Source organism: Salmo trutta, chromosome 2, assembly GCF_901001165.1.
Source record: "Salmo trutta chromosome 2, fSalTru1.1, whole genome shotgun sequence".
Taxonomy (NCBI): domain Eukaryota; kingdom Metazoa; phylum Chordata; class Actinopteri; order Salmoniformes; family Salmonidae; genus Salmo; species Salmo trutta.
The window spans coordinates 23,212,434-23,326,595 of NC_042958.1; the positions used below are offsets into that span (position 1 = coordinate 23,212,434).

General features: G+C 42.1%; 4 protein-coding genes across 5 annotated transcripts; 3 read left to right on the forward strand and 1 right to left on the reverse strand.

The window, feature by feature from the left end:
* The first annotated feature begins 1,313 nt into the window (after positions 1-1,313).
* LOC115148906 (cyclic nucleotide-gated cation channel beta-3-like) lies at positions 1,314-27,628 on the forward strand. Its single transcript, XM_029691211.1, has 17 exons — positions 1,314-1,520; positions 2,163-2,220; positions 2,912-3,035; positions 8,509-8,669; positions 8,933-9,235; positions 9,522-9,730; positions 10,147-10,197; positions 10,365-10,451; positions 10,834-10,898; positions 12,246-12,368; positions 13,135-13,276; positions 17,705-17,864; positions 18,305-18,402; positions 20,966-21,049; positions 26,583-26,701; positions 26,945-27,097; positions 27,403-27,628. Exons 1-17 carry the CDS (start codon positions 1,314-1,316, stop codon positions 27,626-27,628), a joined length of 2,370 nt encoding a protein of 789 aa, XP_029547071.1.
* Positions 27,629-29,213: 1,585 nt separating this feature from the next.
* LOC115148912 (cyclic nucleotide-gated cation channel beta-3) lies at positions 29,214-74,188 on the forward strand. Its single transcript, XM_029691223.1, has 20 exons — positions 29,214-29,287; positions 32,090-32,193; positions 32,762-32,778; positions 33,826-33,991; positions 34,355-34,358; positions 52,822-52,982; positions 53,242-53,553; positions 56,418-56,626; positions 57,009-57,059; positions 57,330-57,416; positions 57,688-57,752; positions 61,263-61,385; positions 61,716-61,857; positions 62,123-62,282; positions 62,467-62,564; positions 62,687-62,770; positions 69,419-69,537; positions 69,934-70,086; positions 70,257-70,407; positions 73,814-74,188. Exons 1-20 carry the CDS (start codon positions 29,214-29,216, stop codon positions 73,844-73,846), a joined length of 2,313 nt encoding a protein of 770 aa, XP_029547083.1. The 3' UTR covers positions 73,847-74,188.
* Positions 74,189-74,442: 254 nt separating this feature from the next.
* Positions 74,443-100,078, reverse strand: cpne3 (copine III). Of its 2 annotated transcripts, XM_029698973.1 has the most exons (16): positions 99,931-100,078; positions 98,196-98,336; positions 97,704-97,883; positions 93,578-93,652; positions 93,422-93,493; positions 93,144-93,224; positions 91,878-91,967; positions 88,631-88,729; positions 88,404-88,550; positions 88,044-88,177; positions 87,431-87,485; positions 78,911-78,962; positions 78,687-78,820; positions 78,269-78,505; positions 77,699-77,868; positions 74,443-77,279 (listed from the first exon to the last, which is right to left on the reverse strand). In XM_029698973.1, exons 2-15 carry the CDS (start codon positions 98,325-98,327, stop codon positions 77,731-77,733), a joined length of 1,626 nt encoding a protein of 541 aa, XP_029554833.1. In that variant the 5' UTR covers positions 98,328-98,336; positions 99,931-100,078; the 3' UTR covers positions 74,443-77,279; positions 77,699-77,730. The 2 variants fall into 2 exon arrangements, with proteins under 2 accessions (XP_029554833.1, XP_029554824.1); XM_029698964.1 differs by lacking the exon at positions 77,699-77,868 and having other exon boundaries at positions 99,931-100,077.
* Positions 100,079-100,338: 260 nt separating this feature from the next.
* rmdn1 (regulator of microtubule dynamics 1) lies at positions 100,339-110,655 on the forward strand. The gene is made up of 10 exons (XM_029698985.1): positions 100,339-100,757; positions 101,934-102,039; positions 103,828-103,915; positions 104,303-104,462; positions 105,250-105,339; positions 105,428-105,483; positions 107,631-107,718; positions 109,052-109,082; positions 109,675-109,808; positions 110,394-110,655. The coding sequence occupies exons 1-10, from the start codon at positions 100,626-100,628 to the stop codon at positions 110,436-110,438; spliced, it is 930 nt and encodes a 309-aa protein (XP_029554845.1). The 5' UTR covers positions 100,339-100,625; the 3' UTR covers positions 110,439-110,655.
* Positions 110,656-114,162: the final 3,507 nt, after the last annotated feature.

Sequence of the window (114,162 nt, forward strand, 5' to 3'; positions counted from 1 at the left end):
GGATTTACATACAGAATAATATGAAATGCTCTGAGACCAAGTTGCAGCGAACCTTAGGTATTTTTCTTAAAACTGCATTGTTGGTTAAGGGCTTGTAAGTAAGCATTTCACTGTAAGGTCTACAGCTGTTGTATTTGGCGCATGTAACAAAGACAATTTGATTTGATTTGACCTCAACAGTATTTTATGGCAGGTTCTTAGTTCTGGAACCAAACAGTGCATCAAAACTCAGTTGAGATGCTTGAACATGGAAGAATACCCCGCAGCCCTTCTAAAACTAAATGCAAAACAATGGCACATTTTATAATAGGCCTACTAAAGTAGCTTACAGTAACATTACACTTTTTGGTGCATGGGTCTGTGCAGAAGGCAAATAGTGGCCTATAAATTGTGGGCATACTGTTGGCAGTAACTTGGTTTGAACTTTAAAAGATTGGTGCACTGTAGCATATTGTATTTGTTTACCTGCGTCACATTCACCTAGGAGACACTAAAGTAAACCCCTCATTGGCAAGTATAGCTTGTGGCTTGTGTGGTTTAATTAAGTAAGTGATATCTAAGTTTATGGGCCAATTGACGCACTGAGCTCCTGTATGTCTATCTGCCAGTTCTTTATCTACCCTACTGAATGCCTGCCTGGCTGTGGACCACGTAATTGATGGTTCACAAGAGGAATGGACATTATCATAGCTGCGGGAAGTAGGGGTGCTGAGGGTGCTGCAGCACGCCCTAAAAAAATCTGATTAATAAAAATACAAAAATTCACAAGAGTATTGCACTGGGCGTTTTCTAGTCCTTTATTAGTGTGCAGATATAGCCGTCTGTAGCGTGGGCGCAAAACAAATTCTGCATATATCATATCGTCATCAATAGATATAGGCCTAATACCTTAACCTCTGATGAAATACACTGGGACAACTTCTTGAGTCTGGCAGATAGTCTGTATTGTACTTTCAGTGTTCAGAGATTATCCTGATTCCCACCCCCACCTCGGTGGTGACTTACAAAGCCAATTTGTTCTTATTATGATAGCTGGCAATGGACTTACACACCCTGCCAGGCCGGCCCCTAAAGTGGGGGCTGCTTGCCTCAGAGGGGGTATTAGTGTTCTATATTAGTAGATATAACAGCATCAGAGGCCTAATTCCATCAGAGGTCCGCAGGTTATGGGGACAGCAACCTAGAGGACTGTTTAGCTGCTGCTGAGCATGACATAGAGAAACAGAGAGAGAAGAGAACAGAAGGGAAAAGGCTTGGAGGGGAACTCACTACCACCACCTCTGTCCACAGCAGAGTCTGTTAGCTACCCAGCTATGTTCGGCAAATTGAAGAGGATGTTTATCCCCCAACCCCCAGCAGCCCCGGTATCTGCTCCAGCCGCGGTCTCTGCTGGAGCCCCGGCCTCTGCCTCAGCCGCGGCCTCTGCCCCAGCCACGTTCCCTGCCGCTACCGCGGCCCCTGCCCCAGGCGCGGCCCCTGCTCCAGCCCCGGCCACAGCCCCAGCTCCTGCACCTGCTAAGGTAAGATACCACAGGTTCATCCCAATACTGTAGCAGCATTAGGCTGTTCCACTGTGTTATACGCAGCATGCTAACAACATATTGTAGGCTAGTGTAGCTGAATGATTATCACTGTCCAATGATGCTTGGACAAAGTAATGCTTATGTTAATAATGGTTATCCTCCATTTTTTTTGTGCAATATTTTTTTTCCTGTCTTTTTCATTTCTGTTTCCTCGTCACATTTTGTAAGGACAAACAACGGCTAACATTGAGAAATATCAAGCAATTTCATTTTGCATTATCATGTTTTTGCTATGAGATTTGCACTCTGGATTCCAATGCTTTACTTGTAGCAAACAATTCTTCTCCATTCTCCATGTGTTTCTATTCTTCAGGCAAAAAAACTATTGAATCATGATTGTTGTTTTTTTCTTTAATTTGTCCCATATCAATTGTTCATTACTTAAAGGCATATTCAAATTCATTGCATTATGATTAGACCTTAATTTGAAACTGTCTATCACGAGTAGTGTTTTGTTGCGGAATGGTAGATCTACTCCCTCTGTTGGAAATTGTCTTCTAAATTAAAATGTCCTCTAATCACCATGACTTGAATAATAAAGATGCGAGTTTGACTTTGAGGCAATGTTACTCATCTCAGCCAGAACATAAGCCTGCAGATAAAGAAAATGGGGCCAAGAAAGAGGACAAACCAGCAGGTAAAGAGACTTGACTGTTGGCTCATTCCTGCTGCTTCTCATTGCTTAGAGCTAGCTACTGAAAGTTTTGGATCATGTTAATGCTTGATTAAATATAGTTGGAGCTTTTTACTGTCCTTGTAAGGCAAGCCGTTACTGACAAGGTACAAGCAAACAAAAACACAACTTATTTCAAAATCCTGATTGGTGTGCTATATGTTTTAATTTACTGTGAGGCTGAGGTGGGTGCATGTCTTGGCTGGTTAGCTATTGTATATAGCTAACCAGATATAGACAGCTAAACTGTTTGTTTATACTTTAAGTGGAGCAGCGAGGTGAGCAAGAAGTTAAAGCTATGCAGGTCAATGGTCACATTGGTTCATCTGCATTAATGCATTAGCGTCCAGTCTGTTACTGTAGCAGATGCCCAAGATTCACAAGACTGGTCACAGAGAAGACCCCCCATGTCCCCCATCTCCTTTCTGTTGTGACCATGCAGGAAACTACTTAGGAAGCTCCTCACAAAGGCTCATACACCCCAAAATGTCATGTGTAGATATTTCTGTGGCAGATGAAATAGTTGATAGTTATTTTATGAATTTCTCTTAAATAAAGACATCATTATGCCTCTTAGACCTGGTATATATTGTTTGTTTTTCTGGTTTTCTTTGTACACCTTGAATGAAACTGCCATCCCCGCCTGTCTTTGCAGAGACTGCACATGACCCAGCCCCGGCCCCGGCCCCAGCCGCTGCCCCGGCCCCAGCACCTGCTGCGGCTCCAGCTGCAGCCCCAACCGCTACCCCAGCCAACCCTGGCCAGGAGGGAGCAGAGGGGTAAGTGCAGTACCTTGTGTTCATTCTCCATTAGTCTCTACTGACATTTATAGCTGGAGATTTGGTTATGGCTGGCTAGAGTAACTCTCAATAGAAGGCTCTCTTCAACTTCCTACACTAGCACTTACAGTAAATATTGATAACACCCTTAAGGAGAAGAGTGTGAGTGAAAGTAACCTACTCACCTTCTCTTGAACCACACAATGGGAGGTTGACCGAATTTGAACCCCTTCCAAAATGGCCACCTCCCAAGAGATCTTAACACCAAATCAGTATCAAATTAATAATCTAATCAAGGCTGACACAGAGAGTGGAGAAGATCTCTCAGTCCGTGTGAGACAAACACACGCATGATCTATAGGATCTATATCCCACAGCAAAGAAACATGCAGATTAAAGGAGAGAGAGAGGAGCTGAAACGAGATAAGAAGATTAGCTGATCGAAGCTCACTGGAGCAGCTTATGGTTAGCGAGGCTATGAAACAAAAAAATGAAAACAAATCCAGTATTAACGTCATGGCGATCCCTTTAGCCAAGGTGATCCCTTTAGTCATGTTGATGCAACTGCAGTTTGATTGTTTTTCAGTAGCTGAACAAATTCAAATCAAGTAAAGACTAGTTAGCTTGTTTTGACAGCATAGCCTAGCTAACTAGTTGAGATATAGCCAACGTTTGGCTTCGGGGCAGTAGAAAAGTATGAATAGAGTTAAGGTAAAACAATTAAATACCATGGCCCTGCACACTAATATTGCTTGTTAAAGGGTAATCCACCCAAAAACTCTCTTTTGGTATTTTTTTCATTATACCACTGTTCAGTCCCAAATGTTTTGCATGTCAGCAGTCAAGTTTTCAAGAAATTGGACTTTCAAGAAGCATGTGGCGGTGACACTTGGTTCTTGAAAGTCCAATATCTTGAAAACTTGACTGCTGACACGCAAACATGTTGGGACTGTATCAACAGTGGACTAAGGAAAAATAACAAAATATCAGTTTTGAGTGTCATTTCACTTTAAAGCCAAACCCAAAATGTTGCATTTTATACTGATCAAAAATATAAAAACACAACAAGAGATCGCTATGTGCACAGGTAAGTTCAGGGATATTGTCTCTGCGTATTGAAACAGGTCAGATCAGGGAAAATGTCTCTGCGTATTGAAACAGGTCAGATCAGGGATATTGTCTCTGCGTATTGAAACAGGTAAGATCAGGGATATTGTCGCTGTGTATTGAAACAGGTAAGATCAGGGATATTGTCTCTGTGTATTGAAACAGGTAAGATCAGGGATATTGCCTCTGTGTATTAAAACAGGTAAGTTCAGGGATATTGTCTCTGTGTATTGAAACAGGTCAGATCAAGGATATTGTCTCTGCGTATTGAAACAGGTAAGATCAGGGATATTGTCTCTGCGTATTGAAACAGGTTGGAATTGTGGTGAAATGGAAGAGGAAAGACTATATAATTATTGTGACCTCGAAGAAATAGAGAATGAAACTAATTTTATCCTCTATTGCCCTTTCTACCACGATATACACTTGCTCTTATTCCAGAAAGCACACCAGATATACCCTGGCATTATGTGGCTGAGTGATGAGGAGAAATTGAAATGTTTTTTGTCCATTGTGTATTACCGTTTGCGGAATATTTAGATAAAGCCTGGAATAAAAGAAAAAGGGCTACCTATAATTCAATAGTAAAAATATTTAGCTTCTATGTGGTAAATGGTGTGTGTATATAGATTGTGTATAGGCTTGTCTACCATGTGAATCTTCTCTTTGTGTCAGACTGGGTTCAAGTGACTTCTGTTTATTTTTTTCTGTATTTATTGGTCTGTATATGGTATGTTTGTATGTATGTATGTATATTATTGTACTGCTCTAGGGGTGTAGTTATTGTTTGGATAACCTTATTTACTATTATGTATTGATGTATTGTATTTTTTCCACTCTTTATGTGATGTGTAATGCAGCGAATGTCGGAAGAAAAATGATCATTTAATTACCATAGTGAATTTTTGTAATGTTTGTTCATGTGTCAATTAATCCCTTAAGGGATGGGTTGCCAACTGGTGATTTGACACGAAAATAAAATATCATTCATTCATTCATCATTCAAAAGATATTACTGAGTTACAGTTCATATAAGGAAATCAGTCAATTGAAATACATTCATTAGGCTCTAATCTATGGATTTCACATGACTGGGAAAACATATATGCATTTGTTGGTCACAGATACCTTAAAAAAAGGTAGGGGCAGGTCAGAAAACCTGTTAGTATCTGGTGTGACCACCATTGGCCTCATGCAGCGCGACACATCTCCTTAACATGGAGTTGATCAAGTTGTTGATTGTGGCCTGTGGAATGTTGTCCCACTCCTCATTAATGGCTGCGTGAAGTTGCTGGATATTGGCGGGAACTGGAACACACATCAATCCAGAGCATCCCAAACATGCTCAATGGGTGACATGTCTGGTGAGTATGCAGGCCAAGAACTGGGGCACTTTCATTTTCATTTTATTATTTTTATTTTTTTCACCCCTTTTTTCTCCCCAATTTCGTGGTATCCAATTGGTAGTAGTTACAGTCTTGTCTCATCGCTGCAACTCCCGTACGTACTCGGAAGAGGCGAAGGTCGAGAGCCATGCGTCCTCCGAAACACAACCCAACCAAGCCGCACTGCTTCTTGACACAATACTCATCCAACCCAGAAGCCAGCCGCACCAATGTGTCGGAGGAAACACCTTACACCTGGCGACCGTGTCAGCGTGCATTGCGCCCGGCCCGCCACAGGAGTCGCTAGTGAGACAAGGACATCCCTGCTGGCCAAACCCTCCCTAACCCGGACGACGCTGGGTCAATTGTGCACCGCCCCATAGGCCTCCCGGTTGTGGCCGGCTGCGACAGAGCCTGGACTCGAACCCAGAATCTCTAGTGGCACAGCTAGCACTGCGATGCAGTGCCTTAGACCACTGCACCACTCGGGAGGCCCAGAACTGGGACATTTTCAGCTTCTAGGAATTATGTACAGATCCTTGTGACATGGGGCTGTGCATTATCATGCTGAAACATGAGGTGATGGTGGCCGATGAATGGCATGACAATGGGCCTCAGGATCTCATCACGATATCTCTGTACATTCAAATTGCCATCAATATAATGCAATTAAGTTTGTTGTCCGTAGCTTATACCTGCCCATACCGTAACCCAGGGGTGGGCAACCTTTTGGCTCAATGGCCACATTGAGGTTTTGAAACCAAGTACTATATGTGTGACAAAACATGTGAAGCCTTTATTCATTTGCAAATTGACATGGAACTACTAGTGTACTGTAGGTGTACATATGCTTGCAGAACAATTATACCCTTGCACCATCACTACCTTTGTTTTTGTGAACAGATTTTTCAGACGTTTTTCACAAAATGTATATAATTTATAACTACAAAGACACAGTCAAACACACACACAGATCCTGCATTTCTACCCTTATAAAGTACAATCAAACTTAGTCACAATATGCAAACTTAAAAATGTATATACTGTATATTTCATGACTGGAGACATGCAACATGTAACAGCAGATGTGTAAAAAAAACTATTCTCAAATTTGAGTGAAACATATGGTAAGGGCATCCGTTTCATTTGGAATGGCCTGTTTTTAATGCATATTAAGGAACAATTCTCATCTCCATTGTGAGCCGTACTTACAGTTATCCAATCACCTCAGCCCAAATCTGACTGATTACATATTACCTGTATCCAAGTGCATTGCTGGATAATTCTCACTGCGTAACCATCACCATGAAAAAGCATAATCCTTGCCTACCCCAGTCACGAGTCTTAATGTGAACAATGGGTCTGGTCACCTCGCTTGGCAATGGCATCAAAGTCTGGTGTCATCTTTGATGTAGAGATTCTCAGAACAGCTGACAAGTGGTAATTTGTTAAATTTGACCTGTGACGGGATTTGTTGTAATTCATGACTGAGAACGTTTGTTCACACACATATGTGGACCTGAATAAAACAAGCATCCTTTGGGCGTGTTTCATTCAGTGAGCCATAGAACTGGGCTATTGTTGCTGTTTTGTACTTCTCCAAAGCACTGTCACATTGGATGTCGATGAGCTCCAATTGTGTGTCTGGTGGTGCTTTCTCACTGTCGAAAGACAGGGGGCATGAAACAAGCTCCAGCTCAGTCTCAGTCTTGGAGAAGTCTGAGAAGCGGCGGGAAAACTCAGCATGCAGGTCGATCAAAGTGCTACTGTATGTCTCAGTGCTGCACTGCGATGTGGGCGCGTTCAGTACGGCCAGTGTCGGAAAATGAGCAAGAGACCGGCTGCTCATTTGTCTGGAGAACAACATAAGCTTTCACATTGGAAAACAGTTCATGCACAAAAACACCATTTGCCTGCAGTTTCACATTTAGATCGTTCAGATGCCCAAACATGTCCACACCAAAAGCAAAGTCGCCCAGCCAGTCTGTGTTTTTCAACTCGGACAAGTCGTCAGGAACATACCTATCTCCTCTGTTGAATCTTGTTATGTTCATACAAATATTTACACATGTTAAGTTTGCTGAAAATAAATGCAGTTGACAGTGAGAGGACGTTTCTTTTTTTGCTGAGTTTTATATATATATTCTTTAGAATATTTCTTCCACTTTGACAGAGTATTTTGTGTAAATTGTTGACAAAAAATGACTTAAATCCATTTTAATCCCACTTTGTAACACAACAAAATGTGGAAAATGTCAAGGGGTGTGAATACTTCTGAAGGCACTGTAATTTAGAATGTCTACATAAATAAAGCAATTTCATTGTTCTCATATTACTCTGTAGACTACTGACCTATTGAAAGCTTCATCTGACATATCACCATGCTGTACATCTGCCTGTAGTTATTGAAATCAACCTGCAGGAGGTTTGTTTGTTGTTGCGGGAGACAACTGCTGGCAAGGTTCTGACAGATATGTGTCTTGGTGGCAAGGACACACCCAGGAAACACCCACATCAAACCACACCCCCAAGCCAACTCATGGTAGGCACAGATAGAACAATGAGATCAGTTATAAACATATTTGGCTTCTGTCATGGCGTCAGCATTTCTTGAGGAGCAAGCCAAAAAACGAGGCCAAATCAGCAGGTGCAGTTCTCTTTTAAAGCATAGGTGTAATGTGGTGTTTATTCCAGCAGAGGGAACACTTCCTTCGTTTATAGTGTTGGACCAACATGTTCAGTTGAAATTGAGCAAAACTGAGATATTGTCTGAGGTCCCAGATCTGTTTGTGCTCTGGCATGAGTTGGCACAAAAAGACTGCCACTCAGAATAAAAACTTGAGACAGAGTTGACACAGTTAACTTCCTGAAAGAGCTGTATTTTGAAATAATGATTCAATAAGGGAAATGTAATGGGGGTCTTATTCTGTAATGCAGTAATGGTGAAACTCACTGTCAAGTGATTTTATTTTCCTTTCCAGAGAAGAAGTTCCCCCTCCTCCACCACCTCCTATAGTGGTAAATAGGTACTCTGATGATCAGCTCCGGGTCATAGTGAAGAGGATGAGAGAGAGAACAGAAATATACAGAGAGAAGCTCATAGACCCACATGCATCATCACCTGAATTCAGCCCTCCAGTCAGTAAGTATCCACACTCAAGGTAGTCATAAGAAATATAGTGGATTCATTGGGAGTCATAAGGGATTCATACGAGTCATAAGGGATTCAAATACACAGTGGATACACACATTTAGTTTGTTCTTTATTTAGTTGTCCCCTGATAACCTGTTAGCTTTAGTACCGTTTTGTGTATAATATCTATCTGACTCCTTAGCTATATTTGTTGACTATGGGTTATCATAGGATGTAACTTTGTAATGTTTAAATTCTTTATTCTACTCAAGCTCCCATTTATCAAAAAAAGGATTATGAAATATTAATTAAAGAGAGGCTAATAAAAGAAGAGCAAGATAGGATAAAGAAAGAAGAGGAAGACTTAAAAAAGAAAGATGTGGCAGAGAAGAAAAAGCAGGAGATGGCGGAAAAGAAAGCGGCAGAGCAAAAAGCGAAAGATGACGCAAAAGCATCGGAGCCTGTGGTCAAACCAACCTTTGGCCAGGAAGTTGCCGCCTTCCTTGACAGGAGGCTGAAACCTATTGAGGATGCGATGGACTCAGTGCTGCCATCCACCATAGATCCATTCTCAGGTACGTACTGTATGCCAACTTTGCTGCTGCTCTGGTAAACTGCTAACAACATGAAATTGTTTTGTAAATAATTGACCACGCAATACAATGCTGTATTGCATGTATGTTACTTTTCAGTGTTAATGCAGTAATAGTAAAGAGTTTGGATTCGGGCCTTGCAGCCTTGCACCGTAGCTTTTACATTGATTAATTATCTATCTCCCTCTATCCCCCTCTCTTGCTCTCTCTCTCTCTCCCTCCTGTCTCTCTCTCCTCATACTTTCTCCCATTCCTCCTCTCTCTGTAGATCGTGCGTACATCATGTGGCTCACTCTGGTGACTCTGGCCTTCAACTACAACACCTGGTTCATGACTGCTCGTCTGTGTTTTCCCTACCACACCCCGGAGTGGATCCCTTACTGGATAGCCATGGACCTTGTGGCTGATTTCATCTATCTCATTGATTCAATCTTCTTCCAGGCCCGCAAGCAGTTCGTCAAAGGAGGGGACGTCGTTGTAAGTCCCTCAGCTCTCCCTTTTTCTCCAGAGGAAGTAGGACTACTACTGTCCTTAAACTATGAGGGCATTTTGTGAGTGTTACAGTTTGAACACTTATGAACAATTAAATATGAAAAATAAATGGCCAAGATGACACTTCCAGCTCAATTTAAGCATACCTGCGTTGGATAGGTTTTGCAGCAGGGTATAAATGTATCAGTCTTTCCCATAGTCCAATGAAATCGCATAATTATATGTTAATAAGGTGTTTAGAAAGACCAGGTAGACTTCCCCACACAGGTAGACCCTTTCATTCTTCCGGTATACAAAATGAGACTTGTGTGCAGTGGACTGGCAGTAGTTGTATAAACAGGTATTCTGCATAAACATTGCTAAGGTAGATGTGATTTTGTCTTTAATGTTCTGTCTTTCAGAAAGACAGGATTATAACCAAAGCGTACTACAGAAACTCTGAGAGATTTAAGGTACTTCAAAGATGTAATTGTTTGTTATATACTGTCCATCATTTTTCATGGCTTAAACACAAACATCTAACATTTATATATTTGATTAAAAAACTTTTTTTTCTGCATGTCTTCAAGGCAGTGGCTTCAGTTACCACCTACTGTAACTTATTTGTCTCTTTCCTCAGATGGACATGATAGCAATGGCACCCATAGACTTGCTATGCTTCCATTTTGGATACAAATCCATCTTCAGATTCAATCGAATTATAAAGGTAAAGCATTTTCTGTTATGGTCAACTTATGCAAACTCATCTTATGCTGAAACAAGCATGACTCAACTGTTAACACTGATTCTACTGTTTTATGTTTGCTACTTTTTGATTTTATTTGACAATTTAACGATTTAAAATGCTTAAAAATGTTTCACCCCACAACAGATACATATACTAAATCCAGTCGAGGATAAACACAATAACGTAAAAAGACTGAAAGTCTTTATCGTGTTTATCCGCGACTGGATTTGGTATATGTATCTGTTGCGGGGTTGAACATTTTTAAGCATTTTAAATCGTTAAATTGTCAAATAAAATTAAAAAGTAGCAAACATAAAACAGTATGCCACTTTTGGGGTGTTAATTTTGAGGTCTTCTTTAGGTGGACACATTCTTTGAGTTCAGTGATCGTCTGGAGAGCCTCATGTCCAAGGCCTACATTTGGAGGTATGTCACTAACTTTACAACTTAAGTATGCCTATGTTTGGCCTAGAATCAATCCTTTATACTGTACCAACTCCAAATATGATGAAATCCGACATGACTGTCAGCGGTGAGCTGATGACCCTTCAATCAATCAATCAATCAAACAACCAATCAATCAATCAAATACAGTACATTTCTATATTCCTTTTTACAGCAACATTTACAGTACCAGTCAAAAGTTTGGACACAACTACTCATTCAAGGGTTTTTCTTTGTTTTTACTATTTTCTACATTGTAGAATAATAGTGAAGACAAAAAAACTATGAAATGACACATGGAATCGTGTAGTAACCAAAAAAGTGTTAAAACAAATCAAAATATATTTTATATTTGAGATTTTTCAAAGTAGACACCCTTTGCCTTGATGACAGCTCTGCACACTCTTGGTATTCTCTCAACCAGCTTCATGAGGTAGTCACCTGGAGTGCATTTCAATTAACATGTGTGGCTCTTCAAGTGCAGTTGCAAAAACCATCAAGTGCTATGATGAAGGAAAAGCAGTCAACAACTGCTCAGCATATGTGGGTACTCCTTCAAGACTGTTGGAAAAACATTCCTCATGAAGCCGGTTGAGAGAATGCCTAGAGTGTGCAAAGCTGTCATCAAGGCAAAGGGTGGCTACTTTGAAAAATCTCAAATATAACATACACTACCATTCAATAGTTTGGGGTCACTTAGAAATGTCCTTGTTTTTGAAAGAAAAGCTATTATTTTGTCCATTCAATTAACATCAAATTGATCAGAAATACAGTGTTGACATTGTTAATGTTGTAATCAGCACAACAATTTTCAGCTGTGTTAACATAATTGCAAAAGGGTTTTCTAATGATCAATTAGCCTTTTAAAATTATCAACTTGGATTAGCTAACACAACGTGCCGTTGGAACAGAGGAGTGATGGTTGCTGATAATGGGCCTCTGTACGCCTATATAGATATTTCATAAAAAATCTGCCGTTTCCAGCTACAGTACAGTACAATAGTCATTTACAACATGAACAATGTCTACACTGTATTTCTGATCAATTTGATGTTATTTTAATGGACAGAAAATTTTATTTTCTTTCAAAAACAAGGACATTTCTAAGTGACCCCAAACTGTTGAATGGTGGTGTATATTTTCATTTGTTTAACACTATTTTGGTTACTACATGATACCATATGTGTTCATAGTTTTGACATCTTCACTGTTATTCTACAATGTAAAAATAGTAAAAATAAAGAAAAACCCTTGAATGAGTAGGTGTGTCCAAACGTTTGACTAGTACTGTATCTTGAAGCGCTATACCCTTGCTTGCTGTGTTACAAGAGTGGTCCGCACCATTGGCTACCTGCTCTTCATGCTCCACCTCAATGCCTGTGCCTACTACGTGGCCTCGGCCTACCAGGGCATCGGCAAGACCACATGGGTCTACACTGGCAAAGGCAGCGCGTATGTACATTACACCAACTCAATTGTATATCTCCCGCTGTCAGTGCACACCTATGCAGAGCTCAAGTTATTGTTCAATGTTAGTTACTGCATGACCGTATCTACTGTATAACATTATTCATTTGCAACTTGTTCATTTGTCATATACTTTTGCCCTGTATATCCATGTCAATATTGTAAGGAAGTACTGTTCTAAAGGTATACACATTAGTAGAATGAGACCATGCATGTTACTTGTAGTTGATTATCTATATACATAATTTGGACATACTTTGGACTATGTATACTTTTTTTCTCTATTTGGACTGCCTTATGTATTTTTTTTTTTTTAGTTACCTGAGCAGTTTCTTCTATGCGGAGAAATCCCTGCTGATGATCGCAGAGTTGCCATTTCCCGACACCTTATTCGGCCAGTTGTTTCAGATGGCCAACTATTTTTTCGGCGCCTTCTTTTTGTCCATCTTTCTTGGCCAGGTAGTCTTCTTAGTGTGCTTGATTTTTGTCATATTTTTGTATTTTATTTTGTTTTGGTGTTTGACAATTTCCAGTTTTTCTCTTCAAATATGACCCCCCCAAAAGGATTTTCCCCCCAACAATTTGAACACTTTTCCCATCTCCTGTCATAACCTTAGATCCAGTGCCAGGGTGGTCAACAACACACAACCAAATGACCTAGCTACTGCGGAGCAGATAGACTAGCACCCCTCCTAACGCCAACCCCTCTCCACACACAGATACCTGTCTAATACCCCACTCCTCTCTACAGGTACTTGCGTTGTTACTATTACGCAGTCCGCAGTCTGATCAACATCGGTGGTCTTCCCGAGCCCCACACAGTCTTTGAGATTACCTTTCAGTTGTCAAACTTTTTCGTGGGTGTCTTCGTGTTCTCCAGTTTGATTGGACAGGTAACAGGAAGAGACATAGTCAGATATATCTCCCATTGGCTTTCCCATCAAGGATCTAAAGCTCCTATTGAATTAATCAAAGCCCCCCATTCCCCCCTGATTCATCTGGAAACCTTAACCTTAGCAGTGTTTCTTACACCACAACCTAGTCTCTGTCTTTGTCATAGCCATAGCATAGATGTCGTAGTGAATAACTGGGTGGGCGGTTCTCTTTCAATTATTCGTTTCAATATCTCACATGTGGAATTTACCTGAATCTCAACAGCAGGTTTTGCAGTTCTCATCTTCTGTGTTGGGTGACTTTACCGAAAGGAATGTTTTTGCTTCGGGTAAGAATTTGCTTTTCCACTTTTTCTTCCCTTTGTCTCCTGTGGCACACGGCAAGCTACTGAGCAACTGAGCAGTTCACCTCTGTGCTCCTGGAACCCATTCCCTTGTATTCGCTCTCAAGGAAGAGGAGGGGAATCCACTCTACCCCTGAGTGCCCTCTGTGACACGACTCCCCCCTCGACTCTCGTTCAAGCAGCTGGGGCAGGACAACAAATTGGCAGTCGCGCACAACCACTGTCCCTATGTTCCATTGTGTCAACACTGCCCATGTCAATAAAAAAAAGTATCTGCTGTATCCAGGCGGCATACCAAGGACACAGAGCAAAAATGAAATGAAAAGGCGACTCCAGCACCACTGGTGAGTGAGAGTCTACTGACCTGTGGGCTACTCGCCACAAGAGCAGGGAACTGGCGTGCATGCGCAGTCCAGCCCTGGGTCTGGTCCATGGTGACAAAGGGGTACAAACTGCAGTTTGTTATGAGACCACCCGTTTTCAACTGCATTTTGGAATCAGTGGTGATTGGCGACTCGGCATGCATACTAGAGCAGGAAATCTCCTCTCTATTAAGCAAAGCAGCTATCAGGGCAATACCAGCGGCATAGAGCCACCTCGGCTTCTACTCCCAGTACTTCCTGCTTCCCAAAAAAGCTGGAGGGGTAAACCACATTCTGGACCTACAGGGCCTCAACAGCTATCTGAAAATGTTCATGTTCCCATATGTTTACATTCAACATTCTGTCGGTTCACATCAGTCGACCTGTAGGACAGTTATTTTCACATAAGCATCCTGCCAGCACACAGGAGGTTTCTAAGGTTTGCTTTTCAAGGCACAGCTTACAAATACCTCGCTAGCTCTAGCTCCATAAACATTCCGCAAATGTATAGAGGCAGCTCAGTCAGAGTGAGGGAAGAAGGCTCATCCCTCATCTTGGTAGCCCCTCGATGGCCAGGCAAGCTTTGGGTAGCGGAGATCATTCTCCTACTGTACGACGAGCCCTGGCAACTCTCGATATGCAGGGATCTTTCCACCCTCACCCAGACACCATGGCCCACTGCGCCTGGCCCGTGAGAGGTTAAATTTGGATGCGACAGGCCTACAACTTGGAGTCATTGAGACTATCCAGAGTGCCAAGGCCCCTTCTACATGACAAGTAGTGCCTTTTTGAGAAGTGGTGTGACCAAAAACAGATAATTTCTTACCAATTCTCTGTATCCAAGGTTTTATGCTTTTTTGCAGTACCTTATTGACAGAGGGAAGGCATTCCCCACTGTTAAGGTCTATCTAGCTGCTATCTCGGCCTGTCATATAGGCTTTGACAATAACAGTGGGAAAACACCCCTTGTTTTTGTTTCATGAAGGGGCAGTCCACTTACCTCCAGTATCAAAGCCTTTGCTCCATCTTTTGGCTATTTCACGGCAGCCTTTTGAGCCACTGGAAAGCGTTGAGATGAGGTATCTCTCCTTAGGACCGCTTTACTGGTCGCCTTTATGTCCACAAAGTGAATGAGTGATGCATGCTGCATGCACTATTGGCCTATAATAGCAAGGGCTTACAGCCTTCAGAGAGTCTGAGGGCTCACTCCACCAGAGGTATGTTTACCTCTTGGGAACAGTTCAAGGGCATCTCCTTACAGGAGATTTGCGATGTGGCTTGTTGGGTATCCTCTCATACTTTTATGAGGTTCTACCGGCTAGACATCACTGTACCTTCTTTGACGCATATTGTCCTCAGTGTCGTGGCCTTTGAGGGTTCATACGTTGAGACTACCTGACTTCAGAGAGCATGCTTGCGATACGGGACATGTGAGATATGTGGGATTTTTGAAAGAGAATTCAAGGTTACTTTTGTAACCCCGGTTCTCTAATATTATGAGTGAGATATCTCACCGCATTCCCCTACTCGCAAGAGTGTGAGGAAGTTCAGAATGCTTGAAAATGACTAGAGGGCGGGCGAGTTGCTCCTTATCGTGAGGGGAGGGGCTCACCTCATTTGCCACTCGACCTGTCTGTTTCCAACAAACGTGTGCAATTGGTTCTTTGAGCTTCTGAGATTCAGGTCAATGCCATATGTGAGATATCTCACTCATAATATCAGAGAACTGGGGTTACGAAAGTAACTGAGTTTCCTGGACACAGATTAAGCCTAGTCCTTGACTAAAAAGCAATCTCTCTGGTGAATCACTGTTGAATGTGTCGTTTAGTCCAGGACTAGACTCAATCTGTTGAAGTGAACAAAATAAGATGTTTGATGATAGCATTATTTCCCTGGCCCATAGCCACCTCAGTCTCTGGACTCTGATCTATCCAGACAGATATAGATATAAACTCAGCAAAAAAAGAAATGTCCTCTCACTGTCAACTGCTTTAATTTTCAGCAAACTTAACATGTGTAAATATTTGTATGAACATAACAAGATTCAACAACTGAGACATAAACTGAACAAGTTCCACAGACATGTGACTAACAGAAATGGAATAATGTGTCCTTGAACAAAGGGGGAGTCAAAATCAAAAGTAACAGTCAGTATCTGGTGTGGCCACTAGCTGCATTAAGTACTGCAGTGCATCTCCTCCTCATGGACTACACCAGATTTGCCAGTTCTTGCTGTGAGATGTTACCCCACTCTTCCACCAAGGCACCTGCAAGTTCCCGGACATTGCTGGGGGGAATGGCCCTAGCCCTCACTCTCCGATCCAACAGGTCCCAGACGTGCTCAATGGGATTGAGATCCAGGCTCTTCGCTGGCCATGGCAGAACACTGGCAATCTTGTCTTGCAGGAAATCACACACAGAATGAGCAGTATGGCTGGTGGCATTGTCATGCTGGAGGGTCATGTCAGGATGAGCCTGCAGGAAGGGTACCACATGAGGGAGGAGGATGTCTTCCCTGTAACGCACAGCGTTGAGATTGCCTGCAATGACAACAAGCTCAGTCCAATGATGCTGTGACACACCACCCCAGACCATGACGGACCCTCCACCTCCAAATCGATCCCGCTCCAGAGTACAGGCCTTGGTGTAACGCTCATTCCTTTGACGATGAAAGCAAATTCAACCATCACCCCTGGTGAGACAAAATCGCGACTCGTCAGTGAAGAGCACTTTTTGCCAGTCCTATCTGGTCCAGCGATGGTGGGTTTGTGCCCATAGGTAACGTCGTTGCCGGTGATGTCTGGTGAGGACCTGCCTTACAACAGGCCTACAAGCCCTCAGTCCAGCCTCTCTCAGCCTATTCCGGACAGTCTGAGCACTGATGGAGGGATTGTGCGTTCCTGGTGTAACTCGGGCAGTTGTTGTTGCCATCCTGTACCTGTCCTGAAGGTTTGATGTTCGGATGTACCGATCCTGTGCAGGTGTTGGTACACGTGGTCTGCCACTGCGAGGACGATCAGCTGTCCGTCCTGTCTCCTTGTAGTGCTGTCGAAGGCGTTGCACAGTACGGACATTGCAATGTATTTCCCTGGCCACTGCAGTCCTCATGCCTCCTTGCAGCATGCCTAAGGCACGTTCACACAGATGAGCAGGGACCCTGGGCATCTTTCTTTTGGTGTTTTTCAGAGTCAGTAGGAAGGCCTCTTTAGTGTGCTAAGTTTTCATAACTTTGACCTTAATTTCCCACCGTCTGAAAGCTGTTAGTGTCTTAACAACCGTTCCACAGGTGCATCTTCATTAATTGTTTATGGTTCATTGAACAAGCATGGGACACAGTGTTGAACACTTTACAATGAAGATCTGTAAAGTTATTTGGATTTTTACAAATTATCTTTGAAAAATAGGGTCCTGAAAAAGGGACCTTTTTTTTTTTGCTGAGTTTAGTAGATTATAAACCTGTATAAATGCAGGTAAGTAGTCAGGTGGTGGGTTGGTATTGAATCAAAGATGATTTTATCCTACTGACCAGCCTCACTGACCTATATTTAGCTTGGAATTCCTGTGACATGTTTATTTGATTTCTTGGAAATGTCACTTATTACATTTGTTACAAATTGGTAATTTTACTGACAACCAATTTGTAACAAACGGACCTATGAAGTTATAAGTTGAACTTGAGCTTGACCTCAGTTGACTTATGTGTCTAATATGATCCATTCCAGATGAGAGATGTCATTGGGGCAGCCACCGCAGGCCAGACCTACTTTCGTTCCTCCATGGACAACACTGTGTATTATATGGTGTCAAATCACATCCCCAAACTGTGTCAGAACAGAATACGCACCTGGTACAACTACACCTGGGACGCCCAGGGAATGCTGGGTAAGGAAACTCTCAGGCTGCGTCTCAAGTGGCACTGTATTCCCTATTTGAGAAGCAACCTCAATATTTTCCTTCAGGCATTGAAGGTAGACTATACATAATGATGTTGCCAGGAGCAGCACCAGAAATAGTGAGATGAGCAAGATGCAACACTTCGCTCTCCCACAGTCACACACAGTATCTGTGCATGTGCACGGGTTTGCTTCACACTGTGTACAGCGTGGTAGCCACGGGACTATAACAGTGGAGAAGTTGAGCCTCGCACTTCAACACTCTTAGTTATTCCAGAAATTAACCCACAATGCTGTTTACTTTCTGCATCTACATCATATCGCTGAGTCTACCTTTAACAAAGGCTCAGGTCTAAGTGAATAGGAGTTCTGTTCGATAAGACATCAGTAATTACCTGTGTATTTATGGTTCTTCTTGCCTGCCTTTAGATGAGTCTGAGCTGCTGGAGCAGATGCCTCTGGTCATGAGGACAGCCATTGCTGTTGACATCAACCTGGCTACCTTCCAGAAAATTGATCTATTTAAGGTACACACGAAAGCATGCACGCAAGCACACTAGTGGTGCGTGGGTCCGCTATTTGTTCACCCGCAACTGCACGCAATTGCTAATAATCCATTCACAACCGCCCGACTATATGTGATAAAGTGAAAATCTGAGGCCCTAACCCGACCCTAACCTGCTGATATAGAACATGTGCTATAGGCTACAGTCAGAGACTGCGGAATGATTTTTTGACAGTGAGTGCAGGATTGTTTTGGTCCTGGTTTAGATATGTTTATGCTTATAATTTCCAATATTTTTTGTAGGGTATTTGTTAGTCTACTTGTCTATAGTTAGATACATTTAGCTTTTCTTTTGACCTTATATGTTGCCCTAGAAGACTAAATAAACCCTTGCTCACCAGAATAATATCAATAATCGATACAATGAATGATTCAATCTAGTTGACATCGATAAAGTTTTCTCTGTCATCTCTGCTTCTTTTGTGGAGCAAAGACGCTTAGGGACCTGCGATAAAATGCAACACATTTTTTTTACTGGAAATATTTTCTGAGCAAATTTTCCAAATGACATACATTTGACCAGTTGTAAGGAAATAGAAAGCTGTGAAAACGACCCAACATGTTTCTGATAATATTTCAGGTCGGATTGGATGCATATTTATGTGGTTGAAATACTATCAGCTTTTATGATGCTGATAAAGATAGCACCTCTACAGACAGTATCTAACTGCGAATTCACATTCTCTCAAGATGGTGAAAGAAATAAACCACTCCAGTCCTGTTCCCGAGTCCAAATTTACCCTACATTTGGTGTGTCATTTTAATGCAAGACATGCTTAATTCTGCAGTAGTTAATATTAAGGCTGTGTGAGAGGTTATAGACCTATAGTCAGTGTCCAGATTTCAGTTTCCATTTACCCCATCTGAACAGTAGGCTACAGTTCCCTTGATGTGCCATAGGCCTATTTGAAGCGACCAGCTCTCACAGTCTCACTTCAGAATTAGACGTTCAACCATGTTCCTCTCAAATGTCACATTTCAAAGTTGTTCCAAACGTCAAATTTCCAAGTGTTTAAAGTTAAGTTTAGACATTAACTCTGAATGTTTAAGGTTAGGGTTAAGTTCAGGCATTAACTCCAAATTCTTAAGGTTAGGCATTAACTTTGAATGGTTAAGGTAAGGGTTAAGGTTTGGGAAAGGTTTAAAACTCATATGTAAAAATCAACTTTCTATTGCTGGATTCGAACGTGCAACCTTTGGAATCCGAGGCAAATGCCTACGCCCGTCTGCCATCCCCAATGCCCTAGCAAAACCGAAACCTACTTGAACGTAACAGCTCTCACTGTTGCCCCTAGTGGCCGGTATCCACGTCATCTCCTGACGTACTCCGAAATGGATGGACGTCGAATACTGCCTTGTATCACTGGTGACCTGGCTGATTTGAAGTCCCCATCTTGTTATTGTCGATTTTGTATAGCACCTCACAATCATCACACATAACATAGCAAGCACTTCTATCATCCTCTTTTACCACTTCACCAAATCTTTCCAAAACATTACTTTTCTGGCCCTCCTTTCTCTTTGTTTTCAACTCTCCATTTTGCAGCTTTTCACTTATTGAATTAAACTATAACATTTTCATTTTTTGCCTCTGTGGATTGATGTGTATTTTTTCTGCCCATTCCCAAAAGCATTTGGCGTGTAGTCTATTTGGCGCATGTACAGTACAGTTAGGCCTTAAAGCGAACGCCTCATGTCCACCAGATGCATCATACACTTTGCATTCAGTTGGAAGTTATTCATTGTCAATGGAGCAGTCTGCAACGCTATGTTGGGGGTGCCGCGGTGTGTTCTGTGTACCGCATGTGTTCAATATTTTCAGCTCATTCGTTGCTTTACCATGCAGTGGTACAAACAGAAGTGCATACACAGACTCCAACCAGCTAGCTTTTAGCAAGATGAAAAGCAAAGCACATAGGTCAAGTACTGAAAATGCGGGCCAGCAAAACAAACAAAATGCATCTGGTGGACATCAAGCATTAGGCTTACACACTAATGTCAGATAGCCTATATTAACTAAAGGAAAACCTAAATGTAGCCTATAGACATGAATTGCACAAGAATTATACAGTATTGTTTTCTCTTTATTCAAACCGCCCGCCCGCAACCCACCCGCCCTTCATTCATACAATATTTCATGACCTTAAACCCGCCAGGATATTAGTCAACCCACACACACACACACACACACACACACACACACACACACACACACACACACACACACACACACACACACACACATACACTCTTACAAAAAAGCAGACAAACATTACTTAAAGGAAATCTCCACCCAAAAACTATATTTCGGTATTTGTTTCATTAGGCCATTGTTGATATAGTCCCAGAATATTTTGCATGTCAGCGATGAAATTTTCAAGATATATAACTTCCAAAATACAGAAATACAGCCAGTCTGATGCATTTTGCATCATATCTTGAGTTTTCCTTTAATCAACAGAGAAATGTGTACAAATAATATCTTGTGATGCTTTAGTCTATGATGTTGAATTGTATTTCCTCAGGGTTGTGATAACCAGATGTTGGTAGACATGTTGCTGAGGCTTAAGTCTATTATATATCTACCTGGGGACTTTGTGGTGCAGAAGGTGAGTTTGTGTGTGTGTGTTTTATTGACTACCTCCTCTATCTGCTGCTACCGAAACACTTCCTTAAACATGTCAAACATGATCCTGTCATCGCTGGAGGTAAAATTAAGAGAGAGAGAGAGAGAGACGCAGTCATGGAATTAGCTGTTTCATGTAGTCTATAAAGGAACTGTTAAATAAGGTCAGCTCACACTATTTCGTCATAGGGTAATAGGGTAATATTGGTGAAGACATGCAGTATACTCAGCTTTTTAAAATCAGCTATATGTGTGTATATTTGGTTCCCCATAGGGAGAAAATGTTAAAGAGATGTACAGTGCCTTCAGAAAGTATTTATACCCCTTGATTTATTCCACTATTATTGCACACAGAGTGAATCCATGAAACTTACTATGTGACAATTGTCATAACTCTCCTGTGACGATGTGAAGGATCAGGTTACAGGGGGGTCCACTCTACAACATGCTCTCTCTCTCATAGAGGGGGAGAGCGGAAAGTCGACTGTTTTATGGTCGGTCATAAAATACGCTGCCCCTATACTCTGTAGTGTTCAAGGTTGGAATGTAAACTATGGAACACAGAGAGACCCTTGGACATCAAAACATTGAATAATTAAACAATGTTTTTATTTTTGAGAATATGTGAATGGTCCGTGGACACTTAAGGGACAGTCATGTTGAGTGTGTTTCATTTGGTGTTCTCATGAAGGACAGGAAACACACATAACTGTATCTCTTAAAGTGTACAGTCCCCACATTGGAATGGTTACAATTCTATAGGCCACGTAGACCATACAGCTGTAGATTTGGCTACATGGCTGGAAATGGACAAACTCTGAGACTATATCAATCACTACAGAATTCCTAGACGTATAATTACTAGTCTGAAGTGAGAAATTACAGTTGAAGTCGGAAGTTTACATACACTTAGGTTGGAGTCATTAAAACTCGTTTTTCAACGACTCCACAAATTTCTTGTTAACAAACTACAGTTTTGGCAAGTCGATTAGGACATCTACTTTGTGCATGACACAAATAATTTTTCCAACAATTGTTTACAGACAGATTATTTCACTTATAATTCACTGTATCACAATTCCAGTGGGTCAGAAGTTTACATACACTAAGTTGACTGTGCCTTGAAACAGCTTGGAAAATTTCAGAAAATGATGTCATGGCTTTAGAAGCTTCTGATAGGCTAATTGACATAATTTTTGTCAATTAGAGGTGTACCTGTGGATGTATTTCAAGGCCTACCTTCAAACTCAGTGCCTCTTTGCTTGACATCATGGGACAATCAAAAGAAATCAGCCAAGAAAAAAAATTGTAGACCTACCTTCAAGCAATTTCCAAATGCCTGAAGGTACCACGCTCATCTGTACAAACAATAGTACGCAAGTATAAACAACACGGGACCACGCAGCCGTCATACCGCTCAGGAAGGAGACGCATTCTGTCTCCTAGAGATGAACGTACTTTGGTGCGAAAAGTGCAAATCAATCCCAGAACAACAGCAAAGGACCTTGTGAAGATGCTGGAGGAAACAGGTACAAAAGTATCTATATCCATAGTAAAACGAGTCCTGAAAGGCCACTCAGCAAGGAAGAAGCCACTGCTCCAAAACCGCCATAAAAAAGCCAGACTACGGTTTGCAACTGCACATAAGGACAAAGATCGTACTTTTTGGAGAAATATCCTCTGGTCTGATGAAACAAAAATCGAACTGTTTGGCCGTAATGCGCATCGTTATGTTTGGAGGAGAAAGGGGGACGCTTGCAAGCCGAAGAACACCATCCCAACCGTGAAGCACGGGGGTGGCAGTATCATGTTGTGTGGGTGCTTTGCTGCAGGAGGGACTTCACAAAATAGATGGCATCATGAGAGAGGAAAATGATGTGGATATATTGAAGCAACATCTCAAAACGTCAGTCAGTGTCACATCCTGACCAGCAGATGGAGCTGTGGTAGTAGTTTGGGGGTCAGGACGTGGCAGTCTTGTGTGTGTCTTGTGACTCCTAATCAGGAACAGCTGGGAATCGTTGTTCCTGATTGGGAGTCATATATGTAGGAGTTGTTTGTCACTGGGGTTTGTGGGTGGTTGTTTTTACACTGCGGTTTGTATGCCTGTAAAACTGTCACTGTGGTGTTTATTGTTTTTTCAGTGGATGCTCTACTCCTTTTTTTGAAAATTTAAAATATGAGTATCCACACTTCCGCTGCGCCTTGGTCCTCCTTCCAACAGCACAAAGTATTTTGTGACAGAACCACCCACCTACACAGGACCAAGCAGCGGAAGAAGGCTGGCGAGGACTGGGAGACACGACGGGTAAGGGAGACCGAGAGGCACCCCCAAGAATTTTTTAGGGGGGGGCACAAGGGCTGTGTGACGGGGCAGGAGCTGCCCACCAGTCAACAGTCGCCAGAGCTGCCCGCCAGTCAACAGTCGTCAGAGCTGCCCGCCAGTCAACAGTCGTCAGAGCTGCCCGCCAGTCAACAGTCGTCAGAGCTGCCCGCCAGTCAACCATCACCAGAGCTGCCCGCCAGTCAACAGTCGTCGGAGCTGCCCGCCAGTCAACAGTCGTCGGAGCTGCCCGCCAGTCAACAGTCACCAGAGCTGCCCGCTAGTCAACAGTCGTCAGAGCTGCCCGCCAGTCAACCATCACCAGAGCTGCCCGCCAGTCAACAGTCGTCAGAGCTGCCCGCCAGTCAACAGTCGTCAGAGCTGCCCGCCAGTCAACAGTCGTCAGAGCTGCCCGCCAGTCAACAGTCGTCAGAGCTGCCCGCCAGTCAACAGTCACCAGAGCTGCCCGCCAGTCAACAGTCGCCGGAGTGGCCAGACTGCGCTGAACTGCCGGAGTGGCCAGACTGCGCTGAACTGCCGGAGTGGCCAGACTGCCCTGAACTGCCGGAGTGGCCAGACTGCCCTGAACTGCCGGAGTGGCCAGACTGCCCTGAACTGCCGGAGTGGCCAGACTGCCCTGAACTGCCGGAGTGGCCAGACTGCCCTGAACTGCCGGAGTGGCCAGACTGCCCTGAACTGCCGGAGTGGCCAGACTGCCCAGACTGTCCCGAGCTGCCAGACTGCCCAGACTGTCCCGAGCTGCCAGACTGCCCAGACTGTCCCGAGCTGCCAGACTGCCCAGACTGTCCCGAGCTGCCAGACTGCCCAGACTGTCCCGAGCTGCCAGACTGCCCAGACTGTCCCGAGCTGCCATACTGCCCAGACTGTCCCAAGCTGCCAGACTGCCCAGACTGCCCCGAGCTGCCAGACCGCCCCGAGCTGCCAGACTGCCCCGACAGCCAGGAACGGCCTGCACCTGAGCCACCTCCAGGATAGGTGGGTTGGGGAGGGAGGGTGTAGCACAGTGCCGTCGGTGACGGCAGCCACCCTCCCTTCCCTCCCTTATTGTTTAGGGTTAGTGTTTATGGGGTTTGTTGGGGATTTTGTTTGTTGGTGGGGTTTTTTGTGGTTAGGTGCATTCCGGGGTTTGCACCTTGAGGGGGAGGGGGTACTGTCACATCCTGACCAGCAGATGGAGCTGTGGTAGTAGTTTGGGGGTCAGGACGTGGCAGTCTTGTGTGTGTCTTGTGACTCCTAATCAGGAACAGCTGGGAATCGTTGTTCCTGATTGGGAGTCATATATGTAGGAGTTGTTTGTCACTGGGGTTTGTGGGTGGGTTTTTTTACACTGCGTTTTGTATGCCTGTAAAACTGTCACTGTGGTGTTTATTGTTTTTTCAGTGGATGCTCTACTCCTTTTTTTGAAAATTAAAATATGAGTATCCACACTTCCGCTGAGCCTTGGTCCTCCTTCCAACAGCACAAAGTATTTTGTGACAGTCAGGAAGTTAAAGCTTGCTCTTAAATGGGTCTTCCAAATGGACAATGACCCCAAGCATACTTCCAAAGTTATGGCTTAAGGACAACAAAGTCAAGGTATTGGAGTGGCCATCACAAAGCCCTGACCTCAATCCTATAGAACATTTGTGGACAGAACTGAAAAGCATGTGCGAGCAAGGAGGCCTACAAACCTGACTCAGTTACACCAGCTCTGTCAGGAGGAATGGGCCAAAATTCACCCAACTTATTGTGGGACACTTGTGGAAGGCTACCTGAAACGTTTGACCCAAGTTGAACAATTTAAAGGCAATGCTACCAAATACTAATTGAGTGTATGTAAACTTCTGATCCACTGGGAATGTGATGAAAGAAATAAAAGCTGGAATAAATAATTCTCTCTACTATTATTCTGACATTTAACATTCTTAAAATAAAGTGGTGATCCTTACTGACCTAAGACATGGATTTTTTACTAGGATTAAATGTCAGGAATTGTGAAAAACTGAGTTTAAATGTATTTAGCTAAGGTGTATGTAAACTTCTGACTTCAACTGTACGTAAGTCTAGTACGAGAATACTGACAACCGTGGAAGCATCTATTCTATGCAACGACCACTTGTAGGCCTGACGTATCCATTACAACAGACACTATCCAGAGCTGCGGAGAAAGCTACAACCACAAAGAACATTGTGACATCTGGGGAAGTAAACCAGAGACTCTCTGATGAACTGACTGTCCAGCAGACGGACCGGCGATTCCAACAGAGAAGACAGTGACGGCATATGGCCGTAAATATATACATTGCAATTATTCTCGAAAAAGCAGCCATTCATGTGCAAAGGATTATCATTTCAATGAATATAATTATAGACTGTGTATAGTGAATATATTTTGTCTTGCCCGCTCTTTCTCAGTCCCCACCCCTTTCCTTTGTCTACCAAGCCGTCATATCGGCTTCGTCCGCTAGGGACTTTTTCTTTGTATCATGTAGTAACCCAAATATCTACTGTTTGTTTGTTATGTAATTCTGTGTGATTATTTAGTTAGTTATTAAATAAATAATTAAGCCAATTTGTATATCGCTGATTCGTGATTTAGGCTAGGGTTCGTGCAGATATACAAGGGTTTGCGACGTTCAGTAATGAGTACTGATGAGGTAATAATAATTCATTAATAGAAGACTGTAATTGATCAGATTTTAAAATATCTTAAGAGTTATATTTTGGAAATTATAACTCTATAAATCACCATTTTCCGTGGTGCCCCGAATTCCTAGTTAGTTGATGTTTACATGATTATTTCAATCACGTAATAATTAAACCTAAAGAACTGATTTGATATAAATAAGTCTTCGCATTTAATGATAGCCCAGACACGACACAATTTTACTCCTGAACTTATTTAGGCTTGTCATAACAAAGTGGTTGAATGCTTATTGACTCAAAACCATTCAGCTTTTCATTTTTTATTCATTTGTTAAAAATTGCACTTTGACATTATGAGGGTATTACCAGTGACACAAAATCTAAATGTAATCTATTTTAAGTTCAGGCTGTAACACAACAAAATGTGGAAAAAGTCAAGGGGTGTGAATACTTTCTGAAGGCACTGTACATCAAGGGGTGTGAATACTTTCTGAAGGTACTGTACATCTATAGCATAAGGTTTTTGTCTGACTATCTTGTCCTGTAGGGAGATATTGGTAAAGAGATGTACATAATCAAGTCTGGAGCAGTGCAGGTGGTTGGTGGGCCAGATAACTCCATTGTGTTCGTTACACTGAAGGCTGGCTGTGTGTTTGGGGAAATCAGGTACAGAACAGAGCTCTCCTGTGAACATGAGACAATGGGCTGCATCTGAAATGACACCCTATTTCCTACAGTGCACTATTTTTGACCAGGGCCCATATAATAAGGCTCTGTTAAAAAGTAATCCTCTATGCACTCTCATCAAAGTAGTGCACTATGTAGAAAATACGCAGACATGGTGTAGCCTACACTGAGATGCCTTGTTGTGAGATTATATTATACAATTGGAGTGTTTTTCTTCAACAGTCTGTTGCAATCGTCTAAAGATGGCGGGAACAGGAGAACAGCTAATGTCAAAGCTCACGGCTTTGCTAACCTGTCCGTCCTGGAAAAGAAGGATCTCTTTGAAATTCTGGTCCACTACCCAATGGCTCAGAAAGTTCTGGCCAGGAAAGGAAAGTAAGAGAGGAGATTGGCTGTATTATTGGCACTGCATTGGATTAGTTCCTAGTTTTAATCTAAGATAATTAGTTAATAGTAGTAGTAGTCTCTTGTAGGGAAAACATTTAAAATGCTAAAGAATACTGCTTCCCTGCTATCCTTTATCAATACAAATAGTTATTTGGATAATCCATCTATACAGTAATAGCTCATCAAACTCTATTTATAGTTTATTGAGCTATAGATGGACTATTGAAATAAAATGTTACCATGTCATGTAATAGAGATATACTTGACTCCTTTTTGACTCATTATTTTCCAAGGAAACTGATGAAGGCTAAGGGTCCAGCTGCTGCTAAGGCTGTTGAAGATAAAAAGAAAGGACTGGCGCTGTTCGGACCCAAACCCCCCACTCCTAAAATGCTGCATGTCTTTGGGGGAGGCAAAGGCTTTTTGGACAAACTCAAGGTAAGAAACATCCCTTACTCTCACTTTGATCTGTTGTTAACAACAGGTATGTACAGTATAATGATGTTCAGTTACAGTTGATAATTGCACAAGACAACTATATAAATACTGTTAGTGGCTCAAGCTGGTTTGTAATCTACTGTATTGTGGTTTTCTTTCTCTTATAGCATGCCACTCACAATCAACAAGATTGAGAATATCAAACTGCATCATTTCTCATATTTATTACTTTTGTGGTGAGTTTACAGTGCATTATTGTTCAATCTCCTCTTTACACACAGCTGAATGAACATTATGTGAGTGTGTGTACAGAACACTATTATGAGGGATTCTTGTAAGAGGGATAATACTACCCTCTCGCATACTATCCTTTAGAATTGTTTAACCTTTCAAAAACTTAATTAAGATGTGCAGTATTGAAAGAAAAGACAAAGTGGAAAAACGAATATGTCTAGAAGTATTTTGATCGTTTTTCTTTTCATGTCAATTATAAATGATATTTCAGGTTTAGAAACAGTTATTTGTTTTGACCAATCACAATTTCTATTTGCCAATACACAGCTCATGTAGTTTGTGGTGACAGTTATGGATGCAGTGCCAATCAAAGGGTTTATTTTTCTGTGTAACGGGTGAGTAACAGTTTAGCTACGAAACAAGCTACTTAAGTGACATTTAATACGATCTGTCTGCTTTGTAAGATACACATTTACCTAAATAAATCAATTCTGATTTACTAACGACTGCATCAGTTCTATAGTATCATATGCTTCTTCGTGATCTATTGTGTGTTGTGTTGAATAGTAGTTGAATGTGAAAGAAAGCCAACCATGGAGATCTCAGTTGTAGGTTCTATCCAATAATCCCCTTGTCCAGGGTGGGACATTGTGAAGTCTTAGCTAGGAAAGGGGCGGGACATTGTGATGTTTAATTAAGTAAGTGGTCTCCTTTCTGTATCTGTCCCCAGCTTTAACACACAGTAGCCGGCGAAGCTAAGAATAACCCAAATACTATATTCACTTTGTCATGGCTGAGTTTAGCCCCTACCTAAGAGTCACAGTGCAATTCTTCTGTTGCTACTTTACTATTGTGTATTAAGACGTATACCCGAATCTGGTGTTAAACCTATTTGAAGTTTGTTGATCAACTCCTGGACATCTCTGATTGATCAATTCATTGATTTGAATTAATTGTCAATTATCCAAACTTACTGCCAAGATTGCTGCAGCCATGGACAAGAAACAAAATGGCCTCCTACAGTAGAATAGCTGCTCATTCAACACCTTTGAGTACAGTACATTTACCAAACAGTCCAACGTCACGGGAAGAGTGTTGGGGATGTGAAGCAGCCATAGGTGGCAGTGATAGCTGCTCTTTGTTGATCCGTCCCATTGGAAGAGTGGAGAAGTGTGAAGAGAAGAGGGGGAGTTCCTATGAAGGAATTAATGGGACTGGAGATTAATTACCTGAGGCAGGCTGTCGCTCCGACTGTCAGGCGTTCAGGGTTAGACAGTTGGTTAGACAGAGGAGAGAGTCTAAGGATCAGATCTGTAACCCTGGATAGGCTCGCCGGGTTCTCTGTTGCCCACACTGCCCACTAGCCAAACAACCACCATGTTTGGCAAGTTCAAAGCACTGTTCTCGGTGCCCGAGCCACCTCCGAAGCCGGATGCCACTGCTGCTCCTGCCACAGCTCCTGTCCCCGCACCAGCTCCTGCTCCTGCCCCAGCACCTCCAGCCAAGGTAAGGCATCGCCTCTCTTTCCGAAACAATACAGCAGGATATATCATTGAAAGTGTTTGCCGGCAGGACGAATACTTAGACATAGGGGTTGAAATGTATTCATTTTTTGAGCGGTTGAATAAACACTGCCTATATTATTACCACTGATTATATAGCTATTGTGGGACTTTAGTATAGTGACTGGCTGTTACTGATGTATGTAAATGTTGTTTAGGATTTTTCTGAATGTCTTAAACTGTACACAGGATTAAATGGCCCTAAAGATGTAATATAATATGGTTGACATATATACAGTCAACATACAGTTTGACTAATTAACCTTATCCCATGACAAATTGCTCGAAACGATATTGTCTTTATATTGAATAATGCTTGCTGTTTACCAAAAAAGTGGCGGGGCATCCAGTCTGCTATTGTTTGAATCCCAGATTGCCCCTTAAAGTGGACAAAATGTCATGTTCTAAATGAATGTTAGATTCAACAGTATCTCTCAGTGATTGTGACACTGGGTGGGGACACTGGGCAGTGACTCATGAGATGGTGAGATGGACTGGACAGCAAACCATGACAGCTGAGTCAGTCGGATTAGAGAAAGCCTCAGGTTGAAACAGGCTGGACTCTGAAGCATTGAAACCAAGCTATCTAAAATACCTCCTATCAACAGTATAGCATAGCACTAGAGTGGAGAAGCACTTATAGCCTGGGTTTCAGGCTGAGTAATTGGCCTTTGGAGAGGAGAAGAAGTTGTCAACCAACATGCGATGAGGTGTAACCAAACATCATAATGGCGTTTAGAAGGAATATGTGTGACTCTTGCTCACAATTCAATTCTTGATTATTTATCGAGTTAAAGTTCAAATTGTAATGTTTCGGCCGTCAGTGGCCTGAGTAATTGGCCTTCTCAGTCTGGAAATACTCTTATAGAAAGTGTTTGTTATTGAAGAGGAGGAGGGAGTTCATGTATGAAAGACACCGAGAGGATTTTCACTGATTAATTATTGGATCATCCTTTTCTTAGCATATGATTAAGATGTTTGTTAATAAGACAAAAGCCATGAATCTATCATAGACTCCAAAGTAAGAAAATGCTCACTTTGGAGTTAGACAGATGTACTGTCTACAAGCCATGAGTTCTCATACACTTTATTTCCAACATGGATTCTGACCCCTCCCTCCAATTGCATCCTGGGCATTGAATGAAGAACCCAAGCTTTCCGAAAAATAATAGTTTGATTATGTGAGATGTGATACACTTAACTGTTTCCACAGTATCATACTCATGAGTACTGACGCACCGGACACCCCCGCACACCTCGCAAGGCGGGAGGGCCCACAAACTCTGGGGGCCCATGCGCCTGTCATCAATGCCTATTTTTTTTTATTAATAAACATTTTTAATTTCCATATGTACTAGGAAGGTAAGTGTTTGTTTCTTGAGCTTCAAGAATGTGATTGGTCAAAAAGCCTCAGGCCTTGAAAAATAAATAATTGAACTGATTGAAGGTAAGGGGATATCATGAACAAATACCTTGGTCAAGGCTACGGCGCCAGTGCAATGAGTGGAGCTTACTCAGGTGTTCAAGAGCACATATCAGACCAAGAGCCTAATGCTTCTTAGCTAGTTCTTTATGAGTTTTAATTTAGAAAATGATCTCTCCACAGAAGCAACAGTTACAGGGATGGTTAAAAATTGTTTGATTGCCGTAGCAACATCAGGGAAACTGAGCAGAAGGGAGTGGTGATTCAAATTCAGCAGTTCTTTAATTGAGCCTCTCGAATTCTCCTTAATTGCAGGCCTCAACACGTTATGGAAAGAAATTAGTTGTATAGGAAGCACTGGGACAATATAATGTACAATGTCTCAAAAGACCCGTATCTCAAGTTGGATTTCATTTCATTCACCCTTTTGTGTAGGCTATTAGCCAGACAAAACCTGCTGAGTTCAACAATAAATAGTGGCTGAATTTATCCTAAAGCCGATTACTTTTTTCCTCATTGTTAGGCTATTTGAGGTATAATTTTAATAAAAGGTTTATAAATAGCAACTAAATAGCAGCTAAATACTGTATATAGCTATAGATAGTAGCTACACTGCATAATAAAACAATCCATAGTAAGCTAGTGTTTTGAGGGTGGACTGACTATATTACTTGGCGTTAATAGACTGGTTTTACGCACAACAACTTTCTATCCAAGCGGCGAAAGAGTGCGAGCAGGGCTCATGTCATGCAGGTTCAGGTAGGCTACAGGATAGTGGTATTTTTTAATCAATTAGTCGCTGATAAGTATGCTGTCATATTGAAAATAAATTTGACAATCTCCAATGTTTGAATTTCCAACTTTAAATTATTGAACAAGTAATGATATTATTGTTGCTTCGTGAAATGTTAGGCTTAACATGAGAAAATAATGACCAAATAGTTCTACCAATAAACATTTATCCATTAGCTAAAGCAAAGCTATAGGCTACATGCCCTGGCACCACAGAAAGCCTATCATCGATTCGATAGGCAGCCGCAGAGACATGTCAAAAGATCGTTAATCTAAACTTTGTGAGTGGCTGTTTGGCTGAGGCATTCTATATTTTGTATATTTTACGGAGGGGGTGGGGGACTCTGACCTTGCAGGGGTCCAGAGAAACTGTGTCACTTTGGTGCTAATGGGCACCTGTCTTCATGTCTCATTGGACCATATCTAAGAGTAGGAGTGCTGATCTAGGATCAGTTTTGCCTTTTGCCTTTTTCAGGTAATAATGTCTGTTGGTGAATAAGTCTATTGGTGAATATGGGCTATTGTTTTCAGTGAGGTAACAGTGTTGTTTTCCCAGGAAGAGGAGAAGCCTGCAGAGAAAAAGGATGAGGAGAAGAAAGAGGAAGAACCTAAGAAGGAGGAGGCTAAACCAGCAGGTAAGTTTGTTTGTTTTCATTTAGCATTTTCTCTTGCTTCTATATGATATTGAACTTGCTCAGTTTGTGTCATATAATACTCAAACACAAGGGGACAGAATTAAGACTTTTCATTGTTAGTGTTTTGGCTGTGGCATACCCTCTGGCACACACCCAGAAATGTTGCAGCCACAACATTAACGAAGTCTCATTCATTCCTCATGTCTATGGATTTCCTGGAACTCCAGGAGATATATGTTAACTGTGATCTCTGCTTTATTTTACCCAACAATACTATAACAATGGGCTGGGTTTCAGGTAAAGAACAAAAACAAAGCAGAAGTTGAAGGTTTCTGGCAAAAAAAGTATGTTTGATTTGGGATCCAGTTGATTTCATTTTTGTGTAACTAACAGAGTATACTGCAAACAAAACATTGTTTGTTGATTACATTACTCCAAAAATACTTTTTCTTACACTGGGAATCTGGCAGACCTCTGAATTTGATTTAACAAGGCCCAAACTCCGAAAGTGATTGTGACATGTGAAGCTTTGGCTCCCTGATTTTTCAATATCCCCACTTTCTCTCAGGCTCTCATTCAAAGATAGTAACTTACTACTTACTACATTTTACTCCATCATATCATTCAATTATTTGATTTAGTAACAACTAAATTTGATTCCATTATATCATTTCATTTCAGTTAACTATTTCATTGCTGAGGTGAAAGATAAGCTAATGTTTGGTCTACCTGTGTTGTGTTGTTGAGACACGAGTGCTGGTTTGGGAAGTAGGACACACATGACAGCCTGCTCCCTAGTCCATCTGTCTGTTCCTATACATCAGCAGCAGAAACAACACATGTCCACTCCCTCTGCACCTTTTCTCTTTCACTATAATCCACATCTCAGAGACACACACTGACACTCAGTGCATTCTAGAACAACAAATGCTTCATTTATGATAGCTTTTTGTGTGTAATGGCAGTAAGCAATTCCATTACTTTCAGATGTTGTCATGCTGTTTTTCCCATAAGTAATATACATTGAGTATACAAAACATGCTTTTTCCATGACATAGACTGCCCAGGTGAATCCAGGTGTAGCTACGATCCCATATTGATGTCACTTGTTAAATCCACTTCAATCAGTGTAGATGAAGAGGAGGAGACAGGTTAAATAAGGATTTTTAAGCCGAGACAATTGAGACATGGATTGTGTATGTGTGCCATTCAGAGGGTGAATGGGAAAGACAAAATATTTATATTCCTTTGAACGTGGTATGATAGTAGGTGCCAGGCGCACTAGTTTGAGTGTGTCAAGAACTGCAACGCTGCTGGGTTTTTCACGCTCAACAGTTTCCCGTGTGTATCAAGAATGGTCCACCACCCGATAGGACATCCAGCCAACTTGACACAACTTTGGGAAGCATTGGAGTCAACATGGGCCAGCATCTCTGTGGAACACTTTCGACACCTTGTAGAGTCCATGCCCAAATGCACTAAGGCTGTTCTGAGGGCAAAAGGGATGCAACTCAATAATAGGAAGGTGTTCCTAATGTTTGGTATACTCAGTGTATGGTCTTAAGTTTCAGTCTCTACTCACGTTCTACACTGATCCACTTGCTCATATTATCTTTTGTACACTACCCATAGATCCTGCCCCAGCCCCAGCCCCTGCCGCAGCTCCTGGCCCAGCCCCAGCCCCTGCCGCAGCTCCTGCCCCAGCCCCGGCCCCTGCCGCAGCTCCTGCCCCAGCCCCGGCCACTGCCCCAGCACCTGCACCTGCAGAAGGGGACAAACCCGCTGATGGGGCTGAAGGGTAAGAACACAAATAACACCTGGCTGTGAAACTGTCTATGGGCTATTAGTTCAGCCAGTACACTCCACAGGAACTGCCAAACAGGGGTAGTAGGACATCACAAAGTTGTTAAAGAGATAGGGGAGAACCTGGGGAGTGAGAGAGAGTTCATAGTGGGGCTGTTCATCTACCGAGATGAGATGTGTTAATAATAGTCTGGTAGCCAGAGAGCAAATGCTTTCTGTTCAATCTCTTCAGTGTTTAGTTAAAGAGATCTATGTGTTTTCCATGTAGCTAAAACAAATCAAATCCAGTCTAATTTTATTTGACATTTGCCGAATACAACATGTGTAAAAAGCTTCTACATGTGTTGTCTGTACACAGCACAGTAACATGTCGACTCGTCTCTTCCCACAACTGCAGTGGCTGTGGCTGTGTCTGTGGCTTGTGAGAAGACAATAGTCTACATGTTTACAGTACTAAGGACAACATAAGCAAGATTACAAATAGACTAATAGTGCGGTGTAGGCCTATATTGTGTCTGCAGGCAGCTGCTTAGCGATGGCTTGATGTTTTCCCTCCTCACTACAGAATGACTTGCAGCTTGTGACTCCCAAAGTAGCTGAATAAGATTATGGGATTATGGGTATTTGTGACTTAAGGAGGTCAGGGGATGTGTGGCGGTAGTCACGTGTAAGTTTTATTTGCAAAGGTTTTCTTTGCTTTCTCTCTGTACTGTAGCTAATTTCTGACTTCAAGGAAGTAGGCTACGTTTTACAGTGGAATAGTCGCTGGTCTTGATTGAGAGAACTTGTATTCTGTATTTGACTTCTGTAAAGGCTGATTTCGTATACAGTGTGTGTGACTTGTGCTGAAATCCTATTTCCTTGTTGAGGTACAGCCAGGTAAAAACAGAACGGAAATCCCACCTGCTTCTATTTCTGGCTATACAGAGTAGTAAGCTCCATACCTCTTAAGGTGTGTGTGTGTTTTCTTAAATGCTTCATCTGGTATAGAATTCTTATAAGATGCTAGTGGGAAATATCTTTAAGGACAGTGCAGACAAACGAGAACCATTGTAGCCCTTTCCTGCAGTGGAATTATTTGATTTGATTTGACTGACCAAAGTGCCCTCTAGTGGCCTCATGGGTGGAATGTCAATAATATATTTCATAATTTCATAATTAATAAACAGTATTTCAAAGAATATGCTGAAAATCAGCTGTTTCTATGTCAAACGGTTTTGTTATTTTTCAGTCTTCTGTGATGTATATAAAAGTGTAATATTGGGACGCAAACTCAAAATTGAATTCATTACAATTCTATATCTGACATGGTACAACCATGTATGTGATGTGTATACTTTTGTTTCAAAGTAGATTGTTTAACAGTACCAAAAAATATTATGTATGACCCTGATTTAGCCCACTGCAGTAAATTAAAAAGGGACAGATAAAATGTGAATACCAGTCCAGTGTAAATACAGCATCTTCTCAGAGTATATTAGGGATATACAGTACAGAAGGAAAGTATACTTAGTTTCCTGGCACACCTGGCAATTACTGTGTAACCAACTAATCACTAGCACCAGGATTACCTCCAGTGTGCCTGGAGAGAGTGAGAGAGAGCACGAGAGAGAGAGACGGCGATTATATTTGTTCCTAGTACTAAGATGGCAGGTGGGTGGTATGCTGCTGTGCTGAGTATGACTCAATAGGTCTCCATGGACAACACAGACATGGTGGTCCCACTGCGTTTACACAGGCAGCTCAATTCTGATCTTTTGCCGAATTATTGGCGAAAGATCTGATTGGTCAAAAGACCAATTAGTTGCAAAAGATCAGAATTGGGCAGACTTTGTAAACACAACCATAATGATTACGAGGAGTTATTTGAATGTAGCCAATCCAGCTCTGTACACCCAGGATCAAATCTAGGCCCTGTCTAATACCATACTGTCGGGCACAGGGGTGGTTTTATTTGGCCCCCCAAGTTTTCTGTGGGAAAATAAATAATATATTCTGTACCAGTCAAAGGTTTGGACACACCTATTCATTCCAGGGTTCTTCTTCATTTTTACTATTTTCTACATTGTCGAATAATAGTGAAGACATCAAAACTATTAAATAAAACATATGGAATCATGTAGTAACCAAAAAGGTGTTAAACAAATCAAAATATATTTTATATTTGAGATTCTTCAAAGTATCCACCCTTTTTCTTGATGACAGCTCAAAGCAAATCAAATCAAATTGTATTGGTCACATACACGTGGTTAGCAGATGTTAATGCGAGTGTAGCGAAAAACTTGTGCTTCTAGTTCCGACTGTGCAGTAATTTCTAACAAGTAATCGAACAAATTCACAACAACTACCTTATACACACAAATGTAAATGAATAAGAATATGTAGATATAAATACAGTTGAAGTCGAAAGTTTACATACATTTAGGTTGGAGTCATTAAAACTTGTTTTTCAACCACTCCACAAACGTCTTGCCAACAAACTATAGTTTTGGCAAGTCGGTTAGGACATCTACGTTGTGCATGACACAAGTAATTTTTCCAACAATTGTTTACAGACAGATTATTTCACTTATAACTCACTGTATCAGATTCCAGTAGGTCAGAAGTTTACATACACTAAGTTGACTGTGCCTTTAAACAGCTTGTAAAATTCCAGAAAATTATGTCATGGCTATAGAAGCTTCTGATTGGCTAATTGACATAATTTCAGTCAATTGGAGGTGTACCTGTAGATGTATTTCAAGGCCTACCTTCAAACTCAGTGCGTCTTTGCTTGACATCATGGGACAATCAAAAGAAATCAGCCAAGACCTCAGAAGAAAAATTGTAGACCTCCACAAGTCTGGTTCATCCTTGGTAGCAATTTCCAAACGCCTGAAGGTACCACGTTCATCTGTACAAATAATAGTATGCAAGTATAAACACCATTGGACCACACAGCCGTCATACCGCTCAGGAAGGAGACGCGTTCTGTCTCCTAGAGATGAACGTACTTTGGTGCGAAATGTGCAAATCAATTCCAGAAAAACAGCAAAGGACCTTGTGAAGATGCTGGAGGAAACAGGTAAAAAAGTATCTATATCCACAATAAAACGAGTCCTATATCGACATAACCTGAAAGGCCGCTCAGCAAGGAAGAAGCCACTGCTCCAAAACCGCCATAAAAAAGCCAGACTACGGTTTACACCTGCACATGGGGACAAAGATCTTACTTTTTGGAGAAATGTCCTCTGGTCTGATGAAACAAAAATAGAACTGTTTGGCCATAATGAGCATCGTTATGTTTGGAGGAGAAAGGGGGAGGCTTGCAAGCCGAGGAACACCATCCCAACCGTGAAGCACGGGGGTGGCAGCATCATGTTGTGGGGGTGCATTGCTGCAGGAGGGACTGGTGCACTTCACAAAATAGATGGCATCATGAGAGAGGAAAATGATGTGGATATATTAAAGCAACATCTCAAGACATCAGTCAGGAAGTTAAAACTTGGTCGCAAATGGGTCTTCCAAATGGACAATGACCCCAAGCATACTTCCAAAGTTGTGGCAAAATGGCTTAAGGACAACAAAGTCATGGTATTGGAGTGGCCATCACAAAGCCCTGACCTCAATCCTATAGAACATTTGTGGCCAGAACTGAAAAAGCGTGTGCCAGCAAGGAGGCCTACAAACCTGATTCAGTTACACCAGCTCTGCCAGGAGGAATGGGCCAAAATTCACCCAAGTTTTTGTGGGAAGCTTGTAGAAGGCTACACGAAATGTTTGACCCAAGTTAAACAATTTAAAGGCAATGCTACCAAATACTAATTGAGTGTATGTAAACTTCTGGCCCACTGGGAATGTGATGAAATGAATAAAAGCTGAAATAAATCATCCTAACTGACCTAAGACAGGGAATTTTTACTTGGATTATACACGGCTGTGACTATAATCGAAGAGAATTCTCTTGGTATATAATGCAGTCGGTATTTGATTTTAAGGAATCCTAGGGTCAGGTGAACAAAAGGACTTGAGTTCCTGTATGTTGTTATGATTACACCATGAGTCGCTAATCATAAGTCGCTAATCACCCTGCCCTTCTTCTTACCAGAGAGATGTTTGTTTCTGTCGGCGCAATGCGTGAAGGAACCGGGTGGCTGAACCGACTCTGACAACATATCCCAAGTGAGCCATGTTTCCGTAAAACAGAGAAGTTTACAATCTCTGATGTCTCTCTAGAAGGCAACTCGTGCCCTAATTTCATCCACCTTGTTGTCTAGAGATTGGACATTGGCGAGTAATATGCTCCGAAGCGGTGGATGGTGTGCTCGCCTTCTAAGTCTGACCAGAAGGCCGCTCTGTCTGCCTCTCCTGCGGCGACAGCGTTATTTTGGGTCGGCCTCTGGGATAAGATCCCATGTGCATGGTGGAGGTCTGAACAAAGGATCTGCTTCGAGAAAGTCGTATTCCTGGTCATAATGTTGGTCAAATGACATCGCTTTTATATCCAGTAGTTCTTCCCGGCTGAATGTAATGACACTTGAGATTTTCTGGGTTAACAATGTCAGAAATAATACATAAAAAATCTAATTAGTGCATAGTTTCCTAAGGACCTGAAGCGAGGCGACCATCTCTGTCGGCACCATCTAGCTTTGCACACTCTTGGCATTCTCTCAACCAGCTTCATGAGGTAGTCACCTGGAATGCATTTCAATTAACAGGTGTGCCTTGTTCAAAGTTAATTTGTGGAATTTCTTTCCTTCTTAATGCGTCTGAGCCAATCAATTATGTTGTGGCTAGGTAAGGGTGGTATACAGAGGATAGCCCTATTTGGTAAAAGTACAAGTCAATATTATGGCAAGAACAGCTGAAATAAGCAAAGAGAAACGACAGTCCATCATTACTTTAAAACGAAGGTCAGTCAATCAGGAAAATGTCAAGAACTTTGAAAGTTTCTTCAAGTGCAGTCACAAAAACCATCAAGCGTTATGATGAAACTGGCTCTCATGAGGACCGCCACAGGAAAGAAAGACCCAGAGTTACCTCTGCTGCAGAGAATACATTCGTTAGAGTTAACTGCACCTCAGATTGCAGCCCAAATAAATGCTTCACAGAGTTCAAGTAACAGACACATCTCAACATAAACTGTTCAGAGGAGACTATATGAATCAGGCCTTCATGGTCAAATTGCTGCAAAAAAAACACAACGAAAGGACGAGACGAAGAGACTTGCTCTGGCCAAGAAACACGAGCAAGGGACATTAGACTGGTGGAAATCTGTCCTTTGGTCTGATGAGTCCAAATTTAAGATTTTTGGTTTCAACCACCGTGTCTTTGTGAGACGCAGCGTAGGTGAATGGATGATGAAGCACCGTGATGCATGGAGGGGGAGGTGTGAGGGTACTTTGCTGGTGACACTGTTGGTGATTTATTTACAATTCAAGACACACTTAACCAGCATGGCTACCACAGCATTCTGCAGTGATACACCATCCCATCTGGTTTGCGTTTAGTGGGACTATCGTTTGGTTTTTCAACAGGACAATGACCCCAAACACACCTCCAGGCTGTATAAGGGCTATTTGACCACAAAGGAGAGGGATGGAGTGCTGCATCAGATGACCTGGCCTCCACAATAACCCAACCTCAACCCAATTAAGATGGTTTGGGATGAGTTGGACCGCAGAGTGAAGGAAAAGCAGCCAGCAAGTGCTCAGCATACAGTGGCAAGAAAAAGTATGTGAACCCTTTGGAATTATTTCTGCATAAATTGGTCATCAAATTTGATCTGATCTTCATCTAAGTCACAACAATAGACAAACATAGTGTGCTTAAACTAATAACACAGAAATTAGTGTATTTCCCTTGTCTATATTGAATACATCATTTAAACATTGACATTGTAGGTTGGAAAAAGTATGTGAACCCCTAGGCTAATGACTTCTCCAAAAGCTAATTGGAGTCAGGAGTTAGCTAACCTGGAGTCCAATCAATGAGACGAGATTGGAGATGTTGGTTAGAGCTGCCTTGCCCTATAAAAAACACTCACAAAATTTTGTTTGCTATTCACAAGAAGCATTGTCTGATGTGAACCATGCCTCGAACAAAAAAGATCTCAGAAGACCTAAGATTAAGAATTGTTGACTTGCATAAAGCTGGAAAGGGTTACAAAAGTATCTCTAAAAGCCTTGATGTTCATCAGTCCATGGTAAGACAAATTGTCTATAAATAGAGAAAGTTCAGCACTGTTGCTACTTTCCCTAGGAGAGCCATCCTGCAAAAATGACTGCAAGAGCACAGCGCAGAATGCTCAATGAGGTTTAAGAAGAATCCTAGCGTGTCAGCTAAAGACTTACAGCAATCTCTGGAACACGCTAACATCTCTGATGAGTCTACAATACTTAAAACACTAAACAGGAATGGTGTTCATGGGAGGACACCACGGAAGAAACCACTGCTGTCCAAAAAATACATTGCTGTCTGAAGTTTGCGAAACTGCACCTGGATGTCCCACAGCGCTACTGGCTAAATATTCTGTGGACCGATGAAAATACAGTTGAGTTGTTTGGAAGGAACACTGAACACTGTGTGGAGGAAAAAATGCACAGCACACCCAACTGTAAAGTATGGTGGAGGGAGCATCATGGCTTGGGGCTGCTTTGCTTCCGCAGGGCCTGGACAGCTTGCTGTCATCGACGGAAAAATGAATTCCCAAGTTTATCAAGACATTTTGCAGGAGGATGTTAGGTTATCTGTCCGCCAATTGAAGCTCAACAGAAGTTGGGTGATGCAACAGGACAACGCCCCAAAACACCGTAGTAAATCAACAACAGAAGATAATATGCCTTCTGGAGTGGCCCAGTCAGAGTCCTGACCTCAACCCGATTGAGATGCTGTAGTGTAACCGATGTGAAATGGCTAGTTAGTTAGCGGTGGTGCGCGCTAATAGCATTTCAATCAGTGACGTCACTCGCTCTGAGACTTGAAGTAGGGTTTCCCCTTGCGTTGCAAGGGCCGCGGCCTTTGTGGCACGATGGGTAACAATGCTTCGGTGGGTGTCAGTTGTTGACGTGTGCAAGGGTCCCTGGTTCGAGCCTGGGTTGGGGTGAAGAGAGGGACGGAACCTACACTGTTACAGTGGCATGACCTCAAGAGAGCAGTTCACACCAGACATCCCAAGAATATTGCTGAACTGAAACAGTTTTGTAAAGAGGAATGGTCCAAAATTCCTCCTGACCGTTGTGCAGGTCTGATCCGCAACTACAGAAAACATTTGGTTAAGGTTATTGCTGCCAAAGGAGGGTCAACCAGTTATTGAATGCAAGGGTTCACATACTTTTTCCACCCTGCACTGTGACTGTTTACACGGTGTGTTCAATAAAGACATGAAAACGTATAATTGTTTGTGTGTTGTCAGTTTAAGCAGACTGTGTTTGTCTATTGTTGTGACCTAGATGAAGATCAAATCAAATGTTATGACCAATTTATGCAGAAATCCAGGTATTTTCAAAGGGTTCACATATTTTTTCTTGCCACTGTATGTGGGAACTCCTTCAAGGCTGTTGGAAAAGCATTCCTTATGAAGCTGGTTGAGAGAATGGCAAGAGTGTGAAAAGCTGTCATCAAGGCAAAGAGTGGCTACTTTCTATTAATAATGTAAAATTAACAGATGTACAGAAATACTCATGTGAAGGCCAAATTACAGAGGAGGAACTTCTTGAAGCAATTAAAGCTTTTAAGTCTGGGAACACTCCAGGGCTGGATGGCATACCTTTTTGATATACTCAGAGGACTGGTATTAGCATGTTTTAACCACTCCTATGTAAATGGTAGATTATCGGACACTCAACAAGATGGTCTGATTTCATTATTACTGAAGCAGGATATAAGCAGTAAATATAAAAAAATTGGAGGCCCGTTACACTTCAGTGTTGTGATGAAAAAAATTCTAGCAAAATGTATAGTGCATAGAATTTAAAAGGGATTGGCGGATATTATTCATTCTAATCAGACATGATTTTTACATAGATGATACATTGGAGAAAATAAAGGACAAGTATTGGAAACAATAGAACACTATGAAAAATCTGAGAAACCAGGCCTGCTATTCATAGCTGACTTTGAAAAGGCTTTTGATAAGTATGACTGGAGTTTATATATAAATGCCTGGAACATTTCAATTTTGGAGAATCTCTTATAAAATGGGTTAAAATCATGTATAGTAATCCTAGGTGGAAAATAGTAAATAATGGCTACTTCTCAGAAAGTTTTAAACTGTCGAGGAGTAAAACAGCCGGCCGCGACCGGGAGACCCATGAGGTGGCGCACAATTGGCCCAGCGTCGTCTAGCTTAGGGGAGGGTTTGGCCGGCCGGGATGTCCTTGTCCCATGGCACTCTAGCGACTCCTGTGGTGGGCCGGGTGCATGCACACTTACACGGTCGCCAGGTGTACGGTGTTTCCTCCGACACATTGCTGCGATTGGCTTCCGGGTTAAGCGGGCATTGTGTCAAGAAGCAGTGCAGCTTGGCTGGGTCATGTTTCGGGAGATGCACGGCTCTTGACCTTCGTCTCTCCCGAGTCCGTACGGGAGCCAAGCTTATAGAGACATACCCCAAGAGACTTGCAGCTGTAATTGCTGCAAAAGGTGGATCTACAAAGTATTGCCTGTGGGGGGGGGGGGGGAGTGAATAGTTATGCATGCTCCAGTTTTCAGTTTTTTTTGTCTTATTTCTTGTTTCTTTCACACCAAAAAATATTTTGCATCTTCAAAGTGGTAGGCATGTTTTGTAAATCAAATGATACAAACCCCCCAAAATCCTTTTTTATTCCAGGTTGTAAGGCAACAAAATAGGAAAAATGCCAAGGGGGTGAATACTAACACAGGCCACTGTATATATACACTACCGTTCAAAAGTTTTGGGTCACATAGAAATGTCAATGACTCCGGGATGTTGGCCTTCTAGGCAGAGTTGCAAAGAAAAGGTCATATCTGACTGGCCAATAAAAATAAAAGATTAAGATGGGCAAAAGAACACAGACACTGGACAGAGGAACTCTGCCTAGAAGGCCAGCATCCCGGAGTCGTCTCTTCACTGTTGATGTTGAGACTGGTGTACTATTTAATGAAGCTGCCCGTTGAGGACTTGTGAGGCGTCTGTTTCTCAAACTAGACACTCTAATGTACTTGTCCTCTTGCTCAGTTTGGCACCGGGGCCTCCCACTCCTCTTTCTATTCTGTTTAGAGCCAGTTTGCACTGTTCTGTGAAGGGAGAAGTACACAGCGTTGTATGAGATCTTCAGTTTCTTGGCAATTTCTTACATGGAATAGCCTTCATTTCTCAGAACAAGAATAGACTGACGATTTTGAGCCTGCAATCGAAGCCACAAATGCTGATGCTCCAGATACTCAACTAGTCTAAAGCAGGCCAGTTTTATTGCTTCTTTAATCAGAACAACAGTTTTCAGCTGTGCTAACATAATTGCAAAAGGGTTTTCTAATGATAATTTGGTCTTTTAAAATGATAAACTTCAATTAGCTAACACAACGTGCCATTGGAGCACAGGAGCGATGGTTGCTGATAATGGGCCTCTGTGCACCTATGTAGATTTTGCATTAAAAATGTGTCATTTCCAGCTACTATATTCATTTATAACATTAACAATGTCTACATGTCAAGCTTGGGTGTAGTGGGTGAGGAATCAAATGCAGGAAGCTGCGATACAGGGTAGTGGCTTTAATAAGCACAACGGCCAAAACACAAGCCTTCCCAAAACAGCGATCAAAGCGCACAACAAAACAAGGTGCCCCAAACACAGGGGACAAAACACTGTTGGTGCAAACACACGCACTACTGCAAAATACAAAAATCAGAGTGTCACCAAGCAAAGCAAACAGAGAAACACAATCACGTACAAAACCCATACATCCTACGCTAACCTAAATAACCCCCTCTTTCTAATGACTAACCCAAAACAGGTGCGTGCCTACCTAGACCTAACCAAACGAAAGTGAAACCAAACAGGGATCGATGGCAGCTAGTAGTTCGGCGACGACGACCGCCGAGCCCCGCCCGGCCGAGGAGGGGCGCCACCATCCGTCACAGTCGTGACAGTACTCCCCCCCTGACGCGCGGCTCCCGCAGCGCGCCGTCGCCGACCTCGAGGAAGCCCCGGAGGGCGAGGCGCAGGGCGATCCGGATGGAGGCTGTGGAACTCCCGGGTGAGCGCTGGGTCCAGTATGTCCTCCACCGGTACCCAGCACCTCTCCTCCGGGCCGTACCCCTCCCAGTCCACGAGGTACTGCAGGCCCCTCGCCCGGCGTCTGGAGTCCAAGATGGATCGGACTGTGTACGCCGGGGCCCCCCCGATGTCCAGGGGGGGTGGAGGGACCTCCCGCACCTCATTTTCTTGCAGCGGACAAGCTACCACCGGCCTGAGGAGAGACACATGAAACGAGGGGTTAATACGATAATAAGAAGGAAGTTGTAATCTGTAACACACCTCGTTTATTCTCCTCAGGACTTTAAATGGCCCCACAAACCGCGGACCCAGCTTCCGGCAGGGCAGGCGGAGGGGCAGGTTCCGGGTCGAGAGCCAGACTCTCTCCCCTGGGGTGAACACGGGGGCCTCGCTGCGGTGCCGGTCAGCGCTCGCTTTCTGTCGCTCCCTGGCTCGTTCCAGGGATTCCTGCACAGCGTTCCAGGTCTCCCTTGAGCGCTGCACCCATTCCTCCACCGCAGGGGCCTCCGTCTGGCTCTGATGCCATGGCCCCAGGACCGGCTGATAACCCAACACACATTGGAATGGTGACATGTTGGTGGAGGAGTGGCGCAAAGAGTTCTGAGCCATTTCGGCCCATGGCACGAACCTTGCCCACTCCCCTGGCCGGTCCTGGCAATAGGACCGCAGGAACCTGCCCACCTCCTGGTTTACCCTTTCCACCTGCCCATTACTTTCGGGGTGAAACCCCGAGGTCAGACTGACCGAAACCCCCAGCCGCTCCATAAACGCCCGCCACACTCGGGACGTGAACTGGGGGCCTCGATCTGAGACGATATCCTCGGGCACCCCGTAGTGCCGGAAGACGTGGGTGAATAAGGCTTCCGCGGTCTGCAGGACCGTAGGAAGACCGGGTAACGGAATCAGACGGCAGGACTTAGAAAACCGGTCCACAACGACCAGGATCGTAGTGTTGCCCTGAGACGGCGGGAGATCGGTCAAGAAATCCACCGCCAGGTGGGACCATGGTCGTTGTGGAACCGGGAGGGGTTGTAATTTCCCTCTAGGCAGGTGCCTGGGAGCCTTACTCTGAGCGCACACCGAACAGGAGGAGACATAGTGCCTCACGTCCTTCACCAAGGTGGGCCACCAGTATCTCCCACTAAGACCACGCACTGTCCGCTCAACCCCTGGGTGACCCGAGGAGGGAAGCGTGTGAGCCCACCGAATCAGCCGATCGCGAACACCGAGCGGAACGTACTTACGACCCACTGGACACTGCGGAGGAGTAGGCTCCGTCCGTAACGCCCGCTCGATGTCCGCGTCCACCTCCCAGACCACCGGTGCCACCAGGCAGGAGGCTGGAAGGATGGGCGTGGGCTCGGTGGACCGTTCCTCGGCGTCATGGAGACGAGACAGTGCGTCGGCCTTAGTGTTCCGGGAACCTGGGATATACGAGATGTTAAACCGAAATCTCGTAAAGAACATCGCCCACCTGGCTTGACGCGGGTTCAGTCTCCTCGCTGCCCGGATGTACTCCAGATTGCGGTGGTCAGTCCAGATGAGAAAAGGGTGGCGCGCCCCCTCAAGCCAATGTCTCCACACCTTCAGGGCTCTGACCACAGCCAACAGCTCCCTGTCCCCCACATCATAGTTACGCTCCGCCGGACTCAACTTCCTAGAGAAGAAGGCGCAGGGGCGGAGCTTGGGGGGGGCGCCCGAGCGCTGGGACAGCACGGCTCTTACCCCAGCCTCGGACGCGTCCACCTCCACTATGAAGGGCAAAGAGGGGTCCGGGTGCGCCAGCACCGGGGCGTCGGTGAACAGAACCTTCAGACGACTAAAGGCCCGGTCCGCCTCCGCGGACCACTGCAACCGCACCGGGCCCCCCTTCAACAGTGAGGTAATGGGAGCCGCCACCTGCCCAAAGCCCCGGATAAACCTCCGGTAGTAATTGGCAAATCCCAAAAACCGCTGCACCTCCTTCACCGTGGTGGGAGTCGGCCAATTACGCACGGCTGAGACGCGGTCACATTCCATCACTACCCCTGATGAGGAAATGCGATACCCCAAGAAAGAGACGGCTGGTTTGGAAAACTCACATTTCTCAGCCTTGACGTATAGGTCATGCTCCACCAGTCGCCCAAGCACTTTACGCACCAGAGACACATGCTCGGCGCGTGTAGCGGAGTAGACCAGAATGTCATCGATGTACACCACTACACCCTGACCGAGCAGGTCCCGGAGAATCTCGTCCACAAAGGATTGAAAGACTGCGGGAGCATTCTTTAACCCATACGGCATGACGAGGTACTCATAATGGCCAGATGTGGTACTAAATGCAGTTTTCCACTCGTCCCCTCCTCGGATACGCACCAGATTATATGCGCTCCTGAGATCCAATTTCGTGAAGAAGCGCGCCCCTTGAAATGACTCCATCGCCGAGGCGATGAGAGGTAGTGGGTAACTGAAACCCACTGTGATGGCATTTAGACCTCTATAGTCAATGCACGGGCGCAGACCTCCCTCCTTCTTCTTCACGAAAAAGAAGCTCGAGGAGACGGGTGAGTGAGATGGCCGAATGTATCCCTGCCTCAAGGATTCAGTGACGTATGTCTCCATAGCCGCTGTCTCCTCCTGAGACAGGGGATAAACGTGACTACGAGGAAGGGCAGCGCCCACCTGGAGGTTTATCGCACAGTCTCCTCGTCGATGAGGTGGTAATTGGGTCGCCTTCGTTTTACTGAAGGCGATAGCCAAATCGGCATATTCTGAGGGAATGTGCACGGTGGAGACTTGGTCTGGACTCTCCACCGTAGTCGCACCGATGGAAACTCCTATGCACCTGCCCGAGCACTCATTTGACCACCCCTTAAGAGCCCTCTGTCCCCACGAAATCTTAGGGTTGTGAGCGGCTAGCCAGGGAATCCCTAGAACCACTGGAAACGCGGGGGAATCGATGAGGAAAAGACTAATCCGCTCCTCATGACCCCCCCGCATTACCATGACCAGAGGTACAGTGACCTCCCTGACCAGCCCCGACCCTAGTGGTCGACTGTCTAGGGCGTGTATGGGGAAGGGTTGGTCCAACTGGACCAGGGGAATCCCTAACTTAGCCGCGACCCCACGGTCCATAAAACTCCCTGCTGCGCCTGAATCGACTAGCGCCTTAAACCGGGAGTGAGGGGAGAAACAAGGGAAAGACACTGACACATACATGTGACGTACAGGGGGCTCTGGGTGAGGCTGGTGCTGACTCACCTGAGGTGTCAAAGGAGCGCTCTGCCTGCCGTCTGGACTCCTAGGGGAGTCTCCCCAGCACCGGTCCACAGTGTGCCCTCTGCGACCACATGAGGTGCAGGAGCGACCCCCCCCTCCAGTCTTCCTGGCTGCTGCCCCCCCTATCTCCATAGGCGTGGGAGCAGGAGGGCTGGAGGGTGGAACGAGCAGGGCCCGGGTCGGACGTCCGCGGGCGGCCAGCAGATTGTCCAGTCGGATGGACAGATCCACCAGTTGGTCCAGTGTGTGCGTCGTGTCCCGACAGGCTAATTCCCGGCGGACGTCCTCCCTCAAACTACAACGGTAGTGGTCTATAAGGGCCCTCTCATTCCACCCTGCTCCCGCGGCCAGGGTCCGGAACTCGAGAGCGAAATCCTGCGCGCTCCTCGTCTCCTGCCTCAGGTGAAACAGCCGCTCACCCGCCGCTCTCCCCTCCGGGGGATGATCGAATACTGCCCGAAAGCGGCGGGTGAACTCTGGGTAGTTGTCCCTGGCTGAGTCCGGACTGTCCCACACGGCGTTTGCCCATTCCAGGGCCTTACCCGTGAGACAGGAGACGAGGACGCTGACGCTCTCCTCCCCCGAGGGAGGGGGACGAACGGTCGCCAGGTATAACTCCAGCTGGAGTAAGAAGCCCTTACACCCAGCGGCCGTTCCATCGTACTCCCTGGGGGGGGCGAGCTTTACCCCACTGGTACTGGGAGCTGTGGGTGCTGGGGGGGGCGCAGGCTGTTGGACTGCCGCGTTCGGGGGGCCGAGAGCGCGTCGGTCCCAGCTCTCCAGGCGCGCCAACACCTGATCCATGGCGTTACCCAGCCGGTGGAGCAGGGTAGAGTGTTGGTCCACGGTCTCCTCCATGGACATGGCTGGCGCTGAAGCTCCTGCTGACTCCATTACGTTAGGGTACGTGATTTCTGTCAAGCTTGGGTGTAGTGGGTGAGGAATCAAATGCAGGAAGCTGCGATACAGGGTAGTGGCTTTAATAAGCACAACGGCCAAAACACAAGCCTTCCCAAAACAGCGATCAAAGCGCACAACAAAACAAGGTGCCCCAAACACAGGGGACAAAACACTGTTGGTGCAAACACACGCACTACTGCAAAATACAAAAATCAGAGTGTCACCAAGCAAAGCAAACAGAGAAACACAATCACGTACAAAACCCATACATCCTACGCTAACCTAAATAACCCCCCCTTTCTAATGACTAACCCAAAACAGGTGCGTGCCTACCTAGACCTAACCAAACGAAAGTGAAACCAAACAGGGATCGATGGCAGCCGAGCCCCGCCCGGCCGAGGAGGGGCGCCACCATCCGTCACAGTCGTGACACTACACTGTATTTCGGATCAATTTTATGTTATTTTAATGGACAAAAATTAGCTTTTCTTTCAAAAACAAGGACATTTCTAAGTGACCCCAAACTTTTGAACGGTAGTGTATGTGTATATATATAAAAAGAGAGTAAAACAAGGTTGTCCACTATCGACATATTATTATGGCCATCAAAATGTTAGCTATTAAAATCAGATCCAACAATAATATCAAGGGGTTAGAAATCCAGGGCTTAAAAACAAAGGTATCATTGTGCGCTGATGATTCATGTTTTCTTTTAAATCCACAACTTGGATCCCTCCACAGCCTCATAGAGGATCTAGATACTTTTTCTAACCTCTCTGGATTACAACCAAATTAATTATTACGCATACTATATTACGTATTGGATCGCAACCAAATACCACTTTTACATTACAGTGTAGTTGACCAATAAAATGGTCTAATGGTGATGTGGACATACTCGGTATAGATATGCCAAAATAAATAAATGATCTCATTTATTTCTTAGCAAAAATAGACAAGATCTTGCAACCATCGAAAGGAAAATATCAGTGTATTTGTGGAAAAATCCCCCTGATTAACTCTTTAGTCATATCCCAGTTTACCTATTTGCTCATGGTCTTGCCTACATCTAGTGAACAGTTATTTCAATTATATGAGAAAAAAGATTACATTTTATTTGGAACGGCAAGCCAGACAAAATTAAACGGGCCTATTTATACAATGAATATGAATTCACAGGGCAGACATTATTAAATATTAATGCTTTAGACCTCTCACTAAAGCCTTCAGTCATACAAAAGTTATACTTCAATCCAAACTGGTTCTCTAGCAAATTAATAAGAATGTCTCACCCTGTGTTCAAGAATGGCCTTTTCCCCTTTATTCAGATTACAACCTCCCACTTTCAGTTATTTGAAAAGGAAATAATCTCCCAAATATCGCTGTTTTTAAAACAAGCCATAGAAAGTTGGTTACAATTTCAATTTAATTCACTAGAAAAAACGGAACAAATAATACAACAAATATTGTGTTTAAACTCAAACATACTAATAGATAAAATAAAAAAAATAAAAAATGTAAAAGTATAATCTTTGTAAATTATATCATAAATACTGTAAGACTGGTAGATTTATGTCACACATGCAGCTAACAAAAATGTATGGAAATGTGTGCTCTAGCCAAAATTACAACTAACTAATTGCAGCATTACTGCAAAAATGGAAGAGGAAAGTGGAAGGGGGAAAGGTAGGGAATCTGTCTGTCGGCCCCGCATTAAACACCATAATTGGTTAAATAAAAATTGTGATAAATAAAAAAGTATACCAGTTTCCTTCAAGGACCAAAAACTGGACCGCTGTGCCATATAGATGGCAAAATATTTAGGAAGAGATTTTCAACGTACCGATTCCATGGCACATGGTTTATGAACTTATACTCAAAACAACGGCGGATTCAAAATGTAACATTTTTCAATTTAAATTATTATCCCAAATTCTTGCAACCAATAAAATGTTAGATATGGGCGATACAACCTTCCCAGCTCTGCAGATTTTACTGCGAAGAGACAGAATCATTAGATCATTTGTTTTGGTACTGTCCATATGTACAGTAGCTTATTTTTGGTTGCAGGTTCAGGAATGGCTGAAGAATTGCAACCTTTACCTGGAGCTAACTCTGCAATATGGATGGTGTTATGAAATAGATGGGAGGGGTTGAATGGACCTGAAGGTTGGGAATAATAACAACTAATAACAACAAGATAACTAATGTAAAACATACTGTGTCCGTAAAACATATATAGGTTCAGAACTTTTGTGAAAGAAATATTGTAGATGGGAGAGGTTGAGGTTAGATAAAGGACAGGAGTAAAAACAAACAAAATATAACTATTGTATAATAGACTGTGCCTATAAAATGTATATAGAATGTATAAGCTGGAAGTAGAAGCCTAAGAAATGTTGTTCACTTGTTTACTCCAATTAGCGGAGGGGTGGTAGGGTTAGAAAGTAATAAAGGAAAATACACTGCTCAAAAAAATAAAGGGAACACTTAAACAACACATCCTAGATCTGAATGAAAGAAATAATCTTATTAAATACTTTTTTCTTTACATAGTTGAATGTGCTGACAACAAAATCACACAAAAATAATCAATGGAAATCCAATTTATCAACACATGGAGGTCTGGATTTGGAGTCACACTCAAAATTAAGGTGGAAAACCACACTCCAGGCTGATCCAACTTTGATGTAATGTCCTTAAAACAAGTCAAAATTAGGCTCAGTAGTGTGTGTGGCCTCCACGTGCCTGTATGACCTCCCTACAACGCCTGGGCATGCTCCTGATGAGGTGGCGGATGGTCTCCTGAGGGATGTCCTCCCAGACCTGGACTAAAGCATCTGCCAACTCCTGGACAGTCTGTGGTGCAACGTGGCGTTGGTGGATGGAGCGAGACATGATGTCCCAGATGTGCTCAATTGGATTCAGGTCTGGGGAACGGGCGGGCCAGTCCATAGCATCAATGCCTTCCTCTTGCAGGAACTGCTGACACACTCCAGCCACATGAGGTCTAGCATTGTCTTGCATTAGGAGGAACCCAGGGCCAACCGCACCAGCATATGGTCTCACAAGGGGTCTGCGGATCTCATCTCGGTACCTAATGGCAGTCAGGCTACCTCTGGCGAGCACATGGAGGGCTGTGCGGCCCCCCAAAGAAATGCCACCCCACACCATGACTGACCCACCGCCAAACCGGTCATGCTGGAAGATGTTGCAGGCAGCAGAACGTTCTCCACGGCATCTCCAGACTCTGTCACGTCTGTCACGTGCTCAGTGTGAACCTGCTTTCATCTGTGAAGAGCACAGGGCGCCAGTGGCGAATTTGCCAATCTTGGTGTTCTCTGGCAAATGCCAAACGTCCTGCACGGTGTTGGGCTGTAAGCACAACCCCCACCTGCGGACGTCGGGCCCTCATACCACCCGCATGGAGTCTGTTTCTGACCGTTTGAGCAGACACATGCACATTTGTGGCCTGCTGGAGGTCATTTTGCAGGGCTCTGGCAGTGCTCCTCCTGCTCCTCCTTGCACAAAGGCGGAGGTAGCGGTCCTGCTGCTGGGTTGTTGCCCTCCTACGACCTCCTCCACGTCTCCTGATGTACTGGTCTGTCTCCTGGTAGCGCCTCCATGCTCTGGTCCCAACGCTGACAGACACAGCAAACCTTCTTGCCACAGCTCGCATTGATGTGCCATCCTGGATGAGCTGCACTACCTGAGCCACTTGTGTGGGTTGTAGACTCCGTCTCATGCTACCACTAGAGTGAAAGCACCGCCAGCATTCAAAAGTGACCAAAACATCAGCCAGAAAGCATAGGAACTGAGAAGTGGTCTGTGGTTACCACCTGCAGAACCACTCCTTTATTGGGGGTGTCTTGCTAATTGCCTATAATTTCCACCTGTTGTTTATTCCATTTGCACAACACCATGTGGAATTTATTGTCAATCAGTGTTGCTTCCTAAGTGGACAGTTTGATTTCACAGAAGTGTGATTGACTTGGAGTTACATTGTGTTGTTTAAGTGTTCCATTAATTTTTTTGAGCAGTGTATATATATATTTTATAAAGATGTGTGTGTATATATGGATTCTTGGATTTGACGCCTTCTTGGATGGGCACTTCTAATGTAACTCTATTAAGTCAATATTTTTTTTTGTTGCATTGTTTGCAAACTGATATGTGACACGTATTAATGCCAAAATAACATATAGTACAAGCAACAAAAAATGTATATTTTCAAATTTTGACCAGTCACCACTGTACTGATGTAATCAGTAGCATGCAACAAAAAAATCTCAGCACCCGGTCCGGACTGCCCTTACATGCAATATCTATTTAAGGAACATGCCATAACATTCATCCTCCTTTTATTTGAAAACAAATCATGTTCTTCTTCTGATTATTTGAATTAATTAGAACCCTGTTAAACAATTTGTCCTCTTGTCTCTTGATGCAGTGAAGAGCAGCCCCCTCCTCCACCTCCGCCGGTTGTGTACAGCAGGTATGCAGATGACACAGTCCGGGAAGTTGTCAAACGGTTAAGAGACCGGACAAATGCCTACAAAGAGAGAGCCATTGACCCCTATGCTACCACACCTGAAATCAGCCCCCCTATCAGTAAGTGGACCTACTGTAAACAGATGTTGTGTCAATCAGTCAGTCAGTCAATCAATCAATCACTTTAATTTTTTATTCATTTCCAGTTGTCTAATAAGGAACAGTATATGTATCATACTGTATGTATAATATATTATACTTCAATACATAGAAGGCCTGATATTCTCAATGATGAAGCCCAAATGTTAGACTATATAATTATAAACGCTATTCCATACCACTCATATCATTCATAATGGTTTCTGCTTGTTTTCTACAGCCCCGGTCTTGAGGAAACCAGACTACCTGAGGAAGAAGGAGGCAGAGAGGATAAAAGCAGAGGAGGACGCAATAAAAAAAGCAGAAGCAGACGCGATAAAGGCAGTAGAGATGGCAAAGAAAAAGGAGGAGAAAGCGAAGGTGGACGCGGAGAAGAAGGAGGCAGAGCGGCTAAAGAAGCAGGAGGAGGAGCAGGCAGCTAGAGATGCATCCATTTGTCCCATGATCAGCTTTTCCTTCATTGACACTATGCTCCATCCAGTTGAAGACGCCATGGACACAGTGCTTGGTAACACCATAGATCCATTCACAGGTAGTGCTCAGTTACACACTACAGTACACCTACACACTACACTACAGCTACACACTAGGTAGGCAGCTAGCGGTGAAGAGTGCTGGGCCAGTAACCGAAAGGTCGCAGGTTTGAATCTTCGAGCCGACTAGGTGAAAAATCTTTCGATATGCCTTTGAGCAAGGCACTTATCCCTAATTGCTCTGGATAAGTGCATTTGCTAAATGACAAAAAATGAACAGCTTCATAATACAGTTACAGTGCATTCACAAAGTATTCAGACCCCTTGACTTTTTCCACATTTTGTTACGTTACAGCCTTATTCTAAAATGGATAAAATAGTTTTTGTCCCCCTCATCAATCTTCACACAATACCCCATAATGACAAAGTAAAAACAGTTTTTAATTTATTTTTGCTAATTTATAAAAAATGTAAATCTCACATTTACATAAGTATTTAGACTCTTTACTCAGTACTTTGTTGAAGCAGCGATTACAGCCTTGAGTCTTCTTGGGTATGATGCTACAAGCTTGGCACACCTATATTTGGGGAGTTTTCCTATTCTTCTCTGCAGATCCTCTCAAGCTCTGTCAGGTTGGATGTGGAGTGTTGCTGCACAGCTATTTTCAGGTCTCTCCAGAGATGTTAGATCAGGTTCGTCCGGGTTCTGGCTGGGCCGCTCAAGGACACTCAGAGACTTGTCCCAAGTCTTGGCTGTGTGCTTAGAGTCATTGTGCTGTTGGAAGGTGTACCATCATCCCAGTCTGAGGTTTTGAGCGCTCTGGAACAAGTTTTTATCAAGGATCTCTCTGTACATTGCTACGTCATCTTTCCCTCGATCCTGACTAGTCTCCCAGTCCCTGCTGTTGAAAAACATCCCCACAGCATGATGCTGCCACCACCATGCGGTGACCAATAGGGATGGTGCCAGGTTTCCTCCAGACTTGGCATTCAGGCCAAAGAGTTAAATCATAGTTAAATCATAATTCACCGTAGGGATGGTGCCTGGTTTCCTCCAGACGTGACGCTTGGCATTCAGGCCAAAGAGTTTAATCTTGTTTCTCATGGTCTGAGAGTCCTTTAGGTGCCATTTGGCAAACTCCAAGGGGACGCTCATGTGCCTTTTACTGAGGAGTGGCTTCCATCTGGCAACCCTACCATAAAGGCCTGATTGGTGGAGTGCTGCAGAGATGGTTGTCTTTCTGAAACATTCTCCCAAGCTCTGTCAGAGTGACCATCAGGTTCTTGGTCACCTCCCTGACAAAAGCCCTTCTTCACCGATTGCTCAGTTTGGCCGGGAGCCAGCTCTAGGAAGACTCTCGTGGTTCCAAACTTCTTCCCTTTAAGAATAAGAGAGGGCACTGTGTTCTTGGGGACCTTCAATGCTGCAGAATTGTTTTGGTACCCTTCCCCAGATCTGTGCCTCGACACAATCCTGTCTCGGAGCTCTATGGACAATTCCTTCAACCTCATGGCTTGATTTTTGCTCTGACATGCACTGTCAACTGTGGGACCTGATATAGACAGATGTGTGCCTTTCCAAATCATGTCCAATCAAATGAATTTACCACAGGTGGACTCCAATCAAGTTGTAGGAACATCTCAAGGATGATCAGTGGCAAAGGGTCTCATAGCAAAGGGTCTGAATACTTATGTAAATAAGGTATTTCAGTTGATTTTGTTCTATATATTTGCAAACATTTAGAAAAACATGTTTTTTCTAACTGGTTAAGGGGTATTGTGTGTAGATTGATGAGGAAATCAACTAATTAAATCAATTTTAGAATAAAGCTGTAACGTAACAACATTTGAAAAAAGTGATGGGGTCAGAATACTTTTCGAATGCACTGTAGAGTTCACATGTTAGCATCACCTTTTCACCGTTGCAGATTCAGATGTAACATTTGCAGTTTCACATGGGAAAAACATTTACATGTGAAAACCTTTCAGATGTGAAAATCAACCTCTCACATGTGCAATAGCATTTTCACATGCAAAAACTTTCAGATGTGGAAATCAAACTCTCACTTTGTTGAAATTGTGCATCCCCATGGAGTCACATTTATTTCACGAGATTCAGTCATTTTCTCTGATGAATCCCCTTTCCGATTGTTTGGGGCATCCGGAAAAAAGCTTGTCCGGAGAAGACAAGGTGAGCGCTACCATCAGTCCTGTGTCATGCCAACAGTAAAGCATCCTGAGACCATTCATGTGTGGGGTAGCTTCTCAGCCAAGGCTATACACTACAGCTACACACTACAGTTACACACTACACTACAGCTACACACTACAGCTACACACTACAGTTACACACTACACTACACTACAGCTACACATTACAGCTACACACTACAGCTACACACTACAGTTACACACTACACTACAGCTACACACTACAGCTACAGCTACACACTACACTACAGCTACACACTACAGTTACACACTACACTACACTACAGCTACACATTACAGCTACACACTACAGCTACACACTACAGTTACACACTACACTACAGCTACACACTACAGCTACAGCTACACACTACACTACAGCTACACACTACAGTTACACACTACAGCTACACACTACAGCTACAGCTACACACTACAGCTACACACTACAGTTACACACTACACTACAGCTACACACTACAGCTACAGACTACAGCTACAGCTACACACTACACTACAGCTACACACTACACTACAGCTACACACTACACTACAGCCACACACTACAGTTACACACTACAGCTGCACTACAGCTACACACTACACACTACACTACAGGAGGAGGTATGGACTACACAGTGCATTTCGGCTTCTTTAACATTTGTTCATTCATTTTCTTTCTCTGTATCTTTCTCTCTCTCTCTTTCTCTAGATCGCAAGTATATTGCTTGGATAACACTTGTAAGTTTGGCATTCAACTACAACGCTTGGTTTACACCGGTACGTTTGGTCTTTCCCATCCACACTCCAGTGTCCGTTCCTTTCTGGATATTTGCTGACATTGTTGCTGACAGTGTCAATGTCATCGATATCGTCCTCTGGCAGCCCCGACTGCAGTTTGTGAAAGGAGGAGACATTATTGTAAGTCATTCTAAATATCACTAGAGAGAGATGAAGGTCTTGATATGTATGTGTTAGAGTGGAGGCCGCCGAGGAGAGAACGGCTCATAATAATGGCTGGAATGCAGTACGATGGAATGGAGTGAATGGAATGGTATCAAACTCATGAAAACCATGTTTTTTATACCATTCAATTTATTCCATTCCAGCCATTATTATGAGCCATTCTCCAATCAGCAGCATCCGCTGGTGTGTTTGTGTTCCTACATGCAAGTTTGTGTATGTGCAAGTGCACATGCATATGCTTTGTATGTACTTCTAACATATATTATATTATTAGGCAACAATTCCACCGTAATGTAGAGAAACATGCAGGTTAATAAGACTTTGTGTTATATTTCAGAAAGACCGGACTGTGACGAAGCAACATTATCGAGAGATTTCGAGGTTTAATGTGAGCTCTTATTTCATCATTTCTCACACTTTCATCTTGTGTACACCCATAAACCTTGTTGATGGTATTCACTCTGTGTATATTATACTATATAGAGATACACACAGTGCAACATTGTTAATTCCACTTCGAAGCATAATTCAAGTAACATATCACACAGATTGATGTAGAAATATCAAGACCATGTACTGTACTGTAAATATGTTGTACTTGTTTCAAGTTGAGTATATTATTTCCACCTAACATTGTATTTTCTTTCTGTTGGGGCAGTTGGATATGATCAGCATCATCCCATTCGAACTGCTCGGTATCCCGTTTGGATTCTCTGCTTTATACAGACTCAACCGTCTACTGAGGGTAGACACTGCAGTTATCTTTATCACCAAACATGATATGTCTCGTTCTTCATCTTCTATTAAATTATAGATTACATTAGACTAGAGGGTGACATTAGGACATTAGATAGTGTTTGGGGAACAACATGCATGCACATCTATGAAGGTTTGACGTATGCTGACTATCAGTTAAAAAAAATAATGATGGATATCTGATAATAGATTCAATTTGTTTCCTTTTGTTCTCTCATGACATTTACTGTACCAATGTTTTTCTGGCTTTCGTTTCACAGATTGACATGTTTTTTGAGTTCAGCGATCGGCTTGAGAGTATCATGGCCAAGGCTTACATCTGGAGGTATTCACATTAAACAGACACAGTCACATCCAAAATTAATGGCACCCTTGATAAAGAATACTGTATAAAATATTTTATGAATATACTGAGGTATATTGTATGTAAAAAAAGGGAAATATATATTATTTTATTCTAATACAATTGCTCGGGAAAATAGAAGATAGGTGTCAAAATTATTGAAACTTTCCAAGGATAACGGCACTTAGCCTTTTTATATAATGTTTTATGATAGTGAAGAAAACATTGGGAGGGATTTTAGATCATTCCTCAATACAGCATCTTTATAGATGTTTTGTAGCTGTTACGACGGTCGACGTCACCGGTCTTCTAGCCATCGCCGATCCACCTTTCATTTTCCATTTGTTTTGTCTGTTTTCTACACACCTGGTTTCATTCCCCAATTATATGTTCATGTCTTTAACCCTCTGTTTCCCCCATGTTTTTGTGCGTCATTGTTTCTATGTTCATTCGGTACGTTATGGTTGGTTTTCGATGGGGCTGTTTTCACCCGTGCGCAATTGATTACCGTTTATTGTTGGTCAAGTGTATTGTTACCTTGTGCCTTTATTTTGAGTAAAGTACGTTGCTCACTCATTCTGCTCTCCTGCACCTGACTTCATGCACCAGCTACATTCACCTTCTGACAGTATCCTTCGGTCTACGCTTATGGACTGTCCTCTTCAATTCAAACCACAGGTTTAGGGTTCAAGTCCGGAGACTGAGATGACCTTTGCAAAATGTTGATTTTGTGGTCAATTAAACATTTTGTATATTTTGATGTGTGGTTGGGGTCATCGTCTTGCTGGAAGATCTATTTGTGGCCAAGTTTCAGCCTCCTAGCAGAGACAACCATGTTTTTGGGGGTAAAATGTCATGGTACTTGGTAAAGTTCATGATGCCGTTGACCTTAACAATGCCCTAGGACCAGTAGAAGCATAACAGCTGCATAATATAAATGATCCACCACCATGTTTACAGTAAGAATGAGGTTATTTTCTGCAGATGCATCCTTCTATTGAGGCCAAACTCACCACTGGTGTACGTCGTCTGACCACAGCACCCGGTTCCTTTCTAAGTGCCAATGGTGTTTAACAAACTTCAGGCGTTTACATTTGTTGGTTGCTCTCAGTAAAGGCTTTTCCACGGCAACCCCTATTGGTATGGAGGTGGCGTCTAATTGTAGATTTGGACCCAAGATGCGTCCAACTTCTGTAATTTTCCAACTCCTTTCCTTGGACTTTCTTTGCCTCCTGAACCATTTGTCTCACTGTGAGTGGGGAGAAGATACACTTGGGTCAAGTTTACCATTGTTCCAGTAGTATTAAACTTCTTAATTGTTGCCCTAATAGTGGTAAGTGGTATATTTCATTTTCAGTCGTTTTTTTTGTACCCATTTGCCTGATTATTGAAAGTCACAACTAGTTGTCTCTTTTCATTTGTGAGTTCTTTGCCCATGGTGATGACAAATTGGTTTTACATACATGTTAACTCGTTTTTATGCTCCAGTGAAACAGGAAGCCATGAAAGTCCACAATACAGTTCCTTAAATTGAGATGAATAAAAAAAGTAGAATGTTAATGCAGATTATATTTCGTTTAATTTTATTTGGAAGAACCGTTAGGGTGCCAATCCTTTTTTGTTTGTTTGTGACCAACTTTTTATTCAGTTTTGTCATTTTATTTTTCAGAGAGAGGTTACAGGTACATGAAATAAATGCATACAAAGATAACCCAAACCCATTGTCCCCATCCACCCGCCTGCATCCTCCCTCCCCACCAGGAAACCATGCTTCCCACACCACCTACCAGATTTAGGGGACGCAGTGAACAGTAAGGAGTTGTGGTCAATTTCATCATAAAATGTTTAGTTGGTACTACGTACAGTCTGTGAACAAACTTGAAATGTATGAATTGTTGGTTCGGATTACAGGATGCCAAAGTCATATTTTTCCATATTCTGTTCCCGTTAAAGGGTGGTTCAGAATCAATTAGATCTATGGACCATACTTTTTGCATGGCTAGCTCGGAATATGAGCTTTCCAAAAGTTGTTTATATATTATCGAGATTAGTCCTTTCGGGAGCACAGATAATTTATATATAAATCCCATCATTGGATGTTTTGGTAGTTGCGTTTCCCAAGGGACTCCATAGGCCAATATAGCTGACCTTACTAGTAAATATACACTGAACAAAAATATAAACGCAACATGTAAAGTGTTGAGCCTATGTTTCATGAGCTGAAATAAAATATCCCAGAAATATTCCATACACACAAAAAGCTTATTTCTCAAAAATGTTGTGTACACATTTGTTTACATCACTGTTAGTGAGCATTTCTCCTCTGCCAAGATAATCCATCCACCTGACAGGTGTGGCATATCAAGAAGCTGACTAAACAGCATGATGATTACACAGGTGCACCTTGTGCTGGGGACAGTAAAAGGACACAAAAATGTGCAGTTTTGTAAAACACAATGCCACAGATGTCAAAAATTTAGGAGGGAGCATACAATTGGCATGCTGACTGCAGGAGTGTCCAACAGAGCTGTTGCCGGATAATTGAATGTTCATTTCTCTACCATATGCCTCCTCCAACGTAGTTTTAGAAAATTTGGCAGTACGTCAAACCGTCCTCACAATCGCTGACCACTTGTAACCATGCCAGCCCAGGACTTCCACATCCGGCAGCTTTACCTGCGGGATCATCTGAGACCAGCTACCCGGACAGCTAATGAAACTGAGTAGTATTTCTGTCTGTAATAAAGCCCTTTTGTGGGGAAAAACTAATTCTAATTGGCTGGGCCTGGTTTCCCAGTGGGTGGGCCTGGCTCCCAAGTGGCGGGCCTATATAAAAAGGAGTTACCCAGTAATGTGTATGTATCTTTCAAATCTTGGAATGTTCTCAAACCATTACTGTCCATGATATTGGTAAGGGTACGGATTCCACATTTGGAACAATAGGGGGGGGGGGGGGGGGGGAAATGCAAAAGACCGCCCTCCAGATTGCAAGCCATTATTGGGAAATATTGGAGTATGGGCATGCCATTTTGATTTCCAGTTATATTGCTTTAAAATGTGGCACCAAATGGAAATTGTGTGAGCAGTAATAGGACCAAAGTGTAGTTTACATTCTTAAGGGATATATCAGTGAAGACCACCTGTTCCAGGGCAATAGGAGACACGAGGGGGCAGAATAATCATTTCTAAACCAATTCAGGATGGGGTAAAACGCTAAAGCCTGGAAATACAATTTAAAGTTTGGTACAGATATTCCTCCTCCTTGACATCTTTATCAAGGGTGCGAATAATTTTGGATGTGACTTTTTTCAAATCTATAAAATGGAAGTGTCTGCTATGTGGCATAGTCTAGTTAGATGTGTGATGAATGATGGTAATACATTATGAAGATGATGATACAGGATGAATGGAGGATGCTAGAATACTGTAGCTTTAGCAGAGCCGCAACAGAAAACCATTATCTAAGACTTCTTCTTCCCTGCGTTTATTCAGAGTTGGTCGCACTACTGGCTACTTGCTGTACATGCTCCATCTCAATGCCTGTTTCTACTACGTGGCGTCTGTGTACCTTGGCATCGGCACCTCCAAATGGGTCTACGATGGAGAGGGAACCGCGTACGTATATTATTGTGTAGAGTATATAGGGTTTCAGAATTGCCAGGTTTTCCAGAAATCCTGGTAGGAGGACTCCAGCTGTCCTGCTTATTCCCTCCTGATTTTGGGAATATTCCAACTGGGACTTCTGGTAAAACCTGGGAATGTTGAGGAAATTAACAGAATTTTTCATCCTGAGGAGTAAAATGTTCTATACTTCCAATATAGTCTCTTGTTTCCGAGACTTCTGTTACAGTTTAACAGTTTCTCAATTTGTAGTTTTCCCTAAACCAGTGTCTCATTGCCTTCACTGTGGATTAGGGGTGTGAGTATCCGTCTTCCTTCCCACAGGTACTTGCGTTGTTATTACTTCGCTGTTCGTAGTCTGATCAACATCGGGGGTCTTCCTGAGCCTGGCACTGTGTTTGAGATCTGTTTCCAGATGACCAACTTCTTTACTGGTGTCTTTGTGTTCTCCAGTTTGATTGGACAGGTACAGTATCACTATTCTAAAGACATGCAGAATGCACTCCAGGCAAGAGGCAGCCATCCTCTTGTAACAATTATGATTGTGGTAAATTCCATTTCAATTCAGGAAGTCAACTGACATTGCAAATCAAATTTCTCATTTCTTTTAAATGAGGAAATGGACTAAAATGTAATTCTGGAATTGACTAGATTGAAGTGGAATTGACCCCAACACTGGTTTGTTGTGTGGTCCTGGATTGAAAGTATTTTATTTATTTTTTCTGGTATAGATGAGAGACGTCATCGGGGCTGCCACGCAGGGCCAGACATATTTCCGGGCCTCCATGGACGGCTGTGTGGAATACATGAACACTTTCACCATCCCTGACTTGGTGCAGAACAGAGTACGCACCTGGTACAACTACACCTGGGACGCCCAGGGAATGCTGGGTAAGCAATAAATAATAGTGGGGAATAAATTCATCTTGACTCCATGCTGTCATAACTGTGCTGTAAATAATGTTAAAATGTCATTTTATGGCAAATCGTCAATTAACATGGTGTACATTTGCTCTGTAGTAATGTCTTGAAAAAATGTTTCTTCCTCTTACATCTCTCCTTCCTCTCTCTCCAGATGAGTCTATACTGCTGGAGCAGATGCCTCTTGTAATGAGAACAGCCATTGGTGTGGATGTAAACTTCGCCACCTTCGATAAAATTGCTCTTTTTCAGGTAAATATAGGTCGAAATAAACATGTCATGATGCCAACAGGCAACTAACAGCCCACCTGCATCACCCTCTGAATGTTGGCTAAATGTTATTTGACTGTTTTCTCAATGTCTTTATTCCCAAGGGCTGTGATAAGCAGATGTTGGTGGACATGTTGCTGAGGCTCAAGTCTATTATATATCTACCTGGGGACTTTGTGGTGAAGAAGGTGAGTGTATGGGATTGTCACTGTTGCATAATATAGTCAATATGTATTTTCTTTATATACACTTAGATCACAGGAGGTTGGTGGCATCTTAATTGGGGAGGATGGGCACATGGTAATGGCTGGAGCAGAATCGGTGGAATGGTATGGAATACATCAAACACATGGTGTCATTCCATTCGCTCCATTCCAGCCATTATTATGAGCCGTTCTCCACTCAGCAGCCTCCACTGACTTGGATTTTAGTCTTTTTCAAAACAATACAGCAAAAAGCAACAGAAACAACAAAACTGAAGAATAAATAAAAGCAAACAGAAGATGCCATCCAATACGTACTGAATAACATATAAAGTAAATATTCAGCATTTCATTGTTAACAAGATATTAGTTAATCAGGTCTTCCTGGTTTATGAATATCCATTTGTCCCAGTTATTTTCGAATACAGGTCTTTGGAGTCTTAAAGCATATGTCAAGCTTTCTATATTAAAGATTTATTGGATTATACTTTGCCATTCTTAACATTTTGGGGCTTCTACTTTATATCAGTTCCTGGTAATTTTCTACTTGCAGCAAGGATAACTTTTATCAGGTATCTGTCACTGCCCATCACATTCTCTGGAACATTACCAAGGTACATTACAGTTCTAGGGACTTCATATACTAGGACATCTTTTAACACCGAACATACATAATCCCAAAACAATGACATCTTCTGACACTCCCCAAAACAATGGGTGTGGTTGGCATCTACATGGTCCCACAGCCGCCAGCATGGCTGTTGTATACCTAGCTGGTGACTTTTGATTCTAGGAGTGATAAAGAAAACTGCTAATATTTTTCCAACAAAACTCTCTCCATGTTCTTGAGTTTGTAGAAGTACGTTGAGTACTGCATAAATTGTCCCAGTCTTCCTCTGAGATGTCTATATTCTGTTCCTTTTCCCAATTTTGCTTTAATATAAAGAGTTGAGTCTTTTCTAGATGCTATCTGGCCATGACAAAGTAAAGAGATTGTCTTGGACATTGCCTGATTATATTTCAAATCACATGGTTAGTCATATTTGGTTTGGTATTGAAGAATACATTTCTCTCTTTTTCAAAATAGTCCCTTTACTGTAAGTATCTGAAGAAATCTTGGTTTTCCATGCCATATTTCTCCTTTTAAATTCTGAAAACCTAAGAGTTCTCCATCTTCTACAATGTTACAAAGTTCTGTAATGCCTCTCTCAGGCCTATCCTTATTTTGTTTAATCATAGATACCTGGTTTAAATTTTGGATCAAAACGCAAACCATTTCAACAGTCCTGTTAATGTCCCAAATGTGTCTTTATCCCCAGCTACAGACTGGATTGGGCGACCTTGAACGGTAGCCTCAATATCTTTCCATATAACACTGTATTGTGAGTCACACCAACAAACTATTGGCCTAAATTGTGCAGCTAAGTAATATTCCTTAAGATTAGGTAGTGCCATCCCCATTTGTCTTTAATGAAGAGTCTAATATCTAATCCTCGGTTACCTCCAAATGAACCGTGATATTAATTGTTTCATTGGGATCGCAACTGATAGAGACTGGAATAGGTAAAGCAATCTGGGGAAAATATTTATTTAACTGTCTTTATTATAGAGCTGAAATCTAAATGAAGAAGGGACCATCTTTCTACTGTATATTTTTAGGAATATTTAGGATACTTGGTTTATAATTTGTTATATACACTGAGTGTACAAGACATTATGAACACCTGCTCCTTTCATTACATAGACTGACCAGGTGAAAGCTATGATCCCTTATTGTCACTTGTTAAATCCATTTCAATAAGTGTAGATGAAGGGGAGGAAGGATTTCTAAGCCTTGAGACAATTGAGACATTGTGTATGTGTGCCATTCAGAGGGTGAATGGGCAAGACAAAATATTTAAATTCCTTGGAACAGTTGTGCCAGACTAACCCATTTGTGTCAAGAACTGCAACGCTGCAGGGTTTTTCACACTCAACAGTTCCCAGTGTGTATCAACAATTGTCCACCACCAAAGGACATCCAGCCAACTTGACTCAACCGTGGGAAGCATTGGAGTCAGAGTTGTGGACTCGAGTCACATGACTTGGAATCGAGTCACAAATTTGATGACTTGAGACTCGACTTGATAGAAAATAAAATAACTTGAGACTTGACGTCTCAAGACTCAACTTTGACTTGAGATTGATGATTTGAACTGGCCAGGTTTTGTAACGTTTTGTCACTCATTTTGTGGCAGAGTCTACGTGGATTACTCTACACACAGCCAGAGAGGGTAGCCGCAGCAGCAGCGCCCTTGCAACAGATTGGCCAGTGAAACGCACACTCGACACTGATTGTTCCAGTAAACTGTCAATCAAAACAGGACGGGTGGTGAGCTAGCGAACAGAGATTGCTGACTTGCTGTACAGCTATAGGATCAGGTGCCACGCCAACGTCAAATTATAGGAAGAGAGGATAGATAGATCCTAAAATGGTTTGGTGATCGAGAATATTAGCTGTTTACTTTGCAAGCTCATTAGCAAATGGGCAACAATTACTAGCATAGGCATACTGGTATTGTGGTATGTAAAAATTTCTTGAAATAGATCATTTACTTATGAAGCTTGCATTTGGAATTTGTTTAAAATTAATCACACAACATGACCAAAAGTATGTGGACACCTGCTCGTTGAACATCTCATTCCAAAATCATAGGCATTAATATGGAGTTGGTCCCCCCTTGGCTGTTATAACTGCCTCCACTCTTCTGAGAAGGCTTTCCACTAGATGTTGGAACATTGCTGCGGGGACTTGCTTCCATTCAGCCACAAGAGCATTAGTAAGGTCAGGCACAGATGTTGGGAGATTAGGCAGTCAGCGTTCCAATTCATCCCAAAGGTGTTCGATGGGGTTGAGATCAAGGCTCTGTGCATGCCAGTCAAGTTCTTCCACACAGACCTCGACAATCCATTTCTGTATGGACCTCGCTTTGAGCACAGGGGCATTGTCATGCTGAAACGGGAAAGGGCCTTCCCCAAACTGTTGCCACAAAGTTGGAAGCACAGAATTGTCTATTGTATGCTGTAGTGTTTAAGATTTCCCCCATGCCCGAACCATGAAAAACAGCCCCAGACCATTATTCCTCCTCCACCAAACTTTACTGTTGGCACTATGCATTCGTTCTCCTGGCATCTGCCAAACATATTAGTCAGTCGGACTGCCAGATGGTGAAGTGTGATTCATCACTCCAGAGATCACGTTTCCACTGCTCTAGAGTCCAATGGTGGCAAGCTTTACACCACTCCAGCCTATGCTTGGCATTGCGCATGCTGATCTTAGGCTTGTGTACGGCTGCTCGGCCATCGAAACCCATTTCATAAAGCTCCTGACAAACAGTTCATGTGCTGACGTTGCTTCCAGAGGCAGTTTATAACTGGGTAGTGAATGTTGCAACCGAGGAAAGACGATTTTTACTTGCTATGTGCTTCAATACTTGGCAGTCCCGTTCTATGAGCTTGTGTGGCCTACCACTTTAAGGCTAAGCCATTGTTGCTCCTAGACTTTCCACTTCACAATAACAGCACTTACAGTTGCCCGGGGCAGCTCTAGCAGGGCAGAAATTTGACAAACTGACTTGTTGGAAAGGTGGCATCCTATGACTGTGCCACATTGAAAGTCACTGAGCTCTTCAGTAAGGCTATTCTACTGCCAATGTTTGTCTATGGAGACTGCATGGCTTTGTGCTCGATTTTTTGCAACGGGTGTGGCTGAAATAGCTCAATCCACTCATTTGAATGGGTGTCAACATACTTTTGTATATATAGTGTATTACTGTGGCGAAGACATACCATAGGCGCGGCTCTTAACTTGCGCTCTCTAAACTACCGCCAGTGGAGAGTGCTTTTTTTCTTGTTGAAGTGGTTGCTCTTGCTTTCACACATTTAAATGCATAGGCCGGCCCCATGTGGTAAATCTATATTCCATCTCATACTACAATAACTGCTGGCGTTTCATCATTCCATCCCCGTACAGTTTATTGCAACACAGACATTTCTGTTTGATAGGCCTACGATACATTTTTATATAGCCAACCATTTCTTACCCTCAGTGGGCACAATGTTTATTCTGCACATGAATGTTCACAAGACTCATGAGGTAGAAGTTCTGTTCATTAGGTAGAAGTTCTGTTCATTAAATTCAATGTTTGGCTTTCTTTGTTCATATTTCCCGGGTTATGTCAGAGTTCTGTGTCCTATGTCTCTGTCATTCTGGTTGTGCGTAATAAGAGCGTGTAATAAGCTACGTGGCCTGCACTCCACACGTTGGAGTCGTTGAATAAGATAAAATGATTGTTTCATATATGCATGGTGTAGGAAAATCATGAATAATCAGTGCTTGACTTGGGCAGTCCCTCATCAGAGCTGAGTACAGCCACCTCAAATGTTCTACTGCTTGAGCTCCTGTTCCTCTTATAGAATATTAGCTCAAAAGTGGAGCTCCTGAACCTAAATATAAACAGTACTGGCACCCAACATAAGTACCTGCACCTATTTCAGCCCAAGTCAAGCCCTGATAGTAATAATTTAGTCTGATTAAGACTAATATACCAATGTAACAATAGATGTGGAAATGGCCTTTTACATTGCAGAACCAGTTTATTGGTTGTAATTGCCAATTGGGTAATTGTATGGTCCTGGGGTCCCTATTTTACAATTTACATCATTAAAATGTGTTATAGACAAAGTAATGAAAAGGGCTGTCTGGTAGACTCAATAAATTGACCAAAATTTGTAGTTGAACAAGTCGTTGCATGTGTAGATTTTTTTGGGGAGGCTTGCTCTTAGAATGCATGACTTGACTTGAGTCTAGACCCATTCTACTTGGGACTTGATTTTAGACGCAGACCACGTGACTTGCTTGTGACTTGGGGTCAACATGGTCCAGCATCCCTGTGGAACGCTTTCGACACCTTGTCCATGGCCTGACGAATTGAGGCTATTCTGATGGCATATTCTTCTAGAATGTCCATTAGTTTTGGGAAGCAAGTGTTAGGGTCAGTTAATTTTATGCTCTTTTCCTCTGATGCTAATACCTTGTAAATCATAATTTTGCTTTATCGCTCTGCTCAATGTACAAGGCAATAACTCAGGTGAGGTGCAACAACCCCTGACATGTGCCACGTTGTAAAGTTATTTTATTTGTCAGATGGCCAATGTTGACAAATGTTTTTAAAATATTGGATTGCGTCCTTTTTAAAGCCAAATCGCTCTAAAACTTGATATAAGTAAAATTAACGTTAAATGCCTTTTCTGCATCTAAATGGACCAACAGTGCTTTTCCTTAATCTGATTTATGATATGTAGTTATCTTGGGTTTGACGGCCTCTAATAAACCCAGTTTGGTCCAACTCAATTTGATCCGACAAAGGTTTCAAGTCTTGGTAATAACCGAGGTGTATAGCTTATAGTCATAATTCAAAATCGAGATTGGCCTATAATTACTGATATGTTCTTTGTCTTTACCCTCTTTTGGTATGACAGTTATGATGGCTTCCTTCCATGAGGGAGGGGCTTCTTCCTTTTTAAAAGGTACAATGAGGATAAAAGTCAATATGAAATTTCAAAGCATCCACAACGTCACCCTGTGGTTTTAAACTAAACTCTGCAAAAAAAGAAACATCCTTTTTCAGGACCCTGTCTTTCAAAGATAATTTGTACAAATCCAAATAACTTCACAGATCTACATTGTAAAGGGTTTAAACACTGTTTCCCATGCCTTTTCAATGAACTATAAACAATTAATGAACATGCACCTGTGAAACCGTCGTTGAGACACTAACAGCTTACAGACGGTAAGCAATTAAGGTTACAGTTATGAAAACTTAGGACACTAAAGAGGCCTTTCTACTGACTCTGAAAAACACCAAAAGAAAGATGCCCAGGGTCCCTGCTCATCTGCGTGAACGTGCCTTAGGCATGCTGCAAGGAGGCATGAGGACTGCAGATGTGGCCAGGGCAATACATTTCAATGTGCGTACTGTGAGACACCTAAGACAGCACTACAGGGAGACAGGACGGACAGCTGATCGTCCTCGCAGTGGCAGACCACGTGTAACAACACCTGCACAGGATCGGTACATCCGAACATCACACCCGCGGGACAGGTACAGGGTGGCAACAACTGCCCAAGTTACACCAGGAATGCACAATCCCTCCATCAGTGCTCACACTGTCCGTAATAGTCTGAGAGAGGCTGGACTGAGGGCTTGTAGGCCTGTTGTAAGGCAGGTCCTCACCAGACATCACCGGCAACAACGTCGCATATGGGCACAAACCCACCAAGAACTGGCAAATCTGGTGCAGTCCATGAGGAGATGCACTGCAGTACTTAATGCAGCTGGTGGCCACACCAGATACTGACTGTTACTTTGGATTTTGACCCCCCCCTATGTTCAGGGACACATTATTCCATTTCTGTTAGGCACATGTCTGTGGAACTTGTTCAGTTTATGTCTCAGTTGTGAATCTTATGTTCATACAAACATTTACACAAGTTTGCTGAAAATAAATGCAGTTGACAGTGAGAGGACATTTCTTTTTTTGCTGAGTTTACATTTTCCAATCTGTGTTCTGTTTGATCGTTGTCTTCTATAGGGTGACATTGGTAAAGAGATGTACATCATAAAGGGTGGAGAGGTGCAGGTGGTTGGTGGACCAGATAACTCCATTGTGTTTGTGACGCTAAAGGCCGGCTGTGTGTTTGGAGAAATCAGGTATTATCATTATATCATTACACTACAATATTCCAATGTAATAATATTAACCTCAAGTAGAAGAGCTTCCCACTGGGCAAAGACTGGTTGAATCAAAGTTGTTTCCACGTCATTTCAACCCTAAGAATCTATGTGATTGACCTTGAATCAATGTGGAAAACTGATTATATTTGAAAAAGTCAATGTAAGGGAATTTCATTTTTTTCACCCAACTTATCCTAAATGCAATGACGTTTTCTTCGGCAAATTCACATTAGTTGACAATACAAACAAATGTAAATCAAAAGCAGATGTTGAACTGTTGTCTGTGCCCAGTGGGTTACTATTACAGATTCATTTCTAAGTGTGAGTGTTGGTTGAGGATCTTCAGCGTTCTGAATCGGTGCTCTTCCTCAGTCTGCTACAGTCTGCCAAAGATGGCGGGAACAGAAGGACGGCTAACGTAAAAGCTCATGGCTTCGTCAACCTTTTTGTCCTGGATAAGAAAGACCTGGTTGACATCTTGGTCCACTACCCAAATTCCCAGAGAGTGCTGGCCAAGAAAGGAAGGTACGCTCTTTGTGTGAGCCAGCTAATGTATGAGACCGATACTAAGAATGAGCAAAGTGAAGACTTGCCAGAATTAAATCAAGTTCTGTGTTTTTAAATCAACCGCTCTGCAAGATTGTGATCGTTGTGTGTCTCTGAGATTGTTGACTGTTGTGAGTCTGCTCTGAAAGGAAATTGATGAAGGCGAAGGGTCCAGCTGGTGCTAAGGGTGAGGTTGACAAGACGAAAGGAATGGCGCTGTTCGGACCCAAACCCCCCACTCCTAAAATGGCACGCATCTTCGGAGGCTTTGGCAAAGGAGGCTTCTTGGAGAAACTCAAGGTACAGTTCAGCTACAGCTCCTTTTACATTATTGTTATGCACTACGACAGAGCACCCGCATTACACATGGCATAGCACCCACTGACAAGCTATAGCTCTTGACATTGCAGCATGCCCATGTTGTCGACCAGACTGTGTTCAATCCTGAGTTGAGCACTGTTACCAGGATACAGTGCGGTGAAAAAGTATTAGCCCCCTTTCTAATTTTCTTTTGCATATTTTTGATATTGAATGTTATCAGACCTTCAACTAAAACCTACATTTACGTCATTTAGCAGACGCTCTTATCCAGAGCGACTTACAAATTGGTGCATTCACCTTATGATATCCAGTGGAACAATCACTTTACAATAGTACATCTATATATTTTTTGGGGGGAGGGTAGGGGGGGGAGGGTTAGAAGGATTACTTAATCCTATCCCAGGTATTCCTTAAAGAGGTGGTGATTGACTCCGCTGTCCTGGCATCATGAGGGAGCTTGTTCCACCATTGGGGTGCCAGAGCAGCAAACCGTTTTGACTGGGCTAAGTGGGAACTGTGCTTCCGCAGAGGTAGGGAGGCGAGCAGGCCAGAGGTGGATGAACGCAGTGCCCTTCTTTGGGTGTAGGGACTGATCAGAGCCTGAAGGTACGGAGGTGCCGTTCCCCTCACAGCTCCGTAGGCAAGCACCATGGTCTTGTAGAAGATGTGAGCTTCAACTGGAAGCCAGTGGAGTGTGCGGAGGAGTGGGGTGACGTGAGAAAACTTGGGAAGGTTGAACACCAGACGGGCTGCGGCGTTCTGGATGAGTTGTAGGGGTTTAATGGCACAGGCAGGGAGCCCCGCCAACAGCGAGTTGCAGTAATCCAGACGGGAGATGACAAGTGCCTGGATTAGGACCTGTGCCGCTTCCTGTGTGAGGCAGGGTCGTACTCTGCGAATGTTGTAGAGCATGTACCTACAGGATCGGGTCACCGCCTTGATGTTAGCAGAGAACGACAGGGTGTTGTCCAGGGTCACGCCAAGGCTCTTAGCACTCTGGGAGGAGGACACAATGGAGTTGTCAACCGTGATGGCGAGATCATGGAATGGGCAGTCCTTCCCCGGGAGGAAGAGCAGCTCCGTCTTGCCGAGGTTCAGCCTGAGGTGGTGATCCGTCATCCACACTGATATGTCTGCCAGACATGCAGAGATGCGATTCGCCACCTGGTTATCAGAAGGGGGAAAGGAGAAGATTAATTGTGTGTCGTCTGCGTAGCAATGATAGGAGAGACCATGTGAGGATATGACAGAGCCAAGTGACTTGGTGTATAGCGAGAATAGAAGAGGGCCTAGAACTGAGCCCTGGGGGACACCAGTGGTGAGAGCACGTGGTGCGGAGACGGATTCTCGCCACGCCACCTGGTAGTAGCGACCTGTCAGGTAGGAGGCAATCCAAGAGTGAGCCGCGCCGGAGATGCCCAACTCGGAGAGGGTGGAGAGGAGGATCTGATGGTTCACAGTATCAAAGGCAGCAGATAGGTCTAGAAGGATGAGAGCAGAGAAGAGAGAGTTAGCTTTAGCAGTGCGGAGAGCCTCCGTGACACAGAGAAGAGCAGTCTAAGTTGAATGACCAGTCTTGAAACCTGACTGATTTGGATCAAGAAGGTCATTCTGAGAGAGATAGCAAGAGAGCTGGCCAAGGACGGCACACTCAAGAGTTTTGGAGAGAAAATAAAGAAGGGATACTGGTCTGTAGTTGTTGACATCGGAGGGATCGAATGTAGGTTTTTTGAGAAGGGGTGCAACTCTCGCTCTCTTGAAGACGGAAGGGACCTAGCCAGCGGTCAAGGATGAGTTGATGAGCGAGGTGAGGTAAGGGAGAAGGTCTCCGGAAATGGTCTGGAGAAGAGAGGAGGGGATAGGGTCAAGTGGACAGGTTGTTGGGCGGCCGGCCGTCACAAGTCGCAAGATTTCATCTGGAGAGAGAGGGGAGAAAGAAGTCAAAGCATAGGGTAGGGCAATGTGAGCAGGACCACCGGTGTCGTTTGACTTAACAAACGAGGATCGGATGTCGTCAACCTTCTTTTCAAAATGGTTGACAAAGTCATCCGCAGAGAGGGAGGAGGATTCAGGAGGGAGGAGAAGGTGGCAAAGAGCTTCCTAGGGTTAGAGGTGGATGCTTGGAATTTAGAGTGGTAGAAAGTGGCTTTCCTAACCTAATATTAGATAAAGGGAACCTGAGTGAACAAATAACACAATGGCATACTTATTTCATAAACAAAGTTATGCAACACTCAATTCCCCTGTGTGAAAAAGTAATTGCCTCCTTACACTAACTGGTTGGGCCACCTTTACCGACAATGACTCCAACCAAATGCTTCCTGTAGTTGTTGATCAGTCTCTCACGTTGTTGTGGAGGAATTCTGACACACTGTTCCTTGTAGAATTGCTTTAATTCAGCTACATGTGGGTTTTCAAGCACATGTTCTGCCACAACATCTAAATTGGGATTAGGTCTGGACTTAGACGAGGCCATTCCAAAACTTCAAATTTGTTGCTTTTTAACCATTTTCATGTAGACTTGATTGTTTTCAGCTCATACTGATGGCCTGACATTCTCTTGTAGAATTCTCTGATACAGAGCAGAATTCATGGTTCCTTCTATTAGGCAAGTCGTCCAGGTCCTGAGGCAATGAAGCATCCCCAAACCATCACACAACACCACCATTCCTGACCGTTGGTATAAAAGGTTCTTACTGTGGAATGCAGTGTTTGGTTTTCACCAGGCATAATGGGACCAATCTGTCTGTGAGCTGAAGCGCAGCTGGGTCATGCAGCAAGACAATGATCCAAAACTCACAATCAAGTCTACATGAAAATAGCTAAAAACCAACAAGTTTGAAGTTTTGGAATGGCCTAGTCAAAGTCCAGACCTAATCCCAATTGAGATGTTGTGACAGGACTTGAAACGAGCGGTTCATGCTTGAAAAACCACATCGCTGAGTTAAAGCAGTTCTGCATGCAAGATTGGGCCAAAAGTTCTCCACAGCGATGTGAGAAACTGATCAACAACTACAGGAAGCATTTGGTTGCAGTGATTGCAGCTAAAGGTGGCACAACCAGTTATTGAGTGTAAGGTGGCAATTACTTCTTCACACAGGGGAATTGGGTGATGCCTAACTTTGTTAATGAAATAAAATAGGTATCCATTTTCTTGTTATTTGTAAACTCCGGTTCCCTTTAATATTAGGTTTTGGTTGAAGATCTGATAACATCCAGTATCGAGAAAATCAGAAAGGGGACAAATACTTTTTCACAGCACTGTAGAGGCTATCTGGCTTAGGTGATCAACCCTTAAATCTCACACAGTATTTGTAAGGATTAAGGCTACCTACAGTAGAAATATCTATGACTTTGAGGTTCATGTTTTCTTCTTTCGTTCCAGGCTGCACAAGCGAAGGAGCAGCAGGGGAAGTAAAAAAAAAAAAAAAAAAAAAAAAAAGAGTAGAGGGTGAGACATCGGATCCTTTACTTGGATCCGCCATCTTTGTTTATATTCCTCTATTGTGCTGGAGTGTATTCATTAGTGCACACCGTAGCAAAACGTTTAGCAACATGTTCGAAATATTTTTGTTTGTTGATTGATCCTCAGAATCCAGAACCAAATTTTGCATGCGTTGTTGACAATTTATTATGCTTTGATTAGTCAGTGAGTTCTGATCTCTGTGCTGTTAGCCAATATGATGGAGAATACCAGCATGTTAAACTTTGTACACTGTAAATAGTACTTTTCATAAAACTATTAAAATGTTTACTACAACTGCAGTGTCTTGCTATCTTTTTCATTTCAGTTAACAAGCCCAATTATGATCTTTTTCCACTAATTGATCTTTTGACCAATCACATCAGATATTTTTTTGAGCTGATCTGATTGGTCAAAAGACCAATTAATGAAATTAAGATTTGAGCTGCCTGTGTAAACGCATCCTTAGAATCCTATGGAATCAATGTAAAACTAAAAAAACAATTTGAAGAAGCAAACTTTTTTTCCACCCCTAAAAAGGATGAGACACATTGTGGTAGATAAACAACGTTTACTTGTGATCATCATACAATATTAGAAATAGGCTTGATTCCTTTGGGGGGAAAACAGCTATAATGGCACAAGGCACACATGAGTATACTTAAGCAGTAAGGCCAGAGAGGGTGTGGTATATGGCTACGAGCTGCTCTTATTACGCAACTGGTTACGAAACTAATTAGAACAGTAAAAGTACTTTTTTTGTCATACCCATGGTATTCGGTCTGATATACCACAGCTTTAAGCTAATCAGCATTCAGGGCTCAAACCACCCAGTATATAATATAATATAGGACATTGACATAACATGGAAGAGCAGAAAGAACCATTTGATTGCTACTGTAGTAGTATCTATAATATAAGGCCCTCAATTTTTAGGAACCCATAAACAATTATGACAAAATAACTAATCCAGTTTAAACCTGATCAATTATCAGTGGGGAAGGAGAATTAAATAAAAAGTCAATTGTTTATCAATATTACCTATATTAACACAAACTGTATACTCTAAGCTAAAGCTGACATTTGCATAATGAATATGGTCATAATTGAATTCAATTATTTATGCTCAAATGGAATATGAACTCTGCAAGCTAGTCCATAAAGTGGCTCTGCAAGCATAATTGGCACAAGAGGAAGAAAAACGAGCGCTCTATAGCGACTCAATACACAAACATCAAGAAATCATTATTCTGGAGTGGAACGATTAATACACTATGAATGTCATTCGCTCAAAAGCTGCATTCACAACACAATATCCAATTTGCTAAGCCGTCAGTTTAAAAAACATTACTTAAAAAGAAGCATGAATTTAGCCTGTTTGAATAAACAAAATTTACCTCCAAAAATGTATTTGAGGACTGGATAATTACTGTAGATATAATGCTACTCACAGCTTGATAACTAATCTATACTGAGCATTAAACTTAGTAAAAATATACAAATGTACCAAACTATAAAAAAACATCTGATGAAGCAAGGTTTATAGTGAAATAGGGTGGCAGGTAGCCTAGCGATTAAGAGCGTTGGGCCAGTAACTGTAATGTTACTGGTTCGAATCCCGAGCTGACTTGGTGAAAAATATGTCGTTGAGCAAGCCACTTATCCAGAGCAACTTACAGGAGCAATTATGGTTAAGTGTCTACTAAAAATGGCAAAACAGTATAAAATAGGAGCAACTAAGTAGCATTAGGCTACTTAAAAAATATATATACACATTGCCTAGTGAGTATACACGCCCCTTCCACATTTTACATCTTTAAAAGGGATTTCATTAGATGTTTTTTCATACTGATTTAAACAGCCTACTCCACATTTTACATCTTTAAAAGGGATTTCATTAGATGTTTTTTCATACTGATTTAAACAGCCTACTCCACATTTTACATCTTTAAAAGGGATTTCATTAGATGTTTTTTCATACTGATTTAAACAGCCTACTCCACATTTTACATCTTTAAAAGGGATTTCATTAGATGTTTTTTCATACTGATTTAAACAGCCTACTCCACATTTTACATCTTTAAAAGGGATTTCATTAGATGTTTTTTCATACTGATTTAAACAGCCTACTCCACATTTTACATCTTTAAAAGGGATTTCATTAGATGTTTTTTCATACTGATTTAAACAGCCTACTCCACATTTTACATCTTTAAAAGGGATTTCATTAGATGTTTTTTCATACTGATTTAAACAGCCTACTCCACATTTTACATCTTTAAAAGGGATTTCATTAGATGTTTTTTCATACTGATTTAAACAGCCTACTCCACATTTTACATCTTTAAAAGGGATTTCATTAGATGTTTTTTCATACTGATTTAAACAGCCTACTCCACATTTTCAAATTGAATGAAGTAAAGAAAAGTGTCAAAATGAATTGCAAAAAATGTACGTCTTTTACACCCCAGAGTTAATACTTGGTGGAAGCACCTTTGGCAGCAATTAAAGTAGTGATGGGGCAGTGGCAGTAATTGATAGTTAGATGTCATAATATTATATTGATACTTTGACAAGTATTGATTTGTAAAACATTTTTTACAATTGTTTGGCTAGTCGGCTGTACCTGCGCCAAAACTCCGGCATTTTTCATCCTATATAGCTTGTTCTCCATCTTTTTAAATAGTAAAGCTAACCCTTTCCATGACTGATCAACAACAAAAAATTCTCATGCGTTCAGCAGACATAGTGAGCAATATGTTTGGAACATCAAATCGCAATACATATCGTAGGAAGAAATACAATTTAATCCCTTTTTAGTTTTAAGGCAGCAAAATGTGACAACTGTGCAAGGGATGTGTAGACTTTCACTAGACACTGTGCATATGTGTATATGTACACATGCTTCTGGGACTGGCCTACTGACGGAGATTGGGAACAAGCCAGACTGTGTTGTTGGTTGCTGTAAGTACACATGCAGTGTTTTGTAGAATTTCCTCCTACAAAACTTCCATCCTGCTCAATTCAACCTGACACATGCTAGTTAGTAATGGCTAGAGCTTTGTATACCTGTCATGATCCCTTTGACACAATGATAAATAGCAGAGAGTTCTTATTGTAGCTACTGAGATGAGCGACTGTCTACTCATCCTGACAGTGTACTTTGTCTTCGGTCAGGTGGGGATGGGTTGGTGCTGGGTACTGGGGTTGGTTCCTCTCCTGGGAACTAGGAGGTGAGGGTGGGCATGTCTGCAGTAGTTGGCGGTGTAGAGACGGGGGCAGTGGGAGTGTCAGTGTTGGGAGGACTCAGCTTATTCATGTTGAAGTAGGTGACCACCTGACCAGGGACTTCAGCCAACACAGACTGGGCCAGAGCTTCTTTAGGAGACTGGAGATGGAAAGAAAAGACGGGGTAACAGAGAAAGTAAAGAGACAAAGGAAAATGCAGAGGGGGGAAAAAAACGTTTGAGAAAATGAGTATCTATTTGTGACAACTGATCATATAGGGCAGGCATTTTGACAATGATTAAATACCAGGCTGACAATACAGGCGTGAGCAGAACAATGCATTGAATAGGATTACTTCCATTCATTCATTCATTCAAGTCCCTTGTACTTTTATTTTCATACAAAATCACCAATGACAACAATAGGGCTGGGTGAACCCTGCAAGCAGCCATGCTCTACGACTATTCTAAGCTAGCTAGTAGCTAGGACAGGCGTACCATGGAAGCAAGCACACAGGCAGGGGTTGGGTTGAAGAAGCCAATGGGGAGTAGTTGAAGCATTTGGGGGATGTATCCCTACATTTCTACGAAGTACTGGGATGAGGCTGGGACTCATAGGGCTGAGGCTGATGGGGCTGAGGGCTGGGACTCAGGGTCATGGGGAGGCTTCAGTTTGTGTATACTGAAGTAGGACACCACTTGTCCAGGCAACTCTGCCAGTACGCTTTGAGCAAGAGCTTCCCTGGGTGCCTGAAACAAGATGAGAAGGTACAGTAACAATGCTGGGTGGGAGCGGCTCTAAGGGTTGGGGGGGGGGGGATCGTTGAAGTGATGCAGATTTCAGCAATTGAGGATCCATGATGATTGGAAAGGAGATGTTTTTGATAATTTGAGGTGGTTAAACCTATGCTGGGTGGCCTTAGTTAAAGCAGGCAGTTAGTCAGTACACAGGAGACAGACTACACCCACAGACCTAGAATGAGCAGAACAGGATTCCCACTCAAGTCAATGATGCCATAATTGTGGACATTTTTCTATGGTATCAACGCCTCAGTCATCATATAAACAACGTTGTAGAAACATATGGATATCATCATCCAAGTCTTTCCAGAGAGCAGAGCAGCTTTAAGCAGCATGACGATCTACTCACGTTCTGGAACTGTCTAAAGGGGACGAACTGGACGATGTCCCGTGCAGCAGTCTCTCCCGTTGGCGCTCTGAGCCGCCCGTCGTCACCGTCCAGGAACTCCATGGCAGTGAAGTCGGCCCCGCCCACACCGATGATGATAATGGACATGGGCAGACGGGAAGCGTTAACGATGGCGGAGCGTGTCTGGTCCAGATCCGTGATCACGCCGTCCGTTATGATCAGGAGGACAAAGTATTGCTTGGAGGAGGAGAAGAGGATAAGGAGTATGAATTAGGCTATTTGAGGTTGGAATCCTAAGCAACCTGCATACATGTTGTTTGAAGTACAGTAGACCAACATAGCTACTGTAGTAGGTCAAATCAGTGTGCCACAGTACAGGCAGAGGCAGTACAGTATGTAGCATACTGTAGTTACTCACAGAGGCAGTTTTCTGCTGGGTAGCCTGCATAGCGAAGCGGGCTACATGGTTGATGATGGGAGAGAAGTTAGTGGGACCGTAGAGCTTCACCTGGGGAAGACACACTCTGTAGGCCTCCACTACACCCTCAATACCTGAAGACGCACACACAAAATGTGAAAAACTCCCAAACCCTAAATTAGCATATTATAACTGTTTCCTTCAAAAACTGTCTGCACACATACCAGCACAGAATGGATTTGCAGGGTTGAAATTGAGAGGGAACTCATGAGAAACCTGTAAAACACAATACATCCAGAATATTTTTATGAAAATTTCTGCTAGAAATAATACTTGTAGACCCAAATGGGTCCCGATTGAAATGAAGTTCAGCTTATAAAGGCTCCATAAAGCCTTCATAGCCGCTACATAAATGTGTTAATCTATAACTGTATGTCATGCTTTATAAAGGTTTAAAAAATGTGGCATAACTGTGACACAACCCACTGTCAAATATGACAAACCTATGCTTTATAAAATGTGGCGTAAGAACCGCTTAAAAAAGGCATTATATATACAGTTGAAGTTGGAAGTTTACATACACCTTAGCCAAATACATTTAAACTACATTTTTCACAATTCCTGACATTTAATCCTAGTAAAAATTCCCTGTCTTACGTCAGTTAAGATCACCACTTTATTTTAAGAATGTGAAATGTCAGAATAATAGTAGAGAGAATGATTTATTTCAGCTTTTATTTCTTTCATCACATTCCCAGTGGGTCAGAAGTTTACATACACTCAATTAGTATTTGGTAGCATTGCCTTTAAATTGTTTAACTTGGGTCAAACGTTTTGGGTAGCCTTCCACAAGCTTCCCATAATAAGTTGGGTGAATTTCGGCCCATTCCTCCTGACAGAGCTGGTGTAACTGAGTCAGGTTTGTAGTCCTCCTTACTCGCACACGCTTTTTCAGTTCTGCCCACATATTTTCTATAGGTTTGAGGTCAGGGCTTTGTGGAGGTCAGGGCTTTGTGATGGCCACTCCAATACCTTGACTTTGTTGTTCTTAAGCCATTTTGCCACAACTTTGGAAGTATGCTTGGGGTCATTGTTCATTTGGAAGACCCATTTACGACCAAGCTTTAACATCCTGACTGATGTCGAGATGTTCCTTCAATATAGCCACATTATTTTCCATCCTCATGATGCCATCTATTTTGTGAAGTGCACCAGTCCCCCCTGCAGCAAAGCACCCCCACAACATGATGCTGCCAACCCCGTGCTTCACGGTTGGGATGGTGTTCTTCGGCTTGCAAGCCTCCCCCTTTTCCCTCCAAACATAACGATGCTCATTATGGCCAAACAGTTAAATTTTTTCTTCTTCATCAGACCAGAGGACATTTTTCAAAAAAGTACGATCTTGTCCCCATGTACAGTTGCAAACTTATGGTGGTTTTGGAGCAGTGGCTTCTTCCTTGCTGAGCGGCCTTTCAGGTTATGTCGATATAGTACTCGTTTTACTGTGGATATAGATACTTTAGTACCCGTTTCCTCCAGCATCTTCACAAGGTCCTTCGCTGTTGTTCTGGGATTGATTTGCACTTTTCCCGCCAAAGTACGTTCATCTCTAGGAGACAGAACGCGTCTCCTATCTGAGCGGTATGATGGCTGAGTGGTCCCATGGTGTTTATACTTTCGTACTATTGTTCGTACAGATGAACGTGGTACCTTCAGGCGTTTGGAAATTGCTCCCAAGGATGTAAACGTCTGACCCACTGGAACTGTGATCCAGTGAATTATAAGTGAAATAATCTGTCTGTAAACAATTGTTGGAAAAATTACTTGTGTCATGCACAAAGTAGATATCCTAACCGACTTGCCAAAACTATAGTTTGTTAACAAGAAATTTGTGGAGTGGTAGAAAAACGAGTTTTAAGACTCCAACCTATGTATGTAAACCTCCGACTTCAACTGTATGTGATTCGGCCACCAATGGAAATGGGTGGAGTAAAAGGCCAGCAACACTCCGTATTATTCAGTGCCCCATGAAATGACACCATATATGCATTCTACAGACCCTACTGAGCAATCCCTAAAATACCTTTACTGCTGCACCGAGAATGGTTCTTGCTCTAAGCAAATATGTATTCCATATACAGTGATTCGCATTGTGTGCATTTACTTGACCATGGAATAGGTTTTAAAAACCAGATTGAATGCAAATGTCACTTAAATATGAACAAATATGAATCATTGTTAATTTGTAGACAATTATTTTTCATATATCATGAATGGTTGACACTTTTCTACTATTACGTGGGGGACATTTATTTAGAACATTCCCGAAAATCCGTGATCAGGCAGTACTTTTTTAGTGTTGCTGACGAGACGCTGATCATGTGATGAGTTCGCAAATCAAATGCCCCGCTTGTGCTGCCACTGGACAGCGAAAAACAAGTTAAGCTTTATTTTTTACATTTAAATTAGTTTGTACTGTAGTAGTTAAGTATTGAGTTAAATTACATACTGTAGCTAGCTCAGTCGTTATTTCAAATAATTTCGGTGACATCACAGCAGCTAGATTAAATTTTGCTAGCTAGCAGGCTCAGATAAATACAAATCCCCCTCGATACAGCCATGTCACATCATGAGATTTGTAAATGAAAGAGGAATATAATAATATGAATTGAATGGAGTTTCCCAATCTTCCCTTATCCAGATGGTGTGACAAAGGCATGTCCTAACAGACCTGCTAACTTTCTTTAAGGTTGGAACCAACATGCAGTACCTCCAGCAGGAGGAGCGGCTAGAACCATTCATCCGCCAGCTCAGGGACAAGCTACACTATTCACAGCCCCCTGTAATGTTTAATGTAATTACATTGCTGGACTTTTTGAAACTTAATGTATTTGTATTGTTTCAAAAATGTACAAATAAAATGTATGGTTTAAACATGTATAATGATTATTTGTTTCAGCTGTTAGTGATAATTCCCTAAGTGTTAATACATTTGTGTTTAAATCATTAAGCCTTATTGTATGCGTTATGAATGACCAAAGGTGTCTGACCTTAATAGTTAATGACTCGTTTCAGGAAACTAGGCGTATGTCGCACATCACTACTAAACAGGAACATAGAACTTTCATGTGCCTTAATAACAAATGTGTATGCCATCTGTAAATATAAATAAAATGGTTACATTACAAGCCTAGTTGGTTTAGCCACAGAAAAATTCAGGAACCTTCCCACTAGCCATTATTGGCTGGACATGATGAGTTCAGATTGGTCTGCCATGTAGCACACTTCTCTGTAACATGAGTGTTGCTAATGCTCTCCACTTTCTTAAAGTCTGAGTTTTGAAATCAGTGGAATGCCCAGTGGAAGCAGAGTATGATAGCTAAAGAGATGGAGAAAATTCTGGCGTTTGATTGCAAATATGTGGAGGGAGTCGAAACGAGAACACAGAAGGCTGTTGTATAAAACATGTGTCTCTGGACTATATCTTCAAACTAAGGGCAACCATGGCATCTGTGACAGAGAGGGAGAAACGTCCATCCATGTATACAGGTAAGAGAGTCTCACTAGCAACATTTTCTGATACTATACGTTTGTAATTTTGTCAAAGTCATTTTCATTGCAAGTTAAAGCATACTGTCAGCTAGCTAGCTAACATTAACTGGCTGGCTTGCTAACTAAAGTTACATATAGGATCTGTGTAGTAGCTAATATTATTAGTATCTCAGAAAGCCATTTGCGTCACTAGTTATAGCCTAATGTTAGCTAGCTAGCTAACATTAAACCTAGTTGGTTTGCTTTAGCTACCTGCAGATTCATGCATGGTAGTAACGTTATGAGTTGGGATTAAACAAAAGACTCCATTGTGCAAGTAACCATTTCACTGTACCGTTTACAACTTCTGTATCCTGTGTATGTGACAAATAAACTTTGATTTTACTTTATATGTGTTTACCAGAGACGGTAATGTGAAGAACAACATGACCTGCACCAAAGTCAAATTAGGATATAACGTTAGGCCAACGAGACAGTGTCCAAGTTCTAAAATTCTCCGGTAGAATGCCCTGCTTTTATTTCATCGCACTCACAACTGTAAGGTATTGTCGGTAATTAGCACGCCGTTAACTTGTAAATAATGATCTTGTTGTGAGTTTATTTTCTGTAATAATGAATACAAATTATCTAAAATTAAGACATTGTCAGCGATGATATGGTCATTATTTGAAGTGGCTTTCCAGCGTACTTAACGTTAGTTAGCAAGCAAGAAACGAACCAAAACATTGTTTAGAAAATTGCTTTTAGTTGCCTGGTTTGCTAGATTGACATATACTAAATACACTTTTAAACAGATGGGTTTGTTGTTAAAATACACTACGCTATTTTGGACTACCAGGCTGCTGATGTCATGCAGCCTGCCGTTTTTGTGTTTATACTTTTTCATAACGACAATAGAATGCTCATGATGTCACTGCGACAACTGTCTACGGACATGTCGATAGACGTAGTATAAACCAGCCTTTAGTCTTGAAATCTTTGGTTGTTTAGTACCATACTCACTCTGATTTGCACATGGCCTCACATGTGAATCCTTAGAGATGGGTGGGGCTAAAGCTTAAGAGGGTGAGAACAATGCTGAATGGGTGTAGACAAAAGCTCTCTAGCAGGTGTACCAAAACATTCAAGGGCTATTTTCTCAGAAGTGGGGTTACAAGTTTTTCAACTTTCAAAGCAGAATTACTTTCCCATTGTACCTCAACTGTAGTGTATGATATACCATTTTCTAGCTCTGAGTTTCTACTTCTATCCAATATAAAAAAAACACGAGGATCATGATACAATAAATGTATGTATGTGTTATAAAATTACCAAATGGCTCTGACTTTAAATTAAGAGTAGCATCATGCGATAGTCTTTATGGATGTCTTATGAATGACCGAAGGTGTCTCACTTCAAACTATTACAGGACACTACATAAAGTGTCATTAAATAGGTTATTAACATTCTGCTGATTTAAGAAGGTTCTCATGATCCACAGGTTACTGTAGGGAAAAGCTTGTGTGTGTCAGAACCAAGATGATTTGGAGTAGTCCAACCTGAGACTACCACCCCAGGTATTCCTCCTCTGTTCCCATGCTGGAGACCAGGGCTTGATTACAACCTGTTACAATGGTGCCAACATTTTGTGGCTGATCTTTCAGCAAGGGGAAGTGGGTGAATGTGTCAAAGACTTGACTGGGCACAGCACCGCGCGGTGTGGCTTGTTTTGTTGAGTGTGTGTTTGTTTACTGAGGAACATGTAACTTGGTTCCAGAAGAAAGACATTTTCAATTTCTTTAGGTTGGGGGCTTTCATCAAGGTAAGTGTTTCTTGGTGTAACGTCATCCCCAGACTATTGCACACACAGCACATATAAGCCTGGGATATCAACCATTTAAAGTTGGACTTAGTGGGAGTGACCTTACTGAGTAAAGTATTTGTCATTGTCACTATTTAACACAGTCAAAAAGTCAATCATTGTTATCCCTGCCTATTCATCTTGTTAAAATGTGATTTTAAACCTAACCCTAACTAATGAAGGCCATGTTTGATGCATTGGTCCACCAGACCTTCCAGGCATTTGGGTAGAAGTGTCTGGGAATGAGATTAGGTGTAATGTGACAGGACATCCCTTCAGAGCGTATGCCATCCTTCAGCACAACATGCAACCCTTTATAAAGCATGTGCTTATATCATATTTGACAGTGGGTTATGTCACATTCGACATTGGTGATTACGCCACGTGACAGATGCTTTCTAACACATGTAGTGCTTATAAAGGCATTATGGCTTTATGAAGCCTTTATAAACTGAACGTCATTTAATGCGGGATCGCGATGTTCCCAATCTCAGAAACCCAGAACTAAAACCTTGCCTAATAGATTGGTGAGAAGGTAGAGCTCCGCGGATCCTTTGTGTCAGGAATTCCTTTAGCCTTTCTTTTTAGTCATTGCGCGCTGTAGAGTTGCTATTTTTCTTGTGTCAATTAATTTATGACATTCCTGGATTACTCATCGCATTAAGAAAGTCTGATTTAAATCAACAAATACAATTGTTTAAACTAAGTTAAGGGTTAAAGATTGTGAACATATCTGGCTGTGATGGCAAAATCACTAAATATCCAACTGAGTCAAGCAGGGAGAGGCTGACAGTTGTCACAGTTCCAAGACCAATCAGAAATGTCCAGCTAACCCTACGCTAATGACACCATTGGATCTCAAAACTGAACTTGGATCTGCGTTAAGTAGCAATGATATCCTTCTCCACTGTCATTTCACCACGGCTATCTCAAACAAGTCATGACTATTCAACAAAAAATTATTTTCTTTCCAGCAAATTACATGGTAGGGTTGGGCGGTATTCCGTGTATGCCATATACCGGGGTATTTGGAAAAAGCCACGGGATGGTTTTTCAATACCGTCAAACCTATTTCTTTGAAGTTTTTCAACAAATTTGAATATTTGTAGCTACTTTTTATAGTTAATACATGCTGTCAACTTGTGCAATACGTTAGGAGATAAAGCAGATTCACTGGTTACACTATTTTACATTATGAAGCTTACCATAGTTCCCTAGAACAGCTGAGCCAGTCAGGTGTTTTTAAATATCACAACGGTTGAAAGTGGGAGCTGGTGAGTCCATAGCGTTCTATATCTATTGGCGAGTCCCTGTTATGTGGTGCACGAGGTGCTTCTACACCTGCATTGCTTGCTGTTTGGGGTTTTAGGCTGGGTTTCTGTACAGCACTTTGAGATGTCAGCTGATGTAAGAAGGGCTATATAAATACATTTGATGAAGTTACACTTGCATGCAATTCACTACTAAATGTTTGCCATCAGATATCGTATAAGGGCTTTCTGCCAGAAGTCAGAGCTATGGATGCCATTTTTTCCCTATGCTTCCTACTAGTGGTTTTTACTCCTTCGTTGTTCTTTTCTCTGCTCTGTGTACACATGCTACTCTTCCTTCAGAAAAGCATGCATCACAACTTTGTTCATTTGCACAATTTCGCTCATAAAATGTCCACACTCACCAAAAATGACATTCGGTAGCAACTAGCTATGCTGTACATCTACACGTTCCGCTAGCGGAACGATTGCTCCAATATCCAATGATGGGCGGGCGCGAAATTCAAACTCCTCTAAAATCGAAAACTTCCATTTTTCAAACATATGACTATTTTACAGCTATTTAAAGACAAGACTCTCCTTTATCTAACCAAACTGTCCGATTTCAAAAAGGCTTTACAGCGAAAGCAAAACATTAGAATATGTCAGCAGAGTACCCAGCCAGAAATATTCAGACACCCATTTTTCAAGCTAGCATATCATGTCACATAAACCCAAACCACAGCTAAATGCAGCACTAACCTTTGATGATCTTCATCAGATGACACACCTAGGACATTATGTTATACAATACATGCATGTCTGTTCAATCAAGTTCATATTTATATCAAAAACCAGCTTTTTACATTAGCATGTGACGTTCAGAACTAGCATTCCCACCGAACACTTCCGGTGATTTTACTAAATTACTCACGATAAACGTTCACAAAAAGCATAACAATTATTTTAAGAATTATAGATACAGAACTCCTCTATGCACTCGATATGTCCGATTTTAAAATAGCTTTTCGGATGAAGCACATTTTGCAATAATCTAAGTACATAGCCCGGCATTACAGGGCTAGCTATTTAGACACCCACTCAGGTCAGCCTCCACCAAAATCACATTTCCTATAAGAAAAATTTTCTTACCTTGCTTGTTCTTCGTCAGAATACACTGCCAGGACTTCTACTTCAATAACAAATGTAGGTTTGGTCCCAAATAATCCATCGTTATGTTCCATCAAGACGTTTTGTTCGTGAGTTCTAGACACTATCCCAACGCTAAATCTCGGCCACGAGCATGACGCAAAATATGACAAAAAATTTCTAAATATTCCATTACCATACTTCGAAGCATGTCAACCGCTGTTTAAAACCAATTTTTTTGCAATTTATCTCGTAGAGAAGCGATAATATTCCGACCGGGAATCTGCCTGTCTGTAAACTGAGGAAAAAACCGAAAGCCGGGGGCGGGGCGTGTCACGCGCCTAAGGCTTAGTCCATTGAGTGACCACTTAGCTTTTGCTCTCCTTTGTTTCAGCCAGGGCTTTGAATTACGTCATTCCTGTTTTTCCCGGGCTATGAGACCTCATTGGAGACGTGCGAAGTGTCACGTAAGAGCAGAGATCCTTTGTAAACGATAGAGATAATAAAGAAGGGCAAGAAATGTTCAGACAGGGTACTTCCTGAACAGAAGCATCTCAGGTTTTTGCCTGCCATAGGAGTTCTGTTATACTCACAGACACCATTCAAACAGTTTCAGAAACTTTGGAGTGTTTTCTCTCCAAAGCTATTAATTATATGCATATTCCAGTTTCTGGGCAGGACTAATAATCAGATTAAATCGGGTACGTTTTTTATCCAGCCGTGAAAATACTGCCCCCTAGCCATAAGAGGTTAACTTTATGGATTTGCATGTCTTTGCAATTAGTTTGTTTGTTTTCGCTCATTAGCGTTTGTTTAGCTAACAGTGGCGGCAAAATGTGATTTCGCTATTAGTTTGTGCTATTAGCATTGTGATAAGGTTTTCTTGCATTATCCTGTACATGCATCTGTCCACAAGAGATGATGATGTTCACAATATGAAAATCCATATTTACCTGCCAGGTAGGTGGGATCTGTGCTCCAAAGCCAAAGGCAGGGAACATTTTGTCACTGCAGGGAACATTTCAGTCAGATACTTCTCTATCATTCAAAACAATGATACAACCACAATGGAAACTAAGAGGCAGGATCATATCCTCACACCTTGTCTATGGAAACCACCTCAGTCTAACTAAAGAGCTAACTTGCTAACCTGCATCAGCACATTCCATCGTTAAACATGAAACTCCACACACACACACACACACACACACACACACACACACACACACACACACACACACACACACACCTCCTAATCATTAACATTCACACATACAACTATTGCCGAAGGTTAACAGAATGCAAAGCCAGATAAATGGTAAGAATGGTATTTTTGCATCCAGCAGTTCCAGGGGCAGGCAGTTCAAGCAAAAACATACAGCATTGCATTTACATGGGAAAAATAAATAATTCAGCATATTATGGGTGTGAGTTTCCCAGTCACCGCACCATATATAATGTAGCATATGGCGAGTAGTACAGGTCAGATTACATTTACATTTTTTTACATTTACGTCATTTAGCAGACGCTCTTATCCAGAGCGACTTACAAATTGGTACGATTACCTGTCGTAGTCTTGGATCACCATGCCAACGGACCAGATGGCAGACAGGTATTCATTGACCCCTTGTGGACTGATGTAGTGGAGAGACCTGGGAGATTTGGGGTCTCCGTTTGACCCTGTGAAGTCAATACCCACCTACAGATGGAGAGGGAGACAGAGAGACAAGGCTTATTGTGGTGGCAGTTCAATTCAATGAACTTTATTCAACCCCGAGAAGACATTTTTGCTGGCAGGCATAGGATACAAATTGAAAGACAATGAATAATAAAAACAAACAAGTGCGACGTACAATACAGAAAAACTCAGCATGAAAAGGGCCATTTCTGTGCTAGAGGTCATTTAGAGAGAAATCTTTACTCACAGTGAAGTTGATCTGGCAACCGCCCATGATATAGTCCAGGAAGGTATACTCCTTCACCACCTGACACAGCTTCACACTCACCACACCAGAGTTTTTGTATCCCTTCTTCTTCTGTTGCTTTTTACTGTTGATACATTCAAACTCAGCCTGGGGAGGGACAAAGGAGCAAGGATGAGAAGAACCACACAGACAGACACACACAGAGTAACCCTTGCACTCCATCTCACCGGTGAGGAGCGTGATGCCTCTTGCAGACGTGTCATGGTGGTCTCAAAGATTCCAATGAGGTCATGAGATCCATCATTGTCATAGTCGTAGCACTCCACCTTAGGACGAGCATAGATTCGGAGTTAGCAACAGGTTAGCAACAAGCCACAAAATGACTCCTCAAAAAGGTGTGTGTAACATGAACACACTAACTGCTTCAAACCCCAAACAAACATCATTCACATCACACTCAGTAAGAATCAGACAGCGGGTGAACAAGAAGATCATGCAATGGAAAACACCAAACCAAACTCTGAGCAAAGGTTAAACACACTAAGTTAACTAACACTAATGCACAACAGAAAGATGATGCCATGATGACAGAGGAGGCTTCATCAATTTCCGCCATTTGTCCAACAAAGACAATATGGATGTCTATGGAAGAGCTGGATCCGTGGCTATCAGTACAGGATGGATACAGCCTACTACAGGGTAAATGTTCCCCACCCATTCCAGTGTTCCACTACTGACTAGTCATTTCACCCTTCTACTGAAGGCACATGAGGTTGGAGTTGGACACACACACCGTGCTGATGACGGTAGATGACCTGGGTTTAAATAAGATTTGTTTCCTGCTCGATTGAGCTTGTCTGTGACATTGAAACCAGTGAAAGAGTCCTTAAAGTGTAAGCACAGGCAGGCTCAATCAAACCCCCACAAATTTGAACCCAGGTCTGAGGGTAACTCACATGTCCTCCAGTGTGGGTATCAGTTGTTCCTTAAAAGACTGCATTAGGGGTATTTACAGCTGAAAAATCACCAATTGTCAACATCAATCAATGCCCTCTAATGCTGTACAGACGATGTACAATAGTAGTCCACTTAGCTAATAGTAGAGAAAGATAACCATTTAAAATCTATTATAAAACGTGAGAGTTAATGCAGTTATTTTCCCCCCGCTGTTTAAAACCGTTAACAAGTACAGTCACCTCCAACATTATCGGCACCCTTGATAAAGATAAAGAAGAAAAAAAAGACTATAAAATAAATAATACAAATACTTAATTATATTGTATGCCCCCCCACAATTGTGGAAATTATATTATTTTACACTAATACAATTGCTCAGAGAAAGATTGTTAAACTAATACAAAAAAAACTAAAAAGATAGGTATCAAAACAATTGGCACCCCTAAAGACTCTTAGAAAATCAAACAAAATAAAATCTGCATTAACATTCTACTTTTTTCAAGTTAATGTCAGTTTAAGGAAATGTATTGTGGCCAACCATGGCTTCCTGCTTCACTGGGGTATAAAAATGAGGTAACACACATGTAAAAAAAGCATGTCAACCATCACCATGGGAAAAGGCAAAGAACTAAAAAAATGAAGAGACTAATGGTTTTTGCCCTTCATACATTGCCTTCAGAAAGTATTCATACCCCTTGACTTATTCCACATTGTGGTGTTACATTCAAAATGGATTAGATTTTTTTTCTACATAAAATAACACACAATAAAAGTGAGAACATAAGTGAGAATCTTTAGTAAATTTACAGAAAATTATTTACAGAAATACCTCATTTACATAAGTATTCACAGCCCTCAGTCAATACTTTGGCGGCGATCACAGCTGAGTCTTTTTTTGGTAAGTCTCTAAGAGCTTTGCACACATGGATTGTACAATATCTGCCCATTATTCAAGCTCTGTCAAGTTGATTGTTGACCATTGCTAGACAGCCATTATCAAGTCGTGCCATAGATTTTCAAGCAAATTTAAGTCAAAACTGCCTGTGTTTAGCTGTATTCCTTTTCTTATCCCCCCAAAAAAGCATCTTTGTCATTCCACGGAGGGCCGAGTGTCTGCAGGTTTTCGCTCCTCCCTTGTACTTGATTGATGAATTTAGATCACTAATTAGTAAGGAACTCCCTTCACCTGGTTGTCTAGGTCTTAATTGAAAGGAAAACCCTAAAACCATTAGACACTAGGACCTCTATGGAATGAGTTTGACAGCCCTGCCATAGCTAGTCTTTGCCAATGATAAGTATACCCATAACTTAATGCAGCAACCATTCTTGAAAATGTGAAGAGCAGTTCTCAGTGATGTTTTGGATTTGCCCCAAACATAACAATTTCTATTCTAGACAAAAGTTAATTTCTTGATGGGAATATTTTTATTCTGTACAGGCTTTCTTTTCTCTGTCATTTAGGTTAGTATTGTGGAGTAACTATAATGTTGATCCATCCTCAGTTTCCTCATATCACAACCATAAAACTGTTTTAAATCGCCATTGGCATCATGGTGAAATACCTGAGCAGTTTCCTTCCTCTCTGGCAACTGAGTTAGGAAGGACGCCTGCATCTTTGTAGTGACTGCGTTTATTGATACACCATCCAAAGTGTAATTAACCAACTTCATCTGCATTTTTTGCTGTTGTTGACATCTACCAATCGGTGCCTGCCCTTCTTTGCGAGGCATTGAAAAACATCCCTGGTCTTTGTGGTTGAATCTGTGCTTGAAATTCACAACTCGATTGAGGAACCTTACAATTATCTGTATGTGTGGGGTACAGAGATAGGGTAGTCATTAAAAAAATCATGTTAACCTCAACACGGAATAAGTCCATGCAACTTATTATGCAATTTGCTTAGCACATTTGTACTCCTGAACTTATTGAGGCTTGCAATAACAAAATGGGTTGAATTCTTATTGACTCAAGACATTTTTTTATTAATTTAAAAAAAATTCTACAAACAAAATACACTTTGACATTATGGGGTATTGTGTGTAGATCAGTGACACAACATCTCAATTGGAACCATTTTAAAATTCTCCAATCTCAAAACATTATAGAAAAAGGTTCAGTGGCGTTATCCTTGCAGGGGGAGGAAGCACAAAGTATTGATATATACTTGTTAAACAAAATCTTTCTCTGAGCTATTGTATTCGTATAAAATAATAATTTCCCCCCTTTTCTTGCATACAATATATAAATAATACAAATACTGAGCTATAATCTTTTTTGCTTATCTTTTTATCAAATGACTTAAATGTGCCAATAATTGTGGAGGTGACCGTATCTTAAGGTTATTACCTGTGTTATTATCATGCAAACCACACACACAATTCCAGAAAGGGTGTTACACCAAAACGTTCCCCAAATCAAATACAAAAGATATGGAATATTTCAGTGTCTGTGCAGTAAGAGTTGCTGATGTGTAAGGTAGGTTAGTACTGGTACAGGTGTGGTTGTGTGTCTGCATACCTTTATATGTTTGTCCATGTCTCCTCCACACAGAGACTGTAGGGGGATCCTGAAGGGTTTCCATGTTGGGTTAAGGTTGTTCTTCACCACCTTATGCAGGGCACAGGGACAAATATGGTAACCATTATCTGTATCGCATTACCACTAACCACACTCTGTAACACAACACCAGTGTCTGGACACAGTACAAGAGCAGATACTCATTAGCTACATAGCATTTGGTTCAATCACATTATAGGCATCTGGACAAAGAATAGGAGGAGAGTAATGAGTTTCTAGAGAAAAGGAGGAAACCATGCAAATGTTATACACTGTTTCCAGTGTCAGTCAGCGCACAATAGTGATAGGCATTTGAAATTATTTCACTATTTGAATAATAACGAAGTAAAAAAATGCGCTACTCTCGACCAATCAGAATGACGCAAAATGCAGTTGTTTTCAGGGTGTTAGCTCGGTATTTTTTGGCTAAGGGTAGCCTTGGCTAACAGCAAAGGTGAAAGAAGTCCGATGTTCACTATCAAAGAACTGATTGTTTCAAAAATGATATCTGGTGAGTATTTTGCGTTGATCTGTGTCAGGTCTTGTGGACCCTCCGTTGGCGCGCATGTAGGCTAATCCCTGAAGTGGGGAAAAAAGCAAAACTTTGGAGGGCTAAATGCGCTATGATAGTAAAATGCCTTTTCATGTAAAACGTAATTAGCTTGAAAATAAAACTACTTTGTGCGTCCTCAGAACTGTAGGCTACATTTACAATGCCCAACAGTAAACATCGTACTGTCAAAGCCACATGTCTGAAGCAGTAGTGGCTCAATGCGGTGTACATAAACACTACATTCTTACGTTTGTTGTTTTATTAAATTAAGCATTTCAAATGTCATATCCTTGTGTGCAACAATGTCACATGGACAATTTCATTAAGACAACGTTTTTTCATTGTTAAAATAGGCCTCTTTTTCATTATTGCCAAAATTGAACTCACATGGGTCCTAATGTCTGTTAGGATATCCGGATATTCGATTAACCGTGCCATCTCCAGTGTGCAACAGGATATTACGTAGTCTATGGTTATTGCTGTCACATTTCACAGACAATAAAACTTCCTTTAACATTCACAATATGCAAAAGAAGACCAGGAGTACAGTATGTGCTGCATAACTGAATGGAAGTCGTATATAGTTGTAAAACCAGTTAAAAAGTCTCAGTTGAAAGGGGCCGTATGAGAGTCTGTGTTGTACTCCATAGAAATGTGTCTATGTTGTACTGTACCTCCGTTCTGTGAGCCAGCTGCCATCCAGTCTCTGTCTGCTTGTAGAACTCCAGGTAAGGATCAGACTTCCCAAAGAAATCCTGGAAACAGCCATATATGTGAAAACATTGTAAGTCATAAAATATCACACAACAGACACAAGCAACTCAGCTAACTATTGTGTGCTTTATTTCCCTCAATTATTGGCTTTACAGAGCAGCAAGTATCACTTCAACAGATTCGTCACTCATGGAAATGACCCGTGCTTGGTGCGCATTCTTCAATATTGTATCGATACCTTGTTGTCCAGTTTCCTTGCTTCAGCCTCAAAATTCACCACCCTGTTGTCTTTTATTTCTTCAGCAATTATCTACAAAGAAAATAAGACAGTAAAAAAAAAAGACAACGACAAACATAATATGATAAACAACAAACATCTCTGTAAATGACTCACTGTAATGGTCCCTCTTCCTGCAGGCCTGTTGTTCTTCAACACCAGTGGTCTAGTATGCTTTCTACTAGACACCACCTGGAAAAGACAATTTGATGCGGAAGAAACACTTGTAATGTAAATGGACACTTTAGCAATAATGCCCGAGGGAGTGTGGTACATTGGCCATATACCACGGCTAAGGGATGTTCTTATGCACAACTCCAAGCGGAGTGCCTGGATACAGCCCTTAGCCATGGTATATTGGCAATATACCACAAACCCCTGAAGTGCCTTAGTGCTATTATAAACTGGTACCCGGGTTTATAAAATGTATTACAAACCAGGTAGTTTGAATCCTGGATGCTGATTGGCTGAAACAGCATTCAGCTGTGTGTATATAAGACAATGTACCACATGTATGATGCAAAATACTTGTTTACGGTTCTATTTGTTGGGTTTGTGGCCAATATACCATGGCTGAAGGCTGTATCCAGAAGCTCCGCCTTGCATCGTGTACAGTGCCTATCATAAGTATTCACCCTCCTTCAATTTCTTCAAATTACAAAGTGGGATTAATCACTTAAATGTAACTAAATATAATCAAAAATGTAATCTACGCAATCCATAAAAGTAATTATTTATCATTAGGGCCATAAATAACTATTTATGCTATTAATGCAAAGTTCAAAATATCACCTTCCTGGTAAACTAGTTATAAATTGCTGAGGTGTAGTCACTTTTGAGGACACAAGCTCAAATACATAGTACAAATTTGAAAATTTGAATATTTTATGATGTATTTCCTATTCAACAAAAACTGTATGAATAAGGCTTGAAATTACATATGCTTTCTAAAAATAGCATAATCAAATTATAAAATTACCAACTAAGATTTCACCTTCCTTATAACTGTAAAATACATATTTGTATGTTTAGCGTTAGAGAAATCCTTTGCATATTTTCTAAAGGTCTCTCTTGAACAAAACGTTTGCCCCCTATTGCTGTGAATATCTCACAAAACTCTAGCTTGGCCTCCTGAATTCGCTAGGAACTCACCTTTCATCTCGTGTCAATATTGTCCGTCTATGACAAACCGAAAGTGTTTGCTTAAAATCAATTATTTATTTTATATTAATGGCTATAAATCGATCTCTGAATGGGCTACCGTGGTGAAACCACTATCTCCTGCTGCGCTACGATGTAACGATTATAGGCATGCCGGTGGCTGTGATGTAGGGTTCAGCCAGTTTATGTACAGTCAGAAGAGCGAATGAAATGGTAGGAGCGACATCCCAGCTTCAAGTGGTTTCAGATTTCACATTCTACATCACACCGGCTCAGAAAAAAATACTAGTTTGTCTGCGGGAACCAGGGCTATTGCTCAAAGCAAGCCATTTTGATTTACGGTGTCTATAGAATCGATTTATAAGCGAAAATGTCAGTCGGAACCGGTACCAGAACCACGCAGGTCCCTGTTACATCTAAGAGGTTTTTAAATGATTCGTCAGCGATCAACACAAAATACTGTCAACATTGTTTTTGAAAATTAATGAAAAATAAAACACTACGCATTCCCCCACGAGTCAATACATATTAGAAACATGTTGGGTAAGTCTTAAGAGCTTTGCACACCTGGATTGTGCAATATTTGCCCATTGTCTGTCAAGGTGTTGGGGATCTTTTCATTTAGATTTAAGTCAAAACTAACTCGGCCACTCACAAACATTCACTGTCGTCTTGGTAAGCAACTCCAATGTAGATTTGGCATTGTGTTGTAGGTTATTGACCGACTGAAAGGTGAATTCCTCTCCCAGTGTCTGGTGTAAAGCAGACTGAAGCAGGTATTCCTCTAGGATTTTGCCTGTGCTTAGCTCCATCCAGATTCTTTTTAGGCCATGGCTGCGGATCCAACTTTTTCAGGGTTGGGGATCTTTAGTCAGCTGACTAAAAGATCCAGAGCTTCCCGAAGATTCTGCACATGTGTATTCTCTACTTTACGCGCAGAGAACAGACTACTCAGGCGAATGGTGGTCGTTTAATAAAGTTAGATCAAGCAGAATTAATGTCTGCAAGATCTCACATAATGATCACAGTATTATACATAACATAACCAAATATAATAGCATAGTATAACGTTACTGTAAGCCAAAAACACCACCGCATTCAATCGTGAATGAGTTTTATCCATAGTAAATCACCCATTTGATCTCAATCCGTTTCATGGGGGTATGCACTTTGATCTTGAGTTACAGTGTTGTCGTAGTAGCCTACAGTGTTGTTTTGAATGATGTACAGTGAGCTAATTTTAGTGCAGATGGCATTAAACTGTAGCATTAGCATAGCCTACCTGTGCATTTTGCCTAGTGGCGCGCGCTGTTGAGAAAAATGTGGTGGTGTTTTTGTCTTATGGTATCGTTATACTATGCTATTATATTCGGTTCTGTTATGTATAATACGATCATTACGTGATCTTGCAGACATCGATTCAGCTTTATCTCATGTTGATCTAACCTCACCTGTAGCCTGTTATCGGCACGTAAAGTAGAGAATATACAGGATACAAGTTTTGAAATATGCTTTAGTCTGTAAATTTTTTGGTAATTATTGTGGAGGCAATACAACGTTGTTGATCCATTCTCAGTTTTCTCCCATCACAGCCAATGAACTATTGTAGCTGTTGTAGTTGAATCTGTGCTTGAAATACATGACTGAGGGACTATTTGTTGTATCTATGGGGAATAGAGGAAGGGGTGGTCATTCAAAAATCATGTCAGCCTCTATTATTTCGCAAAGAGTCCATGTAACTTATTATGTGGTTTGTTAAGCCACATTTTACTCCAGGACTAATTTAGGCTTGCCTAAACAAAGGGGGTGAATACTTATGCAACAACTATATTTTATTAATTAGTAAACATTCTTAGAATTTTCTTGCCACTTTCACATTATGGAGTATTTTGTGTAGATCAATGACACAAATCTACATTAATACTATTTCAATCCCACTTTGTAACGCAACTAAATGTGGGAAAAAACCAAGGTAGGTGAATACCACACCGCCTCAGGCCTTATTGCCTAAATTGACAATGATGCACTTGAAACAGACAAAGTCCATACAGACTGTTTGTTTAGCCGCCTGAACAAACAGTCAAAAGAAACCTTAGGTGTCAAGTCACAGATTGCACAGCCACTGCACGTCTTCATAGGGGTTGTATGCACTGTGTATTATGCTAACTCTCTACATGAGTGACAGTGGGACACTGACCGGAATCACCAAAACAGACTACTGCAACGTCTATCAATAGTTATACAATGGGTCGGTCTAATCCTGGCTGATTGGTTAAAAGCGCAATCCGATGTCTATTCCACAAGTTACCACCGGCTAAAGCTATGACGTTGAAATGCCAATTTACCCTGTTCCATCTCACTTCGCAATTCACTGTCTCATCAGCCAGACAATTTATAAACTTGATTTCCACTGTAAAAAGCATCTAGACATTATCTCCGATTTCGTTTAGACTAGCAATTGATTTTCAATAGCGGATATTTGTATAAAACTTGTGGGAGTCAGGACGAGACAGACAGAAAGGCAGCTTTTCTCAGCCAGCCGAAATCATGAATCAGCATCATTTCTACAGACATATACAAATAAATGTCTCTAAAAAACAGCTTAAACAAATGCAAATATGTTCCTGTTATTCTAGCTGCACTGTTTGGCGTGACTAAGTTAGCCGTAGTTGGCTAGCTAGCAAGCAAGGGATAAGAATCTTGCCAGCCAGTATGGCAATAGAACATCTAAAACGAACGACTGGGTCGGTTCCATAGATGCAGAACTAAAAAAAAGACTTAACGACTGGGTCACGTCTCGGGCAAACGAACCGATAGAACAAACGACCAGCCAGCTTGGGTAGCAACCCTAGATTTGTGTCAGGACTATATCTCGTGGAAGGATGAAATAGTATGAATAAATTAATCAAAATAAAGTTGAACAAATATATCAATCAATATTTGAATATGTTGGTAACCCGTTGTATGAAAAGTGATGCCCTCGAAGTCAGTGTTTGGCCTAACAACACCCGTGTCAACATATCCTCCAAACACCGGCTTCTCGGGCTTTATTAAGTGAGGAGGGGAAAGAAAAAGACCTCACCTGGCCCAAGGTACACTCCAGCTCTCCCAGGAAATCATCATCACTTAGGTCAACAGTTTTATTGTCGATGTCGTAAATTCCAAACTTCAGCTTTTGCACTATTTCAAAGTAGTAATCGATGATGAACTTCTTGGCAAACTTTGGCGCAAGGCAATTCTGTACCTTCTCTGTGCGGCCCACCTACGAACACAAATTCAGCCAGTTAGTAATCAAAACATACACATTCTCACACCCTCGTGAAACTAATCAACAACATAAAGTGATACTGAATTGGCCCAACATTTCAGATTCTTCCTGGAAATAGTTAATGCTCGCTTTAGCCATTCTACAACGCTGAGATGCTTTTTCAAACAGTGAAGCAGAATACTGATTCAAGCTAATCAATTATGCATGATGATGGCTTTGGGGAGAAATCTTTATTTTTTTGCCTAGTTGGGTTAACATTTAACAATGTCACAGTGTTTATTGGGCAAACAAGAATCTGTGACTGACCTCGTACCACTGTGACCCAGTAGTGTTCATGAGAAGAACACACAGTGGGTCAGACTTGGAGCCAATGTCCTTGTCCAGAAGATTCTCACAGGAGACAGTCAGCTCCACCTTTGTCACACACTGTGTTGCCATTGGACCTGCCTGTAACACAGAAGAGACAGATAATGTCCCTAGGCAAAATTAATCAATCTGTGAGCTACTGTACATACAACCATCCAAAGATGTATTTTTTCTAACTATGTTTGATGTAAGTTTGCTTTTATTACAGATACTTTACCAACATTAACTGTGAGGCTATGCAATAAACCTGTGTAGCAAGGGTGTGGACAGCTAAGCTAAATGTCTAACGTCACTATTGTTTTGACTGTTGACGCACTACAGTAGGAAACATTAGCTATTCTTTTTATTTTATAAAAACATATATTATATCAATACAGCTGAGTTAAAGCTGCAATATGTAACTTTTTGGGCCAAATTGGACATACTGCCAAATTCTCTAAAATTGTTGGAGGCAGCTTATGGTAGAGAAATTAACATGCAATTCTCTGGCAACAGCAGTCTACAGTCAGCTTGCCAATTGCACACTCCCTCAAAACTTGAGACATCTGTGGCACACATATTGTGTGATAAAACTGCACATTTTAGAGTGGCTTTTTGTTGTCCCCAGCACAAGTTGCACCTGTTTTATTTTACTAGGCAAGTCAGTTGAACAAATTCTTATTTACAATGACAGCCTACCCCGGACGATGCTGGGCTAATTGTGCGCCACCCTATGGGACTCCCAATCACAGCCGGATGTGATGCAGCCTGGATTCAAGCCAGGGTCTGCTGTGCCTTAGACCGCTGCGCCACGCGGGAGTCAAGTAATCAGCATGCTGCGTTTAATCGGCATGCGCCGTTTAATCGGCTTCTTGATATGCCACACCTGTCAGGTAGATCGATTATCTTGGCAAAGGAGAAATGCTCACTAACAGGGATGTAAACAAATTTGTGCACAACATTTGAGAGAAATGAGCTTTTTGTGCATATGGAACATTTCTGGGATATTTTATTTCAGCTCATGAAACCAACACTTTACATGTTGCGTTTATATTTTTGTTCAGTGTAAAAGAAAAATCGTTTATCATCCCTGAGCTCTGACTTCTCCCACATGCTGACCTCTGGCATCACCGACTTCAAAAATGACCTCAATTACAGCATTTTCGGGAGTTAAATGTAAAACAATTTATAAAAATAAATATATTCGTATAATTTTTTAACACCAATTTTACAAGCATGATAGCTGTACCTTTAGTTTATGGCCCAGCTTGATGACCATTAGCTAATTAGCGTTTCTCAACGAATTCAAAGCACATCTAACTAGTATTTAAGACTTAACTAATAGTAATTACCACCTTCCCATTTGGTTATAAACGCAGCACAAATGTATCATACTGTAGATGGGGCGTGGGAGCTAGCAGAGTTAGGCTACTTGTTAGCTAATTATTAACATAACTAGCCATATCGGTATTAACTATAACATCTTAGACATAGTAATCGAATGACCGTTGTGGCTGTCTTTCTATCCTGGTTTTGGTATGACATGTAACTGACAGCTGGCTAGCTTGCTGTTTCTCTAGTTTAGCTAGCTAACGTTAGCGGTTTCTATTAGCTCCTGAAACACAACGCGTCAAACAATTTCACAGCAATAGATAAACAAGCCATGCACGGTATTATTTATTAACTAGTTTCTTACCTAAATTAGTTTACTTTACAATACTTTGAGTCCCTGAAGTAATCTGTGTGCTACTCGGATCAAGAGCTGTTCCACAACTGTTCAGTGTCGAATAGACCCTCCGGCCCAAACCCCGCCTTAGGTGTGTCCCAGATACATACTTGCGTAGTGTCGAAACAAAACGGACCAAAATGGAGAGGGACTAGTTAACGTGTCCAATTAGAATCCTTGTTTTTTTGTCGCAAAGCCTTTTCCGTTGCAAAACGTTTTGCTACGGTTTGCAACGGTGAGAAACTAACTGGTCTCATATAATTATATATTCTGTTGATGTCAGTTCTGACTACGGAACCTATGAAGTAGCTTCTTGTTTCTAGTCGACACCATAAACCAATTACGTATTTTGCGAAGATGCATTTAAGATAACCATTCAGAAAAACAGTTTTGTAAAGCATACCGACCAGTGCAATGGTTTCGAAGTTGAACAATTGATACCAGAGAGAATACTGTGGAAAATACAAGTTAAACTGTAATAATGCCCGATCAATCTTAAACAGATTTACAACAACCTGATTTGAAGTTCGTGTTGTGTGGCAACGTTTTAGCTAATTGCGATCTTGAATGACCCGCGTTTGTATCGCATTCTACCTTTCAAAGTCCAGGCTGTTCGGCTCAGACTTGAAGTGATCATTCAGCTCTTGACTTGATTAGGGAAAAGGATGACAGGAGCAACTTTTATGCGATTTGCTGCCCGGACTGTGCTATCAGCACCTGCTTGTAAAGCCGTCAAGATCCGAGGATATCATCGACAATACTTGACTACTTTCAGGAGCAATACCTCAACTATTAACGTAAATAAACCTTCATTTACTTCATCCGCCCAGTTTCTACTGTTGCTGATGTGAAAGTGTTACATGCGACCTGGTAGAATAGAACCAGATTGGTAGGCCATTTGTTGAAAGTATCTGACTATGTAAAACATACAATAACTAGATAAACTACCCTTATCTGAATGGATGTAGGTGAAAGGTCAGTAGGGTTATACAGTATGGTAGGTAGGTTATTCTTATGTGATGTGATCGTCTCTGCACATTGTTTAACATTTGTTCAGTATGACTATTGAAAGGACAATAGGATGCACATGATACAGAATACACATGACAATATAAATTACATTTGACAATATTGACATTTTCTTATCATCATTATTATTGTTGTGTTCATTTGATATTACTTGCATACAATACATTTTCTCCCCTGCATAGCTTGGACAGGTTCCAAGACAAACAACAACAGTGTGTCTTGAATAAATAGGCCAAGGGGCCACCCCTCATAGCCTGGTTCCTCTCTAGGTTTCTTCCTAGGTTTTGGCCTTTCTAGGGAGTTTTTCCTAGCCACCGTGCTTCTACACCTGCATTGCTTGCTGTTTGGGGTTTTAGGCTGGGTTTCTGTACAGCACTTTGAGATATCAGCTGATGTAAGAAGGGCTATATAAATACATTTTATTTGATACTGCCTTGATTAGGGGAGAATCTCAGTTAATATCGTCCTCTCTCCTCGCCTCCTTCTCAAAACCCATTGGATGAGAAAGCCAGAGGTCCTGCACCTTTAACCTTCTCCTCCAATGGGTTTTGAGGAGGTGAGGAGAGAGGACGCGAGGAGTATGCAATTGAGATTCTCCCTCAGAATTGTCGCTCTGCATTTGTTGTGACTCGGGTACTTTCGGTAGGGCTACTTTCGGTCAGAAGGACCTGAGCCAGTATGAAAAACAAAACGTCTCATGCACACCAACAAGTGTGATTCCTCACAAGTAGTGAAAGGGGAGTTGGCAGGGGGTCTAATATAGACTAGCCAGAGAGGTAACTGTGGTGGAATTTTCGATATAGGCATGGTCTACCTACTGAGCATATAACGTCTTGTGAAGCAGTCTTTAGTCATATCTGGGTTTTATCAGGCTGTGACTGACATTGACAAGTGTTTTATGTCTTCAACTCAACTACCTCTGTCTGTCCCGTTCTCTGGTGCAGGGTGGAAGAACTGCATTCTTTCTCAGCTTACCAGTACTATCTTATCTAGGCTTGGAAGCCTACAGGAGGGTGCAGAGTGCAACTGTGGTCCATGCTCTGGAAAAAGGTACACACCACCTGGAAATGAGTAATTAAGAAGGGTTTTAATTATATGTAATATCAAAATAATTTGAAAGGGATACAGCTATTGAATCAGACAGAACAATATGATTAAACATGCAAATCTATGATTTTGGGCTTTTTCCTATCCAGTTTCTCTATCCAGTGCCACCTCTATGGGTGCACCTCAGCCACGCTCAAGGTCCTAAACGATATCGTAACCGCCATCGATAAGAAACAATACTGTGCTGCCGTATTCATTGACCTGGCCAAGGCTTTCGACTCTGTCAATCACCACATCCTCATCGGCAGACTCAATAGCCTTGGTTTCTGAAATGATTACCTCGCCTGGTTCACCAACTACTTCTCTGATAGAGTTCAATGTGTCAAATCGGAGGGCCTGTTGTCCGGGCCTTTGGCAGTCTCTATGGGGGTGCCACAGGGTTCAATTCTTGGGCCAACTCTTTTCTCTGTATACATCAATGATGTCGCTCTTGCTGCTGGTGAGTCTCTGATCCACCTCTACGCAGACGACACCATTCTGTATACTTCTGGCCCTTCTTTGGACACTGTGTTAACAACCCTCCAGATGAGCTTCAATGCCATACAACTCTCCTTCCGTGGCCTCCAACTGCTCTTAAATACAAGTAAAACTAAATGCATGCTCTTCAACCGATCGCTGCCTGCACCTGCCCGCCCGTCCAGCATCACTACTCTGGACGGTTCTGACTTAGAATATGTGGACAACTACAAATACCTAGGTGTCTGGTTAGACTGTAAGCTATCCTTCCAGACTCACATCAAACATCTCCAATCCAAAGTTAAATCTAGAATTGGCTTCCTATTTTGCAACAAAGCATCCTTCACTCATGCTGCCAAACATACCCTCGTAAAACTGACCATCCTACCGATCCTCGACTTTGGTGATGTCATTTACAAAATAGCCTCCAATACCCTACTCAATAAACTGGATGCAGTCTATCACAGTGCCATCTGTTTTGTCACCAAAGCCCCATATACTACCCACCACTGCGACCTGTACGCTCTCGTTGGCTGGCCCTCGCTTCATACTCGTCGCCAAACCCACTGGCTCCAGGTCATCTACAAGACCCTGCTAGGTGAAGTCCCCCCTTATCTTAGCTCACTGGTCACCATAGCAGCACCCACCTGTAGCACGCACTCCAGCAGGTATATCTCTCTGGTCACCCTCAAAGCCAATTCCTCCTTTGGCCGTCTCTCCTTCCAGTTCTCTGCTGCCAATGACTGGAACGAACTATAAAAATCTCTGAAGCTGGAGACTCATATCTCCCTCACTAGCTTTAAGCACCAGCTGTCAGAGCAGCTCACAGATCACAGGCACCTGTACATAGCCCATCTATAATTGAGCCCAAACAACTACCTCTTCCCCTACTGTGTTTATTTATTTTGCTCCTTTGCACCCCATTATTTCTATTTCTACTTTGCACTTTCTTCCACTACAAATCTACCATTCCAGTGTTTTACTTGCTATATTGCATTTACTTTGCCACCATGGCCTTTTTTGCCTTTACCTACCTTATCTCACCTCATTTGCTCACATTGTATATAGACTTATTTTTCTACTGTATTATTGACTGTATGTTTGTTTTACTCCATGTGTAACTCTGTGTTGTTGTATGTGTCGAACTGCTTTGCTTTATCTTGGCCAGGTCGCAATTGTAAATGAGAACTTGTTCTCAACTTGCCTACCTGGTTAAATAAAGGTGAAATAAAACACAATTGCAAAATATTTTGCAATCTCTATTTTTCATTCTAGCTGAAGAGGCTGTGGAACAAGCAGACTACCTGTACAGCTGTGGGGAGACAGTGAAACTCTACCAGCTTCTGCTACAGTATAAGGACAGGTAGCCCTACTCTATTTCATAAACATGTCAAGGCATGTGTTGTCCATTGCATGTGTAATAGACAGACAGACAGTGACCATTGCAAAAACAGAATGGTAGTATGTATTGATTGGGTTTGGCTGGGATCCAGAACGATTTTGCCAGTCAGGTTGTCTCACTGTTTAGGCATCAGTTCGGGGTCTTTGAACTAACGAGTAAAAATCAGTGACAAAGCTACAGTACCGTTCAGGAACTCAGCAATCGAGGTCAGGTGACTTAAGCCGTAAAACAACAACACTGAATGCCCTCCAAATACTGTTAAATTGTTCTTTCTATTTCTGTCCCACTATATTCTACTGACCATTCAGCAGCGACACTTTTGGAAATAAAATATGTGTGTGTGTCCAGTGATGATGCGGAGTTCCTGTGGAGGCTGGCGCGGGCATCTCGTGACCTCTCCCTCCTCGCTCACATTGCTGCTGACGAGAAGAAGAGGCTGACCTTTGAGGCGTTTGAATACGCCAAGAAGGCCCTGGAGAAAAATGAGGCCTGCTTCGCAGCACACAAAGTAATAAAGCCTATGGTTTCTTCTCATTGAATCTCTGAAGAGAACCTACTACACTATTACTGCTGTGAAACTAAGCTAAATCATGGTTTTGATCAGGTTAATTTGCCTGCATAATTTCGGGGCTACGGTAATAAGATTAATCCGTTAACGCCTGGTTTGCTGCTATCGACCAAGTGGACAAGTTGCTGCAAGTCCGGTTGAGGTAAACATTCTAATACAGAGCTTTGATGAAAGGTGGTCATGTGAAAATTCAAACCCTAATAGCACAGAGGCTAAAAAAGCCAAGGCCAATAGCACAGTGAAAAGATCATGGCTAAATGTCTTAATGGGCTGCTGGCAAAAAATCTGAATTATTCTTCTGTGTCTCAAGATTATATAGTAATTCTGAATTATGTATACATGCATCAGTACAGACGTTGGTTCATAGGAAACTGATACAACTTTCAATTGAACAGTGAAACATTTGCTACTTTGTCATGTTTACTGGTACAAAGAGGAAAATTCAGCAGTTAACCAAGTGCAAGGTAGGATTGTCTGTTTTTGAGACCTAGAATTTTGTGTTCTGACCTCTGATAATAGAAAACACTTGTAGATCTCTTAAAATACTTCAGACAGTTTTAAAGTTGTGCAAGAAATTAAGTAGGCTAATCATATTAATGCTAATCGTAAGCAAAAATATGTGAGAATATGGACGACGATCTTGGTCATTGTTTTGGCATCCTGGTCGGCCCCTACAGTATTATTTATCTGGGTATTCTAATTCTTCTATCCCTCGTCTCTTGGTTAGTGGTATGCAGTGTGCCTCAGTGACATAGGCGATTACGAGGGGGTCAAAGTAAAAATAGGAAATTCTTACATCATTAAAGAACATTTACAGGTAAGTGTTTAATAATTTACAGTATGTCATATCATGATTATTAATTTAAATATTGGCAGCATTCTAAAACAAAATGTATCTTCCATAGAGGGCCATCGAGCTAAATCCAAAAGATGCCACATCTATCCATATCTTGGGTTATTGGTGAGTTATACACTTTCCATGACAGACTGACCAGGTGAATCCAGCTGAAAGTTATGATCCCTTACTGATGTCACTTGTTAAATCCACTTCAAATCAGTGTAGATGAGGGGGAGGAGACAGGTTAAAGATGGATTTTTAAGCCTTGAGAGAATTGAAACATGGATTGTGTATGTGTGCCATTCAGAGGGTGAATGGGCAAGACAAAGAATGTAAGTGCCTTTGAACAGGGTATGGTGATAGGTGCTGGTTTGTGTCAAGAATTGGGTTCACGCACAACAGTTTCCAGTGTGTATCAAGAATGATCCAGCCAACTTGACACAACTGTGGAAAGCATTGGAGTCAGCATTGGCCAGCATCCCTGTGGAACGCTTTCGACACCTTGTAGAGTCCCCGCCCTGATGAATTGAAGCTGTTCTGAGGGCGAAAGGGGGTCTATATTAGGAACGGGTTCCTAATGTTTGGTATACTCAGTGTAGGTTATTTATTATGGAAATTATGTACACTGCTGATCAAAAGTTTGGGGTCACTTAGAAATGTCCTTGTTTCTTAAAGAAAAGCACATTTTTTTGTACATTAAAAAAACAAAACTGATCAGAAATACAGTGTAGTCATTAATGTTGTAATTGACTATTGTAGCTGGAAACGGCAGTTAATTTTTTTTTATGGAACATCTACATAGGTGTACAGAGGCCCATTACAATGGCACGTTGTGTTAGCTAATCCAAGTTTATCATTTTAAAAGGGTTTTCTAATGATCAACTAGCCTTTTTCAATTATGTTAGCACAGCTGAAAACTGTTGTACTGATTAAAGAAGCAATAAAACTGTCCTTCTTTAGACAAGTTGAGTATCTGGAGCATCAGCATTTGTGGGTTCGATTACAGGCTCAAAATGGCCAGAAACAAAGACCTTTCTTCTGAAACTCGTCAGTCTATTGTTCTGAGAAATGAAGGCTATTCCATGCGAGAAATTGCCAAGAAACTGAAGATCTCGTACAATGCTGTGTACTACTCCCTTCACAGAACAGCGCAAACTGGCTCTAACATAATAGAAAGAGGAGTGGGAGGCCCCGGTGTACAACTGAGCAAGAGGACAAGTACATTAGAGTGTCTAGTTTGAGAAACAGACGCCTCACAAGTCCTCAAATGGCAGCTTCATTAAATAGTACCCGCAAAACACCAGTCTCAATGTCAACAGTGAAGAGGTGACTCCGGAATGCTGGCCTTCTAGGCAGAGTTCCTCTGTCCAGTGTCTGTGTTCTTTTGCCCGTCTTAATCTTTTATTTTTATTGGCCAGTCTGAGATATGGCTTTTTCTTTGCAACTCTGCCTAGAAGGCCAGCATCCCGGAGTCGCTTCTTCACTGTTGAGGTTGAGCCTGGTGTTTTCAGCTGTGCTAACATTTTACATTTACATTTACGCCATTTAGCAGACGCTCTTATCCAGAGCGACTTACATACATTTTGTATGCATGCATGCATTTCATAAATTTTTTCTCCGTACTGGTCCCCCGTGGCAATCGAACCCACAACCCTGGTGTTGCAAACACCATGCTCTACCAACTGAGCCACACGGGACATAATTGCATAAGTTTTTCTAATGATCAATTAGCCTTTTAAAATTATAAACTTGGTTTAGCTAACACAACGTGCCATTGGAACACAGGAGTGATGGGTGCTGATAATGGGCCTCTGTACGCCTATGTAGATATTCCGTTAAAAATCTGCCATTTTCAGCTACAACATTAACGTCTACACTGTATTTCTGATCAATTTTATGTTATTTTAATGGACAAAAAATTGCTTTTCTTTCAAAAACAATGACATTTCTAAGTTACCCCAAACTTTTGAACGGTAGTGTATATAAAATAGAACTGTTACTTCTTAGGTAAGTTTTTGTTCCGTGTCTAAAGATACACGGCCCGTTTTGCCGGAGTCTGGGTAGTGGTCTAAGCTCCTGATTCCAGACCACACATGGCACCAGGGCAACAAGTTTTTCAGGGGTTCGAGGCCCAGCTTGGTCAACTGTCTGTGCTGTACCTTCAGTACCCCTCTTCATGTCTGTCTCCCAATATTTAATTATACGTTTCCTGTCTAAAACAATATCAAAATGCCTTATGTGGTAGTGACACAGCCTGTTTTCTCTTTTAGGTGTTTTGCCTTCGCTGAGTTGGCGTGGTATCAACGTAAAGTGGCAGCCATGATCTTCGCCTCTCCTCCCACTGCCACATACGAAGAGGTGTGTTACGTCCTAAATGGCACATTATCCCCTATATACAGTGAGCTCCAAAAGCATTGGGACAGTGACATGTCATTGCTGAAAATGAGTCACTGTCAATGATTGCAAACTTGAACAGTATGAAAATTCTGTGCGACTTTCAGCGTGCGTTTACTGTGAACACTGAGGCTGTACCCACTTTAAGTTCATTTTAACAGTGGCCAAGTAGTCTGTGGCTATTTGATCATAATATAGGCCTAGCAGTTGCCTACCATCAAAAACAATGGAGAAAAACACATCCCATAACATTTTAACATGGAAATAACTGTTCTATCATTCAGCCTACAGAAGCAGCCAATGTGTGGTGTTCAATGCCTACATCCTATTAGACTTCTGAAGAAGAAAAAAAACATGCATTAACCTGTTTATTCACGTCCTTCAGACGAGTTGACTGAAATGTTGTATTTGATGCAAGAAACCACTTTATAAAATAAAATTCATTATTATTCTCATCCCATTATTACAGAGAATCAGACAAATTATGCTACACTCTGCCTATTGGCTACTTAGTTTATTCAAGATGTCTCAAAATACAACACTTCCCCTTGAAGACATAGAAAAGCCTGACTCGTTTTCCTGACTTGCTTTTCAAAAATGCACACATTTTATGCTCTTGTTGGTAGCAACCACTCCCCCATTGTTGACTAGAACTGGGCTAATAACTCACTAACTAGCTAAGAATATGCAGTTCTCACTTTGATCTCAAAACAAGTGCATCTACGACGAATGGCACAGATCCATATATGGCAATGGCTATTTGCATATAGGCCTACTGCAGCTCTGATTGGTTATGCAGCAGGTTGTGCCTGTCATTGCAATAGAATCCTACTCCAATGCACTCTGCCTACAATAAAATCTCTTGCATAGTTCGTTTTGCATAATAAATCCTGCATCGTTTGTTTTGTTTCGGTATATTACATTGAAAGTGGCTAATATTGTGTTGATTCGATCACAATTGCCACAGTAGAGTGAAACGTTGAGTGAAATTCAATCTCGTGCTTCTCTGTGCTGGCTCATATTTCTTCTGTGCGGCAGTCTGAGGTGAGCTGCGCAGTAGATGGAACATTGGACTGTTCCAATACTTTTGGAGCTCACTGTATGCACTACTTTTGACCAGGACCTATGGGTACTAGTCAAAAGAAGTGCACTATATAGGTGATAGGGGGCCATTTGGAACAGATACGTGATGATGTCATACTTATTTTTTTACCCACAGTTCTTTGTATATGAACAGTACAAGATCTTTGAAAAATGTAAGGCATCATGTTTGACTATCATTTTTGTTTCATCTCAGGCTTTGGCGTTCTTCCTGAAAGCTGAAGAAGGTTCGTTGTTCTAAATGCTAAATTCTAACACAATACAATGTGAAGATAGACCACAGCCTGTCGTTTCCAATAGGAACAAATGAGTCATAATAGGCAGAACAAGCAAGGAGGGGGGCAGAGCAAAGCATGAGCTAGCGAGATCCTATTGGCACGTTCTAGCATATATTTGCATATTTCCGTTAGGGAACGCCTACTCTGTGACATGTGCAATCACCCAATTTTCCCTTGCACTCCTTCTAATCAACGCAATTTTTGAAACTTTGGCAAAGGGTAAAATCTACCAAACTTATTCCACTCTGTTCGTAAAAGATTTTAGTTTTGGGAACAGAAAACTGTATTGAAATCAAATGTTTAATTGATAAGAAGATTAGCATAATGTCTGCAAAAATCTATCTCGCTCCATCTTTTCCCACCGCCGGCCACTGGGCTTCCTCTCATCACCATATTTGATAGTGAGTGGAAACGCCAACCGAATGCTTCACACTTATACATTCTATGAAATATCTCTCTCATTGTTCCGTCTGTGTTTCCAAAGCCAAATTTGATGCAATACAAGTAAATGTTTATCTCTCATTTGATCATCTTTCCATAGTGGACCCAAACTTCTACAGTAAGAATCTACTTATGCTGGGGAAGTCGTACATGGCAGTGAAGGACCAGGGGAATGCTGTGCTCTGGCTGAGAAAGGCACGGGACTACCCCCCTCACACAGAGGAAGACAAGGAGGTAAAATGCAATACTGTGTGGGTCGGTTTCCTGGACACATATTTAACCTGGTCCAGGAGATTCTCCATTGAAAGGGTGTTTTAGTCCAGGACTATGCTTAACCTGTGTCCAGAAACCGGCCCTATAACTGTTACCTGTAATTTAATTGGACATTCACATGCTCGCCGGAAGTGGGAAACTTCCCAATAAGGAAGTTACAAGTCTGACATTATATTCAAGTGCTTTTGAAGTCGGAAAAATGATTCAACCAATAATATTTTAGCTAGCTAGATAAGCTAAGTTTGCTAATAATCAAGTTAGCCAGAATTCATTTACATTGACAATATGGTCATACTAGTTACATTATCCACATTGACAAGTTTGTAATAGTCAAACTGATTTGTTGTCATCTTTTGATTGAAAGATCAGTGGTGAAACGTCACAACTAGGCAACAACATGTTCTGAGTTTCCCACAACGACTTCGAGGGTGTGAAGTGAAACTTCCCAGTCGGAACTCCGAACTTCCGATAGCACGTGAACGCACCATTATCACAGTATACTCTGATTGCATAGGAGCTAATTTGTTTATTTCCTGTTCTTTTTAGGTCCATAAAGAAGCCCTTGACCTTCTGAAGAAGCTCAGTGCATAAGATGACCTAGTCACATGGAGGCAAGAGTGCACTGTGTTGATAATAGGTGTAATCTATGTCTATCTACTATATGTATATTTTTGTTCCTAACGCAAGAGTGTACATAGGCTATACTGTACGGCATTAACAGGAAATGATACATGCTTATCTACTAACCTGTGTATAGTGATTTACAGATGCTGTGCTTTAACTTTAATTAAACGTTATTTTAATTTAATATGTGTATCAAGTCTGTTGTGATAGCTTGAGATTGTAACATTGTAGCATCTTATTGTCTTTGTAAATAGAAAGTAGAATGGGTGTCTGATTTTAAAATCCCAATATGCGGTCAATGAATGGGATTCAATGTGTTCCATGCAAATATTACAGTTTTTCCCAATTGTTTACATACTAAAATTGTAACTTGAAACGCAAATCACAGAAACCTGAAACTCATGTACCAAATCCCTAAACCAAGTCTGCAAACTTGCAAGCACAATTCCTGCTTTACACTCAGTTTTCAATTCTACATCACACTTTTTGCAAAACACTACACACAGTTCTCTACATTAGGCACAACATTCAAAATTAAAATCTCTTTAGTCCCTTTGGAAAGCATCGCCAATCACAATGCCAAGCTCTATACACCAATTGGCAACCCCCACTCCTCACAGGTGTAAACACTAGTTGCTGAATTGTTCACTTAGAAATCAGAGCTTTAGCACTATAAAAGGCCACAGATGAGCTCTCCTGTTTTGGAGGAAAATGGAAGTCAATGGTGAAGCAAGAGCTAGAGGTGAAGGAGTGAGAGTAAGAGGAGGAAGAGGAGGACGAGGAAGGACAGTTGTCCCAGATGAGGTCAGGGCCACTTTGGTTGACCATGTGCTCAACCGTGGATTGAGTATGAGGAGGCTGGGCAGAGAGTTCAGCCCAACCTGAGCTGCTACACAGTTGCATCTATCATCCGTACATTCAGAAATGACAACCGGTAAGTCGGCTACCATCTACACTAGGCTCTTTATGTATGTATACTGCAGTCCGACATATCAGTAGGCCTTTGTTACTCAGTGATTGTTGGCCAATGTTACAGTAATGTCATTTCATATTGAAAGACAATCGATTATTTTAGCTTACTGTAACTAATCATATATTTGTGGATCTTCTGCAGAACTGAGAGACGGCCAGGCCATGGTGGAAGACACCGGCTGTTCACACCAGAACAGGTGACCGCTATTGTAAACATGGTGGTGGCAAACAATACCATTAGACTACGAGAAATCCAGAACCACATAATTGCAGACAACACAATATTCAATAACATTCACCATGTGGGCTTGTCTACATTGGACCGTGTATTACAGTGCAACCGAATCCGGATGAAACAGGTCTACAGCCATTTGAGTGAAACTCAGAGAGGGTGAATATGTGCATGTGCAAGTAAATAAACTCAGCAAAGAAAGAAACGTCCCTTTTTCAGGACCCTGTCTTTCAAAGATAATTTGTAAAAATCCAAATAACTTCACAGATCTTCATTTTAAAGCGTTTTAACACTGTTTCCCATGCTTGTTCAATGAACCATAAACAATTAATGAACATGCACCTGTGGAACGGTCGTTAAGACAATAACAGCTTACAGATGGTAAGCAATTAAGGTCACAGTTATGAAAACTTAGGACACTAAAGAGGCCTTTTTAATGACTGAAAAACACCAAAAGAAAGATACCCAGGGTCCCTGCTCATCTGTGTGAACGTGCCTTAGGCATGCTGCAAGGAGGCATGAGGACTGCAGATGAGGACTGTGCTACAGGGAGACAGGATGAACAGCTGATCATCCTTGCAGTGGCAGACCATGTGTAACAACACCTGCACAGGATTGGTACATATGAACATCAAACCTGCCGGACAGGTACAGGATGGCAACAACAACTGCCCGAGTTACACTAGGAACGCACAATCCCTCCAGAATGTCCGTAAATGGCTGAGAGAGGCTGGACTGAGGGCTTGTAGGCCTGTTGTAAGGCAGGTCCTCACCAGACATTACTGGCAACAACGTTGCCTGTGGGCACAAAGCCATGTCGCTGGACCAGACAGGACTGGCAAAAAGTGCTCTTCACTGACGAGTTGCGGTTTTGTCTAACCAGGGGTGATGATTGGATTCACATTTATTGTTGAAGGAATGAGTGTTACACCGAGGCCTGTACTCTGGAGCGGAATCGATTTGGAGGTGGAGAGTCTGTCATGGTCTGGGGCGGTGTGTCACAGCATCATCGGACTTGTCATTGCAGGCAATCTCAATGCTGTGCGTTACAGGGAAGACATCCTCCTCCCTCATGTGTTACCCTTCCTGCAGGCTCATTCTGACATGACCCTCCAGCATGACAATGCCACCAGCCATGCTGCTCATTCTGTACGTGATATCTTGCAAGACAGTGCAGTGCAGAACACTGCAAGTCAGTGTTCTGCCATGGCCAGTGAAGAGCCCGGATCTCAATCCCACTGAGCACGTCTGGGACCTGTTGGATCGGAGAGTGAGGGCTAGGGCCATTCCCCCCAGCAATGTCGGGGAACTTGCAGGTGCCTTGGTGGAAGAGTGGGGTAACATCTCACAGCAAGAACTGGCAAATCTGGAGCAGTCCATGAGGAGGAGATGCACTGCAGTACTTAATGCAGCTGGTGGCCACACCAGATACTGACTGTTACTTTTGATTTTGACCCCCCCCCCTCCCCTTTGTATAGGGACACATTCCATTTATGTTAGTCACATGTCTGTGGAACTTGTTCAGTTTATGTCTCAGCTGTTGAGTCTTATGTTCATACAAATATTTACACATGAAGTTTGCTGAAAATAAACACAGTTGACAGTGAGTGGACATTTCTTTTTTTGCTGAGGCAATGGAGGACGCATATGGTGAAGTCGACGTGGGGGCTTTCGGCGGCTGGATCCGTCACTCCAGAAGATTCTTTACCCGCTGTTTAGCCAGGGAGAACATTGCTTGTGATCTCGATGAGGTGCTGTGGCCAGACCAAAATAAGAGGCAGCCTGTCTTGTTTCTTACATTTTGCAAGTGTTTTTGTCTTTACAGTTTGAAAGAATGAACCACTCATTTATTTTTGTACAGAAAACCCTTTCTTACTGAATGTTTTTCCTGGTTTTCTGCTGTTCAAAAATACTGCGTTTTGGAAATGTGTTACTGTATTGCTTTTGTTTTATCTACATTTGAGTAGGTATACATTACTGTAACAATCTTTTGCAACTGGCTACAGTGTAACACTGAATAGGCATAAACCTGCTGATGGGATATTCATAGTAGTGTTTGTGTTGAGCACATCAGTATGTTGTTGGTTGGTAGACAGATCTACAGTTGAAGTCGGAAGGTTACATACACCTTAGCCAAATACATGTAAACTGTTTTTCAAAATCCCTGACATTTAATCCGAGTAAAAATTCCTTGTCTTAGGTCAGTTAGGATCACCACTTTATTTTAAGAATGTGAAATGTCAGAATAGAGATTTATTTCAGCTTTTATTTCGTTCATCACATTCCCAGTATGTCAGAAGTCTACAGATACTCAATTAGTATTTGTTAGTATTGCCTTTAAATTGGGTCAAACATTTCAGGTAGCCTTCCACAAGCTTCCCACAATAAGTTGGGTGAATTTTGACCCATTCCTCCTGACAGAGCTGGTGTAACTGAGTCAGGTTTGTTGCTTCAATATATCCACATCATTTCCTACCTCATGATGAC

What these genes read in the sequence shown, in the direction of transcription:
- LOC115148906 (XM_029691211.1), top strand. Translation starts at nt 1,314, where the DNA reads ATGTTCGGCAAATTGAAGAGGATGTTTATCCCCCAACCCCCAGCAGCC. An exon ending in TACACTGGCAAAGGCAGCGC is followed by an intron (nt 12,369 to 13,134) that starts GTATGTACATTA and finishes TCCTCTCTACAG; the next exon opens with GTACTTGCGTTGTTACTATT. An exon ending in GGGACTTTGTGGTGCAGAAG is followed by an intron (nt 21,050 to 26,582) that starts GTGAGTTTGTGT and finishes CTTGTCCTGTAG; the next exon opens with GGAGATATTGGTAAAGAGAT.
- LOC115148912 (XM_029691223.1), top strand. Translation starts at nt 29,214, where the DNA reads ATGCCACTGCTGCTCCTGCCACAGCTCCTGTCCCCGCACCAGCTCCTG. An exon ending in CCCCAGCACCTCCAGCCAAG is followed by an intron (nt 29,288 to 32,089) that starts GTAAGGCATCGC and finishes TATTGTTTTCAG; the next exon opens with TGAGGTAACAGTGTTGTTTT. An exon ending in ATAAAATTGCTCTTTTTCAG is followed by an intron (nt 62,565 to 62,686) that starts GTAAATATAGGT and finishes TTTATTCCCAAG; the next exon opens with GGCTGTGATAAGCAGATGTT.
- cpne3 (XM_029698964.1), bottom strand. Translation starts at nt 98,327, where the DNA reads ATGGCAACACAGTGTGTGACAAAGGTGGAGCTGACTGTCTCCTGTGAG. An exon ending in CTGGGTCACAGTGGTACGAG is followed by an intron (nt 97,884 to 98,195) that starts GTCAGTCACAGA and finishes TTGTGTTCGTAG; the next exon opens with GTGGGCCGCACAGAGAAGGT. An exon ending in AGGCATCACGCTCCTCACCG is followed by an intron (nt 88,551 to 88,630) that starts GTGAGATGGAGT and finishes GTCCCTCCCCAG; the next exon opens with GCTGAGTTTGAATGTATCAA.
- rmdn1 (XM_029698985.1), top strand. Translation starts at nt 100,626, where the DNA reads ATGACAGGAGCAACTTTTATGCGATTTGCTGCCCGGACTGTGCTATCA. An exon ending in GGTCCATGCTCTGGAAAAAG is followed by an intron (nt 102,040 to 103,827) that starts GTACACACCACC and finishes TTTTCATTCTAG; the next exon opens with CTGAAGAGGCTGTGGAACAA. An exon ending in CTTCCTGAAAGCTGAAGAAG is followed by an intron (nt 109,083 to 109,674) that starts GTTCGTTGTTCT and finishes ATCTTTCCATAG; the next exon opens with TGGACCCAAACTTCTACAGT.